Here is a 144,179-nt window from a genome sequence, read left to right on the forward strand (position 1 = left end):
TTATTTATAATAGCCAGAAACTGGAAAGAACCCTGATGTCCTTCAACAGAGGAATGAATACAGAAAATGTGATACATTTACACAATGGAGTACTACTCAGTTATTAAAAACGATGACTACATGATATTCCTAGGCAAATGGATGGAACTAGAAAATATCATCCTGAGTGAGGTAACCCAGTCACAAACGAACAGATATGGTATGCACTCATTTATAAGTGGATATTAGCCCAAAAGCTCGGAATGCCTAAGAAAAAATTCACAGATCATATGAAGCCCAAGAAGAAGGAAGACCAAAATGTGAGTGCTTTAGTCCTTCTTAGAAGGGAGAACAAAATACTCATGGGAGGAAATACAGAGACAAAGTGTGGAACAGAAACTGAAGGAAAGGTAATCCAGAGACTGCCACACCTGGGGATCCATCCCATATGTAGTCACCAAACCCAGTCACTATTGCTGATGCCAAGAAGTGCTTGCTGACAGGAGCCAGATATGGGTGACTCCTGAGAGGCTCTGCCAGAGCCCTACTGACACAGCTGAAGATGCTTGCAGCTAACCATTGGACTGAACAAGGGGTCCCCAATGGAGGAGTTAGAGAAAAAACTGAAGGAGCTGAAGGGGTTTTCAACACCATAGGAAGAACAACAACATTGATCAATTAAATCCCACCAGAGCTTCCAGGGACTAAACCACCAACCAATGAGTACACATGTAGGGACCCATGACTCCAGCTATGTTTGTGGCAGAGGATGGTATTGTCCAGTATCAGTGGGAGGAAAAACCCTTGGTCCTGTGAAGGTTCATTTCCCCAATGAAGGGTAATGCCAGGGCGTTGAGGTTGTAGTGGGTGGGAATGGGAGAATCCTCATAGAAGCAGGGGGGAGGAAGATGGGGTATGGGAGGGAGGGGAAAGGGGATAACATTTTTTTTTTAAGATAGGGTCTTACCATGTGGTTTTGGTTGACTTGAAACTCAGTATGAGTATGTAGATCAGGCTGGCCTCAAACTCTGTCTGGAGTGTTCGGATTAAATGTGTGTTTCATTCATAGGCAAATGGTTGAACTGGAAAATATCATCCTGAGTGAGCTAACCTAATCACAGAAAGACATACATGGTATGCACTCATTGATAAGTGGCTATTAGCCCAAATGCTTGAATTACCCTAGATGCCTAGAACAAATGAAACTCAAGACGGATGATCAAAATGTGAATGCTTCACTCCTTCTTTAAAAGGGGAACAAGAATACCCTTGGCAGGGAAGAGAGAGGCAAAGATTAAAACAGAGACTGAAGGAACACCCATTCAGAGCCTGCCCCACATGTGGCCCATACATATACAGCCACCCAATTAGACAAGATGGATGAAGCAAAGAAGTGCAGACCGACAGGAGCCGGATGTAGATCGCCCTGAGAGACACAGCCAGAATACAGCAAATACAGAGGCGAATGCCAGCAGCAAACCACTGAACTGAGAATAGGACCCCCGTTGAAGGAATCAGAGAAAGAACTGAAGAGCTTGAAGGGGCTGAGACCCCATATGTACAACAATGCCAAGCAACCAGAGCTTCCAGGGACTAAGCCACTACCTAAAGACTACATGGACTGACCCTGGACTCTGACCTCATAGGTAGCAATGAATATCCTAGTGAGAGCACCAGTGGAAGGGGAAGCCCTGGGCCCTGCTAAGCCACAACCCCCAGGGAACGAGATTGGGGGGGGGGGGGGGCAAGGGGGGGAGGGGGGGGGGGAACACCCATAAAGGAGGGGAGGGGGAGGGATTAGGGGGATGTTTGCCCAGAAACCTGGAAAGGGAATAGCATTCGAAATGTAAATAAGAAATACTCAAGTTAGTAAAAAAAAAAAAAAAAAAAAAAAAAAAAGTGTGTTTCACCACACCCAGGCAAAGAACATAAAAAAAAAAAAAAAAAAAAAAAAAAACCCAAAAAACAAAACAAAAAAAAAAAAACAAACTTCTGTGCAATGCCTTTATTGTTACTAAGATTCTGCTTTATATTCCTGGAAAAATTAGTAGGGAACATGTGCAAAGGAAAAGATACATTCCTTTGCAGCCAGGTAAAAGAAGTAATAAAGAAATAATATTTTGGGGCTGGGGATTTAGCTCAGCGGTAGAGCGCTTACCTAGGAAGCGCAAGGCCCTGGGTTCGGTCCCCAGCTCCAAAAAAAAAAAAAAAAAAAAAAAAAAAAAAAAAGAAATAATATTTTGTAATTTATTATTCAACCTATTTCATGCAACTATTAAATTGGATAGAAAATAGGAAAGAGGAAAACAGTAACCTTTAGCATAAAATGGGGCTGACTTTACTAACTGGAAATAGCCTGATGATGAAGTGCTCTTTCACTAAGTGACTGTTAAACCCTTCTTGGGTTAGTGTCTGTGTTACCAATCGTCATTTCTTTCCCATATTTCTAGCTCTTTAATGGCCCATGCTTTAGTTCACCTGTGGGCGCTTTACATGGGATGTTCTACCTATCTGTAAACTGCACAGGAACACACATGTAATGTTCTATTCCCGAGCCTGAATTAGGCTCCAACCATCAGCCTGCTAGCTCTGCTCTGTCCGCAGGTTTTACCTCACTGGGGGTTAATATCTCCTTTCCGTTGTGATCCCACGTGGAAAGGGTTGTTCCTAATCATGAACCGTTCACCAAACTTACGTTTGAATAGATCACTATCATTTGTGTTTTAGAAATAACAATGTTTTAAGTGATCAAAAATAAAATTAAAGATGAAAGAAAGTGAGAATGGTGAGGAAACATAAAACTGGACAGAGGAGAAACAGATAAACCCATGTGATGGTTAATACTTTCTGAGTAGAAAACTAGTTATACTATAGCCTTGCATAGTTAGCATTCCTGGTTTCCCTAGGACTTGTCTGTGAACTTAAGGGTCTTTGCATTTCTATTATCCCTTCCCTTCTAATTTTTAAAAGAAAAGCCAGTGGCTCTAACAGAGGGCAAGGTTGGCTGCATTACCTCCATGGCTGCTCTTATTAATAGAGACAAGCACAAGAGAATTACAAGAATAGGAAGCAGAGGGCCAAGCAAAGGGGAAAGCCATTTTCACCTTGGCAGCCACTCCAAGGTCACTTGGGAGATTCTGTCTCTCTTTATGCAAATTAATTTGACAATCTAAAGTATGAGAAAAATCTGACCCCTTAGAACAACACGTGCTAGGAAATTGTTCACAGTCAAGATACCCTTGAAGGGAAAACTAATCTACGGTGGCCTTACTTTGCAAAACTGTGTTCTTCAATCCATCCACCTCTTGACTGATTTCTGCTAGCATCTTTTTTCTTTTTTCCTGAAATGTTAGTAGTTTTGTTAATCATACAGATCATCCTTGAGACTTTGTGTTCCAATAACCATTCCTGGGAATGTCGCTAAAAAGACCTAAGAACAATCCCTAGAATGTCAAAATGTCATACTGCCTCCCATTACAGGCAAGTCATTCATTCCCCTGACAAAGGGCATTTGGATTCTGCATTGACAAGCCGAGAACTAACATGTAATACAGCCAGTCGACACAGTAGCACCACGTTTAGGGTCAGTAGTATAGAGTCCTTGTTTTTTCCCCAAAGTCTCAACTGGATGAGTTAATGTCTTCGTGTCTTTCCGCACAAGTCGCCAGCTTACTCTTGCCATCTCTCCTCTTGCTGGGGTTGCTGTCTGCCTTCAGGCATTTCATTTGGCTGGTGGTCTCTGGGACGGTGTCCTGGGTGGATGCGTCAGAGCAGAAGCCATCTGGGATTTTGTTCATTGTCTGGAAAGGCGTTGCCTCTCCTCGATGCTGAAGAACAGCCAGACCTTTGCAGTTTTGAGATCTTTTCATTTAACATATATACTTTAGGTGGGGTGTCTCCTTTAGGGAAAAATGCGTTGGGGCAACAGAAAAGCATTATCCTTGAAAGTAAAAAAAAAAAAAAAAAAAAAAAAGTTTAAAAATTCCAGTCAGGGGGGCTGGAGAGATGGCTCAGTGGTTAGGAGCACTGACTGCTCTTCCAGAGGTCCTGAGTTCAAATCCCAGCAACCACATAGTGGCCCCCAACCATCTGAATAGGATGTGATGCCCTCTTCTGGTGTACATGAAGATACTGACAGTGTACTCACATACATAAAACAAATAAATATTAAAAAAAAAATTCAAGTTAGCATAGGGAAATGCAGCACAGAATGTGGGGATCTAGGTGGGTATAGACCCCTTTTAATTTTTTAAATCTGTCATTTAAGTATTCGATGGCTTTGTTTCATAATAGCTTAATCATGTGGATAGTAAGGGATTTTATCAAATGATTAATATTTCATAGATTCTAAAGTTCTTTAAAGCATCCGTAGTGGGAGTCCTTAAAGGGACATGCAGAGAGAGTTATTTGACAAAGTGAAGTTTCCAACACGACACATGGTATTTTTCTGCAGCCTCCAGGGTGCCACGCCATCCCTGGGGCTATGCTCTGACTAGATAAGGAGATAGGGTGTGCCTGTAGTGAATTCCAGCACAGATCTCTACATTCCTGACAGCAGAGAAGGCCTAAGATAGCCCTCGTTCCAGATGTCAAGCTGATAGGAGAAACACTTGCTATTAATTACACACTGGAAGCCTGGAATAAAAAACGATGCTTTTACCAGAGGATGTGCACACAGCCAGCCTCTTCTAGCTTCCTGCCTCGTCAAGTCAAAGTCTGATTATTTATCACACCAAGGGTAAGATAAGAGTAAGAAACAAACAATATCCGTGTAGCTAAAAATGGCTGTTCACTTTTTTTTTATTACACATATATGTGTGTGGACACATGCATGTCAGTTCATGCATTTGCCAACACCACAAGTGTCTGATTTCCTGTGATCTGTCTGATGTGGGTGCTGGGAATTGAACCAGGGTCCTGGGAAGAAGATCCAGTGCTCTTAACCCGGTCATTAACTTTTAAAGATTTAAAGCTATGGCTAGGCAGCAGGATATTCAGGAGTACCTGAGAAATAATCCCAGAAAATCTTTTTTTAATCTACAAAACAATCTACAAAGAAAAATCTCAGAAAATGGTTGGATTTTTCCATGCAAATATGAAAAAAATGCATCATCCAGCTGATATTGTAAATGAAACAAAAATGTGAACAATATCAAAGTATAACAGTTTCATGGAGGGAGAATTTGCTGGAACTCTGACGTGACATTTGTATTTAGGCTGTACCAAGATTTAGGTGAACATTTCAAAATAATCTTTTTTTTATAACTTTTTATTGATTCTTTGTGAGTTTCCCATCATGCACCTCAGTCTCGCTCAACAAAACCAAAGCATAGAAAACATCTCATCCTGGAGGCTGTAGTGTGTCACAGTGTGTCCCACGTATATCACTGCCCACACAGCTTCATTTGCAATGTTCATCGCAAAGAGCGGTTGGTCTGGTTCAAGGTCTATGACACGGTCAATATTGTATCCTAACCGAGACTCCTCCTGGTTATCCCGTTGTTGCCCTGTGTCACGGATATCCTCCAGCTTTAGATCTGCAGGACTAGCTGTTTCATGTGTCCCAACAGTAAGCAAGTGATAGAGATTTGGGGATGGACCAATTCAGAGTCCTGATCTTCGCCTGGATGGTAGCCGAGCTGGCTCTCCCTTATCCCACCACCAGGGGCGCTCTCCCGCACTGCTTTGGTTACATTACCCGATACCGCCATCAACAGAGGTAGTGTCAGCTCGCTGGTTTTCCTACCTACCTCACCAATATCCTTGCCTCCAGTACCATTGTCCTATGGGCAGCTTTCTTGACTGCTGGAAGTGGAGAGGGATGGGGGTTGGGAGGTTGGAGAGGGATGGTGGCACATCTTTGCACCAGTGCCATCCCATGGAAGATGAGTGGCAGAGTCAGATTTCTCACAATTATGGTATGGGGCTGGTTCATCCACACACCAGCCACCAGTATCGGCTTCCCCAACCAGGCATCCTAGTGTTCTCTAATGATAATATGAAGCAGGAACACTGGTCCCTGCGGCTGCATAGCCTCCGACTCAGACATGGCCCGCAGTTGCAGCTTGGGCTGGACCTCACCACAGCTCCAGGAGATGGAGCTGGCCACGTATAACAGGCTAGTCCCCTCCACCCTTTGAGTCTCCAGTTCCATCTCTCTTCATAATGCTCAAGCCGCTCCACTTCTCTCTCTCTCCCATCTGACCATCACTTACTCACACACTGTGGTGGCTCCCACTGCAGGCTGGCCATGAGGCTGGTGGGCCCCTGAGTGCTCCATTCACGCTGGTACCGTGGCAAGCAGGTGGCTATGGCCCGCCTGTACCTTGTGCTAGAGGGCAGATCTGTCCACAGGCCTCTGTCTGTCTTCCTCCTCTTGCGCTGTGATGCCTGGATTTGATTGGATTCTATTTTTATGAGTCCTAGGCACGAGACAGCTTTGGCTACCAAGCCAGACATCAGGCTAGGATGAACGAAAGACTGCCATCTTCTCTGCCTCCAACTGACGTAAGAACTACACCGATAAGGTGCCTCTTTGCCCGTTGCAAAGAGGGGTCAAAATAACTAATTTCTATTGATTGCATTCCTGCTTTACTTCCTTCCAGGCTCCAAGGGAAATTGAGAAACATGTAATTAGGTTTGCATTCCTTTGCCACCATCTTGCCCGGAAGAAATATTTCTTGGTTCCAACTTACTCTTATTTTTCCTTCTCAAAACCATCCCAGGTTTGATTACAACATTACTTTTAATTTTTGTTTTGTTATGTTGTACAATAATACTAGTGTTTTAAAGATGAAGCTTTAGTAATCACGAATACAAGGGAATCTGGATGGGTTTTGGGTTCTCACTGCCTGAAAGGCCTGAAATTACAAAGCCGCCATTTTCGATGTAAAGGACAAGGTAAAATTCTTTAATTCGCTAATATTGCAAGCACACCATTGGATGGATTCGTAATTTGACCAGAAGTTAGCGAGAAACTTCTACAGACTCTGTAACAGCCAACTCAGTGCATCAACTCCTTGGAGCAGCTTCCTACCAATAACAGCCACAGCTGTTATTCTGTGGAGACCGAGGTACCAGCGTAGGAGGAACTGCGAGGCCATCTCTACATAAACATGGGGGCCACACAGCCACAAAGACATCTCCTACAGGAGGACCCAATTAAAGACTGTCTGAGAGGCCAAGGATTGTAGATGCAGACAATGCCAGCCATTTGAGAACTGCTGTTTAGAGGAGATGTTTTCTTGAGACCCAGGGGGCAGGGGTGGGGCGGGAAGGAGGGAGGGGGTGGTGGGAGGTATTAGAGGAGCTTGGAGCAGCGTTCAGACAAGCTTGTGGAATCGCAACGCCTCACCTCCAACCCCCAAGGGCAGGTGGGGTCGGCATCGAGTAGTTCAGGGCACAGGCAACAGTACCAGCAGTTCAATAACACTGTCATGCTCCAGTAGGATTTACCCTTTGTTTTTTGAAGCAAGGAGACTCAGCTGAGGAAGAACAGTAAGCTCTTCTTCCATTTCCGTCTCCAAGTTTCTCATATCCCACGCTTCCCAACTTCCTGTTTACTAGACTCCCTCTTTGGGGACCCCGTTCCAAATATTCCCTCCCATCACACCCTTTCCTCATTTACAACCCATCAGCAGCATCCCTCTTCTCTCAGGCACACGGGTTCCTACACCCAGTGCATCCCTATCCTCGCTAATATATACAGTTATACTGGGGTCAGTTATACTAATCAATGGCTGAGAAATAGCTAATAAGAGCCGATCGATTACAGCAAGTTTAGATCGCTGCTGAGCCTTATGACCAGGAGTGGGCGCAACCTTTTTTTTTTTTTTTTTTGTGGAACCTGTGGTTTATGTAAAACGTGCTCCTGGTCCTTTTGAAGGGCCATGTGAAATAAAGTTTAAAAAAGCCATCTCTACAGGATTTTTAGATGTAATTTGAGACAACGCCCATAGGGTATCTTCAAAGATTCATAAAAGGGGATCTTTTGGATAGTGATCCTCTATAGATCCTGAGTATCATGGCAATGCAACCTGCCAATTATTCTCAGTGTGGATCAAATAATCTCCCTGCATCTTATTTTGTGGCACCATTGGTTCTCTAGGTTCTTTACCAGTAAGTTGTTTAATATATGTCCTTCCTATTATTAGTAGGTTTATAGTTTCTAGTAAACAAGGAGTTGTGCATCACCGTGGAGAATACGGCATGCATAAAGTTCAGTAATACCATTGCCTCATCGTTGATGTATAATTCCAGTCAGTGAGGAGTAAGGAAGGATAAGTGATTGGTAAGGAAGTAATGGCTGACTTCCATAAGCTACAGATTTATCAGCAGCATCATTTAATAGCTAATAACCCACTCTGCCTCAGGTGTTCTATTTCTTATAGAATTCAATTTGAGAGTCTCCCGAAAGCAGTTTAAAGGGCGGAGTCAAATCCTTAGCAGCGATACGCAGAAAAAGGTGTACCAAATTGACAAATTTTGCTCTTTTAGTTTATTTACCACCAGGCAATCATTTAAGTATCGATGAGATGAGCTGGAGAAGAGAATGTCATCCACGTGATGAGTAACCAGGAAATTTAAGGAACACTGCCCTAGCTGCAATTGTTCCTGTATTAGAACTTGGGCCTAGTTTAGTTTTTCCCCATGATGGGACCATTGATCAGTCTATATTGAGTCATTCCTGCTGTAAGACATGTACGTACGCACACACGTACACACGCACGCACGCACGCACGCACGCACGCACGCGCATGTGCCTACAACCTCAGCCCTGAAGCAACGCTAGCAGTCGGTCCCTGCTCCCCTTCCCCTGGAACTCAGGTGTTTTGCCACTCTAAGCCTGGTTTGGAGGGAAGGGAAGGAAGTCAGAATGGTCATGGAGTGCCTGAGCCACCCTGCTGAGTCCAGCATAAAATTCATTCTCTCCACCGCTCTCCGCCATCTTTCTTTTCGGAGAAAGTCCAAGCAATACTTTAATGTACTCAGCTTGACAGGGATTTTATCTTCCTTGGTTTCACGGGCGCTATTTAATCAGTACCCATTCATTTGCAATGATTAACATATGTGATGGTCCTTGTTCAGGAGACTAAGGATTACATTTTACAGTCCTGTGTAAAGTTGCAGACAGACCTGTTGCTCTGAAAAATTTGCTCCGTTGGATCTTAGCAGATATCTCAGTAATTGTGTAAAATGCTCGGCCTCAGAGGACTAATTAGAACCCATGATGACTTCTCAGTTACGTTCCCCAACCCTGGGTGAGAGGACTGCATCCAGGGTCAGCGGGATAATTAGATCCACAGAGGGAAGAAGGAAATTCAGTTCAACGTGACTCAGTAGCTGGTGATGGTTCAGACTTCTAGAGTCTAATACTGGACAGTTTATTTAGGCATATTTAATTACAGTACAATTTGGGAAAAGGTTTCCTAGTGTAACCTGATCCCATACACGTAAGGATGCATAATTCACATAATTACATGAAAACGCTTCTGAAGCACATGCTACTTCTTTGATGAAGATGGGTTCGAAAGGTAGGCTACATGTGTTATCTCGAGGGCCTCGGTGAGGATCCGGTATGGACTCCGTCACACAGAAAGCACAGAGGTCATGTAGACTATTATCTATCTCTGGTCCTGTTTGTGAGAGCCTGGGGAGCCTCTGGCCATGAACATAATACAGAAGTCATCCAGACCCTTGGCCATCTCTGGTCCTGCTGTGGAAGCTTGGAGGAAGTAGGTATGACCTAGTCCTACACGCAGTGCAGGGGTCACCGAGGCTATTAGCCACCTCATTTCCGTCTTCTGGGTGGAAAACAGGTTATACATCTCTTCCATTGAAAAGACAGCATTGTGTGTTTACAGTCTTGGTTTTCCTAGTTGTTGCAGGATATTTGATCACACTGTGAACCTCACGATTGTGTTATTTACTGAAAACAAAAACTTGTTTCTAGTTGTGGTATAGCTTGCTCAGCCCCGGGACACACCTTTAATCCCAGAGCTTTCTGTTTATTGTAAGCAGGATTAAATAAAGTCAACCATTGTCAAGAGGTGGAGCAGGCAACCACTTGTCAGGGAGTGAACATAGGAAAAAAACAGAGAGAGTAAGAGGGAGTCAGAATGATGGACAGAGAGATACACAGGAAGTAGAAGGGAGGGACATTCTGTTTGAGAGGGTTTTTGAGACCATGCAGAGAAGGAAAGCTTCCTTTTGGGAGATCGTCTGAGGAGGAAGGTGAGCTGAATGCCCCCCCACTCTGAGTTAGCGGGCTTTCACCCCAGCATCTGGCTCCCTTGTCTTTATTGATGAAATCAAGCATTTGAGATTTTTTTTTAAAAAAACAACACCTAGTGCTTCTCTGAGAGCACGAAGACCTCCGTGCTTCCAATAAGAAGGATGGTTAGAAAATAAACCAAGAGGCCCACACCAGGAATCCCACCTGAGAGAGATTTTTTTTTCAATATTAATAAGTCCCTGAAGAACAGAGTGCAGCATTTATGGAAATTATTGATTTTCAAGCTAATAAAAGGAAATAACCCCCTAGTAAATGAAGGCTGAAACAATTGACCACGCATAACAATCCCAGTTTCTATACTATTTTACAAAATGTCTACTTTTATACAATAGCTTCTTGGAACATTTCAGACAAATATCATTTCATTTTACTACAAGATATGCATGAACCCATTATGCTATTAAACTAGTTACTGTCTGTAAGTGTTCTTCTTAAATGAAGAAGGCAGGTTGGAGCTGCAGAGTTTACTATTGACATCTTTCTGTAACTCCCCTTTTGTGTAACATTTTATCTATGAGGTAATTTTTTTTTAAAGATTTATTTATTTACTTTATGTATATGAATACACTGTAGCTGTCTTCAGACACGCCAGAAGAGGGCATCATTTCAGATGGTTGTGAGCCACCATGTGGTTGCTGGGAATTGAACTCAGGACCTCTGGAAGAGCAGCCGGTGCTCCTAACCACTGAGCCATCTCTCCAGCCCTCTATGAGGTAATTTTATAAAGAACTTTTGTCTAAGAATATATAAAAGAGGCTGAGAGAAGTGTGACTGTTGGGGCTTTACCCTGTTCACCAAATGTATATCTGCAGTTTGGGGGATCTCTATAGTTCTCTTCAGACACTTCAGAAGAGAGCATCCTATTACAGATATTGCAGATGGTTGTGAGCCACCATGTGGTTGCTGGGAATTGAACTCAGGACCACTGGAAGAGCAGTCAGTGCTCTTAGCCACTGAGCCATCTCTCCAGCCCACCTGACTCTCTTCTTTTTTTCCTTCTCTCTTCTCTCTGGCTCACAAAGAGTTAACAAACTCTAAGCCTCTCTCCAGACCAGTGAGAGGCCCTTAGAAAAGAGCCCAGAAAACTAAGCCTTTTTTCTTAATCCCCTGCTGCTATCAGCAGGAGTCAAATTGCCAGAAGCTGGCAGTTTTTGGGCACAGAATAGCAAAGAGTTAAGAAAGAATTAAATTGCCCAAAGTAAGCAGCTTTTAGCATGGAGTTGCCAGCTTCTCCATACCCCCTTTTTCCGATTCCGGAATGCCAGGAGAGCCTTTGGCACGAGCCATTCTGGACAGTGCTGGATGCCACTGACCAGGGGCAGCTGCTATCAAGGAGGACATGTATCTCAATAAGCTGCACTCAGAGGGTCCAACCCACAGAGCAGAGAAAATGCTGCCAGGTGTGACGAAGCTCTCAAGATTCTCCAATGACATTCCACCACTTCCAGGGGAGCCCAAGCATCTCCCTACTGAATCACCCTTAAGGACTGCAGAGACAAAGAGCTCTCTGAGGGTCAGCACCCACCTCAGAGATCCTGAAGGACAAGTACTGCCAGAGAGTTGCCCTTCTGGAATGAAGAAAATCTGTCCTCCAGATCAAAGAGTGATAAAGTGTCGGACTGCAACGGATGGATAAGCCTTTAGGGCATCACCAAAGGGACTAAAGATGTACTCCACCACAACTTGGCATGGGAAGTCTTCCCTGCTGAAATGGTTTGGCAAACCTCAGTTCCTGGTCTGTAGGAATTGAGCGGAGAAGTCACAAATAGTACATAAGTCACAGCTCATTCTCGAGAGCCCATGAAGCAGTTAATTCCCAAACAGAGGTAAGCACTAATTTTCTTCCGTTCTGAATAGACTTGGAATTGACAAAGCATGAGCAGAGCCCAGTTCCGACTTCAGAACAAGTTACAGAGAGGGCGAGGCCTTTCTCTGCTGTTGCGTTTCCTTCTTTCCCAGAGAAACCTGGAGCCTGCTGAGTAAGAGTTTGGTGATGATGCTACCATCTGCCAGAAGGGAGGAGCTGGTGCTTCTGTGGTCTGTAGCTCCAGAAGCTCTGGTTACCACTTCCCTCCCTCAAGGCACGAAGTTCCAAAGGCTCCCCAAATATAGCCACTCCTTCTGCTAGCATCCTCACTACCAACTTCCTCCAACCACAGGTCCTCAGAGTCGTCACCGAAACTGGAACAGATTCACTTCAGCTGCTGTACTCTTTGGTGGTTGTTTTTATATACTATTTTCTCATTGCTCTGCATATATACCGTGGCAATTTATGTTTTGCATAGCCTTTGCAGATATGGTCAGTTTTTAAACTATCTAGCATATTATTCATAGTTGTCCATAATCTATATCTGTTAGAGAGTTGAAGTCAGTGTTGAGTCAATTCTGGTTATTATGTGGTTATTATCTTTACTGGGCCTCGTTACCTTGGGTCATAGTCATCTTTGCTGGTCATTGTTTTAGGAATGTTGTTTGTAGGAGCTCTATGGGGATAAACAACGTCATTTCAGTGGAGTCTTTTCTTCGCTTCTGTGGGTATATGAAGGAATCAACCATTGGGAAACCACAGCATACTAGCTCATGACTGAAAGTTGCATAGTCCCTGCTGTATTCCTAACCTCTACTATTTGACACAAGGACCCATTAAATTGACATAAAAGGAACTTCTTAAAACCCTGAGAAAGGGCCTAGTTTCCATAACAAATTATTTCACTCTCCTTCAAGATTTCTCACCTAGCACAGTTCGTAGGGTTTCCATTGCTGTGAGGAGACACCATGACCACGGCAACTCTTATAAAGGAAAACATTTATTTAGGGGCTTGCTTACAGTTCAGATGTTTAGTCCACTGTTGTCATGGTGTAAAACATGGTAGCACACAGGCAGATACAGCGCTGGAGGAGCCGAGAGTCATACACCTGGATCTGCAGGCACCAGGAAGAGAGAGCGACACTGGTCCTGGCTTGAGCATCTCAAGTCCAAACCCCGCCTTCCAGTGACACACTTTGTTCAACACGGCCACACCTCCTAATAGAGCCATTCCCTATGAGTCTATAGGGGCCATTTTCATTCAAACCACCACAGGCCCTGGCAAAAACTTCAGGGAAAATGGACTCTGTTTTCTCCCACTCTTAGATAAGTCATACTCCAGACACTAACACCACTTTGATGCTTTGGGGCAACATTGCCCGTGGGGCTTATGTCTGTTACCTTTTTACCTACAGGTGTTTTTGTTCCTTTGTTCTTTTCTTTTGTTTTTAGTGGATAAGTTGGGGGGGATTCAAAACCCGAAAACAAATTTCAGCTGATTAACACCACTGTAGACTCGGCTACATAACTCTGAGCTGGAACTGGGATCCAACCTTCTCATGGGAAAAGCAATTGGTGCTCCAAAGAGATCCTCAGACTCCATCTGCAAGTAAAGTCCCCTTACAAGTGAAAGAGTTTATTTCTCACTGGTCACTTACTCTTCATGCTGTCTCAGGGGCAAAGGACAAGGAAAGCAATTGAAAGACATGAAACTGAAAAAAAAAATCAGTGTCTAAATTATAAACTTAAAAATGAAATTATCTGAAGCAAAGATGACCACCACATACATTTACACCTTTTAGGCTTGTCCTACCTCATTTTTTTTAGTCTGTGGAATGTCTGTCTGTCTGTCCTATCCGTCCATCCATCCGTCCACCCACCCATCCATCCATCCACCCACCCATCCATCCATCCATCCATCCATCCATCCATCCATCCATCCATCCATGCATCTTCTATTCTGGTTCTTTGACCAGAGTGTTTGGTATTACCCTAGGATTTTGGACTATCTAGTCGCTGGCTCTTGGTTTCCCAAGCAGTATCACGTATGGGTTCCTTCTTATGGGGTGGGCCTTAAGGCAAATCAGATGTTGGTTGGCTACTAGTTCTTTGGCACCAATCGTCACTGCTTTGGCATATTTTGCATATAGGACAGGTTGTAGGTCAAAGGTCTTGTGGCTGGGTTATGTCCACATTTCTTTTCCAGTAGCCTGCAGAGTGCGTTTCCATACCAAAGACACTAGAACAGAAGGGTGAAGGCCCCGTGTAGGTGCCAGCTCAACTTCTCTGTGTTCAATGAGTTGTGTAGATGTTGTCCTAAGCAATGGAGCCCCCAGTCAGTTTGCAAGGAGCAATCCTTTGTCTTAGTATCAGCCTGAGTTGTTTGAGGATTTCCATGGGACTCCCTTGACCAATAACCAACTGAATGCAACCCAGACCCACCACTAGAAGCCCTACTTGGCAAGAGCTGGCCAATTGAAACTCTGTATCCTCTTTGACTAGGAGTCCCCCTTAGGGTCAGTTTCCTAGATTCTAGAATCTCCACTGCACTCCACTCCACACCACCCTCCAAATGCTTCCTAATTCTAACTGTCTCTCCTGGGTTATCTCCCTCTATCCCATCTCTACCCTCCACTTGATCCTTTCTGCTTCCCTTCCCTTCCCAACCACCCCAGCCCACCCCTAAAATCTACTCTATTTCTCCTTCCCAGAAAGATCTATACATCCTCCCCATAGATCCCTGTTTACCTAATCTTCCCGAGTCTAAATATTGTAGCTTAATTATTTACTTAATGACTAATATCCACTTATAAGCTAACACAAACCATATTTGTCTTTCTGAGTTTGAATTGCCTACCTTGGTATGGTTTTTCCTTCTAGTTCCATTCATTTGCCTGCAAATTTCATGGTGTCGGTTTTTAAACAGTTGAGTAACACTGTGTGTACATGAACCACATTTCCTTTATCCATTCTTCTCTTGACAAACATTTGGGTTGTTTCCTAGATAAAAAAGCCACAATGAACATGGTTGAGCAAGGGCCATTGTGGTAGGAAGCATCCTGTGGGTATACGCTCCAGAGTGGTATAACTGGGTCTTGAGGTTCCTAATTTTCTGAGGAAACCTCATATTGATTTCCATGCCAGCTATACAAGTTTTCACTCCTACCAGCAATGGAAGAGTGTTCCCCTGTGTAACATCTTCACCAGCACGAACTATCACTTGTTTTATTGATCTTAGTCATTCTGACAGGGCTAAGAAGGATCTCAGAGTTGTTTTGATTTGTACTTCCCTGATGGCTAAGGATGTTGAACATTTCTTTAAATGTTTCTCAGCCCTTTGAGATTCCTCTATCGAGAATTCTGTTTAGATCTGTATCCCTTTTCTTAATTGGATTATTTGGGTTTTTTTATATCTAGTTTTCTGAGTTCTTTATACATTTTGGATATTAGGAACAAGACAAGGTTGTACACTCTATAGCTATTCAACATAGTACTTGATGTTTTAGCTAGAGCAATAAAGCATCTAAAGGAGATGAAGGTGATTGGATCTATTGGATGTGGAGTTGATTTAAAAAAAACTGTTTTATTCTTTTATTTGTGAGTTCTTTTATTATGTTTTTATTGTTCAGAATTTAGCTATCCTGAGTGGTCCATTTTTCCTATGAAGTTTCCTTTCCAGTTCTGTAAAGAACTGTGCTGGAGTTTTCATGGGGATTGCAATGAATGGTTGAATGGTAGATTGCTTTTGGTAAAATGCCCATTTTCACTATGTAAACTCTACCAATCCATGAGCATGGGAGATCGTTTCATCTTCTGATATCTTCTTCAATTTCTTTTTTTTTTTTTTTTTTTCCGGAGCTGAGGACCAAACCCTTGTGCTTGCTAGGAAAGTGCTCTACCACTGAGCTAAATCCCCAACCCCCAATTTCTTTCTTCTAAAACAAAAAAAAAAATTGAAGTCCTTATTATACAAGTCTTTCACTTGCTTGCTTAGAGTCATGCCAAGATATTTTAATTATTTGACGCTATTGTAAAACATGTTGTTTTCCTGATCTTTTTCTCAGTCTGTTTGTCATTTGTACATAGGAGGACAACTGTTGAGTTAATTTTGTATCCAACCACTTTACTGAAAGTGTTTGTCACCTGCAGGAGTTCCCTTGTGGAATTTTTAGGGTCACTTGGGTATTCTATCATATCTTCTTGTGATGGTTCGTATATGCTCCGCCCAGGGAGTGGCACTGTTAGAAGGTGTGGCCTTGTTGGAGTAGGTGTGTCACTGTGGGCGTGGGCTTTAAGACCCTAGTCCTAGCTGCCTGGAAGTCAGTCTTCCACTAGCAGCCTTCAGATGAAGATGTAGAACTCTCAGCTCTTCCTGCACCATGCCTGCTTGGATGTTGCCATGTTTCTGCCTTGATGATAATGGACTGAACCTCTGAATCTGCAATCTAGCCCCAATTAAAATGGTGTCCTTATAAGAGTTGCCTTGGTCATGGTGTCTGTTCACAGCAGTAAAACCCTAACTAAGACACTTTTGTAAATATCTATACTTTTCTTTCTTTCTTTCCTATTTATATTCCCTTGGTCTCCTTTAGTTGTATTACTGCTCTAGCTAGAACTTCAAGTACTGTATTGAATAGATAAGGAGAGAGTGGGCAGCCTTGTCTTTTTTCTGACTTTAATGGAATTGCTTTGAGTTTCTTTCCATTTAACTTGATGTTTGCTATAGGCTCACTGTAAATTGTCTTTATTATGTTTAGGTGTGCCCCTTATATCCTTAATCTCTCCAGGACTTCTACCATAAAGGGTTTTGGTTTTTCGAAGGACTTTTCTGCATTTAATGAAATGATTATCTGCTTTTTTTTTTTTTTAAATCTTTCAGTTTGTTTGTATGGTGGATTACATTGACTGATTTTTGTATATTGATCATAGTGAATGGTCTTTTTGGTGTGTCCTTGGATTTGGTTTGCAAGCATTTTATTAACTCATCTATACTCATAAGGGAAATTGGTGTGTAATTCTCTTTCTTCTTTCTTCTTCTCTTTCCTCATCGAGTCTTTATGTGGTTTGGGTGTCAGGGTAACTGTGGTCTCATAAAATGAATTGGACAATGTTCCTTCTGTGTTTATTTTATGTAGTAATATGAGGATTATTGGCATTGACTCTTCTTTGAAAGTCTGGTAGAATCTGTATTAAAAACCATCTGGTGGGGGTTGGGGATTTAGCTCAGTGGTAGAGCTCTTGCCTAACAAGCTCAAGGCCCTGGGTTCGGTCCCCAGCTCTGGAAAAAAAAAAAATCTGGCACTGTGATTGATTGATTGATTGATTAATTAATTAATTAATTAAGTATAATGACTGCCTCTAATCTTGATTTAACTTTGTTATGTGGCACCTATTGTAAAAATTATCCATTTCTTTTAGATTTTCCAGTTTGGTGAATGCAGGTTTTTAAAGCATGTCCTTATGATTCTTTGGGATTCCTCAGTGTTTGTTGTTATGTACCCCCTTTTTGTTTCTGATTGTGTTCATTTGGATATTCTCTTGTCCTCCTGTAGGTATTTTGGATAAGGATTGCCTATCTTGTTGATTTTCTCAATGAACCAACTCTTTATTTCATGGATTCTTTGTGTTGTTCTCTCTTTGTTTCATTATTATTTCCTGCCATCTACTCCTCTTCAGTGTGCTTGCTTCTTTTTTTCCCCCCTAGAGCAGTGGTTCTCAGCCTTCCTAATGCTGTGACCCTTAAATACAGTTCCTCATGTTGTGGTGACCCCCAATTATGAAATTATTTTGTTGCTACTTCATAACTGTGATGAGCTGTAATGTAAATATCTGCTATGCAGGATATCTAATACATAACCCCTAACCAGTAGTTGCTATATTCATTAATGATGTTAACTCAGAAGCTGGAACCAAACCCAGCACAGTCACTGAAGCAGGTTCAACGCTCTATGAGAAAGTAAATGGGTTTGCCCAGAATCTTTGGAGTAGTGGCTAACAATTCACTTCTAAGGCAAGAAAGATATGCGTTTCTTGGAGCTGAAGCAATGGCTTGGCAGTTAGGAGCACTGGCTGCTCTTCCAGAGGACAGAGGTTTGATTCACTCACATGGGAGCTTACCACTGTAACTTCATTCTGGTGCTCATTTTTGGAGCCTTGGGGCATATCATACACAGACATACATGTAACATACATGCAAATAAAATATCCGTACATGTAAAACTAAAACTGAATTAACAAATGGATGGATGAATGAAAAAAGATACATACTTATGCCTACATTCTGCTGGGTATTGAATGGCTGTGTGCATAGGAAAATATCTTATTACTGATATAATGCAGTTCACCTATAAAGCAAATTCAAGTCGGGAACTCACTTTCTTTTCTAAGTCATTGACATCTTAACTTCAGTTTCAAGAGCTGCCATGGATAGGAAGTTTAAGAGCCCTGACTTGGTGAGCCAGACTCTTAACCTCTGGCCTCACAGCTAATGAGCAGAGCGTGGCTTCATCCATCTGACCTTCGTGTTTCTGTATCTGGTTTCCTCGGTCCAATGCTGCTTTCAATATCTAAAGCCCATAATTAGGATCTAGTAGCTATGATCCTAAAATAAATACCATGAACCTGTGCCTTCCCATCATCTGCCTCATCACTCAGGAAACGAGCCTGCCCCACTCCAGCTCTACCCTAGGAGAGTGGACTCCAGGTGCTTCTCTCCATTCTTCAACAACAGAACCCAGATGACACCCTTGGGCCCCCACATTCCTCCCTTTACTCTTCCGTGTGATAACATACTTAGCTGAAAGTCCATTGGGTTGAGGCAACTCCAGGGTGCAACTAAGAATACCAAACTCTACTCTGAGTGAATGGTGATAGCTTAAGCTCAACCAATCAGAAACCAGCTGGAGCTTTGTCACTCTTTGGCGAATTCGGAATTCGTCATAAGAGTTTTCTCTTTGTGCACCCTCCATGGACGCCTGAACCATTGAGGTTTTGGGCTTTCTGATTCACGAATCATGTCTGTGCAAGTTCTATCTTTAAGACTGTAATGCTCTGAGGTCCATCTATTAACACGTTAATAGGTTCTCATTGATAAAGCTTGAGGTAAATGACAGGGAACCACAGTCATTTCCCCTGGACTTCTTATGAGTATTTCCAGATACTAACACACACGCACACGCACACGCACACGCACACGCACACGCACACGCACATGCACATGCATGTGCATGCATATACATACATGCATGCACATGTATATATTCCTTCTGGGCAATAATGATACTTGATTTGTATGGCTGTCTTAGGGTCAACCATTATTGTTGTGAAGAAACACAATGACCGAAGGCAACTTGTGGAGGATAGGTTTTGTTTTGGGATTGTATATCCTGAGTCACAATCCATTGAGGGAAGCCAAGACAGGAACTCAAACAGGGAAGGAACCACGCACAATGTGCTGGGTCCTCCCCATCAACCATTAATCAAGACAATGCCCTACAAACTTACCTTCAGCCTGATATTAGGAAGGTACTTTCTCAATTGAGGTCCCCTCCTCTCTGATGACTCTAGCTTGATAAAACTAATCAGCACAATTGCTATGAGTGGTTAATGGCTTTCTAGTTGAGGTGGCTACAAAGGTCAACATCCTACAGCCTTATCTCCTTGTTTTAAGGGGGACTCTTTTGAAAAAGTAAAGAGTGTTTTTGATAATATTTTATTGATGGTTATATTGTCAAAATGTATAACGTGTATAGATACACTTTGTCTATTTTTTCTTATTTCTTGGACTTTTTCCTCTGTGCATCTGTGTCAAGATGGTTTGATGACAGAGCAGTATACACAGGTTTCCATTTGGGATCTAAGTGGGAGGTTGCTATTTATGGAACTTAAAAATTGTAGCCAGATTTTAGCTTTAAAACTGAAGAAAATCATAGTGGTGATATCAAATGAATTTGAGCAGAAATGGAGCATTTTAAAAAGATTTTTTTTTGCATAACTGACAAGAAAAAGTACCCAGTTTTCTGTAGCCTTAGCCCCTTAGGGACTTACAGAGAGTGTTTTTTCTAGCCCTCCCTTACTGCCTGTGGAGACCAGTAAAGGAAATAATTTCCAAAAATTGTAATGGGGGTCGGGGAGGGCAGGAAGATGGCTCGGTGGTTAAGAATGCACTTGTGGTACAGTCATGAGAACCAGAGTTCAGATCCCAAGAAGCCCACATATACCTCAGGTGTTGGGAGGTGTAACCTACCTGTTAGTCTAGCTCCTAAAGGCAGAGACATGGGCAGGCTGAGCTATCGATAATATCCATATCTATGAGTTCTGGGTTTGATTGACATACCCTGCCTCAGCGTGTAGGCTTTGATTCTCCAAAACCTACTTTAATAAGGGTTCTCAAATGCTTTGACCCCCTGTTCTAGCCCACTGTCCAAAGGTAGGAGAGAAAAGATGGTCAATAGGACAAGGGGATATGAATATGTTTAGAAGTAGTTCCTTGGGGCAATTCCGATCTCTTGTTTGTCAGGATACCAGCAGTTCAGTTCAGTAGTGTCAGGATTCCAATAGCCCAGTTCAAAAGTTTCCCCAAACGTAAATCAGCACCTGGGGGAGGTAGAGAGACGACAATCCAGCAGAAACTGCCAGGCTTCTGTCGAATCTGCAGGAGTCAGTGGGAGCGGGAACAACCAGGACCAGCTGGGATGCCAGGAGACGTTCTCTGCCGTGTCTCTCTCACTGAAGCAAAGATCAGCAAAGACGTAAGACCAAGGAGGAGTTGTACAGCTGGCTATGCAAGCGCCTGTCATCGTCTATTGAGTTCTACTTATACTCTTTCCAAACATTACGTGTCCTCCTGCAGGTCTTGCCTCAGCTAAACGCCGTGTGAGTCTGTCTCAGTGAGACATCACGTGAGTCTGCATCACGTGACACAACCAGAAACTCCCACTTCATCAGTGAAAATGAGAGTCATTTAAAGGTATTATTGGCAGCAATGTTGAGCTTCTATATGTTACGCAGCCACACCCAGGTACATGCAAACACACATACATATACACACATGTCAGACATATTAAATTAGGAAAAGGTATACAGGATGTTTTAAGGAAAATTTACAACTGCATTTTCTTAAGTAGCCTGCTGATTAGAGTAAGTGTTATTTTTGAGTATAAAGACTTTTGGAGGGGGGCATGCATGTCTATTTCTGAAGTGTTAAACACAGAAAATAAAAGAAACCAATTGCAAAACAGTAGCAGCTTTTTTTTTTAAATTTTTTTATTAACTTGAGTATTTCTTATTTACATTTTGATTGTTATTTCCCTTCCTGGTTTCCGGGCCAACATCCCCTTAACCCCTCCCTCTCCCCTTCTTTATGGGTGTTCCCCTCCCCATCCTTCCCCCATTGCCGCCCCCCCCCAACAATCACGTTCACTGGGGGTTCAGTCTTAGCAGGACCCAGGGCTTCCCCTTCCACTGGTGCTCTTACTAGGATATTCAATGCTACCTATGAGGTCAGAGTCCAGGGTCAGTCCATGTATAGTCTTTGGGTAGTGGCTTAGTCCCTGGAAGCTCTGGTTGCTTGGCATTGTTGTTCATATGGGGTCTCAAGCCCCTTCAAGCTCTTCCAGTTCTTTCTCTGATTCCTTCAACGGGGTCCCGTTCTCCAGTTCAGTGGTTTGCTGCTGGCATTCGCCTGTGTATTTGCTGTATTCTGGCTGTGTCTCTCAGGAGAGATCTACATCCGGCTCCTGTCGGCCTGCACTTCTTCGCTTCATCCATCTTGTCTAATTGGGTGGCTGTGTATGTATGGGCCACATGGGGGGCAGGCTCTGAATGGGTGTTCCTTCTGTGTCTGTTTTAATCTTTGCCTCTCTCTTCCCTGCCAAGGGTATTCTTGTTCCCCTTTTAAAGAAGGAGTGAAGCATTCACATTTTGATCATCCGTCTTGAGTTTCATGTGTTCTAGGCATCTAGGGTAATTCAAGCATTTGGGCTAATAGCCACTTATCAATGAGTGCATACAGTAACAGCTTTTAACAAGAATTGAGTGCGAGGCACTGCAGAGAGAAAGCAGTCTGCAAGGAATGGCTGGAGACAGAAGAATGGCCAGGAGCGTGCGAATGAAAACGCCAACTGTCGTTGACCAGAAATGCCCTCAGCACCAGGGCCAGAAAAGTCGCTCAGCAGTTAATAGCACTTGCTGTTCCCCCAGAGGTCCTGGGTTTAGTTCCTCAGTACCCAACTTACCCAGCTCGCACTGTCTGTCACTCCAGATTCCAGAGATCTGATGCCCTCTTCTGGTCTCTGAGGGTACCAGGTACAAGACTGGCACACATACAAACATGCAGACAAACACTCACATGATAAAACAATGCTTAGGGAAGTGGGTTCAGCTGCAGATCGTCTCAAATTCTTGACTTACTTATGGAAAATGTAGGTAAATGTTTTGTGACAATTTATGTACTTAGAACAATGTATAGTTCGGTTAATCCAGTTAGAGTTACCACCTGTCTCCTCCAGAGTTTTTTACTCCCCTCATACTGAAGAGCATTCGCCAGACCTGCTCTACCCTCATCTTCTTAAACTATTTCCTTATCTGTTTGCTTGTTGGTTCACTCGAGACAGAGCCTTATGACGTCATCTAGGCTATTCTCATACCCAGAGGTTCAAGCAACCCTCTGTTCTCTGTCTCCCAAGCAGCTGGGACTACAGGTCACATCTCGTGACCTGACTCCAGGTGATTCCTACTTCTTCATATTGGTGTTAAAAAATCTCAGGAGACCCCAGGCCAACGAGCCGGTTCTGTGGTTAAAGACACTGTAGGTAAGCCAGGCGACCCGACTGTTGTGGGGCGGGGAGACTATCCCTGCAAGTTGTTCTCTGACCCTTACATACATTTCATGGTATACATGCTTTTCCACGTCCCCCCACCCAGAAATAGACTAATAATTCTAAAATGATTCTGAGTCTTACCATATTTTGAAAAAACATTATTAGACAAAAAATAATTTCATTTTAGTAAATTCCCCAAAAGAATTAAGACAACACATGTGTAAGGCAAATTAAAAAGTTTTAAACTAATATTTCTAAATCAAAGCAAGCAGCAAAATACACGAGGCCAAAATGTTCTTCCAGTGATGGGGTTATCTGATACGACTGACAGACCCAATGGCTCCACTCTGAGATGCCAAGACTGGGGGTGGGTGACAGTTACTGGGGATCACTGTAGGGAAACAAAACAATCTTCCCTTCTGGGTGGCGATGGGGTCTCAGGCTGTGGAGAGATAAAGGAAGTTCAGCCCAGTGGACTTAGCAGTTTGTATAAAACCATAATGGTAAATAAACAGGCATTGGCTTGCCGGCATGGGAGGCTACATAGGGAAGCAATAGGCAGAAGGACTCCATTTATTTTAGCTCAAGATGGCGTGAGCCTGGCCATATACATTCACAGATGCACATGCGTGCACACACACACACACACACACACACACACACACACACACACACACACACACTGGTTACAAGAAAAACATGGTGTATGCTGGGTAGAACACAAACACTCAAAAGCTAACCCAGATATTTACCTGGAGATTCAAGGTCAAGGCTACAGTGATAGCAACTTGAATTAGTTTTCATTGTTGCATGAGAAACAGCATACAGCAATATAAATTATTATTTCCACAAGCAAGTTGGAACTTAGCTGCTTCTCCATGCCTACCTGTCAAAGCCAAAGTGTTGGATGGGTGACTGTGACCTTAGCTGAGGCTTATAATCCTTCACAACCTTATCCGGGTCGGCAGTGACGGCAGGAAAGGAGGGAGGGTCATGTCCAACCTGTTGGTGGCAGCACCCTAGGAGTTCCTGTCACCCTTTAGGGGTCTGGACCCGGATAAATCAAGATTAATCACTTCGCCACACAAAACGATTTCAAGGCCAACCAGTATGAAGTAGAGTTGGAGTTTATTAAAGACGTTCTTTAAGCACCAGGGTTAAAAGAAAGGTGCTCAGGAAGAGAAGCAGTCATAATCAAGGGTCGTTACGGTGACCATGACTGAGGTTTGGGTAGCTTTTAAAGCTGCATTTTGAAGGCATTTGAAGGAAGCAGAATACGATTACAGGAGAGTATCATGCGGGCAGAAATGCAGTCCACAAGGTTAAAAACACCCTAGGTCATGGGTATGGTACGGGGAGTTAAGATGTGTTTACTACACACAGAATTTTAGTGTTTGTGAGCATCCAAGGAAATATCTGTGAAAGAAAAAGGGTCATACCAGGGAAGGACAGAAAGACCAGAGCATGAATGAAGAGGTGGGGGGAGAGCATAAGAAAGAAGATCCCCCACTGGTCCTGCTGATGGTGCCAATTCAAGGCACCAATGATTAAGCCAGAGTTGCCTGTGGAGAGAGAATGTTCCCCAAAGACATCTGGTCAAGGACAGTAAGAAAACTGCACTTCTTAGGGCCCAAATAGTGCAGAACTTTGACTTTCTAGCTCCCCACCCACCCACAATCCACCTGACAATGTGCTTACAGAAAAGGATTCTTTAATTTCCCCCCCCAGAGACAGGGCTTCTCTGTGTGGCTCTGGCTGTCCTGGAACTCACTCTATAGACCAGGCTGGTCTCAAATCCTCCCAAGGGCAGGATTCTTGACTTTTAACCTTAGTGTTACATGTACTCTGTAAATTATTGTCATGGTTTGAATATGTTTGGCCCAGAGAGTGACACTATTTGAAAGTGTGGCCTTGTTGGAATAGGTGTGTCACTGTGGGCATGGGTTTTAAAACCCTCATCCTAGCTACCTGGAAGCCAGTCTTCTCCTAGCAGCCTTCAGATGAAGATGTAGAACTCTCAGCTCCTCCTGCACCTCGCTTGCCTGGACACTGCCATGTTCCCACCTTGATGATAATGGACTGAACCTCTGAAACTGTAAGCCAGCCCTGATTAAATGTTGTCCTTTATAAGACTTGCCTTGGTCATGGTGTCTGCTCACAGCAGTAAAACCCTAACTAAGCCAGATATGGAAAAGCAAGGGAGAGAAATTCATTAGAAACCTGTAGCCTATTTTTCTTCTACTTGACCAATCAGAATGGTTAAATGGCTTGTGTCGTTCTTGGCCTGGACTCCCAAAATCCCAGTCGTCCTATAAAACTATCCTTCAGGTGCTGGTAAATTATCAGTAATTGCTATCCCAAAGTTTTCTCTCCATGTAAACTGACATCTAAAAACTCTTTGGCAGTATAGCACAGTACAGTGTAGTGTAGTGTAGTGTTTAGCTGTAGCATGTGTGTGCGTGCACATGTATACCATGATGCACCAGAGGTCAGAAGACAGCGTTGTGGAGTCGTGGAGTTTCTTTCTTCTTTCACGTGAATTCTGAGGTTTAAACTCAAGTCGTCACATTTACATGGCAGCTGCTTTTACCCCTTAAGCCACCTCACCAGCCGCAAACCAACCCTTTCCTCTAAAGAACATTTATTTTTTACTAAGAGAACAGGCTTTGAGATTTGTTGTTACAAGTTCAATAATAGGCATGATTATATTCTGGCCCCTGGTCGGCCTGGCAACAGATTTCAAAATAAATAAACATGCTGGGCGTAATTCAGTTCGATTGAAGTAGTAAATATGAAAAGATACCCAGGTCTATGCCTTAAACCTAAAATATTGGTTTACGACTGTCCAGAGATCCTGCAAGGAATGTGAAATTACTTAAAGTATGGTTATGCTACCAATAGCCGAGTGCTTTGTGATACATTTTCTATTATAAATTGTTCTTTGTAATTTACTCATGTTAATTTGGGTTCTCTAAGAAACAGATGGCAAGCTAGGATCACAATAAACTGAGTTTTTTTTTTTTTTTTTTTTATTATTATTAACTTGAATATTTCTTATATACATTTCGAGTGTTATTCCCTTTCCCGGTTTCCGGGCAAACATCCCCCTCCCTCCTCCCCTTCCTTATGGGTGTTCCCCTCCCCACCCTCCCCCTATTGCCGCCCTCCCCCCAACTGTCTGGTTCACTGGGGGTTCAGTCTTAGCAGGACCCAGGGCTTCCTCTTCCACTGTTGCTCTTACTAGGATATTCATTGCTACCTATGAGGTCAGAGTCCAGGGTCAGTCCATGTATAGTCTTTAGGTAGTGGCTTAGTCCCTGGAAGCTCTGGTTGCTTGGCAATAAACTGAGTTTTATTGTGGGAAACATCTGTGAATTATCAAGATGTGGGGGCACAGTGTAGGGGTCTCCAGTGTCAGCAAATGGTGACTGATCCACGGGAGGGGAGAAGGCAGTTCCAATATACTCAGTAGCTGGTGTTGATCCAAACTTCTGAGTCTGACCCTGAGTGGTTTATTTTAGGCATATTTAAGCCCAGCAGATTTTGATGAAATTTTTCTGGTGATAATGGATTCAATCCCGGGTGCCCAATAAAGCATACATAAATCTCTTTGAGGAACAAAGTAAGCTAAATAAAAATCAGACGTGACTACAAGGAAATGCTTTGTAAAGTACATGTGACAGGTTAAAGATAGGTTCCACAGATGGACTGCATATGACAACTTCTATATAGATGGGTTCTATAGATAGAGAGAAATAACCTTATGATAAGGTTCTGGGGAAGGCTCCAGTGTGGTCTCCCAAGCCACACAGCACAAACATCACTAGGATAGAACGCTTGTCCACTCCCGGCCCTCTGGGTGGATGACAGGTATAGAATTCCATCCCTTGAAGGGACAAGCTTGTGTGCTAACAGTCCAGGTTTCCCTACTGTCTACTGGTGAGCACAAGGACCTTCATACCTCCTATAGCAGGTGTGGCCTGACATCAATGAACAGGGGTAAAGGCATGGAAAATTGGACACACAGGGCCTCAGACAGGAGTACAGCACAAACAAATTTCTGGGCAATCAGTGGTTTATCCTAGCAAAGATTCTGTTACAGGGTAGAAGGTGGGGGGGGGGCACATGAACAGCCCTATGCATTCGTCACTTGTCCTATCGAGGTGGTAAGATACTGATAAAAGCAATGTAAGGGAGAAAGGGTTTATTTAGGCTTGCAGTTTTATAGTCCATCATGGTGGAAATCGCAGCAACAGAACCACGAGGCAGCTGGTCACACTGAGTACAATTAGGAGGCAAGGAGAGAAAAAAGGATGAATGCCCATTGTCCTGGCTAGTTTTATGTCAACTTCACATACGCTAGAGCCATCTGAGAGGAGGTAGCCTCAGCTCCTTGTAAGTGGTATCACCCCTGGTGATCCGGAGTTCTAACACAGGTGCTCCCATAAGTAAGCCATAGGAAGCCAGTAGGCAGCACCCCTCCATGGCGTCTGCATCAGCTCCTGCCTTCAGTTTCCTGCCCTGCCTGAGTTCCTGTCCTAACTTCCTTTGATGAAGAACTGTGATGTGGAAGCATTAGGCAAACAAACCCTTTGCTCCCCAAATTCCTTTGTCACAGCAACAGAAGGCATAACTAAGACACCCCTGTTCAACCAGTTTCCCTTTCAGGCAGTCAGGACCCAAGCCAGGGGCTGGGGCTGCCGGCCCTCCTTCAGGTATCTAAGTGATCCCTCACAGGTAAGCCAGAGAGCATGTTTCCTAGGTGATCCAGATCCTGTCAGGTTGACAATGCACATAACACCATCCTGACACACTCATTCATGGCTCGAAAGCAGGAAGGCAATGGCGTTTGCAAGGAGCGGGGAAAGGGGGATCCAAGTCGACTCCACTTCTGATTGGATACCAAGAGCTGTCGTTTTCATGGCTGCCACGTTTGCGGTGAACTGAACTGAGAGTTTTCTCATTAATGTTTGATGAATGTGAATACAAGCAGTTGTGCCATTAATACTACCTGATAACTGACGTAAAACATATTACTTTAAAAAGAATTTTTATATTCATCTATCTTGTGTGTGCCTATCGAGGTCAGAGGGCAACCTGACGGAGTTGGTTCTTTCCTTTCACTATGTGGGTCTCGGGTATTGAACTGGAGAAGGAGAGAGAGAGAGAGAGAGAGAGAGAGAGAGAGAGAGAGAGAGAGAAGGAGGGAGGAGAGAGGGAGAGAGAGGGAGAGAGAGAAGGAGGGAGGGAGGGAGAGGAGGGAGGAGGAGAGAGAGAGAGAGAGAGAGAGATTGACTCTCCATATAGCACTGTCCTGGAACTCACAATATAGACAAGGCGACAAGGCAAGCCTTGAACTCATAGAAACACAACTGCCTCTGCCCCCCCAAATCCTGGGGTGAATGGAATGACCCTCACTTACTGTATATTGCTGTATACTGTGTGTGTGTTTTTGAAGCATATAAACTCTTTTCTTTATCACATATTGTGATAAGTAGTATAGAGCAGCATAGTTTTTTGTTTTTTTTTTTTTTTTTAATTCTTTTTTTCGGAGCTGGGGACCGAACCCAGGGCCTTGCGCTTCCTAGGCAAGCACTCTACCACTGACCCAAATCCCCAACCCCAGCAGCAACGTTTTGATTTTTTTTAGTCTTTTACTAAGAATTCAAAAACAAATTTAACAAAGTATTTTTCAAAACGTTAATTTAGTAAATGTTCACTAATTTGGTGGACTAATTAAGGTTGACTGAATTGCAGAATATTTTCAAAATATTTTTACTTAGCAGAAATGACAAGAAAAAAAAAACAGATGTTTTCCTTGGCTCACAAGGATTTATAACTCCAGTTCTTGAAGCTCTGCGACCCTGTTCTCATCTCCAAGGCCACTGCATGCACATGGTGCCCCTGGACACATGCAGGCCACAGTGATACACGTAAAATAAAAAATATCTTTTTTAAAGAAAGGAACTAATGTTGACCCTCAGGTGACAAAAGCAAATCTAGCTTAATTAACATGCAAGTTAGCCCTGGCTGAACTTAAAATGTCCCTCCATTGGCCGGAGGGTTGGCTCAGAAGAGCGCCCGTTGATCTTGCCGAGGACCCCAGTTTGATTCTCAGCACCCATGTGGCAGCTCACAGCCATCTACAACTCCAGTTCCAGGGGCTCCAGGGCCCTTTTCTGACCTCCTCAGGCACCAGGCACGCATACGGTGTGCATACACACATGCAGGCAAAATACTCATACACACAAAGTAAAATAAATACATCAAAAACTTCAAAAAGTTTATCTTCCCCAATAGTTTCAGCTATGCCCCTATCATATTGCACTTACAACACACATCATTTAATGATCAGCCCACTGCCCTGTCTGTCTGTCTGTCTGTCTGCAATGTCTAAGTGCAGGGTCTATCTGCTGCAAACTCTTTTTTTTTTTTTTTTTTTTTTTTTTTGGTTCTTTTTTGGAGCTGGGGACGAACTCAGGGCCTTGCCTTCCTAGGTAAGCGCCTACCACTGAGCTAAATCCCCAGCCCCAAACTCTTTCTTTCTAAGCAACCACATAGCCAGGGGTTGAAGGTCCAACCTCGCACCAGAAGACACAGAGAAAAGATGCTTGGGTGCCCCAGTGGATCTGACCCAGTTATCCCTTGAATTATAAGATGAACTGAACCCTTCTAACCCCGCTTTTCTAATTTGATGTCTTTACTAATACACATTTCATTTCAACCACTCAAATTATCACTACTTTTAACTGATGATACTTTCATGTGACTATATAAGAATTTTAATTCGATATTTCAAATTTTGCCTTTCTTGATTATTCCTGCAGGAGGCCTAGTGAAGGAAAAAATACCTTCAGGGTTCAGAATAGTGAACACAAGGAAAGCCATGTCTTCTGTGCTGAAAATGGTGCACACGATGAAACTGTCCATGTCTGCCTGCGAGGGTGTTTCTGAAAGGAATTCTTGCTTTTTTGCTGTTTCCATTCAGTTTGTTTGCTTGGAAGGGAGTAGGCTCTACTATATTGTCCAGGCTTTTTTCAAACTCTGTCTCAGGGCTAGAGAGACGGCTCAGTGGCTAAAGGCACTTGCTGCTGAAAGTCTGACAACCTGAGTTCCATCCCAGGAATCTACATAGTGAAGAACACACACACACACACACACACACACACACACACAGGCACACACACACACACACATGTGCACACTCACATGTGCATACACACACGTGCATGCATACACATGCACTCACACAGGCGCACACACACACAGCACACAGCACGCATACACATACGTACACATACCCCCTCCCCCCAGTGGTTTTGTTTCTCTCAGGAACTGTACTACTCGTGGATCAAAATAATCTACTCAACTGTCTATCAACTACTACTGTCTCCCGTTTATACAGAAGTATGAGGACATTGAATAAACTGGTCAGGATTACACAGACATCAAGGAGTGGGGCCAGCACTGAATTTAGCTCACTTGGCTCCAAACTAAGGATTCTGTATCATTACGGTGACCTTCATGAACTCTACTGTACTATTCAACCTACATTTTAAAAGTCACCATCAGGCCTGGGGAACAGGGCTCACCGCACAAGCTCAATGACCTCAGCTCTTCATTCCTGGAACCTACATCGGAGGGAGAGAACACAGTTCTCCTCTGACCTCCATACATACGCCCACATACATGCTTTCTTTCTTTCATACTTGTGAACGTGCATGTGCACACACATGCATACGATTCTTAAAAACCTGCTCTTCTAGTGTCCTAATTTGGTTCCTGTTGTTTTAATAAAACACTTGACTAGAAGCCACTTGCGGAATAAAGGGTTTATTCCATCTCGCAGATCACACAGATGTGAAAATCCACCACAAAGGGGAATCGAGGCAGAAGTACAGGCAGTTCCTGGAGGCAGGAACTGAAGCAGAGGAAAGCTGTTCAGTGGCTAATTCAGCTCGCTTTCGTAGACAATCCAGGACCACCTGTCCAGTGGGGACACTGCCCACAGTAGGCTGGGCCCTGCCACATCAGTCATTAAACAGGGAAGTGCCCCGCAGACAGCCCTACAGGCCAGTCTGGTAGAAGAAGCATTTTATTACATGAGCTGGATGACTCTAGCTTACATCAAGTTGAGCTAAACTAACCAGCACACCTAGTCACAGCGACAATTGTGTAGAAGTCATTTTACTGGGTCTGGGAGGGCAGCTCTGTGAGAGAGAGAGAGAGAATGGCTTTACAGAGAACCTGTACTTGGACAGCTTCCAGGGACTAAGCCACTACCCAAAGACCATACATGGACTGACCCTGGGCTCCAACTGCATGGGTAGCAATGAATAGCCTAGTAAGGGCACCAGTGGAAGGGGAAGCCCTTGGTCCTGCCAAGACTGAACCCCTGGTGAACGTGATTGTTGGGAGGAGGGTGGTAATGGGGGGAGGATGGGGAGGGGGACACCCATATAGAAGGGGAGGGGGAGGGGTTGGGGGGTTGTTTGCCTGGAAACCGGGAAAGGGAATAACAATTGAAATGTAAATAAGAAAAACAAACAAACAAACAAACAAACCCAAAAAGAACCCGTGCTTGGTTCCTGGCAACCCAGTGCAGGAGACTCACACCAGCCTCTAACTCCAGCCCCAGAAAAAAATCTGACACCCTCTTCTGGCCTGTAAGGGCAACTGCACTCACATGTGCATATGCACAGACATACATACACATAGTTAAAAGTAAGGAGGCGGGAGAGATGGCACACAGGTTGGAGCACTTGCTGCTCTTGCAGAGGTCCTGGGTTCAGTTCCCAGCTCCCAGCCACCCACAACTCCAGTTCCAGGGGGTATGATCCTTTTCTGGCCTTCATGGCCTCCAAGCACACACTTACACACAGAAAAAAAATCCACTCGTACTTATAAAAATAAAATAATAAATCTAACAAGAGGTATTTATTAACATGTGTATTTTATAAGCAACTGATTAAATAATAATAATAATGATAAAAAATCACTGCAAAGGCTTGCAGCTCTCATCACAGGCTCTCTGCCCCCCGACATGTTTAAGTTGAAGTTAACACACTAATGGAAAAATGTTTCCCTGTTCCTGATCTATAAGCAGCCTTTGCTCCTCGAAGCTATCACGTGCATTTTAAGACATACGATGGAAATATCACACTTAGAGGATACAGAAAACTACGTGATGTAAGTAATTCAGGAAGTGACTCTGCAGTCCCAAGACCACGTGACTTAAAAGTCGATACAGCGTCCTTTCCGTTCCCAGTCTCCGTATCGTGTAGGCTCTGGGCCCCTGGGTCCACCTTTTTCTTTGGTAACTGGATTGACATCATCTGGAAACTCTAAGGAAGACAGAAATATGAGGAAGGCAGTCAGCAGAGATGGAAGGAAACGATGTGGTCAGTTTTGAGGGGGGATTGCATGAGCTAAGGGTGAGCACCTGGGTTATCTTTCCCCTCCTTCTGACCTCAGACCTTGAGAAATGCATTTTTCACATTCAATCATCTTTACCACTAACACTAATGACCCCCAATTCTTGGCATGCTTTCAAGTCTACAAACCACGAGACAGTAGTTTCCTAAGTGGTGCTGGACCCACGGGGAGGGAAGGAGAGAGAACAGACGTCAGCTTCACTGAACTTGGAAGGTTTAGAAACAAGATCAATGCGTAAAAACAAGTATTTTATTATTGAGCTGTATCCCCAGTCCAGAGATTGTACCTCATATTCCCAAAACCGTCTGCTGAAGTGTGCGCGCACGCACGCACGCACACACACACACACACACACACACACACACACACACACACGCACACACTGCATGTTACTGATAGAAGTCCTCACTATAAGTCCATCCAAATTCTGAGAATTTTAATTTGTTTCTCTTTTGAGACAGGGTTTCTCTATGTGGCCCTGGGTGTACTGGAACTCAGTAGATCGGCCTGGCTTTGAACTCACAGAGCTCTGCTGCCTCTGCCTCAGAAGTGCTGGAATTAAAGGCATTTAATTCCACTCAGACAAGGATTGTAAATTTTAATCAGTCAATTCGATATTACTACTCTTTGGCATTAGGTGTCACTAATTCTGCCCAGGTTGGTGTTAATTAAATGCTGAGGTCAAACGATCCTTTGTTACAACCTGATTCTGGGCTCTCGATTCAGCTCTTTATACACAGTACCTCACTCACTCCACGTAGTAACCCTACGAGACAGGAAACAAGACTGTCTCCAGGGAACAGGTGCACAGTCGTTCAGTGTCACACCGAATGCTGAGACCAGGCCTGAAGGCAACCCACACACCAGACTGCTCTGTGTGCAGCAGAACATATGAAAAGCCAGCCTCCCATCCTAAGTGCTGTATTTTTGGAAAAACTGAAAGATCACTGCCCCCAAATTATGCAGCCCCTTGGCAGACAAACAGAAGGATCTCACCTTGAAACTTTCCAAGGGTTCTTCCATTTTTGTCCTTGCTGCACCATGACTAACTTTCCCTACTCTTGGCATCATTCTGTTTTCTGGAGATCATCTGTGATGTCCCCGTGAGCCCCTGGAAAGGAAGCTTGTCTTTGTCCCCCAATCCTGGGGCTGAGCGTGACAGTTGGGAATGTGGAGGTAAAATACATAGCCCGTGTAGCTTACACGACAGAAAGTCTCCACCAGCAGCCGGCTTGGCTGGGTTGGAGTGAGAGCCCTCTTCCAGGCCTGTGGACTGAATCGTCCCAGGGAAGGAGGGAGACAGTGTGGTTTCCAGGGTCTCTCATAAGGGCATAGACCCTCCACAAGGTCCTCACCCAGATGATCTGAACCTGATTATCTCCGAACACCCTCACATCTGGGGCCAGGGCGTTAACGGCGCTGGGAGAAAAAGGAATAAGCTGAGCTGGGTTTCGTGTGTGCTCGTAGCCCCAGCTAGTCAGGAAATGAAGACGGGAAATTCTTGAGCCTAGGTTAGTCTAGACTAGGAAACCCTTACTACAGACGCATGCACGCACGCACGCACGCACGCACGCACGCACGTACGATAGGGTGGATTAAAAGACACAAAAGCTCAGCCCGTCATGCTAACCTCATTCTGCTTACATGACTGCAAACGTCTGTGAAAACTCACGGACCTGCATACTTAAATCTCACTTTAATAAACATGGTCAAAACATCCCCAGCCCAGAGTATTTTTAAAAATGTGACCACATGCGGTGGTGTACCCTTTTAATCCACACACTGGGGAGGCAGAGTCAGGAGGATCTCTGTGAGCCCGAGGCCAGCCTGGTCTACACAGGGAGCTCCCGGCCAGCTAGCCAGGGCTACGAATCTAGACTCTGACCAAAACAAACAGTTCACCAAGATGTTTTCCTTCTGTCTGTCTGTCTCTGTCTCTCCTCTCTCCCCTCCTCTCCCCCTTCTCTCTCTCCTCCCTGAGGTAGGACGCCATGAATGCAGGCTTCATCTTCCTTGTGTTTGCACCCCAGGCCAGCGTCATGATGTCATGTATGTGCTTGGAAGGAGGCCGCGCCTCTCACGCCAGCGCCCTTCCAACGACTTACCCCCACATGCAAAGCTTTAGCGTATCCCTCACCGACCACGCCCAGATTTAAAGGGTTTTAATGACATTTATTGCCTGTGCGTGTGTATGTGTGTGTTGCGTTTTGTGTGTGTGCGTACATATGTGTGCTATGGTGAGAGTGTGCAGGTCAGAGGATGATATTGGGGAACTGTTTCTCCACTTCTACAGTGGAGTCCCTGGCCTCCCAGGCTTGGTGGTAAGTATCTTTATCTACTGAGCTCTCCTGCTGGCTCCTACCCTCAGATTTGATATGAAAAAGCCTGACATCCTATTAATCTACGGCTTCTACTTTACACTGAGGTCAAAGAGGCCAACTAGCCATGTCTGGTATGTTCTGTGGTCTCTCTCTCTTAAACATCTTCCCAGCATATTTATTTGTCAAGGTTTTAATTTTTCCTTTAAATCTCACCGGCCCACTCTTTTCTGGTCGATTTAGTCTGCCGTGCTAATTACCACCAGATGTTCATGGCTACCTATCTCATCTTCCGTTTACCTTATTTAGTATTTATTTTTTTATCTTGAGACAGATCTGGTAACGTATCCTATGCTGACCCAACAATCACTATACCAACAATCACTACACCACAATGACAGCCTCCTGGGTGCCCGATTCCATGCGTACGCCGTCATGCCTGGCTTTTTATCATCTCAGTAGTGAGACATACGCTCACAATGGGACAGCCTAAAAAGTTTCCTTTAGGGCGAAACCAAGACTCGAGAGAAACAAGTGACATGCAGCTTGCTTTGGGGGCTCTACTGGGAGGGAGAGAGGGAACGAGTCTCAGAAGAGTTAAGGGAGAATCAAAGGGACTTGGCTTATAACTGGCTGCAGGAAACGGGGGGGGGGGCACTAGTGAATAACCCTGGACATTAGGCTTCTATGAATTGGAGGATGGAGTCTACTGGAGAGAGAGCAGAAGGAAACAGGCTGTTGGAGGAACAGAGGTGGGGAAAGTACGGGCACAGGGTATGTTCAGCTTTAGAAGCAGTTGTTTTGAGATGTTTGGAACACACACAGATCAGACAGGACAACTGAGAAGCACATATGAGATATTTAAAGTCGTCTGAGGAAGAGGCGGGATCTTCTGAGGAATGCTTAGGAAAGGTGTGGACGGGGGCCTCGAAAAACCCACATCTGGGTGTCGGCTCGAGACAGCACGGAAGAAACGGCAGAAGCAGAGGAGGAGGAGATGAAGAAAGTGGAGCAGAAGAAACTGAAGTGGAAACTTCAGGAACGGGCGGTTGGCACTGCTTAAGGTTGTTGACTGCCCAAGGATGGCTGGGAGGTTGTCTGCTAGCACTAGGGGTTCGCCATTTTCTAAGGGAGATCGCCGGACACTAATCAGTGAAGATGTGGACTTACTGACGCACATGGCCTCGTGTCTGCACAGGCAGTTCTATCTCTGACCCCTCTCCAACCGGTAAGACCTGAAGTCCGGATGCTAGCACTATGCTTTTAGCATCTCAGCCTCCAGAATTGTAAGCAGAAAACGACCTCCTTCCCTGCTTTTCATTTGCCCATATTTCTGTAAGCAGCCTCATGGGGCAGTTAATCTCAGCTGGACTGTCAACTTGACAAGGTGTAAAGTGGCCCGGGGGACACATAGCCGGGTGTTTCTACTGGGGGATGAGCTTTCGGAGAGAAGGAGAGATCCACCCCACCCTGTGGCTGGGATCCTGAGCAGGAGAGAAGCTGACTAACCAGCATTTGCCTCTCTCTGCTTCCAGTCATCTCACGCTCCTGCCACCAAGTCTTGCATCACAATGGCTGCACCCTTTCTTAAACTGTGAGCCCAGACACAGCCTTACTTCCTTTAGTGGCTTTTGTCAAGAATTCTGTCCTAGCGATGATAAGAGGAAGAAACCACTAAACCCTTCTCCCATGCTCCTCTCCTGGCCATCCCAAACCATTCATCGACTCATTACTTGGAAGCATTTTGTTGATCTACTGGTGTCCTATCTGAGGTGAACTGAGTTTTTAAAATGTCTCCCCATGAAAAGTCACCCAACAAAATCAAAATAAGAGCAACAGGGCTGCAGTGATGGCCGGGAGAACCAGGATTCTAGCATCAGTGGAGGTGACTCACGACTGTTTTAACTCCAGCTCCAGAGAATCCCAGGTTCTGGCTGCATGCACATAGCCACACAGAAAGAGATATGCATGTACATATATGTATAATTACGGTCATAAAGAAAAAATAAGAAAAACAACAATGATAAATTATGTTTAGTCTAGTACTACATTTAAGCTCTTTTGCTGTTGTTGTTGTTGCTTTTGTCGTTTTGTTTTGTTTTGTTTTGTTGTTTTGAGACAGGGTTTCTCTGTGTAGTCCTGTCTCTGGTTTGGAGCTTGCTCTGTAGACTATGCTCGCCTTGAATTTAAGAGATTCACCTGCCTCTGCCTCCCGAGTGCTGGGATTAAAGGTGTGCACCCTGCTCAGCAAAGGTACTTATTCTTAAGGCTACCCTGCCTCTACCTTAGCTGTTACAATGAGAACATTGTGTTCAGGTATTTTCCACCTAAATGGCCACTCTGAGGGATTCAGCTGTGGATATCTGAGCTGAGCTTGCTCACAGGCATTCTCCTCAGGGAGCTTATGATCAGAAGGGAGAGTTGAGCCTCAACGTGGCTATTCTGGACTGACAGAAGCTAAGAGATGCTCCTTTCTGTCCAGCAGACAAATGACCTGGTATGAAGGAAGGTTATTAGAGTTAAGAGAACGAGAGATGCCTTCCCTTCAATATGCAGTTCCCAGTCGTTTTCTGGGGCCCAGCTTCTTCCTGGTACCTTAATGCCCCACCTTTACCCTGCACGTTAATGACGATCCTACTGCAGCTGACTCTTTTCCTTAACAGCTGAAAGTTTTCTCAACAAAATGCAGGTTTGTATCAAAGATCTCGTCTTATTTTTTACCTTTTGATTAATAGAAGTATAGTAAAAACAAGCAAAACAAACACCCACTCCCCCACCTCCCTCGTCCAAAACCACGTAAGTACTGAGAACTTAGGAGCTCTTTCTTTGAGACAGTCTATGTTGCCCGGGCTGGCCTCATATTCCTGATTCTCTGGCATCAGCTTCCTGAGCTCTGGTATTGCAGACACTTGCCACCATTTCTAGCTCTAGACAGACATTTAGATGTTTAGGGGTTGCATGTGTATATGTGTATGCGTGCATGTCTGATGTATGTGTGCTCTTGTGTGTGTGTACCCATGTGCTTGTATGCATGTGCATGCTGAGGTCAGAGACTGACTTCAGGTGTCTCCCTTCATCGTTCTCGGCCTTAGACATTGAAGCAAGGTCTCTCATTTGAGTCCAGAGATGGTCAGTTTAGCTATTCTGGGTAGGCAACTTGCCCAGGCACACCCTGTGTCTTCTGAGCGTGAAATTACAGTGGGCTGCCACAGCCACCAGCACAAGGGTGATGAGATCTGAACTCTGGTTCTCTCTCAAGCATGTCCTGCAAGAACTTCATGCACTGAGGCATCTCACCAACCCCAAACTTTTTAAAAAGAAGGAACAATCCATATGCAATATGCATACAGTGACAAGTATATATACAGATATTTCATACGGTATTTTTACTCACTACACCCTTTATAACTGTTAATGACAATTATGAGCACATTTCTCTTCTTTCACCTTTATCAGTAATGAACATCGGCCTTGCCATGTTTAAGCAGAGACAGTGGTTTACTAACCACTACTCACTCTGCAGTGGGTCTCTCTCCTCCGGTGAATCATCCAGTGAGTCAAAACGACCGACTGGCAGCTTTGACTTCTTAAGGGCTTGCTTTGAAGGCTCAGGCTTTCCTTCTTGAGAACTCTTTTTCCTCAAAGAGTGATTCAGAAGAGATGATCCTAATGGAGAAAGAGAAGAACAAAGGCATCCAGTGAAATTCTTCTCTTCTGCACACACTCATTCTACACAGATAGGATATTTCCCTTTCTTGGAGATGACCAATGTTACAAGTTTACAAGAAGAGCTATAAAGTAACAAGACAGGCAAGCATAGGGAATAGTTTAGTAACCTCGGACTCCACCTGGTTTGGAATGTGCACATGGTCCTCTTCTAATAATGTACTTGGAAGCTTAGTTTCCTTACTTGAGTATACTATGTGTACACACCTCTCTAAGAGATGCACCTAACAGCCTCTTAGCCACATAAAATATCCCCAAATACCAGAGGGATGTACACCCCTCTTTGAACAATGGGATTTTTCTCCTCTCTCAATAACAAACCTAGACAGATTCTATTCAGTTATACTCTCCTCATGTTCCAAAACAAGACCACAAAGGCCCATCTGGCCTACACTGGGTTTGGGTGCTTACTCAATAAGGCAAACTGAGTCAAAAAAGTGTATTTTTCTTTTAATTTTTTTTTTTTTGGTTCTTTTTTTCGGAGCTGGAGACCGAACCCAGGGTCTTGTGCTTCCTAGGCAAGCGCTCTACCACTGAGCTAAATCCCCAACCCCGTGTATTTTTCTTTTAAAGAAAATGTTTTATTTACCTATTTTGGCAGGCGTCTAATTGAAGTAAGATTCATTATGAGAAGGAACATACAAAGAAAATGTTAATGCTGCCTAAAGTATCAATCAAAATGAAAACCACCCAAGTTATGCACCTTACTGACCATCCCTCTCTTCCTGTATAGTCCATATAGAGCCGGGGCAATGAATTTGGGCCTTCTTCATTGTGGCCTACTGAGCTCCTGCAGTGCAAGGATACAAATAAAGTGTCCTTGCTACTTTACACTCAGTGTGGGTTTTTATTTCAAATCTTTGAGTAAGGAAGCACCTGGCTTGCCCCAACCCTGACAGCGGAATCAATAAAACAGTAGCCATTAGGGACTTCCGTCTTGTGCTGGGTCGTGGGGAAACACACACCAGCAGGTGAAGCAGCCTACGCTGGTGTTTCTAGAATTGTCCAAGAATCCACGAGGAGAATGAAAATGTATCAAACAAAGGTGATTTCAATGTGGGGTGATCTTGAAATATGAGTGGTTAGAAAAAGCAATGAGGACAAACAGCATCAAATCATTACCAGGAAGAAAACGGAATACAAGCACTTAATGGGGATGGTCTATTACATTGGAAAATGGCTTCATTAATGTTTAAAGACAGTGGAATGCTGGATAAACAGTAATAAGGATTTGGAGCGCGCCTTTCGGTTTCTCTAATTCTTATTGTATTATTTAAGATTTTAACAACCAACATGTATTACCTATTTGAAGAGAAAAAGTACACTAAAAAGTAAAATAAAATCGGGCCACTTGTTATGAAAGCAGTGATTCTGTCTTCAGTTTATATAACTTCTCAGGATTGTCATCAATTAAACTTGCATTCTGCGTGCTCTTTGGGATGACAATTAAGGTATGTACTTAGAAAGCCTGCGATAGTTTTGAAAGCGTTAGTTTCTACAGAAAGCACGATGGCATCTCTTCTTATAGTTCATGGCTTTGTGCAATTTTCATTTTATGTTTTTTTGCACTACTTTTGCACCTCTCCAACATTTTGGACCAGGCTGACCTTGAACTCAGAGATCCTCATGCCTCTGTCAGCCTAGTGCTGCGTCTAAAGGAATGCGCCCCCTGCCTGGGTACAAATTATTCTTGACGTAAACAAACAAGTAAATTAATTACGCTAATCTTTCGTAGCGCATCTAAGAGCCGGGCGCTTCTCAAAAACCACCTGCCCCTATGCCAAGCACCGCGAATGCTTCTGCAGCCACCGCGGCCGGCCCGGTCTCTGAGCCTGCGCCCTCGCATTTCGGAACTCGGCTTCCTCCGCGGGCCCCCAACTCTCCGGATCCCGGGCGGACTGCCTTACTTGTTGCTCTCCAGACGAAAGCCATCCGTGACAGGGAAAGAATGGTGGAGACCATACCGCCGGCTCGCACAGCGTCAGCGCACGCGCACCCAGGTGGGCGGGGGCTAGCACGGTTCGGCACTGGGAACCCGCGCCTTCTGCGCAGGCGTCAACAAGACCAGAGTAGGGCGGAGCTTCTCTGTGTCCCTGGCCACCCTCCACTGTTTGACTTCCTTGTTATCCTGCAATGCCCAATCCTCAACCTCGGTCCTGCATAGTTCTTGGGCAGCGCTCTTACTCATTCCGATGGACTTAAGAGACAAACCCGAAAGCCTGAAAGAAAGTAATAAATTCTAGAGTTCACACCACCTTAGTGTATGGTGCTTGGAAGACTAAAGGAGGAAAGTTCAAAGTCCAACACTGAGATGGAAACTTGAATCACCCTAATTTGATCGTTACGGACATGTATTAATATCGTGTGTGTGTGTGTTCACTAAATATTAGTGATATTTAAAAGTTTGGCACATTCCATTGGTGTGACAAATAATTGCTCCATAAATCTAGTTAAAATATCAAACATAAAACATTTAATTACATTGAAGATTCACACATTTTGAAAACAATATTTTAGTAAGTTCAAAATATTCAGTCATGAGAGTTGATTATTGAGACTGTTCTATGACAGGCAGCTGTTAGAAATTATTTAAAAACGCTGAGGGGTTGGAGAAATGGCTTCTCTTTCAGGGAACCTGGGTTCTATTCCCCGCACCCACATGGCAACTGGAAAGTTTCTGACTCCAGTTCCAGAATGTCTGGCACACTCTTCTGGACTTCGTTGGCACTAGGCATGCATATGACATGCAAATGTGCAAGCAGGCATACAAACAGACAAACATTACAAACATACAAAGATCATGCCAGCAAAACACTCATACAAAATAAAAATAAATCTTTTAAAAACATTGAGCTTAAAACCCTTCACACATGACAAGTAAAACCTTTCCTCCATTCCTAGAAAACAAAACAAAAACCATAGCTGGTTAAAATCCATCAAGTCCTTGTCTTGCATTCAAAAGTGCTGACCACCAATAACAGCTATCACTGTGCCTTCGTCTTAGCACAGCTGTGTTCCTCAGTGGATCCACTAATACCATAGCCATAGTGATAACAAAGACACCTAGGTGCATTAACTGTCTTTCTTCTCCCAGGGCTGACTGGCTAGCACCACTACCTACCAACTGGTCCTGTGCCTTTCTTCCTAAGAGTGGTTTTGTGTTTTGTTTTTAATGTAGGAATGCTGCCTACATGTACACCTGCATACCAGAAGAGGGCATCAGATCCCTTTATAGATAGTTCTGAGCCACCATCTGGTTACTAGGATTTGAACTCAGGTCCTCTGGAAGAACAACCAGTATCTCTAACTCCTGAGTCATCTCACCCGCTCCCAACTTAATACTAATTAAGCAGCCTGGGAGACAGGTCTGACTTCAAGAGAATCAATCCTACTATCCATTATGAAGGAGGTAGCAATTTATTCTCAAATAATTGCGCTTGAACTGTGTTAGTTTACGGTTGATCCACTAGGCTCCTCCCAGGGACCTAGCCACTGCTTGTTTTCACCTGCTGCTACCACCCAGTGGAATATAAACGGACTGTTCACCGCCCCAGCTAGCCGTTCCCACATTACCTGCTGGTCTCTCCCCATTTCTGTCCTTCTCTGTGCCGTCCTGTTCTCTGCCCTCACGGCTCTGCTCCCACAGTCTGTCTGCCTGTCTACACATCTACTCATCTGCCTCTACCCCTTCTGTCTCCAGGTCCTCACTCCCCTCCTTTCTCCCCAATAAACCCCTTTGATAGATTTGTTGCACTGTATATTCACTGTACCTTGGCATGTACCCACCAAGTAACCCTTGCTGCATTTTATTTTATAATAAACTGTTTTCCTGGTTTATCTTTCCTTTCATACAGTTCATTTGTGGCCTTACTGAATGCTTTGTACTATATAAAGTGTCCCACACAACACTGTTTATCCAAATAACTTTTTCCTGTGGATGTAAACCAGGAGACCGCTACTGGGAGGATCCACCAATCTTATCAATTATTCCATCTTGCAGACACTGGCCTTACAGGATGATGGACATCTTGTCCATTGTAGAATAGGAATGTATAAGTATGTGATTTGCTTTAACATGGGGGTTAGTTAAGAGATTTCCTTGAGACTCAAGAGACATGAACTTTGAGACAGTATTGAGACTGAAAGACTATGGAGACTTAAATCTGGACAGAATATATTTTGCATTATGATATGGCTATAAGCCTATGGTGGACAGGGAATGAAATATGGTGGTTTGGATGAGAATGGCCCCACCCATAGGCTACTATATCTGAATGTTTAGTCCCTACGTGGTGGAGCTGTTTTGTGTGGCCTTGCTGAGGGAGGTGTTATAAGGGTGGCCTGTCTGCTTCCCGCCATGATGATAGCAGACTAACCCTCTAAAATTGTTAAGCAAGTTCCCAAGTTAATACTTATTTTTTAAGTGATGCTTTGGCCACAGTGTCTTGTCAAAGCAAAAGAAGAGTAACTAAGACACTATTCTTGTATATAGAAGTGATGGCTAGGATCCTAATATTTAAACTGATCACTAAAGAAGCAAATGATACCTACCCAGAGTGGGTGACAGAGTTCAAGGGAGGTCACACTTTACATGCTTAATTGATGACAGTGAATTCCTGTCTCTTCCTGAGATCAGCAGGCAAAACTCACTGGCAAGGTCATACTCACAAGTGAAGATTAAAATCTGGGTTTGGTGCACAATGGGTAAGAGATGAGGCTTAAATGACTTTTAAATCAAAGAATTTGTCTGAGATCCTACAGCTACAGAGAGGTCCGTTTAGGATCAACCTGTTTTGAAAGCTTGAATACCTTCCTTGGGCCACACCACTCACGCAGTACCTATAAAACTTCTAGGCATTAAACCGTGAGGTGAGAAGCAGGCTTTTTAGATTTGCCCATTCCCTACTCTGGATCAGATAGATGGCTGTCCTTCATGACTCTAGCACATGACTGGCACAAAGCATAGCCAGCCCTGGTCAGCTGGGCATTGCCACCATACTCTGATCCAGAGGAGTATTTGAAAGCTGGTCTCCATGGGGTCTCTGCCAGCAAGCACACGCATCTTCCTTCACTCTTCTCAAGGTCAGGTGATATCTGAATAGCATTTTCCTTTGGCTGCTGTCCTCCAATCCTGTTCTCTAGCCTCTTCATCCATTCTTTGACAGACCCATTATTCTTCCAATAGGTTCTTTTATTCCGTGTAAGTTAATAAGCACTAGTACTGTCTGCAACCAAGAATTGTTACTGGTATACACTGAGAAGGTTCACTCTAAGGGCAATTGTGCCATGTAAGATAATCATGTCCCCTCTCTTTCAGAATGTCACTTTATGGAGGTAATTGATACATGATGATTTTCCCGATAAATCAGAAATTAGGCATTAGATTTTAAACCACAATCACTTAAAACAAAACCCAAATAACTATGATCCTAAGAGCTTTCCTTTAAGTATGACTTAAAAGATTATGAATGAGGCCTTTGTCAAGTCAGAAGGTGTTTAAACTTAGAAGATCAGCTATCCAACCTAGTCAAACAAAAAATATGTAGTAAAAATATATGGTTGACAATGAATGCACTTAATGTTTTCTAGCTACAATACCTTTGGGAAATTTATTGCTTAGTTCAGTTCATAAAAATCTTGAATAATTTTTGAAAAATAAATAATTATAAAAAAAAATCAATGAAATTCTTTAAGAACTTGGTATAAATGAAAGATTACAATATCTAGTTATGGATAAAATCACAGGCAGCCATTAATCACTTAATGATGGGAACACATTCTTAGAAGAGATCTGGGTGCTGTGCGGCATCAGGATGTGTTAATATAAACTTAGAACACACTAGCCCAAGACACCCTGAGGCTAGAGGGCTATGCCAGTGTGGAACCGGCCCATCATTGGCAGATGTTATTCAGGCCACTGCTGCACCTCTATGCATTCTAGGAGTAAGCAAGCATTACAAATATTATTGCTATCCCTCCAGAAAGGCATTTGCTCATTTATTAACATCAGAGGAATTAACATGATACGAAAAATAAACATGCACCAATTATACACAACACAGACTCTACAACCCTTTGTCCACAGCAACTGGTGAACGGAAACAGACTTAGCACCCACCCTCAGTGCATTACTGTTTTCACAAGTAAAACAGGAGGAAAAAATAGTGAATTTAATGCTAATCAGCACCTTTTTGTAAAGACTCACCATCTCCGTGTATCAAAAACACCTGCATCTGTACCACCAAACAAGTAAAGTGAATCCTCTCTCAATTTTAAACTCAATATTCAATTAACATGATTTTTTTGCCTGATAAATTTTAATAGTATCTAAAAATTATCTAAATTCATAAAAGTATTTCATAAACTTCAACATTTAATTATTATATACAAGGAACTCTATGAAAAGGGTTACAGAGCTGCTGTGAGAAAGTTCAAGCAACATTACTAAATTTAACAAAATTCCAACCAAATCAAGGCAGAGGGCATTCAAAAATCTTTATAAGCTCCTAATGAACAAGAAGAGTCCCAGTAATAAAAGTCAATATGAGAAATAATGTTGAAATTACCAGTAAAAATATATTTTAATAAGCATGACACATGTTTAATAGCAACAATATGATTTTATAGAAAACCTTTAAAACATTGGCATGTATGAACCACTTGGTTTGATCAAATGTAAATTTAATATTTTAGGATTAAAGAAGTTGATTTCAAAAATACTTTTTAGCAGCCATTATTTTCCTTCCAGTTAAAACAGAATAAAGTGTTAAAAGTAAAATGTCCACTAAAAGCCCCAAATTAGAGAATTTAAGATACTATACTATTCTAGCAATAACAACCTTTGATGTGATATAGTCTGAATAAGACTGTGGAAGCCATTACTAAATGATCAGACACACACATGGGCACAAGGTTCACTGAAATACTTAGGTAGCAAAATATATGAAAAATAGAAAAGTAAAAAGATAAAATTAAAAAAATATTGCACAGCCACATTACCTAGAAAGTAAAGTTGATGTTTAAAAGGCTCTACACATGGATGATATAAATTATCTTCCATATAAAAAGGTATAAATATGTCATAAACTTAGCATCTACACAACTATAATACATTATTTAAATCATCGCTGAATGAGGTAATTGGTAAGTCTCTAATGATGCTTCGATTCTACTGGAAATATTTGAGGGCAGCAACCAGGAAAAACTTCTCTAAAAATATCTCGGAATCAAGAACAGCTATGTGTGCAGCTCTCCCGATGAGTGAATCAGCTGTGTTGGGCAACGCATTAATGACATTGTAGCGAACCAAATTACAGCCTTTGCTCTGTAGAACTGGGCGAAGCAAGTTGTGGATCATTTCGGAATAGATTTGTCCTATGAAATAGACAAAAAGAAAAATTATTTGAGTAACTTAAAAAGTCTCTGTCAATTTTTCTCTAATTTATAAAATTTATATTATTCCTATATACAGCAGAAAAGTATCATGAAATTTGTTTTTCAGCTATTATTTTGAGAATGTTTAATAGAAAATATTTTCAGAAATAATAATAATAATAACACCTTACCTGGTCAGTTCAAATTTATTATACACTATTTTTGTCAATTTTTAAACTCAAAACAAAACATATAAAACATTTTTCTTGGGGTTGGGGATTTAGCTCAGTGGTAGAGCTCTTGCCTAGGTCCTCAGCTCTGGGGGGAAAAAAAAAACAAAAACCAAAACAAAAACATTTTTCTTTAAATTTAGTCAAAATAATGTGCTAAACAAAGAAACTAAGCTATGATAATGTTTTCATTAGGTAAAATAAACGACCTTATAGTCTAGCAAGAACTTTTTGACAAAGAACAGCAACTTCCCCTTGTCAGAGTCTGAGCTGGCTTGCAGAGCCAGCTTCTGTCTGAGAGCTACTTAGCACTTTTCACACCCTCCACCACAAATTTAAATTTGAAGTTTAATTTGAAGTTTGATTCTTCCACCCATCATTAAAGGAAAACATGGAGTTTTTCTTTTTCAGCCATGTTTATTTCACTTAACATGGTGATATCAGATTTACCCATTTATTTTAACATGGTGACATCTGATATACCCATTTCTCATGGATGCCATGATTTCATTCTTTTTTGAAAACTGAATATGCACCACACTTTCAGAGGTCAGAAGGGAAAGAACGAGAGTAATAAAATATGTATCTCATAGAAACAGAGAGGAGGGAAAGGGTGAGAGAAGGAATATGGGGAAAGACATCACAGTGAACCCCAAATTTTTGTATACAAAACAGACAAAAGCCCGAATCTGCTTTAATTCAAAGTTGTACTCCTACTCCCTGCTCCTTTTTAAGTTAATTCATACAATGGGTTTAGCAGGTTATGTTGAGCAAAAGAGCTAAGGATTAGATGTTTATAATGTTTGTTATAATGACCACACTACTCTAAGGTGCACACATGCTGTTCACAATGCATATGGACTACTTATCAGCGATGGGTAAGTAACTAAGGCTCCCATGGAAGGAGCCAGCTTAAGCATGAGAGATTAGAAGCAGGACGCAGCCCTGAGCAATGACAAGAATGGAGCACAGAGAAAAATAAAGATAAAGAGACATGCATTGGGAGGAGACTAGTACCACATAAGTTAACTGCCCTCAACTCAAAACAACAAAAACCCACAACCAACCAACCAACCAACCAACCAACCAACATATTTATAACCAGCCCTTTTCATTCACTTCCTTCCTCAGTTTTTACTGGGAGTCAAACTGGCTGTGTGAACCCATGCTAGCCCTGAAAGTATGTTTACAAAGGAAGACTTTGTTGTTGTTAGGTAACTCAGGAAGCAGTTCTGCAGCACGGAATCTCAGTGTTAAAAGACATCCATTTCCTTGCGGCTGCCATGAACATCTTTTGTACTTCCCCTATGTAGTCTCTATTATTTGGATGTCACATTAAATGTGAGATGAACCAAGTACCACACTAGGCTCTGCCAATGCACACGTATTAAAAGCCCCCACCATAAGTAAGGAGCTGTTTGCTGTAATGGTTCGCACTGAGAAAAGGCTCAAGTGTTCAAAAAGGGAACAGAGATAACACTGAAGGCAGAAGACCCAGATCCTTGCTTTAATCTTGACTTTGTCAACAGCAACTTTGTATAAATCACACAGTATCTTTGAGCTTTAGTAACTGAATGAGCAAATAAGACTCAGGGTGCTTGGTAGCTTCAACTAGCTATGATTCAGATGTTAACACGCAGCAGAGGAACCAAGAGCGCTGAGGGGCATTACAAAGGGAGCAGTCCTTGCTGCCATCTCCACCTACATGGTGCACAGAAACGTCAGATGCACAAACACTACCGTAATGACCAAGCCCAACAATGGAGGGGAAGCGAAGTTCAGACTCCTTCCCAGATAGCGGAATGCAGAAGCATTCTTACACAAAAGACAGCTCACTTATCGGGAAGAAAAACTGAAAACCATGGAGGACAGCCCTTGGTCACAGGACGGGAAGGAGGAAAGGCAAAGAAGTGACTTCGAGGCATACTTGGGGACAGTTCATTCACAAGACAAAACTGCCTGTGGTACTGCCACTTCATTACCTGACTGCTTGTCCTTTAAAGCTGTTTTACACATTTCGATGCGAGCAGAATGGTAAGGAACATAGCGGTCCTGCAGAGATCCTACCAGCACAACATTCTTGAAATAATGGAGCCCTAAAGATGCAAAATAATGAATTACAACCAGGTTTAAAAACCTTACTAGTATCATAAAAATTACATTTCCTCAGCAGTATTACATTTTTGACTTTTAAAATAATTATGAATCTACTCGTCACATTTCTACATACTTTTTAGTAAAAGCCTGTTTCAATGTACGTAACCTGTGTCCTAGGAGAGATTTGAGTTTGCACTAACAGCACAAGGACTCTGACATGGTAGACTGAGAAACCAGTAGACGTGGGCCCTAGGGTTCTGTAGGAGTATATGACGGCATTCTCACCTTCCAGAACATCCTTCGTAACGTTTATGGGTAATCCCAAAGTCACATTCTCCCATGAAAACACACCAAGCCACTGAAAATTATTTAAAGCTTTTCTTCAGCTTCCCTTCATGACACTTGTCTATCATCACTCACATATTCTGCTTATTTGATTTTGTGAAGAGGACACCTGCTCATTTCATTTTCTTAGTGACAACAGTAATGGATGCTGTGAGCCAGTCACACTTTTGTCACCACACGCGCGCACACACACACACACACACACACACACACACCTTTTTTCTGTATAGAGATGAGTTCAGATTAGGGACAAGGGTTAGCTGATGACTGAATGAACCCATGGAGTACTTGACCTCTTAGTATCAGCAATATTCAAATTTGCTGTTTGTCTGGATCAAAGAATAAAAATTCTTCTGATTAAGTAAGATAATGGCACTATATTAGAACTGAAGTTCGCAGACACTTTGCTTTTTCTAGAATGTTCCACAGTAAAATTTTGATATTTTATGCTTGAGTGAGAATCTTAGAACAAGTTAACTGTGGGGATAAGTGCTGATTCTGAATGCAGGACTTTGGAGACATCTTTTTTCTTTTGTAAATCAAGGACAGTGATTCTTAACAAGCTGAACCTACAGAAAGATCAGTAACACTCATGGCCAGTATCACGTATGAAAAAATAAAGCCATTCTGTCCTTTGCTGCATGCTAACAACTGTTCTGAGTGACAGGCTGAAAATCACAATTCTCAAGCAATAATAGAAATAATCAAATTATCTATAAAGGAAATGCACACATACATACAAAAATATTTCATAAAAATATTGAGAATAAATGATTGCCTTCTTCATTGTCACAGCTGATGAATCTGATCTGTTCCCTTTGGCATCACGTGATGGGAAGGTACCAACGCTCAGGTCTGCACACTGACTAGTGACTCCTGCATATCCCAGTCTCTCTGAGGGGAGGGGCATTCAGAGTACCATCAGCACTTACATCTCAATGCTTTCTAATGATGATCTGTTATTAACAAAAACAGGAGAATTTGTCCATTTTTATTTTCTCTAACTATTTTGTATAGACGTATAGATGTATATACTACACTTGTACCTGATGAGGCCACCAAGGGCCAGATGAGGGTCTATGATTCTCTCAAACTAAGTTACAAATGTCTGTGAGCTGCTGTGCTGGTGCGAATGAGGAATACCACCTGGGTCAGCAAGAACCCTTAACCTGTGGGCATCTCTCCAGCTCTGACTTGGTCTTTTCTGACTTTGTGAGGACAAGGCATTTCATCCTTTTAGATGAATGTTCGACATCTTTAGTCAACAGGGAAATGCAAATCAGTAGCATTCCAATATATAAACCACTGAGAAAGAAATCAGGCAAACAGCACTTTTCACACTAGCATAAAAAATAAATTATTGGGATCACTAACCAAACAAATCTAAGAATTTTATAATAAAAACTTTAAGACACTGAGAAAAATTTGAGGATGACACCAGAAGACGGAAAGATCTCCCATGTTTATGGATCAATAGGATTAATATAGTAAAGATGGTCATCCTACCAAAAGCAATCTACAGAGCAAATGCAATCGCCATAAAAATTCCAACACAATTCTTTAGAGAAATTGAAGTGAAAAATTTAAACTTCACATGGTAACTTAGGATAGCTAAACCACCACCAGCATCAACATGCTGGACGTACCACAATCCCTGATCTTAAGCTGTACTGCAGAGCTATGGTAATAAGTATGGTGTCAGCATAAAAACAGACGCACTGACCAACTGGGATAGAATTAAAGATCCAGACATACGTCCACACACCTATGGAAACCTGATCAACTGCACAGAATTAAAGATCCAGACATACGTCCACACACCTATGGAAACCTGATCTGTGAGAAAGAAGTCAGAAATACACACAGGAGAGGCCAGTGGCCAGTATCTTCAAGTGGTGTTGACCAAAATGGATGGCTGCATCTAAAAGAACTCAAATAGATCCCTATCTATCATCTTGGGTAAAACTCAACTCTGATGGATCTCAGACCTCATTGCAAGAGCAGATACCCTGAATCCAATAGGAGAGAAAGAGGCGAATAGGCTTGAACCACTGGCACAGGACAGGACACTTTGAACAGAGCACATAGCACAGGCACTCAGACAGACAACTGATAAACCATCTCAGGAAACGGAAAAGCTGCTGTATGGCGAAGAACATGCTACAGAGTAAGAAAAAGACCTTTATCCACTATGCTGCTGTCACATGCTAATATCTAAAGTGATAAGGAACTAAGATAAGAACATCAAGGAGAAAAGTAACAATTAAAAATGGGGTTCAGAACTAAATAGAGAGTTCTTAAAAGAGGAAACACATATAGCCTAGAAACAAAGAAATGTTCCCCATCTTTAGTCAACAGGGAGATACAAATCAAAACTATTTTGAGATTTCATGTTACCCCAGGGAGAATGACCAAGATCAATAAGACAAATGACAGCACATGGTAGTGAGGATGTGGGGAAATCAGAGCACTCATACACTGCTGTTGAGAGTGAACACGTGTGCAGTCACTATGGAAATCAGTGCAGGCAATATTCAGGAAGCTGGGAATAGACCTGCATCAAGATCAGCTGTATCACTCTTGAATACCAAGATGCTTGATGTACCAAGGATGCTTCATCCTACCAAACGGTCATTTGCTTACCCATGTTTATTGCTGGTCTCTTCAAAAAAGCCAGAAAATATACAGATCAGATATCCATCAGTGGATGAATGGATAAATAAAATGTTTTCATAGTGAAGTATTATTCAGCTCTCAAAGAGAAATGAAATTCATGGGTAAATGAACATAGCTATATATATTAAAAAAAGTTATCCTGAGTGAAGTAACCCAGACCCCAAGAGACAAGTACTGTATGTTTCCTCCTACACGTGAATTTTAGTTTTTAAGCTTCAGTGTGTGCTACAATCCACATAAACACAGAGGTTAGGTACTTAGTAAGGTACCAGGCAAGAGAAGATTCCCCCAAGGGTCAACAGAATACAGTGTCAGAGAGAGATAAGGGAGAAACTACAATGCAAGACTAAGGAGGAAGGGGATGGAAGAGAAGAGCTAAGACAGGAACATGGGAAGGAACAGCACAGACTGAAGACCATTTCAAATACAAAGGGAAAACACTCTGCAGAAGCTCTGCAGAGCACATTAACAGAAACAGTCGAACTGAGCCACTGAACAATGCCCCAACTGGGTATCTGTTGCTACCAAGTAAAACCTCCAGCGTCAGAAGGGGGTTAGATCTTGCTGAGTCATTCACCAAGTCCTACACACCACAGGCTATTGCCAAGGCTACTGGATGCCCTCCCTCCATAACCTGAGGTAAGGCCCTACTGTTGAAGACAACACTTATATATGTCATCAGACACAGAGAGGCTGAGCTGGTACCAACCTAGAAGCTTCACCTCTACTGATTATCGTTCGTGGTACTTTAAGGTATTCTGCACGCTACCAGAGAAAGAAAAGCATCAATATCTCCCAGCTACAAACTGGGCAACCTACAACCACAACCTGGTGCAAGGCACACTTGTGCAATCATGGCACAAATGTGTGGAGTAAGCACCACTTTCTGTTTGAATTTAAGGCTCACTCCTTGTTAGAACCTATACCTGCCACTGCTGAAGTGGCTGAGAACTGAGATTAGATAGGTCCTGAGACCAAGGGAAACCCTACTATTCTGCAGACATTTTGCTATATGCACAGATAGGCACCTCACTCAAACCTTCTTGAGGGAATTAACATAGATGCCCACAACTGGACAGTGTGCAGAGTGAGGCTTTGGAGCACTTAGTCAGTAATAAGATGTCTACATCAAACCCCAGCCCTTAGTTTTCAGGGATCTCTGTGGAAGAGAATGATTCTACAAGCCAAAAGTGATGGATGCCACTTGGAGTTAAGCAAACAATATTTGCAAGACAGGACTGATGCACCTAAGAAATCAGAGACTGTGACAGAACACATGAGCCTACAGATTCAAGCTAGATGGGAGCCCCATTGCTGAGAGGACACAATGGACACAGGCACTCTTTCCCCCTCTAATCAAGAAGCTCTATGTAGGTGATACCTGCTGACAAGAGGAAACCTTTCTACAGCAGAGTCCCACTGATATTAACCACAGTTCAGGGCAAGCCCCAGGCCCAGGAGCAGTCAGCCAACACAACAAACTCGAGTTCTTTGGTTTGTACTTTTTATTTTGTTTTGTTTTTTTGGGTGTGGTGTCTTATGTTTTTGCTTGTTCTGATGTTCATATCTGTGTTTCTGCAGTTTGGTTTTACGTTTTTAAAGAAAGAGGAAAAAGAACATATAGTTGGGTGAGCAGGGAGATGGGAAATATCTGGGAGGAGTTGGAGGGAAAAACTTGATTTAAAAAAGAAAGATGAAACATTATAGCACTCTGTCAGAAAGTACAATTTCTGACATTTTAAAAACATATTTAACAGCCAAGAAACAAGAAAGAAAATTATATGGCAGTCTATAAAAAGGGGCTGAAGGTTGGAAGGCTGTGGTGGGGGACAGCTAGAAGATCAGAGAGATGGACAAGGAGAGATGGTGCTGAGATATACTGACTAATAGTTGGTGAGACAGCTGGTCAGGTACATGTGCTTGCTGATCCGGCCAGAGCACGTGAATCCAACCCCAAACCCACATGGAGGTGGAAGGACACAATCCCACAACGTTGTCCTCTGACTTTCAACTGTATGTTGTGGCATGCATGTGTCCACACACACACACACACACACACACACACACACACACACGAAATTTAAAGTTCTATACAGTTTGTAAAAAAACACAATTTCTATGAAGAAATTAACAATTAAGAATAGCATTATTTCTTTCCAAAATTATGCCAGAATGATATATTTCCATCACCAGAACGACACCTGACAATCTGTTCTTTCACAACCCTATCTTCTAAACTGTTGCTACGTACTCACCCGCTTTATTACTAAGCTTATATAAAAATGTTTGGCGAGGGTCTGAATGATCTCGACATGTCAGCTGTAAAAGAGAGCCTGATTTTTTCCATTTCTGCATAAACCAGAGACCTAGAAAGTTGAATATTATATGTGAGCACATATAGGAAGGTAGTAATACATAAGTTATTAATGTTAATATATATTCATTTAAAAATAACATTTAATAACTAACATTTTGTTGGTTAATAAAAATGTATTTGCCAAGTACTTCTACTCTCTGATAAACATATTTACGCAAGTAATTTAATGGTGTTTCCTGGAGGCTTCTGTAATAACAAAATATATAATAATATACAAAGAGCAACCATGGGATGATTGTATCTTTAAAAATCCTACTTAAAGGTATAACACAAACAGAGAGAAGAAAACTTTAACCACAGGTCCAAATGTCTATTCACTGAACTTTCAGTGTAAAGGTAGTTCCAAGGAAGGCACAGAAGACTAATTTAAACAGTACATGGAATAAACGATTTATCAACATCTTCTAGGGACAATTTGAAATCACTGGTTGGAAATGAGTACAAAAGAAATGGAATGATTCATCAATTAAATTTTAAATATATTTTTACCGTGGGAATCTGACTAAGCTATCATATTAAAAAAATTCAAGGGAAAAATTAAACCAAACCTATAGGCAAACCCAGGACTTGTCATATCTCAATAAACTTTTTATATTGGTTTGGCACTATGACACATAACCTTTAACCCTAAAGTTATGCTTCCTTATTTTTTTTGATTTTTTTTAGTTTTCTGAGTATGAACGTTTGCCTGCATATAGGTGTGTCTGTTCGAAGTCCCTAGTCCTGAGCGGGAAACCATGTGGGTGCTGAGAATCACACCTGCATTCTCTGTAAGAGCAACTAATACCCTGAAGTGCCGAGCCGTCTCTCCAGTCCCTCCACCATGCTTTGTTGATTAAAGCTCAGAAAGCTGGGCAGCTAGCTAGTAGGGAAGATCCTTAAGTAACTGTGATAACAATATTTTTATTAAACTACTTCATGTATACAACAAAACAGAAAAAATGAGCTTTATTTTTTACAAGACTTTAGGTACGTGGCAAATTTGCTCTCTATATAATAGCAAAAAACTCTAGAAGAATCCGCTTAGGTCACATTTTATATAGAAGAATGAACTTTCTACCTGTATTGACGAGAGCACTGCTGTTGTAGAGTGTACCAAGGTGAGGTCCAGAAAGAGAGAGAAAGGTATGAAGTTTGCTGAGGTAATATTTAAACCTTGGCCTTGTAAGCACTGAACGGATTATTAAATTGCCTAATGAATGTCCGATAAAGCTGTAAAAAAGAAACAGAAAGATGTATTTACCACACAATATTCATTTTAAAGAGACAAACCAACAAAAACTTCATGAAAAAACCTCGAACCTGATACACAAGAGATTTTGAAATATTAAGAATTTTGAGATTGTTCTTAAATTATAGTTTAATACTTGAAATAATTTAACTTATAAAGAATAAAAATATAAGAACTGAATCTCAATTATTATGATAAAACATTTGATAACACCTATCATAATTAGTAACTTTATAGAAATAAATATATTTAAGAATACTTGGAGGGCTGGATAGGTCATAGATGGCTTAGCTTAACTGCTGAGTTAAAGTGTTTGCTGCTCTTGGAGAGGAGCCTGGTTCAGATCCCAGTAACTTCACTACAGCTTACTAATATCTGCATCTCCAGTCCGTGGGGATCTGATGCTCTCTTCCAGCCTTCATGGTTATTTACACGCATACATATGACACACATATTCATGAAGATAAAGCATGTATATACACTATATAAATCATTAAAAAGTCATATAACTAGGTCAAAATTTTTCCTTTTTAGGTATACATCCAAATTATTTGTTAAGCCTCAAATATAACAATGAAATTGTACATATAAAAGATGAGATAACTTTTAAGAAATTATCTATTTGCTGCTCCTAAGCTGTCGAGAGTCTAAAATTATCGGATGAGGAGGTAGTGTAGTTGCTGAAGCGCTTGCCTAGGAAGCTTGAGGACCGGAGCTCAATCATCAAAACTCACATCTAAGAGACAACGCTAGGAATATAATCCTTGGAAACCAAATGATGGAACGGGAAAACTGAGTCTGGCTAATTGTCCTGGAGTCACCCCATGTATGCTGGGTGCTATGGTATTACCCCCCAGCTCCCTAAAAGAAACACAGAGCAAATACATTTTATGAAAGAAAGGAAGGAGGAAGGGAGAGAGAGAGAGAGAGAGGGAGAGAGAGAGGGTGTGTGTGTGTGTGTGTGTGAGAGAGAGAGAGAGAGAGAGAGAGAGAGAGAGAGAGAGAGAGTGCAGCTTCCTTGTAATCCCGGTGCTGGAGAGGTAGGCCAGGTGGACTTGTGGGACATGCTTGCCAGGTAACCACTCTGGTCTACTTGGTGAGGTCAAAGCCTGCCTCCAAAACAAGGCAGACAGCACCTGAGGACTGACACCGCGGCTGTCCTCTGGTCTCTATGTGTGTGTGAATACACATGTTGCACATGCACACATACACCCCAAAAACTTTAAGGAAAAATAATTTAAAATGTTAACCAACATGTATTACTACTATGTATCTGACGTTACAATGTGTTGGTTCATAATGAGTCATCACCAACTCAGGGTGGTCAGCATTTGCATCTCCCCAAGCAGCCAGCATTTCAATCTGCTGGACACTTCGGGCTCTCCTGAGTACTGTCCATGGAATTAAACTGTTCTCAAGGCACAGGGATAATATCTGCTCCTACTAACCTACTTTCTGTCCCTAAAGTTTATTCTGAATACTTTATACAATAAAGTAATTTTTCCTCAAAGGCAAGTGCATGTGTACACGTTTCTGTGCACACACATACAGGTACATATATGTTGCATACACGTGTAAAGGCCAGAGATTGACATCAACTATGTTCTTTTACTGTTTTCCATTTTATGTCGTGAAACAGGGTCTCTCAACGAACTCAGAGCTCACGAACTGACTAGACAGACTGGCCAGCAAGTTCCAGGATTCACTTACTTGTCTCTGGTCCCCAGCAGCAGACTGACAGATGTGGACCATCATGTCTGGCTTTTACATCGTGTGGGATCTGAACTTGGCTCTTTATCATTGCATATCAAGAAACAAAGCAATTTACCAACTGAGCCAATCTTCCTAGCTCTAAAATATAGTTAAAGGTTCTTACATTTCACTATATTAAAATAAATTATTTTGTGTATGTATGTATGTGTGTGTATGTGGGTATGTATGTATATGTGTGTATGCATGTATATGTATGTATGTGTATGTATGAGTATGTATGTATGTATGTATGTATGTATGTATGTATGTATCTATGTATGTGCCACAGTGTGCATGTGGAAGTCAGAGGATAACATGTGGATGTTGGTTCTCTCCATTGGACGACTTGGCTATAAGCCTTGTTATCAGCTGGGTTACCTTTCCAGCCCCGGTTCCTAGGCTGCAGATTAGGTTAACAGCACTACAGACTGTTTTGTTCTTTAAGTCATAGAGATATAAAAATAGACTTTGTAATAATATAAGTTACCTTATTTTTGAGACTGTTAAACTATATATCTGAATATACTGTATGATCTCATCCAAAAGGCGATCAGTCATGCAGTCAAAATCAGCAAAAGTATCATTCTAAACAAGAGGAAAACATATTATATACTAAAATATGTACCATAACACGAGAAACTGGATACAATCATATATTTTAAGTTTGGGTGTTATCACTGCAGTTGAGTTCAGGCAAGTCAGTGACTGTAGTACTCGTTATATTAATATGGACACAGTTTCAAGGAAAGAGTCTCTGTGTCTGTAGTAGCCCTTGCTTCGTTTAGCTATGTCTTAGGCTAGCAGTATTAAACACAGGGCCTCATCTAACGGCTCAGTTAATACAACTTTTGTACAGAAATATGAACTCTAAAATGTTTTATGCACAAAGCGAACTCCTAAGTCAGAATGTCTGTCCTTTATGAACTCATGGTAAATCTCACAGAATTCATAAGACTTTATAAGACCACAAGTGTTTTGTAGCAAGAAAAATGTAGGAACTGGCACAAGAATCTTTGCTGCCACTGATAACACTGCCTTATTGTACCTGGTTTCTCTCAGACATTAGGAAATCAACTCTTCCCCCAGGCAGTCCCAATTCAATGTATGTTTTCACTAGTCGGAGATCTGCACTGTTCCCTAGAAAATGAAAAGTGATGTTTAAACACGAGGAGGAAAAGGTGTCCCGTATACTACCACGCATTTTCACAGCTTTTGGAAACACGAAGTTCATGTCTTAATCCACTTGCTGACTGACAGACAATATGTTGTGTCAAAGACTTTCCAGCGGATATCCTCACGGTTGAGTTCTTAAGAGGCTGTGGTTCACTCTCTACCAAGCAGCACAGCTCTTTAGAGACTAACTGGACCCGACAGCAGTCAACTATAGCAGTGATAGCCCTCTATCACTGCCCTAGGTGACCACGTAACAAATCTCAAATGCAATTTAGATTTAGATTTAGTCTGTTGCCTTTCCTTTGGTGGCTACAGTTTAATAATCACTAACTATTGTCAGTAGGTATATCTAAAGAGATAAAATATACAGATATAAAATGTAGACCATCCTTAAAACTAGATCTTTCTGATTCTTTTAGTTTGCTAGGAATATAGACATGCTATTATCAGGTGTTCATTTTATTTTACCCTTCTAATATTTAATGTTTGGTATTCCATAATCAATGTATTGAGATATACCTTTTTATTCCTAATTTTAAAATGAACACCTCCAATTTTCACTAATAAGTCTAAGTCTTATATGGCTTAGAAGTAGATCCAAGTAATCACAGCGATGGGCTAGAGCGTAGTTCTACTTCATACCTAATGTTTGCTTCATAGCTCATACTCACTGGGAATGGTTCTTGTATTGCACCAATAATTCATACTAATTTACTTACGTACTGTACTTTAAATAAATTTCTTTCTATTTATTGCTGTATTCTGGACATGGAAGAGGTTATAATAATTTAGTATTAATGCTACAACCTAGAGTTTTATTTATTATATCAAATAGTCTGTTTAGGAGAGTGTTGGTATGATGTTGTTATCAGATTTGGTACCATAGTTGTAATAACCAAAGAATGGGCTGCACTCCATCATTTTTCCATTATTCTGAACCAACTTATGTGACATGAGGACATCTGTGTTGTGAAATTTTCAATGAAGGAAATCTGCCAGAAATTCTATTGTCAAATAGTCTTGTTTTGCAGATAATTCTTTGACTTCACATTATTTGAAGATAGGATTAAAAGGTTGGTATTGAAGGTGTTTTATTTCTAGAAGAGTCTTTTAAAAAATCTTTATTTAATATTTTTATATCCCACAAATAGTTTGTTGTAGAATTAGAGTACTATCCCATAGTCATCTAGAAATAGCTGGGTATTTTTCTGTCAGCTTCTCAGACTAGAAGGGAGAATCTGCTGAGTAACCTGGCTGTTGTCATGAAGTCACAGCATGATTTTAGTGATGCCTAAAATTAGTAAGGACACCAGTTACCCCCAATCTGTAAGGAATAAGAAGCAAGGTAAAAGAGAATAGGAAACTATTTAGGGACAGTCCTGAGGTTATAGTTGATAAAATCACCAAGAATTCAGAAAAAAATTAAAATTGAAACATTTAAATGAGTGTCAGATCATCATATAGATATACATCTAAATATGATATATATCATATAGAAATATCATTTAATATTTATATTAAGTAAATTTGTCAAATTTACCTAAAAAAGAACAAAAATCAAAATCTAATATTACATTTAGTAAAGCACATTTCTGTTTCAAAATGTGATATCAATTAACTTTAGTGATTCACCATTTTTTGATTTCAAAGATGATGGAAAATTTTATGTTCTATTTGGAAAAGCTATTGAGTTGCCATGGTGGGTGTCAACGGCTGCCACGTACCGTCCAGACCATGGACACAGACAATGAGGTGCACGCCGTCCTCAGAACCCTCCTCCTCTTCTGTGCTGAAGTACGGTGCTGAGGACGCCAGCAGAGGAACGTCACTGTACATGAAACCAGGAAGCTTAAGTTGCTTCAATTCTTCTTTTGCCTGAAGGAAGCTGAGGTGAAGCAGTACAGAAAATAGTCTTTACTAAAGATCGGTCACTCTTTGTTTTTAGAAACAAAAAGAGAACAGAGTGAATTCGGAGAAGTGCAGGAAAAGAAGATCAGCAATATTTGTAAAAGTCATGACAGCACGTGGGGCCATCAGGATTTTATCAAAGGGTAACTATTTTGGGAACACTGAAGCCTGAGGCAACTTTAAAGTAGCCCTATAAACTTGAACCTGACTAAGACAGTGTAAGAAGTGGTTTATGCTTTCTCTAAAATTTGCTATTACATGCCTAGAATAACTAAAAGTACTGGGAAATGGCAACCGGCATTTCTCATGTATCAAACTCTCCCTTCTTTGTCTCTTACAACGTAAAAACGACAAGAGAGAAAAGCTGTCATATCAGGCACAGCTGTGCGCATGGTACTGAGGCAGGGTGGGCATTTGCATTTCTCTCTAACACACCCACAAGGTGCAGCAGCACGAGAGGCACAGCTGGAATGGGCAGTATACAGTTATTTGGCATGATAATAAATCTAACTCGAAGACTGCACGCCACAACTGCTCCTTAACATGACCCCTGCTGGGCTGAAATCAAGTGGAATAGAAGGAGCGGAGGAATAGTAGCCTCTGCGATCCATACTGGACAGAGACGCAGAGACTGAGAGGAACCCAAAAGTGTCGTCAGTTTTGTTTGTTCCTGAGACAGGGTCTGTCTATGTGGCCACGGTTGTTCCTGGGAGGCAGGCTGGCCTTGAAGTCATAAAGACCTGCCTGACACTTCTGAGTGTGGAGTTAAAGATATATGCTATTATATCAAGCTAGTATGTAAGTTTTCAAATCTAAGACTGTTACCACATTATTGCTTTAGGCTTTATATATAATCCAGAGTAATCTGTTACTGTGAAACTCTACTGCACAGATGCCTGACTCATCACCCCACAGATAATGATTTGGTCTAGGGTGAAATAGAAGATCTTAGGAACCCATGCACACAGCTCAATCTGCTACATCAAACAACTGACTTAAGCAAGGCAACTGACTAGGGGCCGGTAGGTTTAAGGACTTCCTTCAGTTGTGTCATTCACCTTCTTGACATTGCCCATATGTACCACCTGTACACTAGCTCTTCTCTGAAGTTACAAGGGAGAAATGATGGGCTGATAAAAGCAGAGTTTATGCTTAGCTACCATACACTTCTTACATAAAACTGCTGGACAAAAAAACCCAAAACAAAACAGATGTAGCCTACACAAGAGGATCATTTGGAAGCGGACTTCCAAAGGTATACTGTGCCCATTTTGCCATTTTTAACAAACAATCAAAGAAGCATGTTTTGTTAGAGGAAACAAGATTCCACCTTTTGGCACTGTATCTGATGTTCCAGATATATGCTCAGCACACAATACTGAGTTCCATTACTTACGCGTGTATTTGAGGTTTTGGTGAATTTTCATACCAGGAGGTTGAAGAAGTGAAGTTGTAAGAAATGCTGCTTGGCTGCTTTGTAATGGCATCAACTTTACTTCGAGAAGAATATTTAACACAAGGAGACTCTCGTGGAGCAGATGGGAAGGACAAACAGCCAGACGTACAAACAGCAGGAACAGTTACAGCGGCCCTCAGATATTCGCTGCTTAGGTTTTCAGACAGTTCATGTCTTTCTCCTCCTAGCTCATCCGCACTTACATAGTGAACGCTTACTGCTCCATCTGTAGCTGGAAAGTCCGTTTCCTCATGATACCCGTTTTGAACCATTTCTTGATCGTCCTGCATCCCCTCTTGGCCCTGTTCCTGCTGAAGATCACCAATCCCTTTGTCACAGGTTTCCTGAGAGCTAACTAGGCTGTGGTAGGTAACAGCACATGCATCAGAAACATCTGTATTGCTCTGAGATCCAAAATAATCTTCCACAAGCCCTTGTTTTACCACATCGGTACTACTGGAAAGAGAGTCGTCACCTGTACTCAGAGGGTGACTTTCCACAACAGGGCCTTCTGAACATATTTGTTTGTGATTTAATGGCTCACTGCTTTTTCCTTCCACAGTTCTATCTTCACTCAGCTCTGCATCAGTGCAAACAGAACCTGAAACCACACAAGGAGAACCTAAGCAAATCAGTTTTGAATTTAGTGTTGGCACTGTTTCCACGGAGTTGATATTAGATGTACTATGGCTCTGGGAGCCTGTAAAGACGGCATCCAAGTGAGGTTTGGAGCCCCAGTGACTTCTCACACCACTGGAAGCATCTTCCTCGGAGAGAATGAGCTGTAATGGGTCCTCACTGCTTAAATCTAAGGAATGCATTGCTAACGTATCATTGTCCAAATGCCCTGAAAAGACAACACATTGTCGTTGCAAAATAACACTTGACTTTTTGGTATCATCCCACTTTGGCAGACTGGTTGTTCCTGGATGGAGTACAGTTTTACTGTCACTTAGCTGGCAGTCAGCTACAGCACATCTCTTACAGTCGTCATCAGGTGACAGCTCATCATCAGAAGGCAGGGAGTTTATTGACGTCAAAGACGACTGCTGTATTTCACTTAGAGCACTTGTGCTCTCGGTACAATGACTTCCTAACGAAAGTTTTACATTGTGATCAGGCTTCATCAAAAGCTGAGGAAGTAATCTTTCATTATTGCAAGGACCTGGTCCTTGGAGAGTTTCAAAGGCTATTTCCGGATTGGGATGTGTTGCAAAAGAACTTGGTTCACTTTCAACACCTGAATCTGAAAATCTAGAGGAGGCATACGCGGCATTACTATCTGGTAATTTAATTGTGTCACCACTTACTACAACATGATATTCTTTTGTAGAAGGAGCAGGTAGATTACTATTGAATTTAGTTAATGATTCTTCAGTACAATGACATTTTGCTTCCTGTAAAGCATCCTTTTCAAGTGGTAGATCTATAGACTTAGATTTATCATTAGAGTCTAAGGCCTCAAAATCAGGCAGTAAATTATTGACAAATAGTTCATCTTCTTGAAGCTCTGTCCAAGGTCCTACTTTAACAGTTATTTTTTCTTCACTGAAAGACTCTTCACTACTGGGCTTGACTTCAAGTGTTCTAACTCCCGAAGATGGGGCTGTCTGACAGTCAAGGCAATCATTTGATGGACTTCTAGATGCCAGATTGTGTTCCGTATCTGGGATATCACTATCGTCTTGGGAAATACCAAGTTTACCTGAAATGGACAAATTTGCACAAAGATTTAGGCTGCCAGAGTTCAAGAGATCGGACTGGTCTGGTTGTGTATTTTCAGTATCTGGAGACTTGTGTTCAGCTCTGTCTGTATCAGCTGACAAAGAGCTAGCTTCCTTCTGACTTGGCTGTCTGATGTAGGTCTTTGGGTCAAAATTATCTCTACACATTGTGGGATCCAGACCTTCCTTCTGACTATATGAAGGATTGCCTTCAAAGCATTTAGTGAGATCACTTGATGCTGGATTTTTCAAACATTTGTAGCTTACTAAAACCACAGAATCTTTAGAGTTCTGTTTTATTAACTTTTTTGTGTTTTCTGGTTTCATTGTTTTCATGAGCTTAGTGACCTTAACCTTGGATTTATTTGATTCTTCATTCTTTCCTTTTAGAGATTTTGTTAGCTGCTTTTCACCTTCTGTATAGCAATTACTGGAGGCAACAGCAGGTCTGACCTTCAACTCTGGGCTAGAAAGTCCTGCTACAGAGCTTTCTTCCGTCTCATGTTTATCCACTTTACTGGCCTCTGATATCTGAAGACTCTGAATTCCCATCCAGGGCGCATCTAAGTCTTTTAGTCAAAGAAAAAAGATTCAAGTTTACAAGTGTGAGAACTCAAAGAATCAAAACTACTTTTTCTAACTATAACTTTCTACTTTCCTCAAAAGTAAATGAAACTAGAGGGGAAAATAATTTACTACTAGGGGATGGTTTCATGTATATTTGGAAGAATATATTGAAATTGACATACAGAGCTTATGTATTTTAGTTAGATTATACTTACCTTCAATAACTGAATCTAAATACCTATCTTCAAAGATTATAGGTAATGAATTGAGATCTCCATCTAATTCACTACATTCAATAGGTAGGGGTGGAAGAGAACTGCAGAAGGAAGTATTTTTGATAGCGGTGCACATCTGTAGATGACTCTGAGCACTGAAAAATATTCTTAAGTCAGATGGTAGTGAAAAAAGAATTACACCCACCTCCACTCTATCCTGTTCTCTGCCCCCACCAGTTCTAATCCCTTTCAAGATCCTATATCCTTGGGAACATTTTCTTGGTCAGAGATAAAAATAGGTAAAATGAAAATTAGGGTTTACTGACACTATATTATTTGCAAAAAATTATAGTTTGTCAACAAACTAATTCCTAATCTATTGTATCACTCCCTGTATTATTATTTCAAGGTGAATGTCAATGAACACTGTTTGAAGTGCCAAATTTGCTGTAAATGGCACACAGAAGTAGTATCAAAAGTTCAATGCTTACTAATTATATAAAGAGAACACAGGGAAATATGTTTGTTCCACATGGCTGCTTTATTAATATATATTGATAAGTATATTGGACAGCTATTTAAAAAAAGATATATACATTTCTTATACAAAACAGTGATCAGAAAAATGTCCTAGGGTACTGGAAAATGGATGTCTCAGTGTTTTATTAAAAGCACTTGGTATTCTAGCAAAAGGCCCAGTTTGAATCCCAGCACCCCCCCATGGTAGCTCACAACCATCTGTAATTATAGTTCCAGGAGATCTGAATTCCTTCTCTGATCTCCAAGAGCACTGGGAACAAATGGCAAACACATGCACATTCAGAAAAAAACATCAGACACATTAAAAAAGCCAAAAATATATAGGAAAAAATTCTAATAAAAATTTCAAAAAAGTCAAGTGTACTATAAAAACTCCATTTAATTATTACTCAGTCTAAACAATTAACACTTGCCCTAGTTTTATAATTCATTTCTGACTGCCTGTGATGTCCAGTTATTGTTTATAAGTGTTTTTAGAAGGTAAGACATATATATACACACTACAATACATCCTAAGATTTGACAAATGGATACACAACACAGAATATTTCCATCTACTCAGTGTCCTCCCATTTCCCTAATTTCCCAGCCATGTAAACCCCAAGAGGACCACCATTTGGACTTTATTCATCTTAAACTTTTGCTTGTTTAAAAACTTCGTAAGTATAAAATCATACAGAATTCACTACTCTGTGTCTGCTTTACTTTTTTTAAGTGAAATTACTTCAAACAACTCTTTAAAAACAAAGCAAATGAGACCTAATGATAGAAAAGATGGAAGGCATTTATTTTGGATTTGTTTTGTTTTTCAAGACATGGTTTCTCTATGTAATCCTGACTGTCCTGGAACGCCTATGTAGATTAGGGTGGCCTTGAACACAGAGATCCACCTGCCTCTGCCTCCTCACTGCTGGGACTAAAGGTGTGCCACCATTGTCCAGCTATTTTTGCTATTTTAACTGTATTGCGTATGTCACGGAAGGCAGTGCCATTCCCATTCAGACTGGGGAGACACTACAGGACAATGATGAATGTGAGCTACTCTGACCTGAGAGAGTAAAAGCAGAAGACGGCATGGTCTGGACGAGCAGAGCTACACAGTAATATGAGGTGTGACATAGCTTACAGCAAGGGACATAGTGCAAGTCCATTATGCTTTTATTTGATCAGAAAGGGACTTTCAAGAGCTAGTTCCTAAGATTAAACCTAATGTGACTGGAGTTTTGAATTTGAAATTCCTTAATTTTCTTCTGCTTTACACACTATTAAGTCTGTCATTAATTCTGTCTAAGATATATATAAAAGGATATAAAATGGAATTATCTGCATTTTGAATCTGTGCTACTTACTGGAGTTCTTGGTATGCAATAGCAGCTTCTCTTGGATGTTCAAAACAAAAGAATGCCTCCGAAAATCTGCGAACCTGAAGAATTTAAAAAAGGAGCATTGATAATGTGGCAGCTCAAGCCAGAGCAGGCAGAGATGCCGCCTCCACCAGGCATCCAGGGCCCGCCCCGGGGGGATTCAACCTCTTCCCTTCCGTGCTGCTAAATCACCGCGTTTCTAGGTTGCGTGGACTAAAGAAACAAAAGAATCAAGTAAGAGAAGTCTACATTTTGCATCTCACTTCCCCTTGAAGGAAAAGATGGTTCTTATCCTGTTTGTGGTACTTGTTCTATTAGCTTTATCTACCGTTTCTGAATGAAATACTTCCTGAAATATCGGGGAATGTACTTACTCTATGATAGACTTAAAGGACACGACCATGAACTGACCGACCTGCTAGCATGGGGACTTTGGGCATTGACCTCTGTGCTTCAGGTGACGCACATGGCATTGTGAAGAACAAAGAAGAAGTGCCCCAGGAGTTTCACTGTGGACAGTCTGTATAGGCCACGCTCTTTAACTATTGTTCTAGCACTCACCGCGTCCTGCCGTAACATAACTGCCCAAACCACACGCTTTTGTAGTAATAAGGCATTCTTTAGAACAGGAACTACGTTTGACTTTACTTTTTAAGATTGGGTCTAGGGGTTGGGGATTTAGCTCAGTGGTGGCACTGGGTTCAGTCCCCGGCTCTGGAAAAAAAAAAAAAAATTGGGTCTAGCTGTGTAGGTCTGTTTAGCCCAGATCTTACAATGTAGCCCAGGGTGGCCTTGAACTCCTGAGATCTACTTGTTTCTGCTTCTCCAGGGCCAGGATGGAAGGTGTGCACCATGATGGCTGAGGAAGCTTTGTTTCGATGGCTTCCGTGCCTGCTAATGTATTCTGGCATGCTACAGAAGAGTGTGCTTGGTAAAGACATACTGAATGTCCTGCTTCCTCCATTGTGTTTGTATTTTGACATTTATTTTTAATTATAAAAAGGGAGGGGATTTTTGGTACTAGAGTATTGGTAAGCTAATCAAGAGAGGGAAAGATATCTGATTTGGGTATACAGAGGGAAAAGAAATATCCACATGCTCAAATTATATCATGCTAAGGATTTTTTTGTTTTTTGTTTTGGTGTGTTTGTGTGTGAATGTGAGTGTGTGTGTATGTGTGTGTGAGTGTGTATGTGTGTGTGTGTGTGTGTGTATGTGTGAGTGTATGTGTGTGTGTGTGTGTGTGTGTGTGTGTGTGTGTGTGTGTGTGTGTGTGTGTGTATGTGTGTGTGTGTGTGTGTGAGAGTGTGTGTGTGTGTGTGTGTGTGAGTATGTGTATGTGAGTGTGTATGTGTGTGCATTTACTTGGTGACTATAAAGTCTAAACGTGTATTCTGTTATACTAAGTGCCCAAGAAGGAAGTTTCATCATACTTCTTTAATAATGTGCACGTCCCTTCCCTCCTCTCTCCCCCTTGGCTGTCTGCAGAGGACTGCTCTTTCATTTTGTGCGTTCTTCCTCTCCTTAAGCTTCGACTGGATTTCTAGAGTTAGCAACTGCTTCCTTTCTCTCTTCAGCCGCCTGATTCCTACACTACGCCTGTACTGATGCTGATTTAAACTTTAAACGTGCTACGAGGGAGATATGTTCATTAGTGAGTGAGGAAGCTACTGCAAGAAGCACCGAGGATGTGGCACGTACCCATTCGGGGAGCTCCGAATCCTGTGCTCTAAAGTCTCATCTTTTTGTCTTCCTACACCAAGGCTTTGTTACCAGAAACAACTCCTTGCCTTATGTACTCAGATGCGGTTCTTTCCCCAAATTTTCCAAGTTATTAGCACACTGGGATGATATGCAATGAATGAGTCTATTGTGTCACGGTAACTGTGGTATGACTGCCACCTGATGGCAACATGTAACATTAAAATTTGTCAGGTTTGCAAATTTAAATTTAAGGAATACAACCCCCTCCCCTTATTATTGCTTTGTTATAGCTGCTTATAAAAGTGAGTTTGGTTGTATACGCTAATTTAAAAATGATTTGTTTGGGAATATCACAACTATTCAAACTTGAACAAATAGAAAAAAGTTGATTTTGCTTTAAAGAGCTAAATATTCTTTTTCTGGGCTCACTCTACCACTGTGTCCCAATTGTTAAGAATATTTGTCACACTGATTTTATATGCCTAGCGCGCAGGGTCTCCACCTCATAGATTATAATGTTTATATTAACCTGAAGAATGTAGGCACTTACAAATGTTTATTTGATTGTATGTCCTTTGCTCTTTGTGTTATAGGACATCATAATGCTTTATTACACAAAACTATTTCACATTTAATATTAGATATAATTATAACTTATTCATAAGAATTGATTTCTCTACCCACATCTCTTCCAAAAGAGCAAATTAACAAAGCATGTGACAGGCCATTTTCTTTTATCTATCTTTATTAAAAGTCTCTCAGCCTTTCTGCTCTTCCTAGTACTGGGATCTGAACCCAGTCCACATGTGAGAAGGCAGTGTCTGCCATAGAGCCTAGCCCCAGCTCGGCACTTTCTGGTTCTAGGAGGGACGTCTGAGTCACAGCTCACAAGTTTAGAGTGCAGGTTGATGAGTCCATCACTGTACTAACATCATGAACACACTCGTCACAGAGAACATGCAGAGACGACCTGCATCACTAGTCAGATGAACTGTGAGAATCAGAGCTTCCTTGCTTCCACTTTCCTTTACTGACATAGGGTCTTACTCTGCAGTCCCGTACTCACTATGTAGTTCACGTTGGTCACAAGCTCCTGGCAATCCTGACTCTGGTGTCCAGGTGCAGGGATTACAAACATCAATTACCACGCCCAGCTACAATAACCTGATACAGAAATATCCACCTTGGCCATGGTAGCATGGAATAAATGCCTTTATTCCCAGTTCTGACAGGCAGAAGAAGTGGATCTTTGTGAGTTCAAGGCCAGCATGGTCTACATGCTGAGTGAGTTCCAGGATAGCTAGAGCACCATAGTAAAACTCTTAAAAAGAAATAATAAAAAAAAAAAATACGACTTGGGACCTTTTAATACAGGATCTAATATTCCAATAATTTAGGTAGAATAGGATGCCTCTATGTTCAGGTTAAGAATAAACTTTGTAATAATTTGCCATTAGGAAAGGGTTAAATTACAGGTATTATACTCTACTAAAGAAAGTTGAAAACCACGAATCACGTAAATTTTCCAACTAAAAGTTAATTTAAAAGAAAGAAAATGCCTTACAAAGTACATTATTGGCAAATAAAGTTTACTTTGGATAGATATATTTGGGAAAATGCTATGTATGTGTTTGAATGTTTACATATAAAAGTTATTTATGACAGTAAAAGTGAAAGTCTGTTTAGACCTCGTAAAAAATAAAGCAAAAAAAAAACTGTTTAGAAATATTCCTTAATATCTTAACATTAATATTCACAGTTGTTTTAAAAGAGTATTAGATTAAATAGTTTTAGAGGTGAGTATATCTTTAAAAATTGCAATGCAAACTTATTACATCACTGTAAAGAGATAAAAATGGCAATGTAGTTATTTTAAACTCCTCCTAGAACATAGTACCTACACTGTCAAAATCATTCATTCATTCATTCATTTTTGATGTCTTGAGTCAAACTCAGAGCCTTTGTATAAGTTAGGCATGTGATTTACCACTGAGTTGTAATATCAAGCAGCCAACATTTTAAAACAATCTTAAACCTAGGTTAAAGCTTCCCATAGTTCCCTGGCCCTCTGGTCTTACTGGAAAGCAGTATTAGAATGAGGGTTAGTCAATTTGGTAGTTTGAAGTGCCAATGTAAACTGTACTTTTTACCCACTGTCCAAACTGTACTTAAAGGGGGACATGCCAAAGTTCAGCTTCCACTCTGCCTACAAGAATGGTGTTAATTCAGGCAAGAGTATAACTGATAATTATTTGATGAACTTAAAAAGCCATCTGGATCTCAATCATTATTTCATGGTTTGGTTTTTTTTTTCATGTTTATTATCCAGGCTTGGATAAAATTCTGTTTTAATTTCTACTTTAATTTCATTATTAAGAAACTGATTCAGCACTCACCATAATTATAAAATAAATACAAAACTGGACACAATACATCAAACAATGGCATCAAGAACTCAAGAAGAATATCCTTTAATGTCTGTCATTGAGTAAGTACACTGTCCCCGATGTTTCGGAAGTATTTCAGAAACCGTAAATGAAGCTAACAGAACAAGTGCCAGCCTGCACTGATGCTGGTTTAAACCTTAAACGAGCGATGGAGGAGATATGTTCGTTTAGAAAGTGAGGAAGCGGGGTTGGGGATTTAGCTCAGCGGTAGAGCACTTGCCTAGCAAGCGCAAGGTCCTGGGTTTGGTCCCCAGCTCCGAAAAAAAAAAGAAAGTGAGGAAGCTACTACAAGGAAGCGAGGTCTAAGGCACACTCAGGAAGTAAATGCAGTTCATAAAAGATGACTTCAAGATAACATAAATGTTATAAAAGGAGCGGTTCTATTTTTAAAATCTTTTAGAGAAATTTTAGCTTTATGAAAGGAAACCAACATGCAAACAAACCCCTCAACTGCCAGGTCCTGGCTCCATTCCTGGTCAAATAAGCAAGCAAACAAATGAACCAGCTTCCCTTGAAACACAATGACAACTGACATGGGATAATTTATTTAGATGGTTGAAAAACATCACTTCCAAAAACAATAAAAATACTTCCAAAACAAATGTAATATAACACAAATAAAAGGTATCTTCAGCCACCTACCACGTTTACGCATACTGTATATACAAACACACACACACACACACACACACACCACAATACAGAGAATAACTCTTAGCAAGGATCTGCAGAAGTCACAGAATCCTGTTGCAATGCTAGTAGGAATGTAAAATTTTCAAATGCTGTGTAAAAGTCTGGAGGTTCCTCAGAAAGCTAACAAGAGAACTGCGGTATGGCACATTGATTCCATTCCTGGATATATAGTCAACAGAAATGACAACAGGTAGTCATCCAAATATTTTCAGATAAATATCATAGCATCACTACTCACTGTAGTCAGAGGCAAAAGAATTCCACTACTTGTTGTCAAGGTGACAGAAGTAATGTAAAGGGAGATGCTTACTTTAACTCATGATTTCAGGGGGCATTGTCCAAAATGGCAGGCACAGCTTTCTCGCTGCTGTGCCTTGGTTCAGATCCAGAAGATACACTTTGAAGGTATGACCCCCTTTTGCCAAGTAGGCCAGTCTCAAATGTTGCATAGCCATCTAAAAGTGTGTCAGCAGGGGTTCCACATACAGGAGTCTGGGATGGGTATTTCCCATTTAAACCGTACTAGTAGTTTCTCTATCCAATGGATATTCAATGGCTATAAGACGAAGTACTAACATGCAGTAACAGGATGGATTCAGAGCACTGTACTGAAAGAAACCAAGCATAACGACCAGGGCTGTGTCCATTCTATGAAACATGCAGAAACTGCAAGTGAGACCAGTGACCAGAGAAGAGGGAGGGAGGGAAGGAAGAATGACAGGTCCCCATCTGGGTAAATGTCCTATGAAGGTAAAGGGGACAGTTGTAGAACACTGTAAATACAACAAATGCTGCAGAGTTATGTATAAGTTTTAACTTGTCATATATGTTTTTCTGACATTGCAAGAAAATGAAAGGACAAGAAGTCCGGGGAAACACCTACCTGTTACCACCTACTACACTGACTCTGAAGTCTTCTCAGTATGTATTTTGATTTCCCAGCCATTAGGCTATATCAGTGGGATGTTTAATGTTTTAAGTTCTCAATTCCAGTAAATAAGTGCAAATGAAACAAGTTCGTATCAGTTCATATTCAAACAAAATGAAAATTCAAATCTACATCTTTTATTGCCACAGTAATCCCAGAAAATATAATTGAGATTATATCTCACCTTATGTGTAAATCACAGATGGCAAAGCATATTAGAATTAGAATTAAAGGTATGCCAAGGTGCACTGGACTACTGGCTTTTCAGTAGTGTGAGCACACTTCCTCTCATACTCTCCCTTCTCCTTCTTGTTAGTCCTCCAGACAGCTTTACATCATCTTTCCTGTCATGAACACACTAATGATTTTATGTATTCATATAAACCTAGGGGTGACAAATGATAAAAACTAACAACAAACAACATACAATACCCTCCCAGCATGGTGCCAGGGTTCCCTCTTACCCACGTGCAGTCTGGTGGTGGTGTTGCTATCTGTTTGTAGGTCTTACCACAGCCCAGGCTACTCTTCACTTGATCTTAGCCAAAAGGCCGAGAAGCGATAGCCCAGGCTACTCTTAAGTTTGTATGTTTCTCATGCCTCAAGAGTGCCAAGGTTATAGACATGTTTCAACAAGTTTAGCTATTTAAATTCTAATTATGATCCTTGTTCCCATCTCTACCCCCAGGCTACCCTTTCTCTTTCCTTTTGGAAACTTTTGCTGCGATGATGATCAAACAGCCCAGAGCCTGGGCACCCTAGGCAATGATTCTCCCACTGCTAAGTTAAGGAGCAATGGAATTGCCATATGAAATTGGAGTTTCTTTGTTGTTTAGAACGACAAAATTATAAACCCAGTAAGACCAAACATTTGTTGCAGGCTCCATGTAAAGAAAATGGACTCAAAATTACTTTTCTTTTTACCAAGGAATTGTGTTTTCTGTAGCAAGCATACTTGATTTAAAGATACGAGACAAAGTAAGGTCTTTGATGCTTCAGTATGTGATTACATAGGAATACATTGGCTATGTTTATTTAGATATAACCCAATTATATGCTATTTATTTGAAATCTAAATATAACTAGGCATTCTGACAAAACTGAATTGGCATAAATGTCATTATTGATAACATGAGACACAACAGAACTAATTGTTTACATAGGTTGGTGGATAATTCTCTCCATATGATTGCCAAAAACTTTGACCATCAGCCCTGAGAAAAGACTGTCCAGTTCATCGAGACTGACACAAGTCAGAAAGACAGAAGTAAGTCAGCACTAGGGAGTTCAGCACAAAGCCCAGTATTTCCAGTCTTCAAACTACAGACAGTGATCTGTTTAATATTGGACTTATCCTAGGTACAAGCTGTAATTGACAGTAAATATTATAATTATCATTAAATAATTGGTAAGCAACATTAAATACAGTCATCTCTGATCTTACGATACGAACACTGTCATACAAGAGGTGTCACTGGGAACTGTAGATGCAACTCCATGGGAGAGCACTAGCCAACACACTCAAGGCTCTGGGCCCAATACCCAGGAGCAGAGCAAGCACAAGATCAGGGGAGCAAGGGAGGGAGAGTGACAGTTGAGTGGCCAGAGAAAGAGCGAGAGACTTCTATCACAAGCTCACCTCTGTGACCTAACACAGTATTGTTCCCAGTGAATACACTGTAAAACCATGCACTTCACTTCACTTTGCTGTCTTTCTGAATAAACAATGTTCAACTTTTGGGCTCGTTTGGTCATTATAGGCCTCTCGGAATGTCAAGGTAGTTTACTAAGCTCATGGGAGCCAGAAGTCACTCAAAGCTATAACTGCCACCATTTGTGAGACACTACAACACAAGGCACCACCACATTTTCTCATTATAGCTTAACTACCTTTTTTTCCCTTTTAGTTAAAATATGGGCTATTTTGGTATTATAAATAGGGCATGGAAAGGGAAGACTGAGTAAAATGTTAACATTTACCTTTGTCATTTAATGTGCAAGTGTAAGAATATTCTATGCCTTCCTCTATTGCCCCCTTGACAATGGCCCCTCGCCGAATGGGGAGTGCAGCACTTTAGCTAGGCTGCCTGACCAGGGAGCTTTCAGGTGCCATCCGACTCCACCCCCTAGGGTGGTTCGCACACACTCAGCCCAGGGAGTGGCTCTACTGGGAGGTGTGGTCCTGTTGGTGCAGGTGTGTCACTGTGGGCGTGGGCCTTAAGACCCTCACCCTAGCTGCCCTCAAGTCAGCATTCCCCTAGCGGCCTTCAGGTGAGGACACAGAACTCTCAGCTCCTCCTGCCACATCTGCCTGGACTCTGCCATGCCCCTTCTTGATGATAATGGACAGAACCTCTGAACCTGTAAACCAGTCCCAATTAAATGTTGTCCTTTTAAGAGCTGCCTTGGTTGTGGTGTCTTTTCACAGCAGTAAAACCCTAACTAAGACACCCTCCATGCTGGATTGAGGCATGTATAGCCATGCCTGACATTTTACATGGTGTTGTGCTTTTGAACACACATCCTCACACTTGCACAAATGTTCTTACCCATCTCTCTAGCTCCTAGCATTTAATTTTCTACAAATCTGATCTCTGTCTCCCTTTTTTATTCCTTTTCAAAGTATACTCACCAGCTGATCTGAGGATTTACATTTTTATTTTTGTTTCTATTCAAGATAGCTCTACCTCCATAAAATGTTATAAAGTTGTCTCCGATCTTTGCTATCAATTTCTTTCCCCAAACTATACAAAGGTTCATAAGATAGTACCAGTAATTTGACAAAACTATAGAACTTTTCTCTATTAAAAAAGTTTTAAATACATTTTCAAGAGTATCTTCTCTGTGCTAAACTATTTCCTGTGAGCTTTATAAAGAGCAACATTCAAATAGATATTTTTTCTATTAACATGTGTTAAGAATTACTTATCTTCTTAGCCTTGCCTAGGATTACAGGACTGTGGTGTTGTTTTTCCCCTTAAGGAATAAAGTGTTAAGGGTGGCATTGGGAGCAATGTCTTCATAGAGCTTTCCCGCACACATGCTGTGGCATCTCCGTCCCCTCTACCAGATAGTCCCTGCTTGTGCTGCTTACTCACTTCTCCCACTGCTGCCTTTGAAATCTCTTCCATCTTGCCCTCACCTCTCTCCCTAGCTCCACTCCCATGACTGAAAATCTACGTTTTGCATACAAAAGAAAGTGCAGCATCTTCTGAGTCTATATCAACCAAATAATGAAGGGCCTGGTGAACTATTTGAAAACAGAGTTCTCAGAAGTCAATAAACACATGAAAAAAGTGTGGAACACCCTCAGTCCCAGAGGCTTTGTGATTTTATCCCATTTTACTTAGAATGGCTATCAAGAAAACCATGACAAGGATGCAGTGACCTCCCTGAGGAGGCAGGCTGGCACTCAGGTAGGTCCTAATTTCCAAAGAGCACAAATTAAAAGTTCCTCAGTGTTAGCACCACACCAAACCACACCACGCCACACCACGGGAAGCTGGCTGCATTTCTACTAAAATTCATCATTGCTTAAAGTCTTGGTGGTGAAAAACGTTAATGAAAACTGCCCGAAAGAAGCACACTACGTGTACTGAGCTATTCACCTTAAATTACCTTCCTAAGCTGAAGATCATTAGCAAGGGGACTACTGCAATTATGCGATTTTATCCACTGTGAACTCTCATATGAGGCATTTCAGAACTGACTAGGCTTTATTAAAGAACTTCTAAGAAAGAACCCTGAAGTTTCCAATATGACAATCCTACTTACTAAAATGCAGTAACAAGAACGAAACAGAAAACAAAACACATCAAAGAGAGAAGTAACAACATGAAAAAATAATCCATTAAAAATACTCATAAGATAAGAGATATTCTCTTTAAGGCCAATTCAAAAAAGGATAAGGGCATAAAAATATTAGTCATGAATGATGGAAAACACTACAGAACTTACAGATATTGGGGGGGGCAGAATTCTGTTATTTGGTAATAGTAAATTTAAAAATATAGACAAAACAGAAAAACTCCTTAGAAAAATTTATCAAACGATGAAAAAGAAATAAAATACAATATCCCTACTTACATTGTGTCATTTTATTCTATTTACTAGGAAGAATAGACCAGACTGAGGGTATTCTATGCAACCACTGGCCAATACTCTGCAAAACACAATCAGTCACAAAAGGTAAAGACATAAGAATAATTACACACTAAATGAATTTAAAGGGCACTGAATGTGATGTGTGAATCTGAGTTTGATCTTGAAAATAGGGTGAGAGGTGAGGTTGTCAAATAGGACATGACAACTGGTATAATTTACATAGGGGCCACGCTGTGGCTTGAATGTGAAATGTCCCCTGTAAGCTCATATGCTTTAACACATGGCCACTAGACCATGACACTGTTGGAAGGTTTCTGGTCTGGCCCCACTTACTGTTCCTCTCTTCCTCTCCCTCTCCACTTTCAGACTGTTAATGCAGTGGAACCATCGGGCCTCATGTTCCCAATAGCAGGCTTTTCCAGCCATGGCAGACTTCATCGTCTCTGGAACTTTAAGCCAAAATAAACAAACCTTTCTTTCTTATGTGGCTTCTCTCAGGATACTTCATAATACCAACAAAAATTTAATGAAGACATGCCATACACTAAACTTTATTATTCTCTCAGTATAAGAATGTCTAAAGTTGGCTACTACGCTGGATCAGGTGTTCCGAACCTTGGGAAATACAAACTGCAGTACATGAAGAAGGCATAAAGGTCCTCTTCAGGGAGACTGCTCTTGGTTTGTATCAGTTGAATGTAGGAGAAATCTAAATGTCTATCAACAGAAAAAAATTTTGTGTGTATGTATATATACACATCTGCATATATATGCATAAATGGTACATGCGCAAGACGAGAAAAACACCTGGCAGCTACAAAAAAGGGCAGCATAAAAGAGATATCACACAGTACGTGATCTGATTTACACGGATTTAATAACGAGTCTATGCTATAGGATAAAATAGTTTGATAAACTTTCTAAATAAGGGCCACAGTAGATCTATAGCAAATACATCTATATTTTCTTTACCTTGCAAAATTCCTAATACATAGTCCCATGAAATGCTAGGGAAGGAAATGGAAAACCAAAGTGAAGATAAGTGAAAATCCTTCAGAGATGTGTTGCTGACTTCCACCTCCTGCTTTGGGTTCTAGGAGCCATCTCAGATCACATATATTCATGTTTTTTGTTGGTGGTATTGGTTTTTTTTTTTTGTTTTTTTTTTTTACTTTTAGGTGGTTTTCTTAGTAGTAAAGTTTTTTGGTTGGTTTTAAAATCAAACAATAACACAATAAAGTCTCTCTTCTGACTTACTACATATTACATAAGAAATTCCTAAACAAATATACTCACTAAGAGTATCACATTTCTTTAACTCACCCTCAACGTATGGTGCTCCTGTGCTAACAGCACTCTTAATTCTTCATGCAGTGTTATAGCTTCCAGAAACTGTCCCCATAAAGCCATGAGAAGGGAGCAAAGCTGTGCCAGGTTCATGTTGATCAGTTCTGCCAGTTCATCGGGGTTTTCTACTTTCTAAAACAACAAGGACAAACAGCTTCACTGCTTCCTGAGAACTACTGACTTGTTATTTCATCACAACACTACTGAGAACATCAGCGTGAAGTTAAGTATCGTGTGTGTGTGTGAGAGAGAGAGAGGAGAGAGAGAGAGAGAAGAGAGAGAGAGAGAAAGAGAGGGAGAAGAGGAGAGGGAGAGGAGAGGGAGAGGAAGGGAAGAACAGCTCAGGGAGAACAGATGATTAATGATTTCTAAATTAACTCATGGATACTAAGGCAATTTCAGTGAGCTAGCCCGTATTGTAATATCATATACATAAAAATAAAACATTAAATTGTAAAGAGAAAACACAAGAGTTTCCACCATGGACACGGAGGCTGCTCAGCTGGAATGGATGGTGAGTGGAGAGGGAGGGAGGCCTACCAGGAGCTGACTGATCTGGACCATATCAGTCTATACCGGAACATAAGATGCACACGGGGCATCCTGACTCTGCAAGAGGGTGAACTCGACTGCCTGAAGAAGGGACAGCTGGGACAGCTCAGTAACAGTCTCACAGGTCAGATTTGTAGACGTGGGATTTAAAGAGAGGTTCAGCGCCATGCTCTGTTAGTGCTTGACCTTGAGAGGAGGGGTTGGGGAGGTAAGACAGATGGAGGTTCTCCTTGAATGAAATGTGAGGGAAATATAAGGGCAGATATAATATGAATAAAAGTCAGCTAAAAGAATGGGATGTGAATGAAAAGATTTAGATACTAAAAGACCAAAAGCTAACAAAACCAAACCTAACCGGTTCTTCAATCTCTGAAAGACTATACTTTTTTATATTGAGTACATATTCTTATAATTATTTTTAAATGAATATTGTCCTTTGGCTATTTAAAAACTATTGTTATGTATTTTTTGCATCCTAATCCTTTATTTTATGTAGATGTGTTTTGCCTGCACATACATGTACACATGTGTTCAGTGCCCACGGAGGTCAGAAGAGGGTGTTGGATTCCTTAGGACTGGAGTCCCAGGTCAATGTAAAATGCAATTCGGGTACTGGGAATAGAACTTCCCGTCCTCTGGAAGAACAGCCAGAGTTCTAAACTGTTCAGTCATCTTCAGGCCTATGCTGATAACTTTTTAAAGAAAATGGTCATCTGAATTATAAGGAAGCCTTGTGATGGTACAGAAAATTACATCCTCTTACATCTTGCATACTTATAATTATTAAAGAGACCATTCTCAAAGAGTCTAGTTTTCACCAAAACGTAGACATACACTCCCAATCAAATGTAAAGTTTCACTTGACTTGTGGCTTTGATTTTTCCTACTGACACAGTTGGTGAGGAGTGGATTTACAGTGAACCTGTCAGGGCACTTAGGTTCCTGACCAAAAATGAACAATGTATCCATTGTAATTTTAAGAATGAAGTAGGAAAGTGGCATGAGGTGTAATTAGTCTGCCGTAGTAAAAGGGGTCATTTTAAAGAACTGCCAGGCAGGAGAGCTGGCAAGAGTGTCCAGGTGCAGGACAGACAGGGCAGTGCGGAAGGAGGGGCAGAGGAGAACCAAGGATGATGACAAGAGTCTGAGCGTCACAGGAAACCTATTTCTTTGCACAGGAACAAAAAGTCATCAGATGAAAAAAAAAAAAACTGCTACAAAACTATACAAGTATTTTAAAAACATGCCCAGAAATTCCTTAAATAAAAATCACAGAAGAAAACATATGTATATAATCAGTTAATTGTTCTTTATGTACAAAATAATAAACTTTTCAAAGCAGAAGTTAGCATTAGGTTGAGGATAGATGCTTTTCACCATTTCATCTGTGGTTTTACCATGAATACCCAATTTATCTTTGCATTTTTAAAAAAGATAAGCAATTGGATTTTCTTAGACAAATATTTAGAATAGAAAATAGAAATCACTCAATGAATGAATCTAACAAGTACCTTAACTTCTTCACACAGTTCCGTAAGACGAGCCTCCATATCCATTGCCTCTGAAAGGGGTAAAAACTAATTAGAGGGAAGATTTCAATGTTAGCTCTCAAAACTGTCTTTGATATTATATGAAGGGCAAAATCTTTTGCAATAAAAAGTTAATCCATAATTTAACTGGATATTAGATACTGTTATAAGTAAAGTAATTTTTGGTCATATAATTATGATTTAAGTACACTTTAAGCATGTTAAGAAATTAATAATTAAAATGGTAATATTAACAGGGTAATACTGTAACTAACAACATGAAGATTAGTTATTTTTAAAGAGAATTACATTAATGTCTCAAATATAAACTTTAAATATTTTTAATTTTCAACTAAAAAAATTTAACTAAAACGAACTTTAAAAAGTCATTCTCACACAAAAGAAAGATACATCCTGACATGCTGCAATAAACTCATTAGCTTACTGATTTCACAAATAATTTCACTGTCAGAAACATCAATGGCTTTTAATGTTAAGTTAAAAACAAAAACCCAGCAGCAAAGCCTGCATATATTTCAGATGCCAACATCTGCTTTCACACTGCTCACCATATTTTCCTATCACAGAAGTAAAGTCATTAAAATTAGATTGAGGTTATTCATCCCACTACAGAAAATAAACCTTAAAATTGGACACCCTTCTCTAATGCTTATATCTGAGAGTCCAAATATCCATTATAGCTAGTAAGTGTCTTCATTCTTGTAAGCAAAGGGCAATGCTGACGTCCTCCTGATCTTGCTTGCCACATTATTCTTTGCAATGTCTTACTGAATCAGAGCTCACTGTTGTCAGTACCTGGCTAGCCAGCAAACCCGGGGGTTCTTCAGTGTCCATATGCACACTGCCTGGGTTACAGGGACAAGCAGGTGCGCCTGGACTTTACTTCAGTTAGGGAAATCCTAACTCAAGTTCTCCTACTTTTGCAGAAAGCACTTTAACCACCAAGTCATCTCCTCCACCCAAAAACATCTTTAACAAGGACTGAAAGCAAAACTTAACTGCTAAACTTAATTACAATGGTTTCGAAATCACAGTTTTACTCATTTTAAAAAAAAGTTTTAATTTTATTTTTCTTTCTAAATACTGTATTATGATATAGCGGTGAATAGAAATGTAAAATTATACCCACTATTTTACTCAATTATCTTGATGACATCTGTTCCTCCTACTGTCCAAGGTTAATCTAGAACATAGTCTTCCATGTTTTGAAATAGTGAACATGTGGCCGTCTATGAAGTTTAGAGGTCATGGTTTCTAACAGTGGAATTCGGTTTTCGAATTCTCTCAATTCTGGGTTGCTTTTCAGCAGTTACTTGGTGGAATCTGCCACCCAGCTTAAGCACGGTAGTAAAGCTGCTCTCTCTTCATGACAGAAACACAACAAACATTTCCCTGTTGCAGTCTTTGTCCGAATATTGGTGAGAACAATGTAATAAACTTACTGTACATGTCTCTTTAAAAAAAACACACTGCCCCACAAATACAAAAGACAAGAACCCATATTATTTTTGTAATCAGAACTTGGGTTACAAATAAGAGATATATTCAGGTAACAGGTATTTTCTAGATCTGACCACTTATACATTTAAATGTTACTTACAACTGACTTTAGGGGTTTTTATATTTGTTTGTGTGAGACAGGGTTTCTTTGTGTAGCCCTGGCTGTCCTGGAACCTGCTTTCTAGACCAGGCGGGCCTGAAACTCAGAAATCTGCCTGCTTCTGCCTTCTGAGGCTAGAATTAAAGGTGTGTGCCAGCCCTGCCCCCACCTTCTCCAGTTTATACATTAGTTTTAGGTCAAGTCTTTCCCTGACAAATAAAAATCCACTCCTGTCTCCTTTTAAGAGAAGCCTTAATTATATTAAGCAGCCTTTTATAGAACTAGACTGCTCACAAGCTAAGCAGACAGGCTGGAAGTACACTAATTAAGCAAGAAGTATATTTTAAACACTATACAGAATGCTAACATATGCCGCAAATGGCCGTTATTTCACGCTACAAATTGTATAATTTTAAGTAACTTCATATGAGAATATAACACTATGAATAAAACTGCGACCGTGACTCTTCCCCCCCCGCCCCGTGATAAACAACTGAAGTTCTGCAAGAGTCTTAGTGACAACTCAGCATGCTGGCCCAGCCAGCACTTAGTGAGAACTCAGCATGCTAGCCCAGCCAGCACTGTCTCTTCATTCGTCCTAGTCACTCACCTCACAAGCTGGGAATACAACTGTATTTTGCATTTCATTTGAAAATTTCAACAGCTATCCATAATTTTAAAGGCTGTAACCATCACTGAATACCAGCTAAAACCGTCCAGTTCACTTACAGAAAGTTAGTAAGCTCGGCACTATTGCTATGCTAAAACAACACTGAGGTGCAGTATGGAGGCCTTGCGTGGTGGCTCACACCTTGAATCCCAGCACCTGAGAAGCAGAGGCAGTTGGATTTCTGTGATCCAAAAATTATACTAAATACTATGAAAAGTACAAACAAAAACAAATAACCAGACCTCTTCCTTTAATATAATACCATTTAACATTTTCAACAGAGACTTTATACTTAGTATTTATGCCTTTCATTGTTTTCTCCAAAATGTGTTTGTTAACACTGGTATTGTTAAATATTCAAAAAAAAAAAAGAAAAAATAATACCATTTAGATAGCAGGTGTTTAATATCATTTTCTCAAGTTTAGGAATGATGGAAACCATGCAAATTGACTACAGCCATGAAACCGATCCTGAGGGTTTATCCCTCAATTCGCAAAACCTGCTTCAGTCTTTAAATCACATTTCACTAAGGATTAGGTCCATCCAAGATGAAATTACTTTAAGGACTTTAATGGCAATTTTTATTCAGTAAGCACATTTTTGGCAATGGATATGGTCTTCAAAAAGCTAGACTATGTGAAAAGCCACAGAGATCTTCACCCTAACATTTTCTTCTAAATAGAAACGTCAACATTAAAAGTCAATTACATTAGTCCAAATTTATCTGCAAATCAAATTGGTTATATACATTAGTTCTTAAATAAAAGTGCTGTTAACAAAGTTAAATTGAAAGGGACGATTTAATTACTCTATTTGTAAACATACCTAGACACGTGTTGTTCTGAGTTCTTGGCTGTGCTCTTCTGAGGAGGCGTTCATATAGGACCTGCATGCTGGCCTTGGCTAGTCATAAGGGTGCACACAGCACTAGTTACTATGCTGCTTCTACAATAAAACTTACTTGAATTTTCCAACTTGTTAACAATTGACAGTACTGATAGGGCAATTGGTTAATTAGCTTATTAGAGTTACAAATGATGTACATTCGAGTTTAAATTATTTTTTTAATATTTATATTATGCTAACAAATATTTCTTATTCCGCTATTATTTTGATGTTTTAGTTTTCATAGATTGAGAATTTTAGTGGGGGCAAGAGTCTCAAACCAGCCAGCTCAGCTCCCATTGTGCAAGGGTGGGAGTCAGGCTCAGACAGGCTAGTGACATGGTCAATCCAGACTCCACAAGTCCCAACTCATGTTTATGAACTTCTTTACAGTGGAGCTCTTTTAATCCAACCAATCTTTAATGCTACATCCTCACAACACAATGTACATCATTTATCTAGGAGAGAAGAGGACAAAAGAGCAGAAAGGAATCTCAAGTATTATTTTAAAAGAGGGAAGAGTTTATATTAGTTTTTCAAAGCATAGTGCTTATGAAATTTAACTCTATGGTTATTTAAAACATTAAAAAATATTAAATAAAAAGAAATAAAATTTATTCTCTAATCAGGAACTACTTTATATTCCCTTATTAAAACTAGTGATCATAATGATGTTTAATAAATAAATAGTACATTCCACAATTTAATTTTATTAGAACAGTGTTGATGAGCTCAGAATGCAAAACATTTTTATTTTAAGTAGTTAACAGTACTTTTAGATATTCTCTAGAGGAGGTACTCAAGAGTAAACAAATCTACAATTGAGAGAAAGAAAACATAAATAGTAAGGTTTAAAGCCACACAGAGTCACTAATTTATTGAAGATGAGTCTTAATTTTAGCAAAGTCCCAGGAGACTATTACACGTTGTGCTGACTGGCTATACTTTTCAAGCACAATAAAAGCCATATTTCCCATTTTATCAATTAAATAATTCAATAAGTTATTCTCAGAAAGTATAAGTAATATACTATAATTTTACTTTTAATATTTTTATTTCTAAAACTGAAGTGTGGGCTTACTTTCAAATTTTGTTTTGTAATATTTTAAGGTAAGTAAATTTGGAATAATGCTCATATTCCTTTAATAACTAACTCCCAAATTTAAATAAGGGCTTTTTTAATGTGAAATTTTATAAAATGTACTTATAAGCCCAAAGTTAGACAACATAAGTAAGAAATTTGAGATTCTAAGTAAATAAATTATTAAGCTAAAGTAGACTGATGAAGTGTAGCACTGTCTGAGCTATTTGACAAAAACTGTTTTTGTTTGGTTACCAGTTAAACACCTGGCCAACGAACATGTTTCTTGGTTGTTGAGAAATGCTTTTCCTCCCTGTAAACATGGCTTGTGTGTCTTTTCTTCTGTAAATGTGGATGTTAAATCCACCTGAGCACTGTGTGCTGATGGGCAACTTCACACTGCTCCTTCAGATCACGCCACACTGACAGACGGCTGCCATCTATCAGAACAAGAGTCGCCGAGTGTTGCTGTGTGACTCTCTCCTGTGCACCCTAGCAAAATGCTGGTTTGTTACTACTGCTCCTGTGGGAGTTCTTTAAGACCTGTTCTTTCCCCTGCACCTACAAGGGTGCCTGACAGCAACTGCTTTAAAATCCAATGAAACTGTCCCGCTGCTGCAACTTCACATCTTTGGCTCTGGACTGCTCTCACCCCGTTTCTGATCTTCAGGTACAACAGCGATTTCCTTCAATCTCCTTATCTGGAGAGTGCCATCTAGCTGGTGTTTATAGAAACAAAGTTTAAAACATGCCTTCAAATGTACACTCTCAAGCACAGAAAATGAAAAAAGGTCTCTCTTAATTCTAATACAGTATTTCACATGGACTCATTTTTTTCTTTGTGAAAATGCCATTATCACACAAAGTTTAATTTTTAATCTTATGCTGGTACTGAGGACACAACCAAGGGCTCACGCGTACCAGGCACGCACTCTAGGACTGAGTTATCGTCCAGCCTACCTTTACCTTTACATTTGAGGTCACTGCCTTTCACAAACCCTCCCTTATGGCACACAGTGCCCTGCAACAGCACTGTGGGGTCAGAATTTTGTGGTCTAGTTGATAATTCTAACCAAATTTATAATTTCCTTGCAAAAACTTTTTTAGTATCAAGTTACACATTTAGGATCTAACTTTGTTTTTCACTAGAGAGAAAAGATGAGCTAAGGTAGCTCTACTTTATAGAGATGCATGCATTCCTAGCAGAGAACTGTTTCTGTCTGAGGCAGCAGCTTCCTGTACAGTCTTCCTGAGGACACAGGTACTCTGAACACTTGAAACAGCCAGAACAAAAGGGTACTTCAGAGAACAAAGACCAAAGCCTCCTCCCTTTCCATACTCCACTTCATCTTCTTCCTAACTAAGGAAGCAGGCGAGCGTATTTCCCTCATGACTGTTATCCCTCAAGGTTCCAGAATCAGATCAACAGTTCACTTAGAGCTAGCTGTATTCTGTCTAGTGAAGACGGGTGAACAACTGACGTTCACCAAACCCAGCCTTCTAAGAAGCAGTACACTTGCCTAGCATTTTCTCATAACTGAACTGAAGTGAGGTTGCAAGGCTTTAAGATTTCTTGTAATGTTTTTCAAAAATTTCTTCCCTTATTTTTTATTTTCTGCACATGGATGTTTTGCCTGCATGAATGTATTCACCCCACAGGTGTGCATGGCCTGAATCGGCCAGAAGAGGTTGACAGACCTCTTGTGACTGGAGTTATAGTTGTGAAGCACAAGGTGGGTGTTGGGAATTGAATTTGGATCCTTAGGAGGAACAGCCAATGCTGCTAATCAGCTAGCCATCTCTCCAGCCCCTCCACAGTGTCTTACAACTTCAGGCACACAAAAACAAAACAAAACAAACAAAACTTCACTTTGTTTCAAATCCAAAAAATATTTAAGATAACAGTTACCATCTTAGAGAATGTATTGGTATTCTTAAATACTTTCCTTGAGGTACAAAGAAATACATGAAGAATGTATTTAAGTAAATGTAGTTAAGGAAATTTTCAAAAATTGTTAACATTTAAATAAATAATGATAAAACAACTCGTTCTGTCAAGAAAATTCAATGAAGTGTTTAAGAGCTAGTATCTGAAACCTGAAGTTTATAAACTGGCCGTGAAGCTGGTTGGTAGTGGCACAAACCTTTAATCCCAGCACTCAGGCGGGAGAGGCAGGTGGGTTTCAATGGGCTTGAGGCCAGCCTGGTCTACAGAGTGAGTATGAAAACAACCAGAGCTACAGAGAAACCCTGTCTCGAAAAAACAAATGAACAATTAGATAAATAGAAAATACACTGACCAGTAAACACCTGAGAAAAACTGAAGTAATTTTTGAAATGTTAAAATACTGAGCATTGCTCTCTTATTTCTTAAATTAATTTCAGAGGAGAGCCCGGGGTAATTACAGCCAACTATGTATAAAAGTGTCTAAGCGTCTGTACTGTGTAGGCTGCTGGTGTGTGCATTTCACTTATCTTCCAAACACTGCAGAAAATCATATTTGCTTTTTAGTATACTTTTAAATTAACATATGACTTGCTATTTTAAAAATCTACTAAGACTCACTTCAATCTTAGCACCAAGAAATTATTGACCCACATTCTAAGAAAAAGTTTCAAATTTCAAGAAGTGATTATCAAAGGTAGAACAAGTCAGAACTGAGAGAAAAGTGAAGCATCAACTGCAGGAGAGCTGCGGCAAAGCTGGTCACGAGCAAGAGCAGTGGAGAGAATGACTAGGAGAGGTCTGGCCGCTTTAAACATACCCAGGTCTAGTTTCTGACAAGAGGGAATCTCTTCTGTTACCGTAATGAAGTAGCTGTGCAATCCCTTGAAGGCTAGCAGCAAAGTAGCACAAAGTGTATAATGAAAATGATAGGCGTGCTGTAGGAAGGGCTCTGCAATGAGGAAGGTACAGCCCTAGAAAGGAGCACATTTGGAATACAAAATGTTAGTAAGCAAACACCAAAACATGATACATTCGAAACCTTGAAAAACTAAGGAGAAACGCAAAACCACAACCAACTTATTGCCATTTAGTTACTCTAAAAGATGTAAGAAATTCATCAGTTCCTTGCTGCTCCTGAAAATGATTTAAATGTATAAAATGTAATCACAGCAATTGCAGCCATCACGGGTTGCTATAAACACATTGATGAAGTTCTGGCTTTGTTAAGATGAGGCTCCTATTACAGCTGTCCTAGAGACATTGCTTTTGGGCCTTAGCGGTATCTCTCCCTTCCTGTGCTACTTACTCTGAGCACCATTCTTGGTGCGTGTTCCTAACAAGTTTGCTAAAGGAACATCAGGTGACTCAACAGGTTGATAAGGTCACTGGCTGTCAGAGAGCTCTGTTCACTAAATCTGGGAACATTTTGAAGTGAGAGGCTGATGTCTGTAATACATAATTGATTAGCTGATTGGTTATGATCTTACTTAACTAGATCTTTTAAGTTGCTGAACTCAAATAATTCATCAAAGTGATTACATTCACTCACAGATAAAATATTCAAAACATTTCTTTTAAAATATGGGAACTAAAATATGAGAAGTTTATACACATATTCAGTGCTTACATCTGGTGACAACTGTTTTGTGTAGTTAACACCAAAGACTACACTTTCCAGAGTAGGGATCGCTGAGTCTTTGCTCTGTGCTGGTGCACTTCTGTTTAACCACGTGGTCTTCACAGGGCGAGGGAAGCTGGGGAGAGGCAGCACACCGTTACTGTCTAACAGTCTACTGTCATGAGGATATTTACAAAAGAAAATACCACAAAATAAAAGCAAAGGTTTTACAACATTCTAAGTTCCATAGTATTCTTAAAGTTTCTTTTAATAATCTGAATTTATGACAAACAGTACAATGAACATTAAGGACTCTAGGGCTAGAGACTTGAGATCTCTAGTGTGGAGATCTTCAGTGTGGAGGACTGAACCAAGGACCTTACACATGCCTGGCAAGCACTGAGTCCACCAGGCAAGTGTGGCAGCAAATTCTGAGGGCAATTCTACAACTCACCTACTTAGCTGATAAGTCTCATTTTTATAAATAAATAAATAAATGAATAAATATAACTTATGCACCACCCTAACAACTGTTACAATCAAATTTGTGTTAGAAATTATAGACAACACAGAAATTAATTTTTATAGGTAAAGTTATTGATTTGAGAGTTCCAAATACTGCCTACATTACCAAGGATTTCTAGCTTATGAGGTACAGAGAATGATTGTACCTTATACTGATGAAACATAATTTTTCTCCCCACAGAAGCAGTCAGAAAAAAATAATTACCCAATGAATTTGTTATCTAAATTATTTCATATTGTTTAACAATTTATTTTCACTTATTTTACTTATGTACATGTACAGGAAGAGGCATGTGCAAAAGAGTACAGATATTCCCAAGGGGTCAATCTCCCTGGAGCTGGAGTTACAGGTGACTATGAGTCATCTGATGAAGGGTCTGAGAATAACACATGCGTCCTCTGAAAGGGTATTATGTACTCTTGTCCCCTGAGCCATCTTTCTACCTCAATATTCCACAATTCCAAATTATTACTACGGCATAAAATTAAAAAGCAGTAACTTTGGTATGAAATAGAGGATCTAGGAAAGAAACAAAGAAACAAAGCTAAGGATACATTCATATCCTCTTTCACAAAATAATTACAGTACACACATGCATACTCACACAAATTAAAAATTAAACCAAAGAGAGACTAAATAATGTTGCATGATTATTTCTGTATTACATTCTTTTACTTAATGAAGTAACTGAATTATAAAAATCACTCCTCAGTCCATATTTCTGTAATGAAAACATTATTGATAATAATGTTCCCATGTTCTTAAATTATGGTTTTTATTATATTAGCATAAAATGAAAAAATATATAATTATTTCACTACTTCAGTTTCTTTTGTCAGAGTATGTTTTCAGCATAAAACAGAAAGGTAATATATCAATTAAGTAATAGAATCTTAGCTGAATTCACCTTATTAGTGGTTGGTGTAGTGCAACCAATGATGCGTGGACTGTAACGGACACCACAGAAAGGTGGAAGTAATCAAACATGATGTTGGCATGGTGATGAAGTCCTCTATAGATGTTGTAGTGCAGTTTCAATGTCCGACTGCTTATTAGTTGTAAGGCATTCAGATCATCTGCCCTACAGAAAGCAACGTATTTTCATGTAATTATGGGATATTTAGCAAAGGCTAATATTTGTAAATCAGTTAAAAATATTCCTTAAAGGCTTCATTATTTCAGCTTACAATGAGAGGGATTTGCAAGCATCAGTGTGATGCAGCAGCAGTATGGGAACAGCCAAATTCAACTCGTTTCCTAACAGTATATACTATGGGCTGCTTTAACTAACATGCCTATGAAAACACGTTCTTTTCGATAGCCCAATGATTAATATCCATTTTAAATTTTATTCAATGGAGAATACTGTTTCTTACAAGGTCAAATAAGTTCCCCAAAGTATATCAAATTATTTTTACTGCACAAAATTTTCTTAAGTGCGGCTTAAACACCTTGAACATTTATTAAATGTTTAGTGAGTCCCTATCTCATAATCAAACCACTTCTTATTCAGTAATGATATTGTTATTACATAGTCTATCATTACATTTACACACTCACAAACCCTGAAAAAAGGTCATAAAAATTTTATCCAGATAACCTTAAAACCCATGCATATATCATGCCAGCTACAGCTGCCGAGTTACCTACTCCCTTCAGCTTGCTCTCCCTAAGGAGTTATTGACCTTGCTCTCCCTAAGGATTACCTGAACTTGCTCTCCCTAAGGAGTTACTGACTTGCTTTCAGACTGTAAAGAGGAGCAACAGGCACTACAGCTGGGCTGTCCTGCGTGCTGTCAGGAGGACACTTAAGCAGAGCCTTCAGTACTGTGACTGCTTGGTACTACATAGGAGAAAGTATTATCAATACCTGCTTAAAAGAAGAAAGGCTCTCAAAAATAACATCCTTGTTTCAAATGAATACAGGAGTGTGGGCAAGTTCAGGGTAACAATATCTCAGAAATTAACAACGTCCCCCTAAAGAAGCTATAACTCATGCCATGAAAAATTCATTCATGATCAATGGAAGACAAGTTGGTTAAGTATTTTATGGTAGTGTTACTTTGGCAACCATACAAATTTTCAGAGTCTAGGGAAACTATTTTATCGCTTTTCACTTAATCTGATCTCACTATCCAGCATGGGCATGGAAGAGTAGTCCCTACCTTCTCCATAGTCTTTCCCAGAACAACAGACACACACTTTAGACTAGGAAGGAAGATAAGAGGTTCCAAAGAGAAAATGGGATACACCTAAATAAAGTCAGGAGTTAGCTACAGATGTTCACATGTCCGAACAGCCGGCCTACTTACGAATAGTCTCCGTCTGTGAAATGTAGATCCAAAGATAACAAAAAACTTATTTCTTCAAGTGTTTCTTCAATCTAAAGAGAAATTTATAAGATACTTAATATTTGTAAATGATAAAAATAGGCACTGAAACTTCACAGTAAGTAGATATGAAGAGACATTTACCTTTCGTTCATCCAACAACATTTTAACTTTGAAGATCATGACATCATTTAAAACAACTTCTTCATTTTTATATAGGATCTGAAATGTTTTACTACAAACCAGAGCGTCATGGACTGAAGCTGGGAAGGCTAATGTCATGCCTAAAACAGATGAGAAATACAACTGAGAGGCGAAAGAGGAATACTACAAGACATCAAACACGAATTAAAGTACTATAATTTGATAACACCGCTTTATAGAAGTGTTAAACGTATTCCTAAAAACTTACTAATTTCTGAGAAAAGTATGTAAGTATACCATAATCACTATGAGAATTCCTGTATAGACTTTACTTGAAAGGCAAGTGAGGAAATATGAATAGGTATTTTAGGGTGAATTGATCTAACAGAGAAAAGGGTCAATTAGACTTCCATTGCTGAAGTACAGAGAAATGCAGCTGGCTCTTGGCCTTTGTTACTGGGACAGAAGACTCCAATCTGTATCCTCAGATTTTTTATGTTAGCTAAGGAGGACCCAGAATGGGGTTTCCGTGCCATGAATACCCATGTGACTAGAGAACTGACTTTCCCCACTGGGAATAAGGTTACTATCTAGGCAGGGGGAAAGACTGGGGATTTGAATTTATGTTGGGGATAATCCAATCTTGTGCTCACTTAGTAACCATCAATAAAACTCTAGACACAGAACTTTGGGTGAGCATCTCTAGTTTATAATACTGTAAATTCCTATCTAGATTGGTTGGACATGTGAGTGATGGCAACACACCCTGGTTTTATGGGAAACATAAACAGTGGAAGCTTATACATATAGCTTTACATGTTCAGTTCTACACATTTCTTATATTTTTTCTCATTAAAGTTATTTTAGTGAGTCTCAAAATTCTGGAATAGACACTTGGTCAAGTTGTTTCCATGAAAAAGTACTGATTTTGATAACTGAAAACTGACACACACACACACACACACACACACACACACACACACACACACACACACACACACACGGTCCACAAAACATTCCTTCCTTCTGAAGGCTTTACGATGCACTGCTCTCATTAATCAGTCTTTTATTATTAAACTTAAATAATAAGCCAACTGAGACTAACAGTTCTGAGACCGTTCTTCCACCACTGACTGTGGTGGAGGCGCTAGGGACAATGCTCATTTAGCCTTCTGGGCAGACTGGTGATGATAGTCTGGGTCACGTGAAGGGATGACCAAAGATAAAGCTATGGCGCACAGGAACAAGATTTCTGCAAGAGAAGTTATGTGGTATGCTGACAGGTTCCTCACCACCACAGGTTAGCACAGCAGTAATGTTTCATGAGAAACAGCCCTGGGCTGGCAAGATGGCTCAGTGGTCAAAGCCTTTGCTGCACAAGCCTGACAACTTGAGTTCCATCTTGGGGCCCAAGGTGGAAGAGAACTAACTCCTGCAAGTTGTCCTCTGACCCCCGCACATGTGCCGTGGCATGTGAGGGATTGCATGGACATACAAACTTGCAAATAACTTACTACTGAAAGTAGTTTTCACAATATATTTCCAACTTTTCTGTAAGTTTGAATATCTCAGAATATACAAAACTGAATAGTTCAAAAATTCCATTCTGAATATTTAAGACTAAGATGGGAGTAGAAATTTCCCTTAATACAATATAGATTCTGTGTAAAGCCCACAGACAATAATTAGAATGTGTTTCCTCAGGAAGCAAAGGCTTTTCCTATTGCTCTTCCCATGGATTCTGTTTCTTTCTCACACGGGCTCTTCCCTCCCACATGTTCCTTTGCACGTGAGTATTTGTTGGGACAGTGTGGTAAGGACCAGGATGTACAAGAGCTCAAGTTACACAGAGGTGTCTTTCTCAGTCGCTTTTTACCTTATGTTTAGGGATGGGGCCTCTGACTGGATCTAGGATTCAGCTAGACTGTTTGCCGAGAGCCCTGGGAATGCTCTGGTCTTTCTCCCTTGTGCTAAGATGCAGCAAGGGCTGGGCTGCCCATCTTTTATGTGGGTTCTAAGATCCACACTCAGGACTTCATGCTCAAATGGTGTGTACTTTTCCAAGTGAGGCCCTTCCTACACTTTGCCACCAGGACTGGGACATCCTTGTTTCTTAGATACCATCTCCCTTTAGAATCACCACTATCAAGAACGCTGAGTTTCCTGTCGTTAGACTATGTAATCATGCCCGCCATCTCATTCATTCTTGCGGATTCATCAAGCCTCTAATTTTCTTTTTAAAATTTAATCAATTTACTTTACATCCCAACCGCAGTTTCCCCTCCCCGTCCTTCCCAGTCCTTCCCCCAAGTTCCTAATTTCTTAAAGATTTTATTTCTTAATTCAGAATTATTCCTCCCAGAACTACCTTCTATATTACTGCTGATGAATAGCCAAGCAGGTAAGCCCCATACCCCCAACTTTCTGGGTATTTTTCCTGTGTACTCCTGCCCTGCAGCCCTCCTTAGCTCCTCCCTCCTGTGGTCATCTCCTAGACTTTTCACTCCTGACTGCAATCCCTCTGCTGCAGGGTAGGTTTAAACTGACTCCCTGTTACAGCCCCAGCCTTTGCCCAGCTTCCTTCCCCAGGCAGAACGGCCTAACAGCCTTGGGTACATTAGGACTGATACTGTGGCTCCAGTTCCTCTTCTGGCTTCTCCATTTTCTTCCAAATGCCCATTTTACATTCTGATTCATCACAATCACACTCTCTTATGTTCATACATACTAAGTGAATCCAGAAATAATAGCAGGAGCCAAGAATACCCATGTCTTTCAAGGCTAACATAAAAGGACTCAATGAGACTCTCAAAACACAAAAAGAAACCAACCATCAAACAGTCTATTACACACACACACACACACACACACACACACACACACACACACACACACACACACACCGTGTGAGTATTTACTAGTTTTGTTTGGTGTAATTGCTTGTATGTGCTCTCCGCCTAACCCACACAAGTGAGATGTGCCTGGGGAACAATATACAATTCTTCGGTCTGGCTATGCTGTACAGTCATGACCACTTATCTCAAGTAGGCCCTGAGCGCTGCCTGCCAATCACGTTGACTTCTGAACTGGCTTGTAACTCATTTTTCTAGGTGACACTGTCACAATGCATTGTCTCTCCTCAATCCTGGCCTTCTATGGTAACTCTGGTTCTTGTAATGATACAGTCACCATTGTCATTGTCACCTGCAAATTTCTGCAAAATTTCTACTACTGCATCTACCTATAGACGATCCTAGACAAAATCATTGTTTCTGTTCCCTTTTCTGGTGCACAGCTCAGTTCTTGGCATTTAGTATGTTTATTTAATTCATGTCCCCTCCTTCCTCTCTCCAGCCTATTTTGTTACTGCCAGAATTTTAGATGGTCCACTGAGTCTCACTTCTTGGTGTCCATACCCTTGTATAATTTCTTCCCACAAAGTAATCAGGATTAATGTTTGTGAATAAAGCAAAAGTAATGGTGTAATTTGTGTAAACACAGCGGAAGTAATTGACTTTAACTTGTGAGAGACGAGAGCCAGAGGCATGGGGCTAAATTCCTGACACACAGAAACTGATAATGTGGTGTTTAAAACTAAGTTGGGTGGCAAATTTTTACACAGCAAGAACTAATTCACATTCCATCTAGTCTCTGACCCATACAACTGCACATCAAGACCAATGAATTCTGCACTGTTAAATCCAATGGGAAACATTCAAATCTCAGCTACTTGTCAGCATCTGCCACAGTTACAATTTGTCTCAGTCCTGAACACTTCTTAATGTGCCTTTCTAGATAATACACTCTTGAGGTGTTCTTCTGAGAAAGTATTCCACTCACAGGTTAAGCGATTAAACCACTAGTTTGGTGGCTGCTCACAGAAGACACAAGACAAGAGAATTTATAATTCCCAGCAGAGACAGTGGCTGCACATCAGTTATCTCCCTTTCCTAAGTCCCTAGGAGTGATGGGAACACCAGCTAAGTGAAGGTCACACATACCGAGTGTTTGGCTGTCTCACCCTTTACCAGTAGTTATATGTAAACCTGTCTAATCTTGCATCAGCAGGAAACATACTCACGTTCAGCAAACTAGACAGTAAAAAATTTTACCCAATGCCTCAAATTAAGACTTTATAGCTCCCAAGGTTGTCCACAAGCATCTCTTTAAGTCTATAATAGGCTTTCCTAGTATCTGTGCTCAAAACATGTACAGAAACAAGAAGAAGCATGAAAAGGAATGTTCAACAATGCACAAAGTCAAATATTAAGATTCTTCACAATCCATGACATTAGGTCTCTGACTAATCCAATAAAATACATCTCCAGGAAACTGGAATGAGAGCTCATGGGCAAAGTGCTTACGATGTGAGCATCAAGACTCGATTCTGAATTCTTAGTTTCCACATAAAAAAAATCAGGCATGGCAGTAGTTAGCTCTTTGTGGGACAGAGACAGAAGGATACCCAGAACCTGTGGGTTAGCAAGGCAAGCTGAGTCAGGAAGTTTCTGGTTCAGGGAGTGATGCAGCTTTTTTTTTTTTTTTTTTGGGGGGGGGGTCTTTATTTGTTTGATTGTTTTAAAAATCGGATCGGAAGGGAGAGAAAATGAGGAAAGCATCCCCTGGCAACCTCTGCCCTACAAAATGCACACTACAGCTATAAATACTACCAAGAATTCCTTAGCAAGTAGTTTGTCAATTTCAAAGGAATCTCAAACAACTCTGTGAGTGTTGTTGTTAGAAAGGAAATGGATGAAACACAACCTTTCTCACCAGTAAAGAGAACATCAGTTAAAGTTTTTCATAAACTTTTATTAGGTTTTAAAGTTCCCTACAATTTGAGGTGGGAAGATTTTTATGACAAATGGACACTAACTTGTTATATATTTTTTTCTTTTCTAAAATTTGATTTTTAAATTAGCATTTTAATCCTACATATTTGTGGGTTATCGTGTAGTAGCGTGTAAACAGTGTAAGCAGTGGTCGAATCATCATTCATTCAGTCACCTCTACTCCTGTGTCATTCTTTTTACACTACTACACTGTCATTTGCAAAATGGCTTAGAAACAGGTCAAAGCATGCATATATTCAATCTACTGGTCTGAATCAGAAACAGCTTTTCAACTGCTACATGAAACTGGCTCCATGAGGTCAAGAGCCACATTTACTGTTTTTAGTCCATTAGTATTGGATTGAGTACTATATCTTATATATAATAGACGTTTCATATTTTTTTGAATAAATTACCCCTAACTTCTTAATTTCCTGACCTATTTTTGTTCAAATGACCATTTACATTTTGATGAGCAGCTATTCTCTAGCACGCTCATGACTGTACTTTTAGACACGTTTTCCCCATGTAGAAGCTTAGTACTTACGCTAATCTACATCTTAGTACTATCACTACCTACATTCTCACCTGTGGCTATACATGGAGCTTTGAGATCTCTTAATGTACTTTGTGAGCAAGTGATCATTCATTCAGCCTCCCCTTATTGTCTCTAGTACGGCAAAGTAAAGGACAGCGGCATAAGCGGGCGCCCTTGCTGTCTGAGTTCACAGCACAGTTCGGTAACAAATATGTAGACAAGTAAGTAACTGCACTGTTGCCTTGACAGAATGAAGCTGTTCAAATCAGAGTAAGCAACTGGAAGCTTGAAATGCCAAGGCAACTTAAAGGCTTCAGAATCCAGCGTTTACTGAAGGATAAAAATCTGATATTGAATTTTCTCCTCAAGGCTGTTGAGAGTATTCAGTTATCAGTAATAGTAAGTAATTAGAGACATGGTATGAACTGCCTCCAGTTACTTATTTCCTTAAACTCGCCTTATTTTGAAAGCACGGTTCTTTAATGTGTTTGATACTGGGTTGTTATAATGGAATTTTATTTCTGAGAAAAAAGTGAGTTTTCTCAGGGGGTCTCTGAGTCCTAGTACCTGCATTGTCACTCTGAGAGTGGCATCTGTGGCGTCTGAATCAGTGCTAAACCATAGCTATGTCTGCAAGTCTAACCTATCTACATACTTAATTAGATCAGCACTCAAATAACTAGACCTCCTTTAATTTTCTTCTAGAAACTTAAGTTTGTTTTTTTCTTTCGTACTGGACACTCATTTCAATTTAATAAATCTGTGTCCTCTTATGCAGTAACAAAAAAAATTGAATGCTGTTAACAGGTTTTCAACCTATAATTCCAAACATAAGAACATTTCTGTAAGTCCTATGGATCAGGAAGACGTTGGAAGGTAGAAGGGACAGAACATTTGAAAAAGGAAGTAAGAGTGTATTACAGAACTGCTCTTTTAGGTGTCTGTCTGTATTTAGACAAAATGCCTATCAGATGAGCTGGGGAGACTGCTCAGTAGTTAAAAAGCTCACTTTCTTACTGCCATGAAATGTGGCTTCTGCTCCAATTTTCCGGACATAAATTGCTCTCAAAGGTCCAGAAGGGTTGCGTGGCAGGCACACTATTCCTAACTACTAGATCCTAAGACCCCTGACAAGATCCATAATTTTGATTTACTGTCATTCAAGAGACCATTACTATTTTTGATTAGGGGCAGGAAAATATATATATATCACAGAATATAACAAAGTAGCAGCCATTGAGTCACACAAAGCCTACTAGAGGAGGAAAGAGAATCAAGAAGCACTGTTAAATCAACTGGTAATTTATTTCTCATTCTCCTCCTAGTACCCTGCTTACCATCAGAAAGTAAAAGTAGAAAAATGCTTTATAAAGTTTAGGTCAAGATTACTTATAGAAAAAGAAATTATAACTGTCATAATGCAATTTTCAACCAAACACATGGACCAGATACAATACACCGATATTTGCGTCTTTCTTCTAGATCACTCTAAATACATATGAGTTTGCTTTCAAAGAACAGCCATCCACTTATCATTGGCTCTATTGTCTGTTAACTCTGGCATCCATAACTTTTCTTAGAATTATTCTGTAATACTAAACATGACTACAATTTCTAGCCCTTCCAGGTAATTGTTTAGAACTTAAGAAAACAAAGGTAAAGTAATTATTTTGAATTACTAAATTTTTTTAATTGTAACTGAAGTTTTTATGTCTTAGATATATAATTTGCTCTTCCCCCATATGCCTAACATGAACAAAGAGCTATTCCCACTGCATACAGTAAGAATATGCAATAAACAGAACAGATCTGTTCTTTCTAGAACATTCCATTCTGGCCTTTTACAGTCATTTGCTAGGAATCCACAACTTACCCAGTTCTGTATATATTCTATCATTTCCTCAACTCTCTTTCTAGAATTCTTATCTCTTCCCTTACCCACAATTAGAATTTTCTGGATTAACTAAATGGTCTTACACCTAAACATCTAAAAAACAATATTTTTAAATTAATTCCAAATTAAAATGACCAAAATATAAAAATGTTAGCTTCAGCATAAATTCAGTCTTAAAACAAAACAAACCTCATGTCCTTGTGAGAAAAACATCAACTGTAGAAAATATTTACAATTTTCAGCTAGACAGTGGTGGTGCACATCTTTAATTCCCTGCACTCAGAAGGCAGAGACAGGTGGATCTCTGAGTTTGAGACCAGCCTAGTCTACAGAGCAAGTCCCAGAACAGCCTGGGTTACACAGAGAAACGCTGCCTCGAAAAACCAAAATCAAAATAATTTTTACATATAAATATTATATTGATATTTATATATTAATACAATGCAGAGTATATCATTATTACTTCTATCTATTAACATATTATACTGACCTTTTTAGATTACATTAGTTTTTGAGATTAGGAATACTGTATTTATACCAGTTTCATCCTATATACTCCCTCAAGTCCCTCTGAATTTCCTAATTTCTTCTTCAATTATTATTGTGATTGATACATCACACACACACACACACACACACACACACACACACACCAAAATCTGGCCTTAGATCTCTCCAAATTTCATTACTATAAAGTAACTACTTCTATTTAGGAAATTCAATACTAAAAAGCAGTTAACTGTTTGAATTTACATAAACAATATTGACATCTGCAAAAGTATTTCATAAACCGGTTTTTGCCATGGCAACCTTGAGAGATAACGAACAGCAAAACCATCCACCTGCTAGATTTAGGGAAATTCAGAGAGGAGTACCAAGTCTGTTTTGAAAATGCTGGTGCTTTACTACCTCTGTTGACATTGTGTTGTGAGCCTAGTGTTTAACAGCTGAACCATCTCTCCAGCCCTGTTTCTTCAGGGTGGACTTACAGAGGCTTTATTGGGACAGCAAGTATACATGTATACTAGGCAAGAAGAAAATTATTTTGTTTTCCTTTTTAAGCAACAAAAGATATTTAGTGTATGTGTGTGTGTGTGTGTGTGTGTGTGTGTGCGTGTGTGTGTGTTAATAGGTTCCTTGAATATTTTGATAGCATCAGAAAGATAAACTCCTATTAAGTACAATTCATCAAATGTAACATGAACAGCACATTAGCATCTACGGTGTGATTTAAAAAAGGATAACTCTGACAATTCTAATTTCCAGTACATTTTTTTAAATATCAAAAAATGGTCTGTTTGTGCTCAGCCTAACTTTGGGTTTCGTGTGTTATTATTTTTATAATGCTTTGAAAACTGTCCTACCAGGTTTATATGATTTTTAGAGTTTCTTACTAACCATCTCACTTCCTTCTATTTTTGGTTGTGAGCCTAGCCTTAACGGCTGAGCCATCTCTCCAGCCCCTCTCACTTCCCAACTAACGGAATAAACACTATACAAGTTCAGTATTTCTTATCCAGAATGCTTGGAATTAGAAGTGCTTAGGTTTTTAATCTTTTTGAGATGGTGGAGTATCCAGACATATACATACTACCTTTTAGCTTATACGTGGCTATAAGGATGTGCTGGGGTGAGACTCAAGACTAAAGGCACACTTTAACGTTTCTTACACATGGTAGGCAGAGGTAACTGCACACAGACTTTTACTGAACTCCTGCAGCTGGGCATGGTGACGCGCAGCTGGAACCCAGCATCCAAGAAGTTGAGTCACAGGATGCATAGTGTAAAGTCTCATCAGAGAACAGCCCAGAAATTTAAAGTCAAGGGTGTATTGACTTTTACTGCATAGCCCTTTAAGCCTCAACTTCTAGGACACATTGTTCATGTGTTTTTAAGAAACCAAATTAAGCCTGTTTTACTGATTTCTTAAAAGGGAAATTATTGCAATCCTACTTGTTAACGCATGCTAATAATGAAAAGAAAGTATTTATAAAATGCAATCACTGAACAATATGCTATTTCAAATTCTTATTTTTAACTTGAAAATGTTTCTTACCTGTTGCGTGTAACAAACTGGCTTCTACTCTGTGGGGAATTCTAGGTGGTATTTTCATTGATGCACGTATTTGGTAAAAACTAAAAACACAATAAATATGTTACTTTAAAACACATGTTCCCACCTTTACATTTTGTATCTATTAAAATAAAATTCTGGCCCCAACTCTACCAGTTTCTATAGTTCTAACCAATGTTCCTGTAACATTTCCCATATCCACCTATGAAATACTTAATAAGCACAGCAGAAACCAAAAGAAGTTTGGCACTTGTAGAGATGAACAATAGAAACAGAACTTTAGAGCAGTGACTGTGATACTAACTATGGAATTAGAAAGTCATCTAAGAGCCTCATAATCTAATCTTTTTTTCTTTAAAAGATAACGAAATTGGGCTAGCAAACTTGCTGCAACTCCTAATTTCAAAACTTAAGTTCAATTCTTACAACTTCATGGAAGGACAGAACTGACTCACTCATTCATATGGGAGACACACACACACACACACACACACACACACACACACACACACACACGTAAAAAAAAAAAGTCAAAGAAAGTAAAATGTTCCTGATTGTGAGTTTGAGAAAGACATCAGATTAATTTAAAATAGTTTTTTAGTTTGTGGAAATCAGGAAGCTGGGGCAGAAAGGGCTTTGTAAGGCCCCGTCTCAGGAAAACAAACAATAAAAGCCTTCATATGGAGAGCTAGGAGGTACTATGTGTAGGTCGTGTGTACATGCCTGGGGAGAAACGGAAGGAATAGTCTGACCCAGCTGTGAGCTGAAAGCATCGATGACTTACAGAAGAAGGAGCTAGCCAGGATGAACAGGGAGGCTCTCATGGCGTTCCACCTATCGCTAACAGTTATTGGCAACTGACACTTGCGGGAGAGGAAGATTATCAGTTTCCACTGGGGTGAAATCTCTGACAGGCTGCCAATGTATTAATGATACAGAAGGAAATATACAGTTTGGCCTTAGGAATACACTATGAGCACTGAGTGGACGCAGTAGATAAAAAAAAAAAAAGCAGATGAAGTTGAGAGAAAGAGTGGTAGTGGGAGAGGTAGAGGAGGAGTTAGAGAGGGAGGGGGTGAACTGATCAAGGCACACTGGTCACATGCAAGATATAAATCAATTTTAAAACTAACCAATTAAAATATGTATTTGGGGGTTGGGGATTTAGCCCAGGGGTAGAGCGCTTGCCTAGAAAGGCAAGGCCCTGGGTTCGGTCCCCAGCTCCTAAAAAAAAAAAAAAAAAGGAAAAAAAAAAAAAAAAAGTAAAATATGTATTTGGTTCATTGTTCAAGAATTCAATTGTTTTCAAGGTAGGAACTACTTTATACATTTTTACTTTTTTGTTTTAAGACATTTTATCAGTCACTGTAATCATTTTTAAATTAGATAAAAGCTATAAAATAAAAAGTGTCTATTAACCCAAGATTTCCCCAAAGTGAGGCAAACATTACAACACACCTGCAGTCCCAGCACTCAGAATGCAGGGGCAGAGGAAGATGCAGAGAGAGGCAGGTAGATTTCTGTGAGTTTGAGGCCAGCTTGATCTACCTAGTGAGTGTCATGACAGTCAAGGATGTGTAATGAAACCTGTCCCTTTCACCCCTCATGTATAAAAAAAAACAAAACAAAAAAAAAAAAAAAAAAAAAAAAAGGGGGGATACCAAAGGGATCATGCTCTCTTCACCAGAGAAAACAAAAGCTTGGTTCACTTAAGAATGTCCTTCTTAAGCAACAGAATCATTATTGGTTTTTAAGTAGTATTTTAGATTTATTTACTTATGTATGTAAATGACTACAGATGGTCACATCACAGAGGCAGAATTAATCATAGAAAATGGAAGTGTAAAGCGACTTAAATCGACATAGGAAACTCCATAGAGATAGAGCAGTAGGATTAGTAAGATTATAACGTCTGCTGGCAAGCAAAGAGAGTTGAGAACTAAAACCAAATCTGCCACCGAAGAAAACCTGACTATAACACAAAGGGACCAGGACACGAGACAGCATCCTGAAAGTAACTGAACAGGAAGAACAACAAAACCTATGCCCTACACAGGCTGCACTGCAGAGCAACCAAATAGCTAATGAAGTAATGGTTTGCCAATTAGAGAAGTGCCACCGCTCTGAACCTCATAGTAAAATAATCACCCTGGGCAAAGACCTTCATAGGACACTACTGATTAGGTTATAGAAAGCTTTATAAAGGTCTACCAGATTGATAACACTTGAAATCAATCTTGTCACAAAAAGAAATAGCCAAACACTTTATGTTCTGTAATGTATTCAAAAGGACACAGTATTCATTCTTCTAAAACCTCTACTGGAATGTAAACCTTTATATTACATCACTGATCACAGCCTTAAAAAAAAAATCAGATATATACTCAAATGTAACTTTCAAATGTTAATTTTTGAATAGAATAAAAAACTAAATCTAGTGGTCAAAAGAATGTTGTATTTCTATGATAGTTTTCTCAAACTCTCTAAACAGAATTGTATAACATAAAAGTATTTAAAATAAGGAGCAGGAGGTAGTGATGATTCAGGGGTTTAAGCTGGCTTGCTACTAAGTCTGATAGCCTGAGCTGGACAGCTGGAGACCACAGCTGGAAAGGGAGAACTGACCCCTGCAGGCTGTCCTCGGATCTCCGTGTGCAGGCTCTAGCACGTGTCCCACAGGTAGGCAGACACACACACCACACCATAAACATACCACTAAATAAAACACCACTAAATAAAGTATATGTGGCACTTAAAAATGTTAGTGTGTGTGTGTGTGTGTGTGTGTGTGTGTGTGTGTGTGTGTGTGTAGGTGTGTTCATGCTCCTGTACGCCTCTGGCCAATTCTAAGTGCTAAGAGGTCTCTTTGAATGGCTTCTTTCTCACTTTGGATCCTTGCCTACTCTGTGACAACACGTAGGATGAAAATCTGTAAAAGAAAGTTGTGTCTGCCAAGTTGAGGCCATTCCACATCAGCTAGTACTCAGCCAAACTGTCAGCTGACTGGATTGATGACTGAACCCAGCAAAGATTAACAGAACTATTTAGCTAATATAGCCTTAGGAGCAGAAATACATGTTTGACCCAATACTATTGTAAGCTCTGTGCTTTTTATTAGCTGTTTATAGATATATTACCATAGCAATAAATAAGAAATACACAAATCAATACCTAGGACTGGTACTTGCTATAACAAAATTTTAAAACACAATGACTTTATGAACAATTTAAATGTTAATTACAAGAAGTAGAAAAATAATGAAGAAACTACAGATTAGAAAAATAGTAATGCTTGTTAATGGGATGATAAAGTATGCTGTCTATAAACCTTAGGAAGAAATTAGACAATGTCCTAAGAAACTCTTGGAGATGAAAGGCAATCCTAAATCGTTTCTCCTAGCCAAGCAATGTCATCTGGAACAGGAGAGCAAAAGCTGAGGAAGAATTAGTCACTTTACATCAGGATCCAGGGACCAGAGGGACTAGGACGTAGGAGGTGGAAAATAAAAATGTTTTGTTTATGACCTCATAAAAGATATTCAATGTAAGATGAATCAAAGATTTTATCAAGAATGTAAGTGTACACTTTTGTTCAAAACTCACTGAAAGAATTAAGGTAGACTGTGAGCAGGCATTCTTAGATTTTAGGAGGTTTAGAGGCATGATCCCACAGAACTCCCAAGTGAGTGATTACATTTACAAAGTAAGCATGTCTTAAGAATAATTACAGCTATGGGCTTTTAAAGTATGGATGAAGCCATGGCTGCATCAGACAGAAATGTCTGGCCCATATGTTGAGTCTAAAAAGCCAGCAGCAGCCTGAATTCCCGGCTATGCTCTGTAACTTCCTTAACCAGCAGACTACAGTGGAAGAAACAGCAGGCAATTCAAGGGGCCCTGTTTCATGGGTAAGTTTTTTGACTTCTATTCTAAGAACCAAGTTAGACTAGCCTACTGATGAATGAGAGGCTACACAAAGCATACTGAAGGAGAGAAAAGCATAGCAGGCTATTTTCATTTTTTTTAAAAAATAACATGGCAAAATTAAGCCAAATCCTCTGAAAAATGAACTAACTACTCCTTAAAGCTAGAAAATCTCTTACTATACTTAGCTAGTCATCGAACACCCACCACTGCGAGGATAGGCTAGACCTAGACCTGGTACAGAGGATCTAAATTCTATACGAAGATACTTGTAGCCCTCACTGCAGTCATGAACCACTCAACACAACTCTGCCACCCTAATTGCACCCTCCCTTTGCCTTTGCCAGCAGGCTGATCTTAACGCAAATCATATCCAAAGAACGATATGAAAGACTTCCTGCCCTACATCCATCCAAAGGGACACAAGGACAAACAACTCTGTGACCCTGAAAAGGTGTGGGTCTTAAACAGACATTCCATAAAATCCAAGAGTTTTCCTTCAAAAAAATGGGGACCTTTCAGAATGTGTGACTCCTTTTTCTTAGGCCTGAAAATCAAAAAAAAAAAAAAAAAAAAAAGGACTCCTAAGGAAGTGAGAAAACCAGAAACCTGTGGCCCAGTAGCTTCTTCCCCAGGAAAGGATCTGCTGGTCAAACTGTCTGACAACTTTTCTACCCATCTTCTGAACTCTGTCTCATGGTTTTTTGTAAATGGTTACACTGCTATAGGAACAGTCTTTTTTCTTACTGCTGGGCTAGCCTAGTGATGTCTTTTTACCAGATTTGGTTCAGATTCAGTTTTTTGGTTTTTTTTTTTAACCAGATTTGGTTCCTAACTTCTTTTGGAATATGGGAAGTGAGTCAGCAGGTTATAGACCCAGCAATGGACAGCACAGCACAATGCACATATAGCCCTTCAGTTAATAGATGAGCATTCTGTAGATGCCTCTGAACTGCTTGCTGTGCGAATTTCTGTTTGCCTTCTTTTTCCCTTGGAAAGTGTTTCCTGTGTAGTGCAGGCTAGCCTGAAAGAGTCGCATAACCCAGACTAGCCTTTTGTGCTTGTTCCCCAAGTGCTAGGGATTACACAGGAACCGCCGCTCTAGGCTATACTTCTATTCCTTCCATGCAACCTTCGATTTTACCATTAGTGGTGGTGCGCATGAGGATGGCCTCCACAGGCTTGCATGTTTGAAATCTCAGTCCTCAGTGGTGGAACAGTTTGGAGAGACTTAGGAGGGAGAGCCTTACTGGAGGAAGTATGTTACTGGAGTGGGCTTTGAGGTTTCAAAAGACTGGGACCAATTCCCAGGTTGTATATTTCTCCCTCTCTTTGCCTCTAAACTGAGGATAAGATGTGTGCTCGGCCATTTCTGCTGCCATGCCTTTGCTCTATTACCACAGACTCTGGTTCTCTGAAACTTTGGGCCCAAATTAAATGGTTTCTTTCCTAAGTATCCTTATTAATGGCATTTTATCAAAGCCATAAAATAACTAACACACCACATTAACAAGTGCTTGTAGTGACAGTGATAATTGTATTCTCCCTGGGAAATGACTCACTGAATCCTAAACCCACACTATCAGCTCATCTCAGACACTGAAGGACATCAGAAGCACAGCTCTGCCTTTCCATGACCTTTCCTCCAGAACTCTAAATCCCCTGAAAAAGTAACACATTCACTCGGGAGACTGATGAACAAGGACTGTTAGGGGTTTAAGGTCAGTCAGGACTACCTAGTGCAAGAGCCTATCTCAAAACTTACAAAGTAAATTAATGAGTACGTAATATATTCCTATTTCTAAGGCTTGGCTCTTTCATGTCACCCTTTGCCTATTTAAGCCTTATCTGAATTTTAATCCTCTCTGATGTAGAATAAACAGACAGGAAAAAAGGAAGGGACACGAAAGGAGGAAGGAGTCCCGCACCCTAGGGTCTGGCTGGCTTTTCCTGCTCAAAGTCAAGGCACTTCAGTATAAAGCCAAAGTTGGCACAGAGAACGCCAGTGTTCCTGAGACCTTAAAAAAAGCTAAAGCAAGCAAGCTAGGGAGATGTCTGAGGTTAAGAGTAGGAATGCTCTTGCAGAGGACCCAAGTTCATGTCCCAGCTCTCTGTCAGGTGCCCACAACCACCCACAACTTCAGCCCCAGAGGATCTGAAGTCATCTTCTGGCCTCTGTGAGCCCTGCATGCACACATACAAACTCACACACAGACAGACATACATACACAGACACACACAGGAAAACAAAATCTTAAACAACATCAAAAAACCCATGGATTACTTAGGACAAAAGCAAGGGCAAGGGTCTTGGAAATACTGAAACCCACCGTCTTAGCATTCTCTCTCACACCACTGACCTTAAGCAAGGCTCCTTGAAAACCAGCTTAAATTTTCATTTATAAAAGGAAATTCTTTAAGACAACAAAACGTAAATGAGCTCATATAATTTTTAAGTGAGATCTCGAGCCTTGCTTAGTCTTTAAACTGTGCTGCCGTTACTCACTTTCCACATGTAACTGAGGCAGACTAACAGCACTGAAATGAGACTCCCTTGAGAAGCTTGCATCCATCCAGGTCTTGGATATGGACTGTAATTTTCCTTAACCATTCTGTTTCTCTTACATGCCGACTCTTGAGAGTATATTCTCCCTGGTCTTAATAACGCTTTCCCTTGTCTCACCATGAAGTACTTTTCTGTGAAGCATCAAGGAGCTGGCTTTCCCTGAATGGACATCTCTAAGTGGGGAGGGAATTTCCCAGGCTGCACTGCAGTGTTGAGCTGCTTTCCTATTGCTGCTAACATCAGTGTAAGACTTTACTAACAGGAAAATATCCTGCTGGAGTTCTACTGAGTCTGCCTTATACATGCTTTGTACTTCTACTTAGCTGTTTCTTTATAAATAACTTTCTTCCATTTTATAATACACCTTTAGACAGTAAAGATGAGCTAATACATTTTCATTAAAGCACCCCTCAATGATCAATACAAGGTCTCAAATACATATTAAATATATTCAGCATTACCACTAAATCCATGTGTATAATCTCCAAATATCTAGTTACATGACATTACTTAGACTATAATCACCTGTATATAGCTCATTTTTTACATATATGCTAGAATAAAGCCTGTAATTAAAATCTTACTATAAAATGCATACCCTCTTTGGAATAAATCCACATTGTAGAACTTGTTTAGCTCCACGGAGAATTCTACCATTGCTTGAACTTCAGTCATTTTTAATTTATTCCCAGAGGACAAATCTGGTAACAGCACCTTAAAAGGGTTAAAAAGGGGTAAGAGGTCATGAGAAGCACAACAGAAATCCCAACTTAGAAGCCTAGCTCAGCTTAATCCAACTAAGTGGGACCAGAATCGAGAGACTACTGATCAGCAGTACTACTTTTACTACAGGATGTGTTGGTCATGAAGCTTTTCTAACATGTGTTTCCCCGATGACATCCACATGACAATCCACAAATGGATATTTTTGTTAAATGAGAAGATATTTCTTAAAGAACAAAGCACTTTTGAATTAAAAAAAAAAAACCCTCTCATTATAAAAACCTAAATCATTCACTTTCATTAAAAAAAGACATTAAAAAAAGGTGCAAAGGAAAGTGAAAATTAAAACATTCACATACACATTGAAAAATAGTTTCATATGTGTATATTAGCACATATTTTTTGTAAAACTGGTATCAGTGACTTGTATATCTTCTGATCTGCTTATTTCAGATCAGCTTCTGAAGAACATTTAAGCCAGTAAGTGTAAATGACATTATTTTAAATATAACTATTATCCTGTGGGCATGTTGCAGTTTAAAACAGCACCTCAGTTAGTGCTCCAGTGGCTTCTGTCCTCACTCTAGAGAGATAACAACATGCATACGGAAAGCACATATTTGACACCAAGTTGGAGAAGGTAAATGTTTGGAGATAATCCCCCACCGGTTTCTTACTAAGGCAAGGATCCTTTGGTCCAGGCTATCTGTCATGGACATCTTAAAAGCCAGCAAAGAGTAGATCTGCATACTGTTCTACACAACAGAGCCTTCCAAAGCACAAAACAGGGGGGGTCACATATCAAGGTGTCAGGATTCTTTAGCTCAAAGTTTCCTCTTATGCTACACTGTTTCTATGCCATGCCACCTGGCACTCTAGGCCAACTGCTGTGAGTAGAACCCATCTTTGACTCTGACTGTTGAGTCCAATGTCTTCTGCCAACATTATGGCACCATAGCAAACAACTCATTAGCAAGCATAGGAAAATCTCCAAGCCTTCACAGCTCTTAAAAAACTACTTCCCTGAAATTCAGCAAATATTCTAACTAATGGCGAAGTAAGTGCAAAAGAAATGCCATATGCTTACCTCTGCTGATCAAATCTTCATTTTACATTATTAAATGATGAACCTTTTATTTCCAGTTACTGATTCTTGTTGTTAAAAATATACTGTGTCCCCTATGAGAAAGAAAAAATAAAATCTCAAATAAAACCACAGATACAAAATCCATCTTTAAAATACCTACGCTTCATTACTTAACATTCACAATTTCCACACAGGACTTACATCCTCAAGGCTTGGGAATACTTTATAACTTCATCATTAACTATTCTGTATTTCTATTAAGGATCCATGTATGTAGATTATACAGTACAATAGAGAGTACTTTCTTGATTCAGTGGTTCAGAAACACTTCTCAGTGGACACCTAAAACACTGGAGGCTGTACTGGCTGGTTTTATGTGTCAACTTGACATAAGTGAAGTTATCACAGAAAAGGAGCCTCCCTTGTGGAAATGCCTCCATGAGATCCAGCTGTAAGGCATTTTCTCAATTAGTGATCAAGGGTGGGAAGGCCCATTGTGGGTGGTGCCATCCCTGGGCTGGTAGTCTTGGGTTCTGTAAGAGAGCAAGCTGAGCAAGCCAGGGGAAGTATGACAGTAAGAAACATCCCTCCATGGCCTCTGCATCAGCTCCTGCTTCCTAATCTGCTTGAGTTCCAGTCCTGACTTCCTTTGGTGATGAACAGCAATGTGGAAATGTAAGCTGAATAAACCCTTTCCGCCCCAACTTGCTTCTTGGTCCTGATGTTTTGTGCAAGTCTTACTAAGACAGAGACCTATCATTAATTTTTAAGATAGAGAATTCTTCATTTAAAATAACTAAGTAGTGAGTTTTGAAATTTCATGGATTTCATACAGATATGTATGCATAAAATATACTACTTAAAATAATGATAAACATTGCCCAACTATGCTGTAGTTTTTCTTACAGTTCAAATATTTAGGTGAAAACCTTCTGACTTGAATGTGTGCTAGGTCTCAATGAAGATCATGTTCATTCTTCACTGTTTTTCTTCTGTCATGATGTAGAGTGTGCCAAGTCCTAATGCTGCACTTTAGTCCCCTCATCAATTATCATAAGGATTAACATAGATAAATCAATCTATCTTTAGATAAGAGACTCCCCATTCTATAGAAATGAGGTCAGTTCTGGGTACTATTGGGCTCAGTAATCACAAGAAAAGCAGGAAGCACATATAGTACAAAGTAAGTCTTTAGGACTTCAGTGCCAAGATGTCTTCCTTAAATCCTCCTCTTCTCTAAAGCATGGATAGCATCCTTCTCAAACAGTAGTAGACCTTCTACAGGGATAAGAGATAAACTCTGATCTCTTTTTAGCACCTTTTATTTTGGGATCCCTGTCACAATAGTGGGCTTTTCTTATGTAAAGAATTGGGAAGTAGGTACAGTTTTAATAGAACTTAAAACATATGAATCAATAATTACCAGAAGTAACATCCTAAGATACATGACATTACCAGGCAACAAGGACTACCTCCAGAACTAGGTATCCCTCTAATGCAGAGCCCCAGAAAAGGAGCTGGAAAGAAGCACAACACTAGTTGTGTTGGCGATGCTCTTTGGCTACTTTGTAAGCAAAGATGGAAAAAACCAAAATGGTAGAAACTAGGGACTTGCACTCAAGTACTCCAATATACCAAAGCAGGATTAGTACCTAATCAAAGGAATTCTGAAGATTCTTGACATAACAAGTTAATATTAGTTAAGGGTGTTGCCATCCTACATATTGCCTGTTACTGCATATGGTTTAAGAACAATGGCCACTCAAATGGGAGTTAAAGTTGAATCTCACTTAAATAAGGCTATTAAAATAAAGTAGGTGTATATAAAGGGCAAGCATATGAGCCACATCCACAAAAGAAGTTTAGTGAGTCACTGTGACAGAAAATAGAATAGAAAAAAAAAAACCCACAAAAATCCTGTTTTTTAAAACAAAACAGTATTTGTCAAAGAAATAGCCTGTAAAAGCCTGTGACTTTGTAACTTGCAAGCTATAGAATCTGCAATAGTAGGAAGTTAGAGGCGGCATAAAAACTGTTATCTTCCAAAGCGGACAAACTTTCAACTCGAGTGATAATGTGGCTATAAGGAGGTTAACACAAGGAAGGAGTATCCAGATAGCAATCAGAGGGCTCCTAATGCAATGAACATAGGCGTTCCCATCTGAAGTCAGGACTGCAGCATTCCTGCACTGCCAGGACATGGTAACTGTAACTCCATCACTCCAGACCAGCACTGCTCTTAGCTACAAAGTGTTTCCTACTATTCGTTTTCCCATTGGGAGTCGTTTTACTATTCTATTTCTGATTTCACTGGCCAGTGTAGGAGGGACAGGGTGGAGCAGACAGGTTTTAATTCTCGGTGTCTGGACTTGCAGAGCTCTCAGTGACCTAGGATTAAAGTAACACCTAGAGCGTTCTTATTTTCTTTTTGGTTTTTGTTTTTTCTTTATAGGAAGGGAGGTCATGTTTTTGATAGGTTACGCATGGGATATCGTGATGGCTAGAGGAGCAGATACTGCATGTCACTTTTTTTTCCTTTCCAAGCCAAATGGTGACAAAGCCTGAGACTGTATTTCTCAATCTCTCTTGATGCCAAGTTATCCTTCCCATGGAATGTGGTCAACCGGCTGCACCCCTGGAATCCAAACGGAAGTGAAGAAGCATGCAGCAACTGTCTCACTTGTTTAACTCCGCCCTTAACGTCACTTCCCATCCTTTTTCTAACAAGAATACCTTCTTGACAGTGGTCTAGTTTTGATCACACAGATTAGGACAAAACTCTTTAAAAACTGGCAAAAGAAGAGAAGGATTCTGGGTTCCTGAGGGTCTTAGCTGCTTACACACTGCTCAGTCTTTTTGTCTCATGATTCTTTGATACAGTAATACACTTAATCTAGACACTTGTATGTGGATTTTTCATAACTTCTCTGACCTCATCTCTTAGCAGCCTGCCCACTCCAGTCTTACTTAATTCCTTTCTATTTCTCAACACAGCTGATGGCCTTGAAGTCCTTGTGTTCGTTGTTCTCTGGAGCTCTCTTCCATTCAGTCATGGACATGACTCACTCCTTTACCTTCGCTTGGGCTAGACTCAAATACCATCTTCTAACTGGTCCTGCCCCGGCCACATCATCTATCTGCTTCAACCACACCCTATTTGTTGCTAAGCACGTATGTCCCTTTAAAATATTGAAGACTTTACCCACTACCTTTTAAAAACGAGGTCACTGCATAGCCCAGACTGATCCTGAATTCTCAGTCTTTCTACTTCCTCCAAATAATGCGACTGAAAACATGAGATGCTACCAAACCAGCCTTATCACCCTTCTTACATCCTAAGTGTAAACCTCTGCAGAAGTGGACATTCTGGATACTCTTTACTGCTTCATACTTGTATGTCCAGACCAGACATATGGGAGGAACTCGAATTTTAATTTTAGAGAATATTTATGATAATAGCATTAAAATTTTCATGAATAGAAATCATTATTCTTCCCCTATCTAAACTAATTCAACTTGGAAGAGGCATTATGATATGGCTATGTTGAAAGCAGGCACTGATGAATACGTCCCATTATTAGTGTGTATGTTCACAACTCCCCTCTGCTCCAACTTCTATACCCTACTATGCTTTTTCCCTATACTGTTGCTGTCTCCTTGCCTTAAATTCTTTCCTTTTCATTGAGCAACCTCAAAGGGAAATATACATATATATGTACAAACGTAAATGATGCTTATAAAATCCCTGACTTTCACTGTTATTCTCAAAACACAGGTGTTTTTATTTTTACAAATTGCTTAGAGAAAAAAAAATTACAAAAGACCTAAGGAAAAGGTATAGGGGTAAAAGAAAAAAGAAAAACAAGGACTCTCAGGGTTAGTGAGCATGATTGTGATTCTCTTCACACAATCTAGTCTTTTCCCATCTATGAAATGCTGGCTGTCTGCAAAGGAATCAGACATTGTCTGTGATTTCCAGTGCAATCATTGATGGTCAAAATTCTCAAGGGGAAGCTGGAAGACTTTCCCCACTCCTAAAGGTGAAATCTTACTTTTAAATGCTGTTAACTCAAAAAATCAAGATCAAAACCTTGTGCATTGTAAACTAAATTCAAAACATGCAAATTCATTCTATGGACTAACACTGATTTCTAATTTATATAGATATTTACACCACTCACACACACACACAAAAGTCCTAGTCTGTCCTTTCTCAATAACTAACAAAACTGTCAGAAAAGACTTCTTTCCTTGTACCACAATTATGCATAGGGCATTCTCCAGTGCAAGTACCTTTTTGCAGTCATAAGCCATGAGCTGCACAGCCTTTTCAACAGTCTAGGTAGGGCTGGGTTAGAGCCCATAGAATTAACCCTGGCCTCTGACATTATCAGAATCAACTGACTTATCTGAGACTAAATGGTTTACTCTTGTAGCCCTGGCAAAAAAATAAAAAACTCAATAATCTGGAGGACAATCAAACAGAAATCCATTCTGCATCATTTCCTAAATCACCAGCAGATAATTCAGTTAGCAATCTACAAACCCCAATCTAGACATGGACATGACTTTGATGCTCAGTGAGAAATCCATGCTGAAAAGCCCATACCTACCAAGCAAAGGTAATAAGCGAGAGAGAGAGAGAGAGAGAGAGAGAGAGAGAGAGAGAGAGAGAGAGAGAGAGAGAGAGAGATTGAGATTACCTTGTAACACCTCAGGAAAAGTTAGTTTTCTTACAAAGAAAAAAAAAATCAGTGAGGAATCTGAAAGTCATTCTTATTCTTTCTGAAATTCTGTGTCCAAAATGGAGACCACAACAAAACTGTCTTAGTGTGATTGAGAAACTGATTTCTTAATTTAATTTCAATCTAACACAGAAGCCATGTAAAATACTTCCCTACTAAGCACAACTTTACTGTGCTGACAGAATTACTATTTTAAACATTCTATGTAGAGTATTAAAAACATTAGGCCTAGGCATGGTAGTGTACACCTTTAATCCTAACACTCAGGAGACAGAGGCAGGGGATCTCTCAGTTTAACTCAAACAGGACAGGAACCTGAGGCAGGAGTTGATACAGAGACCATGGAAGGGTGCTGCTTACTGGCTTGCTTCCCATGAATTACTCAGCCTGCTCCTTGCAGAAACTGGGGCTACCAGCCAAGGGATGGCCATACCCACAGTGGGCTGTCCTCCCCCATTAATCCCTAACTGAGAAATACATGACAGCTGGGTCTTATGGAGGCATTTTTTTAAAACTGAGGTTTCCTCCTTAAGATAAGGACACTCTAGTTTGTCAAGTTGACATAAAACTACCAAGCACAATATGTCTCTTAAGAATACTAAAAACTTTTGATTTACACGTATGTGTGGGTTCTTGTGTACTCACAGGGTGCTCACAGGGGCCAGATCTCCTGGTGGCTGTGAGTTGCCTGACATGGGCGCTGGCAACCAAACACTAGTCCTCGGCAAGAGCAGCGAGTGTTCTTAACCACCGAGCCGTCTCCAGGACTTACATACTGAATTATCTCAGGATATTTGGGATTAAAATTCATTTTACCTGTTTCCCCACTTTTTTCAGAATTTGTATTTATTTAATCCGCAGGGGCACACAGTGACAGCATGAACTAGGAAGTCAGAGCACAACCTGCAGGGGTACATTCTTTCCTTTTACTGTGTGGTTTCAGGTCCATAGATTGGGAGCAAGTATCTTCATCTGCTGAGCCATCTCGCCATCCCTCGAAACTAATTTCACTTGTGTTTACGATGCATGCCCTCACAAACACCTACTGTACCACTCATACTAAGCTGTCTCTTTAAGGAGCTAGTGTGTGCACACTAACTGCCCCGGAAGTAGTGTTAAAGTAGTGCACAGTACTGCCATGCACAGCCTTTACAAATACCAAGATACCAACTCTCCGTCAAAGCAGTTGGGCTGCTATTAGCACTACACAACTGCCAAGGGATGGACCTTGGGAAAATGCAGGAATGCGCCTACACCATCCACACTGATCCTAAAACACTCCCTCAAGTCACAAGTCCTTAGTGTTTTAGAATATCGTAAATGTGGAAGCACCTGAAACCGCAAGGCAAAGCTCAGAGGTCCCCCAAGGTGAACTGGAGACCACAGAATGAACTGCTCTCCCAGAAGTCGAAAAGCAGCCTTAAGTCTTCCTCTGTAGGATCACAGACACCTTTGGGATGTTCTGATAACAAGGCAAATGGAAAAGGAGTTGAACAGAGATGTCATCCTCCTTGTCAGCCCCAGGAATACAGGGGCCGCCTTCCACTAAACGGGGAGTCAACAGTTAGTTTCTGAATTCTACTTGTAATTGGGAAGTATATGACAAATGGGATCAGAACCGGTAACAGTGATAGCACAGACAAATGACACCCAAATGACATCACAGAAAACAAACGAACAACTTCTTGAAAAGTTCTTCCTTAGCGTGTACTATGTCATTTTTCTCATGTAACAAGAAATACTTTTCCTCCAGTACTGTCTAAAAGTTCATTTCCCCCAGCTCAATACTGTCTGACATAGTTAAACTTCCGTTTAAGGAGCCATGCTGTTATTAGATCTTAATATTTACTATAGTGAAAGGCTCACATTGTGACAGTCATGGAAACTGATTTCAAAGGAAGGAACAGCAGATTCATTCAGATTGTAATAGATAACTGGGAACTGAGATTAACATTTGAGAACCAACAACAGAAGAATATTTAACATGCAATTAAATTTAAGTATGTCAATTAGAAATATGACAGAGACTTTTTAATGAGGTTAGAATGAGGTTACCTCAATGCATCTAATAGCAGTGAATATAAAAATCCATGTAAACTTTCTTGGGCTTCTCTAAAGAAATAAATAGGAGGCCTTAAATAGGAGGAAGCCAAGGAGACTTCAGAATGCTGTTTTCTTTCTTTTTTTCTTTTTCTTTTCTTTTTTTCGGAGCTGGGGATCGAACCCAGGACCTTGTGCTTCCTAGGCAAGCGCTCTACCACTGAGCCAAATCCCCAACTCCAGAATGCTGTTTTCTTGTGAGTAACACAAAGTTCTTTTTAGTAATCCTGTTTGTATCCCACCAAGCAGTAGAAAGATGGCCCCTCCTGGCAAAAGAAACAGCTTATTGACATAGCTGCTTTAAGCTAATCTTGACCAAGACACAAGCCACAACTATAGACTAAAAACAGTCAGCTGGTGACACTGGATTTTCAGGGTTTGTATCGAGCCTGTATCGGTGTAAAGTCTAGTCATGTGATTACGGATGCACTAGCTGGCTGAGGCCACGACAACCTACCTATCTTTATTAGTTCTTGCTGGGTGAACCATGCTCAGTACTGGTTCATAGCTGCTGTAAATGACCCAGCCACTTGGCAAGCATCAGCCTCTAAGGATCACCACTACGCAGAAAGCGTTTAACCATTTACTCAGAATCATTTGCAAGGACAATACCCACAGCAATAATGCCACTCACTGAAAAGGGCAACCCACAGCAGAGCTGAGCTTATTCCAGTTGTTCAATTAAAGAGAACAAGGTAAGCAAGGCCAAGTGTCTATCTAGAATTTTTTGCTGGCATTCCTCACTTCTCAAAGTAAACTCTGAATTCAGCACTTTACCAGCTACTTGCACACTGCATGAATTACACAAAATTAAAAATAGAGATTTAGACTCTCTTCTTTGGGGAAAGGAGGGAGGCCAGACCTTTGAGAGGAAAGAGTAATTTGACAAACATGTTTCTGGAAAGCTTTGTCCTCTGTCAGTGATACCAAATAGAGAGCAAACAGTAGCGTGAAATGAAAGCAAACACAGACGTTTATGACTTGCGCAGCAACTCCTATGCTAGCAGCTTTAATTATGCTACTTGATTTATTTCTCCTATAAGTCTGCAAATTAAGGTTTCCAGGAACACAAAATGTTCCTATGGCAATATATTCGAAGGTCACACAGAAAGGAATTAATGAAAAATCACAAAGAATGTGTTCAGCCCCACTACCCGTATTGCACTTACAATACTCTAAAATCTGCACCTGTAAATAACAATTAATGATCATGAAGCCATATAAATGTGCCCACCCAAGGGAAAACCAGATAGAAACTCTAACAGGAAAAACTACACTTACTTAATTAACTACTTCAGTCCCCCATGTAATCAACAGTATTTCCTATGAAATCCTTAAAGTTCTCACGCCACAGCAGCATACTTGAAGACACACACTGTCCCTTCTGCTTTCTTTAGAGCTTGTGTCTACACAGAGGACTATTGCAAAGAAAATGCATCGTTACTAACACTAGAACTGACATTTATATAGGTAGGACTCTTTTTAAAAATGAACAAAAGGAACACTGTTGATATTAGAAAACTGTGTCGATGGCATAAAAGAGGACAATTTAAAAACAGAACAGTAGGAAGCGTCGGCTATGCTGAGAGTTTATCTACACTTCCTTCTGCACATGAGAATGGAGTGAACAGTGAACCTTCCATGTGACAATGGAAACCTGCCTCCACTATTATCATTTGGACAATAAGAGAATGGGGTTTATTAAAAACAGTCCCCACAAACTTTTTAAGGATCCACTAACATAGAGGAATTCTATCTAATGCAGCAACGGGGCTGCTCTCTCTTGCAAGGGACCATATCTAAAGGTGTGATCTGGCCAGACTGCCATCTCAACCTGGATTACAGTCTGCTCTGGCTGGAAGACAGACCTTAGTGCATTCCTTTAATCCCTGACAGTGAAGGTCAGGTTGGTCTGTAGAAGGAAACAGCCCTGTTTGAAAGTGATGTCAAATGGAGGGGCAAAGTGCAGCATCAGAGACAGATTCGACAGAACAGATATGCCCACTTCACACAGGAACAGTGAAGAACCACAGGTTACTGGAAAGCAGTGAGGGAGAGAGAATTACCCTGCTAATAGCACAGGACAGATGCCTTTGAATATGCCACTCTACTACAAACTTGTAAGACTTCAGAAGGGCCCAAGCTACCAAAGCCTATGGAAGCACAGTGATCATCTAATGTCTACTTCAAGGACCTGCTCAACTGCCCTTGGAGAAAAACTTTTTTTTTTTTTTTTTTGGTTATCTCAACAGAAGACAAGACTCAGAACCAGAGTAAAAGGAATGACGACTTTCTAGAAAACTATTGTTAAGAACTACTGTCGTCTTGGCATCCTATGCTTCCTTGTATTTATTATTCCAGGCCAACTTTGATATCGGACTGGATTCTAATTCAGACTTAAGTCTGCTTTCTCAAATGGAAATATTTTTGTAATGCCTGCCTATCTAAGAAAGTAATGCTCACAAAGTAATATACAAAAAGTACTAAATGTAGTATTTGGTGCATTATGCTCAATAAATGCAAACAGTGTAACTTTTATCATAATTTTAAAATATTCTGTTCGAGAAAATATCTACTCCAAATTATATAGATCAAGTAAAACTGTTATATATTTCAACTGTATAGCCTGACAATATCTTCACATGTAGGACAGACAACTTTAAATGGAGAATTAAAATTAAAATTAAAATCCAATGAAGATCTTTGTAAAGGCTGGGGAAATAAACAACTGAAGATTTCAGTTAGAAACTTGAAGAATGTTTTTTACTGACTTTACTTCTAACACTTTCCACCGCTCACCTGTATGAGGGCGATTTCAGAACTCTTTCACCAGTATTATATCACTATATGGCTATGTAGTCATGAGTCTGACAAAAAGGAGCTGGGGAAAGCCTGCTTCTAACCCTGCCCACCTGAACTGGGAACTCAGTTTAAGTCTTAAAGCTAAGGATGAGGACAGTGTGAAAACCTGGAGCTCTCAATTCCAAAGGACAAAAGGGACAGGGTCCACAGGCTTTTGTGGTCTCACACTGATGATGATCCCCGACTTTGTTACTTATACATGAAGAGGGGGCAAGTTCTAAGTCTTAACTTCCTGGCACGTTGTACACATCAATGATCATGTCACCACTGTTCTACCCAGAGAGGATTCAATAGAGAATACTAATTCTAGGGCAGAGTAAACAAACTGTTGCTAAAGGACGTGAGTAAAACTTAACAGAAATGCTCTAAATGCCTATGGAGAGCCCACTGCACCTGGTCAAACCCAGACTTCTATATTCACAAGGTAACTTTAGAAGTACTTTATGTATTATGATTGGTGTGATAGATATCTATAAAAGGAAACATATACTATAATTTTCTTACAGCTGTTTCTTGGTTGAGAGATAATTCACAAAGTTGGTTTCATTAAAACCAACAAGAATTGTGTAAGTTTTATTTAAATAGGAGATACCCTTTAATGACAAAGTATACCTGGAACCTTTGTATTTCTATATTTCTATTAAAGTGGTTAATTTTTATATTTAGTGTGCCCTTAATAACTAAACAAGCAGGTACATGTTAAAAACTGAAAACCTTTAAAATATGCAACCACTGTAGAGGTGCCTAACTAAACTCTTGAAAACATGCAGCCTAACAACACACACACATTGTGACTTTTTGAACCTTCTGGATCCAGTAAGAATGCTCTCTCTATCACAATTCTGCATCTGGTTCCTACTCATTCCTTAGCCTTCTTCCTGACACTCAAAACAGACTGACCTCCTCACTTTAAAGCTCTATGCTGTCTCCACTCACTTAAACACACACACGGACACATCACGAAGTTCACTAAATAGTTTTTTCCTCCATACCTCAATTCAAAAACAAAGGAAATCCTTGCCTTTTATATCTTCTAACAATCTCTCCTGACCCTTAAGTCTCAAGGGGCTCTAGTTTACAGAACCTACAGTGAAAAGAAAAGACAACAGAAAACTAGAGAGTCACTAAAGATAGAACTCCTACAGTTCCTCTCAGGATCCACTCCTGGCAAACAACGTGTTCGTCTCTTTTACATATTGAATGATCCAATGCCTACCCATTGTGTCTGAGCATTAATCCAAGCTCTTTCACAGTTCACTTCTACTCTACTAGATATCATGCATAGAAATATGAGATAAAAAAAAAAGACATCAAACTGTTTAGCTTGGTCTTAAGGGATTTAAGCACTAGTAACTTTATTGTTGCTAGTCTATAATTAAACCAACAAAAATTATGTATTTACGTAGTAATTTGTGTCTATGGTGGCCCTAAGCATGTTTAAATAAGGGGTGATTACAGATAGATTACTGGGTTGCCAGTATTACTACCAGAGTTTACAGGTGGAGACACTGAGGGAGAGGCTAAATGGCTTCTTCGGACTATGACTGAGTTATGCTCTGGGTTCCAATCTTTTCACATTTACTCTTCTGCCTGCTGTGTAACACAGATCCTTTATTTCATTTCAAAGAAAATAAAAGGAGCTCACTACGGTACTAAGAATTTGTAGATGGTGACTTTCTAACGGATAGATGTCTACAAGGAGAGAGACTGGCTTTCAAAGGAGAGCAAGCATCTTTGAGAAATCACAATAATTTATTTGCATTTGAAAAAGCATTTAAAATGTAAACTACAGGGAACATTCATCATATACACTTAGCTCTTTTAAGAGAAATGTGGTTTAATAACACCAGGTTCTACTTTTTACTTGTAAGTTACTCTGAACAAGAAACTACTTTTTTTCTCCCTGCCTTGGTATTTTTTTCTTAAAACAGAAATAGAAAAAAAAAAAAAAAGTAAGTCCTACCTGGCATAGATAACATAAGGAAGAACTTATTGTTTGTAGGCTGCTTTGAGATTCCAGAATGAAATACATAATCCAGTGGTTCTTCAACCCTAAAATAAAGGCAAACTTTACTGAAAATAACTGCCTCAGCAGATGCCTCCAGAATATGATGCTACTACACCGTAATTAACATAGAAGTTTCATTTTAATTAGCTTTGGATCAAGACGGAGGGAAGCAAAGTCCCCAAAAGTGTTAAGTTCTCTTGTCCAAATCAAAAGGTTAATACTTCTTTCTTGTTCTTCCTCGATGAACAGGTATCCTATTCTTGTTAGCAGAAACTGTATGCACTTACGAAATAGAACAGGCTCAAAGTGATGTAATCAACCGTAATCGTGAGAGTAAACCACCAAATCAATACATTTTATATAGCAATTTTTGTTAAAATTTCATTTCAGATTTGTTCCTGGACAACTTTACTGGAGCATCGACCTCTGAATGGCCAGATCGTCTCTCATAACATGACTGGTGCATGTAATTCTTCAAGATCCAATAAAGTGAACAGCCATTCTTTAGATACTTTCTGGTGAAGGAAGATGAAGAAGCTGATTGCTCTGGAATCCCCTTCACTGGAGATACTGGGTACATCCCTAGCTTATGTAGAAAGCAGAAGAGAGAAGAGGTTGTTGTAACTCTTCAGGGATGTAATAAAAAGTAAAACATACGGACCGAATGAGGAGGCTCCATCCATACAAATAGAAAAAGGAGTTTTATGGATTAAAAAACACCCACATTAAAGAACTGAAATCGGTTTGGTATGAAGGTTAGGAACTACTGGACAGAAAGCAACGAGGCAGGGTACCAAAGGAGAAGTAAGAGAGCCAGGGCCTCTGAAGGCAAGGTTGAACATAGAAAGAACACCAGGGCAAAAGGATGCTTAAACACAACAACAGAACGAGCAAAAAGCCAGAAAGCCCACCCTCCCACAAGTCAGTAACTAACAAAAGAGCTAGAATGAAGTGCCAACGGAGGAAAACAGTGCTAACAGCGAGCAAACTGGTCAGCGACGGCCAAGGGGTTATCGACTGGGGATGCACAGTCGAGGGAAGCAACCTTCGCAGAGCTGGGCCGACGTCGAGGGACCACCGGGGCCAAAGGGCACACGGGCGCGAGTGGGAGCCAATGGGGGTCGAAGGGCCAGGCGGCGACGGTGGAGCGGGGCGGAGAACCGGCTGGACACCCGGCGCGACGTGCGGCCAGGGCCGGCCGGGAGCACCCGCCTGCGCGCCGCGCCCCTCACGTCCCCGCCGACCTTCAGCGGGCCCAGGACCCGGCTCCGACTGAGGCCAGAGCGCCAGAGCCGGACGAGGCGAGGAGGCCGCTTCCTGTCCGACCCCACAGGGGAGAGGGACCTGGCCCGGGTCGCGGGGGCCGGGAGTCGCGTGGGCAGCGAGGAGCTCACCTCTCAACCCGCGCGGCCTCGGTTGGCGCCTGTGCGACGGAGGAGCTGTGCGTCCGGCTGGAAGGCGTCCTTACCCAGGTCCGCACCATCCCGCCCCGGGCCCACTCACATCGCCATCGCTGCACCCGCAACCACCGCAAAGCCAGGAGCCGGTTCGTCACGGACGCTGGGCTCCCGGCCCAGAGCCGCCGGCGAGCATGCGCAGTCGCCTCGGTCCCAAGGGTGCCCGGCCAGGGAGCGCTACCTGCGTTCAACAGGTCCCGGCCCGCGGCCCCGCCCCTGATGCACTCCCCTCCCCCTCCCACAACGTCCCGCCCTCTCTGAGGCGAGGACACGCCCCTTAGGTTCCAAGTCCCGCCCCCCACCAGGAGCTACGGCCGCTGCGGCCCCGCCGGCGCCAACTGAGATTTCAAGATTTGTTCTTCTTTCCCGGCTCGCCGCTCCCGAGTTCCCGCGAGAACGGGAGGCTTGCGTCAATAAAATGCGCGAGCCCAGCTAGGGTGGGAGCTTGGGGGATAGTGTGGCCCGTTAGTCGAGTGTTAAAGGGCCCCCAAGAGGCACGAAAGGACAGTTGAAGACTGAAGAGATTTCTCTTGAAGTCGTCCTTTTCTTATCCACGTCTTCTCACCCTGCTGCCATGGCGAGAGCCGACCCCTGCTTCTCTGTTAGGGCAATGGGGTCGGTGCTGCCCCCAGCAGTCGCTAATGGGGACCCATTCATGGTGTGGCCATGCGTGCATGCTCATCCATTAGCTTCTCGATTGAGGACATCTTGAGTAGAAGCTTTCAGGTCTTAAGTTCCAAGAACAGAAACCCATGTAAAATAGCCTTTCATTGATTAACTTCATTTCCTTTTTTCCTACTGTCCCAGCAGAACATTTTTTAAAAAGTATTTACCTCCTGCTTATTGTACCCTCCAGATCACCCCATCCCATAATCCTTCCCCCATACTCCCTCTCCTCTGTGAGGGTAGGCACTTCCTCTCCCACTGAGGCCCAACAAGGCAGCCCAGCTAGTAGAATATATTCCACAGGCAACAGCTTTTGGGATAGTCGCCCACCCCCCACCCCTCCAGTTGTTCGAGACACACATGAAGACCAAGCTGCACATCAGCTACACATGTTGGAGGAAGGGGGTTGAGGGGCTAAGTTCAGCCGGTGTGTGTTCTTTGGGTGGTGGTTCAGTCTCTTGAGAGCTCCAAGGGTCCAGGTTAGTTGGTCTTCCTGTGGAGATCCTATCTCCTTCAGGGTTGCAATGTTTCCTCCAATTAGCGTCTCCAAGCTCCAGCCACTGTTTGACTGTGGGTGTCTGCTTCTATCTGAGTCATCTGCTGGGCGAAGCCTCTCAGAGAACAGCCATGCTAGACTCCTGTCTGCAAGCATAACAAAGTATCCTTAATAGTGTCAGGGATTGGTGCTTGCCCATGGATGGGTCTCAAGTTGGGCCACCAACAGGACATTTTATAGCTCTGTGTGACTACAGCAAAGTTAGGAAATTCAGCAACAGCTGAAAATTTCCCTCAAGAGTTGTAACACTTCACAAGGCTCAAGATAAAAATGCACGGAGAGAAAAAAACACAGCTTGTGATACAAAATGAATTGGGAGAACAGAGAGTAGTGTCTCTTAGATATAATGTGAGGGAACTCGATGCTATTGATAATGTGCATATTTTGCTAGAATAAACATGAATTAAACCTTTCTGTCCACTTGGCAGTGGTGATGTTGCCTCGTACCTTAGGCCCTTGGAAACCAAGTGTTAAATGTGACTTAACCATTGGTGTTTCTTCAGTTTTTGGATAAAATTTAAACAATCGGAATTCCTGTATTACCCTATGATAACATTTGCATAAATGACCCTTCTGGTACAGTCAGTCTTGTCATTTATGACAGAATCATACCTACTAAGATGGGTACCCACAGTGCACACTGATAAGCTATTTGGGGAAGTTATATTTCTTTAACAGCAAATATGAGACTGAGCAAAGCAAAGTTTAAGAACAGCGCTTCCTTTATGGGTACAACAGCCACGGGTCCAAAGGGCAAATATATTAACAAATAATGTTGTGATGTTACTTCATGACTTAATGGCTGTGGTCTCTCTAGGAAAAGAACGGTCTAAGACAGTGACCACGCCAATCCCCCAGTTAAAAAGAAATCACCCAACTGTGTTTTAAGGCTATCACCTGTAATGTTACACTAGACAGGCTGTGGCCAGCCTGGGCTACAGTGTGATACCTTGTCTCAATAAGTATATGAAAGAATTTTTTTAAGCTAATAATGCTACTGACCTGTCATCACAGCTGAGAGCCTTGAATGACAGAGGTCAGGAAGCTAATGGGCTGCAGAGTGGAAGATAGGATTGCAAAAAAAAAAAAAAAAAAAGGAAGAAAGAAAGAAGCAATGCATCTGGTTGTTGAATAGAGAGATAGGTGAGGAGCGCGAAGACTTTACTACTTGATCTCTGTGAACATATTAAAGGAAAAGATTGGGATCTATAGAAAATAAATGCAGTTTTATAATGCTTGTGCCACAGTCTTCAACAATACATTACCAAGAAAACCTTGATACTGCACAATTGATTAAACCACAAAGTGCTTCTTACGATACAGTATGAAAAGGTTCAAACAGTTACTTCTGGCTTGCAACTCAGATTATTTGGGTTTTCCAAGTGAAAGCATCTGCTTGGATCAGAAGCTGTCAGACGGGCCGATCCCACCACCACACTTGTGAATCACTCCTGTAGAATGTAATTACATAGTATCGAGTGACAGCAAGGACATGACTTCATGACTTATTCTCCTCTTTGTGTGCGTAGAGCTTTCTGTCATGTGGTACTTATGCTAATTACCACCAGCTTTGCAATAGCAAAACCATCTCTTACTTCTTATGATTCAAACCTTATCTCAAATCCTAGCCTCGGATCTGTGGCTCACATCAGACTGCTTTTCATAGGTATCGTGATGAACCATCTTCTTCACCATAGCTCAAACAGACCTCTCACTTCCCCGTACTCTTGGTGCAGAGATCGGTCTCTCACCATCTAGGTTCGGCAGTGTCTCCTCCAGATGGATTTACCAAGCCTAGAAACTCCAGTCGATTTGGATCTTTCCTGTGTCTTCCATCTATGTGCTGCTTGTGTTTCCAAATACTTCTCTATTTCAAAATGATCTTCAACTTCAAGAGAAAGTCAGACGTGGAAAAAAAGGATCATTACTTCTAGTGAGACTAGAGAAAGGGATTCAAAAAATACTATTAATGGAAATAAAGGAGGGTTGTCAACTTTAGATTATTTGATGTATGACAGTATTCGCGAATATCCTCTAAAATAGTCATGCAACAATAATTTAAAATTATTATTCAAACATTAATTTACCATGAATTAAAATCTGCGCAAAAGAAAACATTCTTGCCTGCATCAAATAAAACTACTGTCATTTTTATGTGTATCACTTTTCATACTTGTTTAACATCAAAATCCAGTGTTCTTGCCTTTTTCACTTGTAGGATTTTTTTTAAAGTTGTATACTTCTTTTCAATTACTTCATGAATTCATTACTTAATTTAAAAAGTTGAACTGTTTTCTGAAATCCGTGACTATATAAACTGTTTACAGCTTTCTGGTTTATAAACTGAATAGGCTTCTTCATGGGTGTGCTGGAAAACTTATTCTTACAAAGACCTTTTTTTAAAAAGGAACAAGGCCCATGCTTCTGAATATTTCTTTCCCTAAATAGATTGAGTTTCTAGGACATATTTATAATTATTGCTTGCAGCCCCTTAAAAGTACATACAACCCTAAACTCAAATGTCCATATAGAATGCAAAATTGAACATTTAAAATTCTTTTCTGTAGAAAAGTCCTTTACTATTCTCGGTTTCACATTGGAATCACCATTATAAACACAGTTACCAGAAAAGCCATAGCAATAAATCACATTTTTTTTAATCCTCCAACTATCGGTAGGCTTAATTTCCTTTATTGCCAACTGCAAGCATGCTTATCCTTATAGTTTTTTATTTTATTTTATTTTATTTTTTGGTTCTTTTTTTCGGAGCTGGGGACCGAACCCAGGGCCTTGCGCTTCCTAGGCAAGCGCTCTACCACTGAGCTAAATCCCCAGCCCCTAGTTTTTTATTTTTGAAACGTATTATGAGTTGCAGAATTTATTATCTAGGGTACAGAGAAAGAAAAACACAGTATCATGAAAAACAGGGATTTAATTCTTAAATGTTTCCAGCCAAATCCTAAAAGGCCCCAGCCCTGCTTAGTTTCCAGGTTGGTCAAGTTCAGGGTGGCATGACTGTTGACTAAAATGCAGTTACATCTTGAAAGGCTATTTAAATTACTTTTCTGATTTGCACTCAGTCAATAAATGTGATTTAAACTAATCTGGGTCAGGAGCAAATTGTCAGCTTCTGGATGATTCTATTTGTAGAAACATCTTGAAGAAGAAATTTGCCACATGCTTGCTCTCTTAGGTTAAGGGGAAATATTCTATGTGATGGGCTTTCTTTTTTGTATCATAACCAGAGAATGTACGACTACTTAGCAACTAGAAACATGTGAGTGCATGTGTGCCTATGTGCATGTGGGTGTGAGTGTGGGTGCATGTGGGTGTGCACTTGCTGTAGCATTCACCTTTAATCACAGCACTTGGGAGTCAGAAGCAGGCAGATCTTTGTGAGTTCAGGGCCAGACTGGTCTACATAGTAGGTTCCAGAACAACCAGAGACACATAGAGACCCTGTCTTTAAATGGGGTTGGGGGAGAAATAACCATAATGAATTTGCTGTTCATTTAAATGTATTTTCCAGTCATTCCTATGTTGTCTTTACATGATTCTATAAACACTATTGTTGTGATTTACATGTATAGATAGGACATTTTACAGGTGTTGTGTAACCATATCTCTCCATTTCACTTTTACTGAGTAAGTCCTGGAGCTCCAATGTGCCATGGTGACTACAGGTAATAATAATTAATATGCTAGAACCTTTCTGAGATGACATCATCAGTCTTTTCATCACATACAAAATGTTCTATGTGAAATGACGGATATGTTGACTAACATAGCTGTAGTCATTTTACTATACATTAAAATATCACATTGTATACCTGAATGTGTATATGACTTTTGCATGCCAATTATACCCAAATAAAACTTCTTGCTTTTTCTTGCTTTTATTCTCTGGATCCTCCCAACCCTTTCTGTGCCCTCTCCCTTCTTTTCCTTGTATTTACTATTAGTATCAGAGTTATATCAACTTTGTCAAATTTGGAAGTCTTTTTTTTTTAGTTATATGACTTGATAAGTATATAAGATAATTTACTGCTTCACCAATATAACTCTAATCATCTTTTATTCTCCCATGCTGTCATAATTATTCTTCTTAGGTCTTCTTACATTAGGGATTTAGCTCAATGGTAGAGCACTTGCCTAGCAAGTGCAAGGCGCTGGAAAAAAAAATAAAGACATGTTCTTATATTTGTTAGTTCAGACACAGAGCACATGCTTATAAAGAGAATAGTCAAAATAAAGATTATGGCAAAAGTTCTACATAGATGATAATCTGATTTAATGAATATGTATATGTGTGTGTATATACATATGTATCTGTACATTGAGAGCCCTCCAACTATCTGTGTCCTATATGAAAACATTATTTTTCTTCATCATGACTTTTAATATCACTTACCACTCTGTCACTGAATCTTGATACTGCTTAGATTATAAATCTTACTGTGTTTTGGTGAAATTCTTTATTTCGCATTGTTTTGAAAGGTTGCTTTTGAAAATCTTGTACCATTTTGTTTCAAGAATGGTAAACAACTGTGTCAAACAAGTGTTGATGTCTGTATGGTTTTTTTTTCTATATGTACAAACCAAACCAGTCATAAGTTTGCTGTGCAGAGCACATGCTAATAGTACTAATTTTCTTTTTAAAAAATACTATAGGGGGCTGGAGAGATAGCTCAGGGGTTACGAGTATCTGTTGCTCTTTCGGAGGACCTGGGTTCAATTCCGAGCACCCACATGGGTTCCCAGCACCCCAGCCATCCATAACTCCACGTTCAGGAGATCTGATCCCCTCTTCTGACGTCTAAAGGCACCAGGCACATTCTTGATGCACATACACATATGCAGGCAAATACCCAGACTAATAAAAGAAATAAATCTTAAAAGAATTACTGCGTATCCAACATAATATACTTACCAGTAGTTGTATCTCTTCATGATAAATACAACATAATAATTCCTCAGACCAAATGATCCCAGTCTAAGTTTTGGCTCAGCCCTAGGGGAAAAAAAAATCACAGTCTAAAAGCTATAAAATGAAATATTGGCAACATTATAGAAATTTTGTGAGCAGCATCATACACAGAACATACAAGTTGTCTTTGGCTTACCATTTATCATGCTAAAAGAAAATTAACTACCATTTGATGCCAGGAGAACATTTTATCCTAAAATAAATTTCCTTATGTCTTCACCTCTAAGAAATTCTGCTGTGTTTGTGTTTTTATAATTTAGCAGCGTCCTTACCTCTCAAGCAGATGAGCATCTGTTATGGCTACTCCTGTATAATTGGGGAGGTATCAACCTTCTGTTCCTCCCCAGCCCCACCCCCACCCCATCCTCCACCCCCCTTCTAGGTTCTTCTCCGTATGCATGTTTGGTGGGAGAAGGGTGATGGAAAGTCTGCCACTCAGCGTGCTCCCACAACCAGCTGCCAGAAAGAAAACGAGCCAGTGAGTCAAGCCTTTTAGACAGAGAGGCGCTTGGTCACGGTGCTCACGTCACGGTACTCACGACTCGTCTACCAGGAGCGAAGGAGCAGCCCATTTTTCAATCCTGTTTCATTACGACCTGTCACTTCGGTTTTCTCACATCTAGATTCTCAAAGTCAGGAGGCGGCTTTGTGTTTGTCAAGCCTACACGGCTTCAGCAAGACTGAGGCAAGCCAATGTGACCTTTTGTAACAATCAGAGCAATGCGGCACAAAAGAGAAGCATACAAACAATGGTGCTGTAGCAAACAATGTATCTTTCTGTGTGGGAGGCACTCAGCCTTTGAAAGGTTGGAAACCTGAAGACAGATTTTTTTTTTTTTTTTTCAGAATGTTCAGCCTGTAGCTACAGCACCCAGGGCAGATTGCTGGTTGCTAAAATATGAACATAAAAACACCTGACTCACCAAATTATTTCCTAGAATAGTTAGCTGGGTGGAGGCTCAGCGAGTTAATAACTAAACCCAACCCTCAAGTCTGTTGGCCAAGGGCATATTTAAGCTTAATGATGCTGTATCCACCCAGAAAGATAAACCAGCCTTTGATATCATGCTCTGGCGACTGCGAAGAGGAAAATGACTCATTAGACACCTGGGACACAGAATGAGTGGCCTGCGCTGGAGATCCTTTGAAAGGTGAGCTGAAAAGCTAAACCGGTCTTCCAGAGACAGCTCGAAGTAAAAGCCTGAGGCTGATGATGATTCAAAAGATGAGACTGTCAAAAATTGTGCAAGAGAATCATGAGAGCGAGTGAGTTAGCCTTTCCATTATGAATATGTGAACCAAGTGGCATGCTGGCTTGGAAAAAGAAAAACTAGTTAAACACCTCCACAGCCCTCAAAGGTTTGCTCTCTGAATGCTCTTATGTTAAATTGTCTAAAGTAGGTGAAGCATCTGCTTCAGTGTCTGGCAAAGACATACCAGACGCATTCCTCCCTCTGCCTATTGCCTATCTTACTCGCTTTGGAGTACTCTAAGATAGTATTTTGATAGACTCTCATACAAGTTTATAGTCTTGAGTGTGACACATCCAAGTTTCTGTGCTGGTTTTTGCTATTAATAATTAACAAGCATGACAGCAAGTTTAGCCATCTGTATCAATTTCTGCCATATGGTTCAGAATCCATTTGGGGGCATGGAGCACTTGAGAGTAAATTGTCTTAGCTCACTTTGACAAAGTCACTATAATATCGCTAAAGCAAAAGCTACCAGTATATAGCCAGAATATACGTTTTAAAGATATTACTAGTAGTCGTATGTAGCTATGATATATACTTTTAAATATTAGACTGACAGTGTTGACACTTTAAATTTGGAACAGAAGTTGGGTGTGGTGGCATATGCCTGTAATCTCACCCAGCACTCATAGCAGGAGGACCAGGAAATCAAAGTCATCAATGGATAAAGGCGGAGTTTGAGGCCAGTCTGGAATATATGACACTCTATCTCAAAAGAAAAAAAGTGGAGAGAATCTTTCTGGTCCTATTACTGAGAAAATAAATGATACATTGATATTAAGAAACCAGAATAAATTCCCAGCCCTTCCAGAATAAATTGTTCCCTAGTACAGAAGAAACAAGCCCGCATGTATTATTAAAAGTAATTCTTCCAGAATCAGACTCTAATGCATAATATTTACAACGAATGAACTATCTTGCATATCTGAGTGTTTCAACTCCACCTAGTCACTTAGTTCCTGTTTACCCAGGCTCTGAGTGAAATCACTCAGCGCTTCACTAAAGTACAGGCTAACCTCAACAACTCTTCAGAAGCATTTGATTAAGTATCTCTGCCTTCACGATTTCCCGAAATAAAGATCCCATCTCTAGAACAAGCTAGAATCCTGTAGATCAAAATACGGGTAAAACCTGCGAGGTCTTATTCAGCTGAGTGTGCGTGTCATTTGGATAGGTTACAATGTTACACTTTTGAGACTGTAGTTTCTGTCCTGCCCCTCTGCTCCAACAAATACCCTTTGGGGCAAGTTTATCACAACAGATAGAAGAAGTCAGTCATTGGGCCAGTTTCAGTTACAGACAGGATGTAGCTCGCAAGGAGAGACTGGCTGTGCCAACTGAGGGGCACGCCTGCCTCTCTCCTTGGCTTCTCTATGCATGCCTGCAGAAGCAGGGCACTGTAATACAGGGCCTCCAGAGGTGTGGCTGACACCAGCATCTCTATAAGAAAGGGATGCAGGTACCCAGTAAGGGACAGGGTCTAGGATAACTGAAAGGATGTTCCCAGTAGACAGGAGAAGGGTAGTCAAGAGATCTCAGAGACTTGGAAACTGTATTTTCTTATGCAGAGACAGTGTGCTTGTATGCAGGTGCGTGTGTGAATGCCTACAGAGGAAGGAACTGCATTGTTAAGTAACCCGAGTGCTGCCTGTCATCCTGTGAAAGACAACAACTAAAACCAAACCAAACCAAAACAAAACAAAAAAACCCCACTATGTTAAATAACTCAGTAACAGGAAGCAACACAATAGAAACTAAAGAATTACAATGTGGAAAAAAAAATCTAAGAACCTAGAACAAAAGAGGCCGAAATATTGATTAAAATCACGTGTAATTCAAATTGAGAATAAATACAAGGGGAGGGGGTTTAGCCACTTACAAAATAGAAGAATCAAGCACTTGCTAGATTGTCAAAAATGTTGATAGAGTTTGAGTATTTTCATCTTCAACTGTATATAAAGATAATCATCTTTATATAGAAACTTCATTTTTTAGGGTTTTTTTTGTTTTGCTTGGGTTTTTTGTTTGTTTGTTTGTTGTTGTTGTTGTTTTGTTTTGTTTGAGACATGGTCTCTCTACGTCACATTGGCTGTCCTGGAATTCACTACCTAGCCCAGGCTGACTTCAGGGAAACCCACCCACCCCTGCCTCCTGAGTGCCAGGATGGAGGCCTGCACCTCCACGCCTGGCAGCATTGAAACTTTCTTAAACACAAACAATAGCATCAAGGTTTCAGGGAATCAAACCTGACAACAGGTTTCAGAGAATCAAAAGTGTTACTGTTTGAAAAAGAATCTAAAGAGTACATGTGATCTGCGCTACAGAACTTAGGGTACATGCATCCTGTTTTACTTCAGTCATGACTATTGTGGAGTAGCGATGCCATGAACGTGATGAGGTATCAGCGAGCTATTGATTTATTTTGATATTATATTTAGTAAGAACATGTTGCGGTAAAAATAAAAAAATGGTTTTCTTTTGCTCCGCTCTAGCCGGCACCGTAGGGCCACATGGCATCTGTGGGATATTTTCATCTCACTCAGCAAAGCGTTTCACCTGCTAAGCTCCATCCCATCTCGCACTGCTGACGGCTACTCTCTGAGCCCCGCAGCAATCTCTCTACCCATCTCGTTCCCAAGGCGGGTTGCCACCATGCCAGTTTCATACAGAGACTGCCTATCTCGTGGCTCTCTTAACATGAAAGAACACACCACACAGTAACCTCTGATCCAATTGATAAGATATAATTTGCCCATCTAGACAGCACAGAATCCTGTACGCACCCGTCCCTTAAAAATATTCATATCAACCTGTATCTATCCACCTCTTTTTATTTTTACCACAACAAGAACACTTCTAAAGATCATTTGTAACTGCATCTAACCTAGGTAAAGACAGGTAAGAGGCAACTGAAGTGATAATTTATCCCACACGGTGAGCCCTGTTGGAAAGTGTGAAGAATAAGGTTCTTTGCCCCAGAGTCTCATTTATCATAACATTTCCTGTCTGTCTGTCTTTCCTTCATTCTTTTTAGCTGTTGAAGAAAGGCGTTTACTGGGGGCTGAAGAATCACACATGCAGCAGACACTCAGAGAAAGACTCTCGGAAGCCACATGTTTCCTTTTGCTCTGACAAAGAGAACCCATCATCGTGATAAAGTGAGCCCACTTCCCATCAGGCACAAGTCCCCATGGGATCCGAACATCTCACAGATTAAATGTAAATCTTTACACCCCCCCCCTTTTTTTTTTTTTTTTTTTTTTTGCAAACAGACACTTTAGATGATTAGCATGCATAAAACAGGAAGCAGCTTTTTGGCTCAGCAGGGAGGCCCTGCACTGGCTGTTTTTGTGTGTCAACTAGACACAAGCTAGAATCATCACAGGGCACAGAAGAAGAGGCCTCAGTTGAGGAAATGCCTCCATGAGCTCCAGCTATAAGGCATTTTCTCAATTAGTGATCAGTGTGGGAGGGTTCAGATGATTGTGAATGGTGTCAGCTCTGGGCTGGAGGTCCTGGGTTTTATATGAAAGCATGGTGAGCAAGCCATGGGGAGCAGGCCAGTAAGCAGCATCCCTCCATGGCCTCTGCATCAGCTCCTGCCTCCTGGTTCCAGCCCTGCTTGAGTTCCTGTCCTGACTTCTTCCAGTGATAGACAATGATCTGGAAGTGTAAGCTAGATAAACCCTTTCCTCCTCAACTTGCTTCTGTATCGTTGTGTTTCATCAAAGTGATAGAAACCCTGACTAAGACAGGCCCCATTTAACAAAATAAAGAAACAGGGAAAATTCGTAATCTCATCTTAGAATAGCTATGATTTTTTTTGAGGTCTTTTAGATAGTTTTTAGAGAGGGAAAGAGAAGAAATTTAATTTAATCACTGTTTAATTTTAATTTAAAACCTATGTTGGCTTGTCTCACCCTAAGTGTTGTAGAAGGGATAGGCTTAAGAGATACAGGTGCTTTGGGAAATCCAAAGATATAGGCACCATTTGCCTCAGGGTAGAGAGAAATTTTCTTTTTTCTTTTTTTAGATTTATTTATTTTATGTATGTGAGTACACTGTCGCTGTCTTCGTACACACCAGAAGAGGGCATCAGATCCCATTACAGATGGTTGTGAGCCATCATGTGGTTGCTGGGAATTGAACTCAGGACCCTGGAAGAGCAGTCAGTGCTCTTAACCACTGAGCCATCTCTCCAGCCGGAGAAATTTTCTAAATTTTCCTTTAGGCACTCTAGTTAGGTTTCACCCTAACCAGAATGAGGTAACATAACCAGGCCTTAGGTTAACAGTACAGTTTTAATACCTGTTTACAGACCTCTAGTCGTCTTCACTGGCTTCTTAGGGTACCCAGACATCAGAGTTAGGACCTCTGAGCGGACCATCCTTGATTGAGGGAAGAAAATAAATGTATTAGCCCCATTCCAGGATGAGGGAAAGATGCCTGTAGTTTTAGCATAGCCACTTTCCGATTTCTAACCTTGATGAGTAGGTAGTTCGCAAAAGAAATCGCAAGATGAGGTCCCCAAATGTTTCCATCTTCAGAAGACGAACCCAGAAGATGAACAACCCAGGAGTCTGGAACACTTACCGGTTCATTTCCCCACTACCAGTTGTAGAATTAAAAGACAGCAAAAAATCTGAACTGCGGGTTGGGGATTTAGCTCAGTGGTAGAGCACTTGCCTAGCAGGCGCAAGGCCCTGGGTTCGGTCCCCAGCTCCGAATAAAAGAAAAAAGAAAAAAAAATCTGAACTGCAACAGCTATCAACAGAGCAATCTCAAACACCGCACACAGAATCAGCAGTTGAAGGAGTTTATGGGGACAAGGAAACATCCATTTGGCAGACAGAGAAAATCTGCTAAGCAGAGGCGGGATGCCGGAAGCGGAAGTCCCAGTGAGAGCTTCCTTGAGTAGCCTTTGACTTTTAAAAATTCACTTGTTGTTTTGTTGTTGTTGCTTTTCTGAAGAGGATTTTCAAAGGAGGAAGCAGGTAGGAAGATTTTAAGATGTTCTGCTAAAATGAAACCTTTACCTATTTTTACCAGCCTTCCTGCTGACCGCCATTGGTTTCTACCCGCCTTCCTTCCATGGTTAAGGAGATCAAGTCTCATAGCAGCCTTGTATAGACCTCCTATTAAGGATTTGTTTATTCTGAAGAATTTGTCTCCAAAAAGTTATCTATAAATTCCACCTATGAATTTTAATGTTAATTCTCATCATTTTCTTTTTTTTCCATCCCTACTTCCTTTGATACTCCAAGTTCATTCTTTTGGCCCCCATTCATTACCCCTTTATTGAAACTTCTTGTTGTTCTAGACACTGAATCTAGGGCCTTATACTAGACAAGCACTTTATAACTGAGTGACAAACCCCTCTCTGTCTTACAGGGAGTTTTACTCTTAACCATACAATGTTCTATGAATAGCCATTCAAGTATCTAATAGTTGTGTTTTCTAAATGGTCCCTGAAGAGATTACTTGTTTACATGTAAAACAGTTTACAGCCAAGTGCTTATTGTCAAAGTTTATTGAAAAGAACTGTGTTTCTTTGTACAACACTGTCCTGGGATGCCTTACAAGGTCCTTTATGTTAGTAGTAGCGTGTGTAAGAGTTTTAGGTCACAGTCTAGTCTCACAGGCTTTTATACTATGTGTGGAGGCTCAGGTGGCAGACTGACTTTTCATGGATTCAGTCTGGTACTTTATATAGCCCGTTATGTAATTGGTTATCTAATCTTTTAGAGTAGCCAAAAGAAAGGTTGTTAAAACAATGATCTCTCAACCTTGCTTTCTTTTTCCAAAAACAAACATACAGGTTAATCAGCATATCCAAAGTTTCCTTCTCATTAATTGTTTTTAAATTCTAGGAAATGTGATTGAGTACATGCTGATTGAGATTTTAGTTTAGGATTAAATTCTTTCTTTCCCACCTTCTGATACTCATCTATTTAAACATACTTTTTTTGAGATTGTCCTACGTGACATATTTTGCTCTCCTCCTTCTAATCCCCCTTCCCCAACTCTCTTTCAAATGTATGGCCTCTTCTTTAACCCTTGGGACATATATACATATGCATGTATATGTGCAACATACTGCGTCCGTTTAGTGGTTCCCCTGTATGTTTAGGGTTATTTAGGTTTGGGTAATTTGTAGGGAGCTCATCCCTAGAGGAAACTGCCTGTGCTTCTCTTAGCAGCCAGGAATGGCCAATAGCTCTTTATCTTGGGCAGTGGTTTGTCTTAACCTGTGAATCTCCCCTTTAGGGGTTACCTAAGACCATTAGAAAGGCCAGGTATTTACATTAGGGTTCATAGCAATAGCAAGATCATGGTTATGAAGTAGCAACAAAAATAATTTTGTGGCCGGGGAATCACCACAACATAAGGAACTCTATTAAAGGGTCACCTCATTAGGAAGGCTGAGAAGCACTGATCTAGGAGTAGGGTCTCGTGAGATTTTTGACACTCAATGGTATGTCCTCTGGTGTTGTGTGGGTTTTATTTAAGCAACCATATTTTTGCAGCTTTCCTGACATGAAAGACTAACTAGTTCACTGAAGATGTCCTAGTCTTTTGGCTCCTATTATATTTCTGCTCCCTCTTCCTCAGTAGTCTATGAGCCTTAGTGGTTGGAATTGTGTTGATAGAGGTAACCGTTAGGGTTGTGCAGACCGTTTCTTTGTTTTTAGATATTATGGCTTTTGTGGGGATTATCATCCCACGTGGCATAACTTCATCAAATATATGTTACAAATTTTAAGTAAACAGAAGATAAGTTCCCCTATGCACTTTTGAACATTCTTCATGTTTTTTTATCCCTCCTCTGTCTCCTTCCTGTCTATGTTCCTCTGACCCATTATTCCCTTCCTAGCCTCTTATCCTATTATCCACCCTTTAGAGAGCCACCACCCCTACCTGGTCACTCTTTATTTTCCTGGCTTTTGCAGCGACTCCAGCACATCTAAAGATCCACACCTATGATCTACAAACAAGAAAGAGCATGCAGCATTTGCTTTTCTGGGACCTGTAACAGTCAAAGCAGTGGTTTGACTAAACAGTTTATATTTGTTATATGATACAACTCCTGAACATTTCTCCAAAGGAAATAAAGTTAGCATATAAAAAGATGTCCGCATGTCCGTGTTTGTGTGGTGCTATGCATAATAGCTGAAGTATCCAATCGGGTGTCCCCAACGGATGAATGGGTAAAGAAAATTTAATATATACACAATAAAGTTTCAGTCTTCCACAAAGGAGAATGATGCTGCATCATGGCAAACCTGCAAGAGAAAGTGTGGTCTTCCTAAGCTATTAGTTTCTTAAGCTATGAGACAAATTAGTAGGCGAATGATTAAGCTGCTGATGCTGATGTTGATGGTGTATGCAAGTGGTGTGTGTGTGTGTGTGTGTGTGTGTGTGTGTGTGTGTGTGTTTGTGAGTGTATGTGCATGTATGTACACATGTGGTGAAGTCATAGTACAACCTCGGGTACCATTCTCAGGAATGTCATCCACATGTTTTGAGACATGTGATCCTATAAGCTTGGAGTTCATCCCTTAGGTAGACCAGTAGGCCAATGAGTTCAAGGGAGTCTCCTAAGTTCAGCCTCCCCAGTGCGAGAATTCCAAGCACTTTACAGGGGCTCTAGGGATTGAATCAGGGCTTTTGGCTTGCAAGTACTTTGCTGAATAAGTCAACCCTCCCATCTGTTTGCTATTATTGTTGTTGTTATAAAATTCTGATAAATTATGCTCTCGGTCAAGTTAATCCAATTATTCAATCAAAACACAGTGTGTTAAGTTCCTATTCTTAAGTCAGGAATCAGCCACAGGAAGTGGGAAACATTTAGAGAATTCAGTTGTATAAAGCAGTTGTCTCCGACTCTGATACCAATTAGAAAACTTTTAAGAACATGGTTGAACACGCCTTTAATCCCAACACTCCGGAGGCAGAGGCAGACTGATCTCTTAGTTTGATGCTAGCCTAGTCTACAAAGCAATTCCGGGATGGTCAGGGATACACAGAGAAACCCTGTCTTGAAACAAACAGACAACAAAACCAAACAACCTTCAGGAATGGAGAGGTGGCTCAGTGGTTAATAAACACGTACAGTCTTCCTGAGGATTGGTGTTCAACTCCCAGCACCCACATGCAGCTCACAGCTCTCTGTAACTCCAGTTCCAGGGAACATGACACCTTCACACAGATATGCATGCAGTCAAAGCGCCAGGGCAGAGAATATTTTTAAAGATTTATATATTTATTATAAATAAGTACACTGTAGCTGTCTTCAGACACACCAGAAGAAGGTATCAGATCTCATAACAGATGGTTGTGAGCCACCATGTGGTTGCTGGGATTTGAGCTCAGGACCTCTGGAAGAGCAGTCAATGCTCTTAACCACTGAGCTATCTCTCCAGCTTGAGAATTTTTTTAATAAGCATTTTTTAAAAAAGAATATGCATATACATTAAAATAAATAAATAAAAAACCTTTAAGTTCATGACTGTTCTATAACTTTGGTGGTGTTGCACACATAGGCATTACACACACACATACATCATTCAGGAATTTCTCTTGGTGTCAAAGGAGCACTAGTCAGTTCCAATAAAGAATGATAGTCATGGTTGCTTTCATATTTTAATACTTCCGTTAACGTTTTAATTTGGTCTCCAGATCAAACACAAATAATCAGAGGCTGAGATATTCTCCCAGTGACAAAATGACGGTCCTTACCCCTGTGGGGAAAAAAATCAGAAAATCACATCTCTTTCATTTCAGGAAATATATTATTGCTCTATTTGTGGCTAGGAAACCATAGAAACAGTATCTGAAAACATTGCTGGAAACAGAAAATGTAACTATTTTGGGACTGATGAGTTCAGCTCCAAGCAGAGCTGAACCCGTCAGTCATCTGGAACTAGGGTGATGATATATTTAGCGTTGAATGGATCCCGGCAACTTGTGACCAAATGACTTCCAATTAGACTTCACAACGGCCTCGGGGGTGTGAGTCCTCTGGGCTAGGACAAGGGTAAATATTGACACAGAGCCGATACACAGCTGGATTCTATTAGTTTACTAGTCCATGTGGAGAGACCGTGCTCACATCTAAATTAGGAATGCCTGATAATCATATCTCTGGATTTAAGGGACTAAATTTGTCTTTTAAAGACATCTGAAAGATTTATTTTTCTAAATTATGCATTTGTGTATATATCCGTGTGTGGATGTGTGCGCACGATTCCTGTGCCCGCAGAGATCTGAAGCCCCAGATTCGCTGGAGACGGAGATGGACAGTTGTGAGCTCTCTAATGCATCCAAGTATCCCATCCACATTCAGCTCATCTGGGAGAACAGTATGCGCCCTTAATCCACTGAGCCAGCACAAGCCCTTAATACACATAAAGGTCTTTGCTATGAAATATAGTGTGTACACTGAAATCTGTAAAGGTGGGCAAGCATAACCTTCACCAGATCCAGGGGCACAACATGCCCAGCAACCTAGTGGGGACAGCTCTTCATGGCAGCCCCCAAGCAAAACATTTCACTATTTCCTTCCCTCCGCCCACCTCAGGCCTCTTCCTGCTCCTCTTTCTGCTTGCTTCTCTTCTTGCTGCTCTTCCTCTGACTTTTCTTTCTCTTTTAATCCAGTACTGGGGGATTGACCCTAGGGCTTCGCACATGCTGGACAGATGTACGGCCGCTGGACTTTTATCTTGAGCCCTGTTCCCGTTTTGCTTGCTTGCTTGTTTGTTTATTTTTAACCTTTCTTCAGTGGAATCCCTTAACCACATAAAAGCACTTAAATATTAGTATTTGTGGAGTATCTACCATGTGGTTTAATACTGGGAAAGCACTGAGCATATAAGTTGGCAGTAGTCAAATACAATGCTACAGTGTGTATGGTTCTTCTACCCTTTCCACGCATAATAATTGAAAGTTTTGCAAGGACAAGCAAGTTCAGGATGTAGCCTTTCTGAGCCCTGAGCTGGGGATGCAATCTGTAATTTAGAAAGCTTGGTTTGAAAAATTGTTTTATTTTATTTTTTTAAAGATTTATTTATTATTTTACATATATGCGTACACTGTAGCTATCTTCAGACACACCAGAAGAGGGCATCAGCCCCATTACAGATGGTTGTGAGCCACCATGTGGTCGCTGGGAATTGAACTCAAGACCTCTGGAAGAGCAGTCAGTGCTCTTAACCTCTGAGCCATCGCTACAGCCCCGAAAAATTATTTTAAAGCTGTGTTAGTTGTATTGACCAAATGAGAAAACCCGGGATTTTATAGCTGTGTGGTATGAGCTCCTTTTGGTGTCCTGCTGTAATGTTCCATTAGTGCTTGCACAGGTGAGAAGCTCCTTACAGAAAGACAAATGGAGCAGTGGCCTGTCCTCTGCTCCCCATGCACTCTCATCCTCTTTCCGGTATGTGGTGCACGTAGAATACTGTCTCCGATCTTCCTTCTCATAGTCCCCGGTTATACTTGAGACGTGACTGCCTGGCTTGTGGGAATCCTGCAGGACGGTCTTAAACCATCAGGGACTGAAAGTGTGAGCACAGAATAGAGAGACTGCCTCATTTCTGCCCCTGACTGTCATCATTTAGCTGTCTGGAATCGGGTAAGTCATTTACCTTCTCAGAGGCTATGTTCCCTCTGAGTTATGTAACGTGACATAAGGCTTCTGATTGGTCATTTTCAACTGGAAGTTCAAGGAGCATCCTAAGTCCTTATTTTAAGTAAGGACCCACCCACTGAGCCTGGGAGTTTACATGCTTATCAAGTCCTCATGGGTGAAAACCACGAGGCAGGTGATAAGTCCCCTTCGTGTGGAAAATCATGGGATAAAAGTGGAATTTTTAGAACTTGGACATCTTTTATCACAGCTAAGTGATATCTTTGTTTCAGGTTCCTATAATTTTATCAACAAAAGTAAGTGCGTAGGCATTCTAATTCAGTATTCCAAATATACATTGGCTACTATTGCTATAAGTGGGCAGTGACACAGATCTAAGGGACCAGTTACAAACATCGCTTGCAATTATTCTGTGTTGCAGAAACAGAATTCGAAGTATTGTCCCAGTGAAACTGTATCCATGCCACTAAAAATTGTTAGCACAGGATAACAGCAAAAAGGGGCCCAGATTGTCTACAGGACCCAGTATCGTTAGTGAGGTAACAGCAGACAGATAAGAAGTAGAGTGCTATGTAGTCTTATTAGGAAAACCAAGTAGTTGTTTATATAGTCAAAGCAACCTTAGCACTCAGCTCATTTAATTATAAAATATGCTAAATATAATACCCAACAGATTGGAGACAGTCTGCTGCCTGGTTTATTTTTACTTTGATACTGCATTCCTTTTTCTGTTTTCCAAATTCTTTTGTGACTACTGAGGTGGGGCGGGTGACCATAGAGCTCCTCAGAATGTTCAATACCTCCCCAGAGAATAGTTTTTCTTTCTTTTTTTTTTTTGGAAAACATTATTTTTTTCCCTCTTTTAAGTTACTACACAAAGTAATGGCTTTATCTTTAAGGCATTTTCTTACACACGTGACATAATATTTTGCTGTTATTCATCCCCAACCCTCTGCTCTTACACTTCTCTTTCCACCCAAATAGCCCCTTCTGCTATTTTTCAGGTAACACGCATTCCAATCTTCCTGGCTTCAGGATGTAATACAAACATCTCACTGTGGCAATCAGAGAATGAGCTAACTCCAGCTGACTTCTCTTAAGATATCTCCCAATATTGATCAAGTACTTGGCTTCTCCTCCATGTACACGAGAAGACCATGGGAACTCCATGCTTCCCTGTCTGACTTTTGTCCTGTATTTCTGTGGTGGTTTGAATGAAAATGGCTCTCAAAGGCTCATAGGTGTCAACAGTGGGCTTTCAGTTTCAGAGAGTGTTTGGGAAGGAATGGAAGGCGTGGCCTTGTTGGAGGAGGTGTGTCCATCATTTGGGGGTGGGCTTTGAGGTTTCTTGCCATCCCCCGATGTGCCTCTCTCTGACTCTTACTTGTGGAACAAGATGTGACGTGAGTCAACTGTTCCTGTCTCTGTGCCTTTTTCTACCATCATGGACTCTGAAATGGTAGGCTTTCTTTCATAAGCTGTCCCGATGCCAGGAGTGGTGGAATATGCGTTTGATCCCAGCACTCTTAAGGCAGAGGTGAGCAGATCTCTGAGTTCAAAGATAGCCTGGTCTACACAGTGAGTTCTAGGACAGCCAGAGCTACACAGAGAAACCCTGTCTCAACAAACAAACAAACAAACAAACAAACAAACAAACAAACAAACAGTTGCTTTGATCATGATGTTTTGTCACAGAAATAGAAAAGTAACAAAGACAACTGCTTGTTTCTTCTGCCTTTCCCCTGAATTCTTCAGCTGAAGAACTACCATTTTTTTTCCTTATCCTTAAGACACAGCCATTTTCTGAGAATTCAGGTTGAAGAGGATTGATCCACATCAATTGGGCTTGCAGCGTTGCGCAAATGTGACCGACCCAGTGCATTAATGCACAGTGAAAACTTTCAATGTGGTAACTAATTTTTGATAGTAAAATCTCCAGGGGAAGTTAATTATATGCAAATAATTAATTGAGCAAGGAGGCTAAATTAGTTGGCCTCAATGGTTAAAAGGGAAACAGGAGGAATCTATGTATCTAGGAGAGAGGGAAGATGGGGGCTATTGGGGGGAGCAGAAGTAGGGAAAACTGTGTTCAGGATGTAATGTATGTCAAGAATAAAAATGAAAAGTAACAGCAGGACGTGAATCTACATATATTTATCTTTTCATTAGGAGGAAATCTTTATATCCATTTTTATATCTACGTTAAAGCATTCAAGATAAAAAGAACTAGCAGGGCACATGCATCAGCTCCTGTATGCTTGGGCTTGTGTTGCCACAGTCACACGAGCTGGTCAATGAACTCTGAGGAGTTTAGCAGGCTGAGGAGCAGAGAAGAGCCCCCACTTTGCGTTTTCAGACTGGAAACGAAATTTCCCCTTCCTCCGGTGTACTGTTCAGTCTGTTCTCCGAAGATCAGCTAATAAGCTGAGACTTACTACTATCCCTGTAGAAGATGGCCTGCTTGACTCTAGGCCTACCGTAAGGCCTAAGTCTTAAGTCATCAAAACTTAAAAATACCCTGTAAGAAACCTGTAGATTGGTGTTTGATTGAATCCTGGGGGGGGTTCTTTTATAGTGATTTGTCAATAATTTAGCCATCAAAGTTCCTTCCTTGTGGTTAGTCTGGCTTTTCCACTCATCAGAGACCTACTTTCCATTGTTCATGCAGCTGAGCATTGCTGGGAGTTTACATCGAGCACCGTTTCGTGCTTTTATTTCCTCATAATCAGCACATACAGACTAGTGACTCGCCTCCTTATCACTTAGGAACTTACTCCCTTTCACCACTTGATCCTTTATCGCCAACAGGTTATTATAGTCTTCATAGCAATTAATTTTTAACTTGCAAAATTTTACAAAAATCTTTTTTTTTGCTATAGATTAACTTCCAAAGGTTTTAAAAAATATCCCTAGGGAAAACTTTATATTTAAAAGAACTTTCAAAAGTATTTCACCAACAAGCATTGGGAGTTTAAAACAATGGTACAGTTACTTTAAATATGATTCAAAAGCAGGCATTTATTGTCGATTCTATTACTTTCTAAGTTTCCAATAATGTGCATTTTATTCTCAGCTCATTTCTATCCTTCAGCATTATTTTTACTTGAGGAAATGTTGGTTGGATCTTAAACTCTGTTGTTGTGTCTTAGCTGAGGCCAAGGTCATGTGTTCGGTTCACATGTAGTTCAATCGGTTGCATTTGCCTAGGGGCCTGCGGCACCACTTCCAACTGTCTCTAGCCATTGTGCAAATGGACGCTATTGGACCCATGAGGCACAGTCTAAAAGAATGGATGTGTGCACATCTGTAGTTATTAATGGAAAATCAATCAGCAGTCCATCCACTCTGTGAGCAGTCACTCAGGAATGTACACAAAAGCACACTGAGACAAAGAGTGCTCGCTCTTTAGACTGACATCTTTAATTATTTATCTGTGTTTTCCCCTTAAAGACAGAAGAAATAACTCCATGGGAACTTTTCCTTTATGATTTTCCCCATAAATAATAGGAAGCACTTTTTCTAATAATTCATATATTTTTCAGAATGAATGTCCTTTTTATTTTAGTGCCATGGCAGCCTCAAATTTTACCTCTGGTTCTCTGTCCTGTTTGACAGATAACCACATTCTCTCACTTGGTGCCGGCTATGTCTGAGACATGATGACAAAGGCCAGATTTGACCATATTGGGCACCTGATCACCAAGGGTGCTTTCAGCTCTGGCAAAATTGACCTATCACTTTCAATGATACTTTCATTGATTTCAGCTCCATGGCTTACATGTAAACCAGTGTGACTCAACTCATGGACATTTCAGTGGCACAATGAAGCTTGAGGATGGGAAGTCTGTCATCAAAGGAACGAACGCCCAACTCTATCTTCCAGGAGCAATTTCCCATCAATATCTAGTAGGTTGATGCTGGTCCTGCATACACTGTGGTGTCCACTGGTGTCTTACTCACAATGGGGAAGGATAGGGATCACTTGAAGCCACAAGAGTCATTTTTGCTCTTTCTCCTAATGTCTCCATGTTTTTGATGAATGGAAGAAATTCAGTAGCTTCTTCTAGAACATCTGTAATGTCTTCAGTAACACCAGCCACCTAGTTCCTCTGGCCAATTAGGCACTGTGGAGGGATTCATGACCACAACCCATTATATCACTGTCACCCAGAAGACTGTGGATGACCCCTGTTGGAAAACGTAGCACAGTGGCTAATATGTTATCAAGAAAATTATCCATGTATCCACTGATGTTGCCAAGGGCCAGCCCATGGCCAAGCTGAATGGGAAGCTCCATAGCTCGGCCTTTTATGTGTCTGTCCCTAGTGCATCAGTGCTTGCTCTGACTTGCTGTTTGGGAGAGAAGCACTAGACATCATGACATCAAGAGGTAGTGAGGCAGGCTTCGGAGGGGTCCTAAAGAACCTCTTGAACTTCCCTGAGAACCAGGCTGCCCCCTCCCCCATGACATTGATAGTAACATCCAACTCCTTCGCCTTTCATGCTGGAATTTGAATTGCCCTCAATGACCAATTTGTCAACTTTTATTTCCTTACATGACGATGAGTTTGGCTACCTCATAGCCTGCATGGCCTTCCAAGAACAAGACCAACTTGGGCTGATGGCCTCATCCAGAACACAAGAAGAAGAAAGGTCCTTATGCCAGAGAGTCTCTTGTTCCAGCTCAGTCTTCCCACCACAGTGAGTCTCTCTGGAGAGGAGAAAGGACTTGAGTCTGATATTTCATGTACTGTCAGTAAATTCTATTGTCCTTAGCACATACCCCCATTTTTCACCCAACTAGAGTACCTTCCATTAGGTTTTTGTAAGTCACAAGGAAACAAATATAATCTTATCTTTTGCCTTTGGAACATTTTAGATTAGGTCACAATTTGGAAAGCCTTGAGAGACTTGGCACATAAACACGAGACTTTCTCATTATTCTTTTCCCTGCCTTATCTTACCTCTAAAAATATTTGAAAATGTGATTAGTATGGGAAAAATTTTTTTTAGTGTGGCGTTAGAAAACCCATGTAGTGAGGAATATCTCTAGGGTTAGGGTTAGGGTTGGAATGAAGTAATTAAGAAATAACAAGATGGAAAGTATTTGATTTACTTTTTAAATTAAAATTATGTGTATATCTCTGAGAGTGTGTATGTGTGTTTGTGAATAATGGCACAGAGACCTTTTATTTATTATAAAACCTTGACCTTAGCTATCTTGTTCTCACTTAGCTGGTATGACTTAAATTAACCCATTTATACTAATCTATGTTCTGCGTACTTTGTTAACTCCCTTTAATAATGGAACCTGTTTCTTTCTCTGAGCACCTATGGTGAATCCTTACCTCTGAGTCTTTCCCAGAGTTCCTATCTCTGCAAGATGTCGCGCCTATCCTCTCCTGTCTAGCTATTGGCCCGTCAGCTCTTTGTTAAACCAATCAGAAGGTGCCATAGGCAGGTGGGGAAGGACAGCGGGGCATTTTCACACCATGCAAATAGATTCTCCCAGTGTGCATGTATGTCCATGAGTGTAATGGCTGTGGTGATCAGAAGAAGGGGAATCCCTGGAGTTAGAATCACAGGGGATTGAAGGGCACCCTGAAGATCCAGGACACCCTGGATGAATTCACCTGGTGAATCACAGGGCACCCTGAAGATCCAGGTGCCGAGAACTTGGCTCCTCCGCAAGAGCAGCACCTGCTTTTGTGTATGGAGCTGTCTCT

The 144,179-nt window shown here is 40.7% G+C and overlaps 2 protein-coding genes across 10 annotated transcripts; both read right to left on the minus strand.

Annotated features, from left to right (window-relative positions):
• Positions 1-31,810: 31,810 nt before the first annotated feature.
• Positions 31,811-40,413, minus strand: Sdhaf4 (succinate dehydrogenase complex assembly factor 4). Of its 2 annotated transcripts, none has more exons than XM_032900874.1 (3): positions 40,287-40,413; positions 38,170-38,319; positions 31,811-32,244 (listed from the first exon to the last, which is right to left on the minus strand). In XM_032900874.1, the coding sequence occupies exons 1-3, from the start codon at positions 40,339-40,341 to the stop codon at positions 32,135-32,137; spliced, it is 315 nt and encodes a 104-aa protein (XP_032756765.1). In that variant the 5' UTR covers positions 40,342-40,413; the 3' UTR covers positions 31,811-32,134. The 2 variants fall into 2 exon arrangements, with proteins under 2 accessions (XP_032756765.1, XP_032756764.1); XM_032900873.1 differs by lacking the exon at positions 40,287-40,413 and adding an exon at positions 40,120-40,280.
• Positions 40,414-44,342: 3,929 nt separating this feature from the next.
• Positions 44,343-120,548, minus strand: Fam135a (family with sequence similarity 135 member A). 8 transcript variants are annotated; one of them, XM_032900865.1, is made up of 23 exons: positions 120,393-120,548; positions 118,845-118,933; positions 107,175-107,266; positions 105,963-106,078; positions 98,857-98,936; positions 89,537-89,676; positions 89,375-89,445; positions 87,970-88,143; positions 86,546-86,672; positions 85,736-85,889; positions 81,830-81,907; positions 78,695-78,744; positions 76,608-76,763; positions 65,394-65,467; positions 63,505-63,659; positions 60,939-63,291; positions 59,359-59,519; positions 57,507-57,598; positions 56,949-57,046; positions 54,539-54,690; positions 53,357-53,467; positions 47,966-48,079; positions 44,343-45,753 (listed from the first exon to the last, which is right to left on the minus strand). In XM_032900865.1, the coding sequence occupies exons 4-23, from the start codon at positions 106,037-106,039 to the stop codon at positions 45,548-45,550; spliced, it is 4,623 nt and encodes a 1,540-aa protein (XP_032756756.1). In that variant the 5' UTR covers positions 106,040-106,078; positions 107,175-107,266; positions 118,845-118,933; positions 120,393-120,548; the 3' UTR covers positions 44,343-45,547. The 8 variants fall into 8 exon arrangements, with proteins under 8 accessions (XP_032756756.1, XP_032756755.1, XP_032756760.1 ...); XM_032900864.1 differs by having other exon boundaries at positions 120,284-120,548; XM_032900869.1 differs by having other exon boundaries at positions 60,939-62,703; positions 120,284-120,546.
• Positions 120,549-144,179: the final 23,631 nt, after the last annotated feature.

The sequence above is a fragment of the Rattus rattus genome, chromosome 4 (genome assembly GCF_011064425.1).
Source record: "Rattus rattus isolate New Zealand chromosome 4, Rrattus_CSIRO_v1, whole genome shotgun sequence".
Lineage (NCBI taxonomy): Eukaryota > Metazoa > Chordata > Mammalia > Rodentia > Muridae > Rattus > Rattus rattus.

What these genes read in the sequence shown, in the direction of transcription:
- Sdhaf4 (XM_032900873.1), bottom strand. Translation starts at nt 40,225, where the DNA reads ATGCGAGGGCGCAGGCTCAGAGACCGGGCCGGCCGCGGTGGCTGCAGA. An exon ending in GAGAAGCGCCCGGCTCTTAG is followed by an intron (nt 38,320 to 40,119) that starts ATGCGCTACGAA and finishes TTTCTCCATTAG; the next exon opens with GATCATCTCTTCTGAATCAC. An exon ending in GGAGAGAGACCCACTGCAGA is followed by an intron (nt 32,245 to 38,169) that starts GTGAGTAGTGGT and finishes TGTCTTCCTTAG; the next exon opens with AGTTTCCAGATGATGTCAAT.
- Fam135a (XM_032900867.1), bottom strand. Translation starts at nt 106,039, where the DNA reads ATGACTGAAGTTCAAGCAATGGTAGAATTCTCCGTGGAGCTAAACAAG. An exon ending in CAGTTTGTTACACGCAACAG is followed by an intron (nt 89,677 to 98,856) that starts GTAAGAAACATT and finishes CATCTGTTTTAG; the next exon opens with GCATGACATTAGCCTTCCCA. An exon ending in TGTTGTTGGATGAACGAAAG is followed by an intron (nt 89,446 to 89,536) that starts GTAAATGTCTCT and finishes ATTTCTCTTTAG; the next exon opens with ATTGAAGAAACACTTGAAGA.